This window comes from Podarcis raffonei, chromosome 4 (assembly GCF_027172205.1).
Source record: "Podarcis raffonei isolate rPodRaf1 chromosome 4, rPodRaf1.pri, whole genome shotgun sequence".
NCBI lineage: Eukaryota > Metazoa > Chordata > Lepidosauria > Squamata > Lacertidae > Podarcis > Podarcis raffonei.
The window spans coordinates 69,619,870-69,741,765 of NC_070605.1; the positions used below are offsets into that span (position 1 = coordinate 69,619,870).

The 121,896-nt window shown below is 42.3% G+C and overlaps 1 protein-coding gene and 2 long non-coding RNA genes across 5 annotated transcripts; 2 read left to right on the plus strand and 1 right to left on the minus strand.

The window, feature by feature from the left end:
- Positions 1-2,881: 2,881 nt before the first annotated feature.
- Positions 2,882-119,875, minus strand: SHROOM2 (shroom family member 2). The gene is given in 13 exon segments (XM_053387255.1): positions 2,882-5,701; positions 6,648-6,920; positions 8,900-9,077; positions 12,028-12,579; positions 13,990-14,751; positions 15,984-16,061; positions 30,547-30,647; positions 32,943-35,601; positions 37,434-37,565; positions 39,404-39,478; positions 39,480-39,506; positions 62,783-62,934; positions 118,483-119,875. Coding segments are annotated over 13 exon segments (5,490 nt in total). The 5' UTR covers positions 118,717-119,875; the 3' UTR covers positions 2,882-5,434.
- LOC128413226 (uncharacterized) lies at positions 47,238-64,681 on the plus strand. Of its 3 annotated transcripts, none has more exons than XR_008330283.1 (4): positions 47,238-47,331; positions 53,509-53,555; positions 61,504-61,625; positions 64,601-64,681. It is a non-coding gene; the product is annotated as an uncharacterized LOC128413226 (long non-coding RNA). The 3 variants fall into 3 exon arrangements; XR_008330284.1 differs by lacking the exon at positions 47,238-47,331 and adding an exon at positions 49,195-49,305; XR_008330282.1 differs by lacking the exons at positions 47,238-47,331; positions 61,504-61,625; positions 64,601-64,681 and adding exons at positions 49,195-49,305; positions 59,166-59,274.
- Positions 76,140-85,432, plus strand: LOC128413225 (uncharacterized). Its single transcript, XR_008330281.1, has 2 exons — positions 76,140-76,363; positions 85,077-85,432. It is a non-coding gene; the product is annotated as an uncharacterized LOC128413225 (long non-coding RNA).
- Positions 119,876-121,896: the final 2,021 nt, after the last annotated feature.

A 121,896-nucleotide genomic window follows, 5' to 3' on the forward strand; every position in this document is an offset into this window, starting at 1 on the left:
ACGTTCTTCCTGAAGTCAGATTCAGAGCAGTTCCAATAGTAAAAATGGTTGTGTGTGTATCTCAGTACAGATTTATTTTCCGGTCCTGAACGCATTTCATAAAGGATCTCAATCTACAAGAGAGGCTAATGGCGTTAGGCCCTGAACAGTAAGAATTTCCTTGGCAAAATTATGGAAGAGTCCTTACAAACCTATCATTATTCTTCCCCATCACATCTTGTTTGGACATTATAGCAAGGGGGAAGATCTTAGCTCTTTTCCTTTGCACTGAAATTTGTGCCATGGGACCGCATCACTCACACCAATACAGGCAGCACAATTTTCAGAACCAAGGTGTCCATGATTTAAAATCGCTTTTCTAAGACAATTAAGTCAAAATATTTGTGTTGCTTTATTTCCGTTCATTTCTGTGTTGATGCCAGGAAAGAAGGCGAGGGAAAGGAGGAGGCCACATGATATGCCATGGCTCACCCCGACGGCCCAATACCCACCTTTTGCACATATCCTAGAAGTCAGCAATGGACTGGGATCGGAGGCAAACAAACTGACGCTTTCTCCAGACATGAATGCTGTTCCTGTTCAGTAGAATACAGATATGGGAATAGCAGTTCATCCCATCTTAAGGTTGGGTAGTCCTTCCCTTGAAAACTCAACTTGGCAGTCAGTTTTGGATCTGTCCTCAAGTCTGGATGCCCAGGTGACAGCCATAGCCAGGAATGTTTCTGCATGGTTTAGGCTACACTCATTCCTGGGAAATGCAGATCTGGTTGTGATGACACACATTCATTCATTCTCTTACTTACTTACTTTTATTACTGTTAATTTTCTATACTGCTATACTGCCCTCCATCCAAGGATCACAGGGCGGTTTACAATACAGTGGTACCTTGGGTTAAGAACTTAATTCATTCTGGAGGTCTGTTCTTAACCTGAAACTGTTCTTAACCTGAAGCACCACTTTGGCTAATGGGGCCTCCCGCCGCCGCCGGTGCACGATTTCTGTTCTCATCCTGAAGCAAAGTTGTTAACCCGAGGTACTATTTCTGGGTTAGTGGAGTCTGTAACCTGAGGGGTATGTAACCTGAAGCGTATGTAAGGTACCACTGTATAGAAACGCATAACAATTAAACAAAACAGTAACCCCACCAAGTTAAAAAGGCTATAGACTGTTTAGCCAAATTTCACGATGTTCCACCTTGCGCCACTTTCAGTTTGTTGTAATAATGTTAGCATTTGTAAACTGATGTCTTAATTTACTTTATTTTACCTTATTTGTCGGGATCTGTGGTTTCGCTCTTTAAGTGCTTTAAATAAAAGTATTCTTTTTAAAAAGGCACACATCTGTTGCCCGAGAGTTGTGGTTTTCATTTTTCGCAATCTTGCTTTTCTGGCACCCCTCTCTCCTCAAAATAAATGCCCATATGGTGTCCCCCCTTTTTTTTGCCTCTTGGAAGAATTTTTTTCCAGGACTTCTATTATGTCTGCATCTACACGTGTGCAGCCATATGCACTAAATTCACTTTCATTCCATCTTCCAGAACTACTGTCTAGCTAAAGCCAAAGGCTGTGCAGGGAGGGATAGCGAACTGATAGCCCTTCAGATGTCATCAGACTCCAAACCCCATCAACCCCAGCCAGCATGGCCCATAGTCAGGGATGATGGGAATTGCAGTCTAACAACAGTTTAATCTGGACTACAGCAGAGTTACTATGCATTTCCTTTGCTGAAACCACTTTAGTGGCTCCTAGTTCTTTTCTGGGCACTGTTCAAAGCGCTGCTTATGATGTTTAAAGCCCTGAAAAGCTTGGGACTGACTTAACTGAAGGACTGCCATGTTCATTATGAACCAGTTAGCTAGTGGAATCAATGGAGGTTTTCGCATGTATCATCAGACATCAGGCTCCTCCACCGAGTGGCACAGCAATAAAACTGCTAGCAAATTTGCAAAGCTAAACAGGGTCTGGTACAGTTTCAAATTGGATGGCGGGCATGTTGAGATTCCTGCATGGAATCCCTTCCAATTCTACAATTCTATGATTCTAATGGATCTTGATTTTAAAGCATTTCTATCCCATCCTTCTCCAAAAGGATGGTCCACTATGCTCTGTCCCTCCAGCCACAGGGTTAACTCTCCTTTTGAAGCTAAAAACAAAACAAAACTGCAGGCTGTTTTAATCTTTCATCTGGTCGATCCTTCTGACATTGTCAGTACCGAAGCTACTCCATATGGAATTTTAAAATCTCTTATTTTTGTTCTTCTGCCACTTGACTGTGAATTCTCAGCCGTTTTCTCATAATGCTGCTGATAGTAATGTCTTTATTGCTTTAATATGGTTCTTAAGATTTATTTTTTTTATGGAACGGTAGATGATTTTTTAAAACATCAATCACTCTTAATCCTATACATGTTTACTCAGAAGTTAGTCTCAATGAGTCCAGTTGAGCATTGGATTGCAGTCTAAATTAAATTAATCAGTCAGCTGTTACTCAGTGGGACCAATATTTATCCCATTTAGCTAACTAAATACGTAATTTCATTTATCTACAGGCATTGTCCTATATTTGACTCTTTCTCCCTCTAGTGTCTATTCTGTAGAATAACACAAAATATGGGAAATCTCACGTTATTCCACAATTGGGGGGCGGGGGAGATCCTTAACACAACTTGGCTTTATATCCCCCCATCCTTTCTTTTTTGGAAGCTGAATTTGGTAAGGATTCTAAACTTAAATGGATCTGAACTGGGAAAAGGTCATGATAATCAACTCAGACACCATCACCAAAACGGTATGGACATTCCTCTATGAAAAGAAGGTTATGTATATTTGAACCTTATGTAGGTAACATATTAAAATTAATAAATTACTCGTTACACTGAAACACAATATTCAGTTTATTTCCCTCGGTCAAGCATGATATTATACTCAAGCAGCAAGAAAGAAATCTCTATATGCTTTTTACTCAGGGTTGAAAACTTAAAGGGGGACACAGGAGAAATCGGAAAGACTTTATTTCCTCCCACAATACAAAAAAGCTCTAAAAACTGCAGTGACCCATAAGATGGAAAAAGGAATCCTTCACTTATGGGTGCCAGAGGCAAGACATTAGCACCAGGTTTTTTCTCTCTCTCTTACAAAGCAACAAAAATGCTATTTATAGAAATATATACAGCAGTAGGGAGAATCTCACTCCTGGTCCCTTCCGGAGAGCCTGCCAGCAACAATAAAGAACAAAGGAAGAAGCAAGGGGAGTGATTAAATATCACATTATGAAAAGGATAATATATAATGATACATCAATTTCCATATTGCTAACTTCATAAGAATTATATGATTTAACTCAAAGTACTGTGCACACACATACTGAAATTATATTTGAAGTTCACATACACAATCAGAATCACAGTCTCTTTTTTTAAAAAAAGAGTGACATGTAAAAGCTCACAGCTGACTGAAGTACAAATAATCATTTATCTTAGCTTGGCTTTATTTATGGATCAGGTAAAAGATTCCAAGACAAAATGGATCTGTTTCTCTAATATTGGTTGGATGTAGCAGCATCTGATGATGTTGGTAACTCGTCAGATGTCTTCTAAACGGAATAGACAAACCTGGGACCCATTAGTACAGCAGAGGGTTAAAGGAATGACCCCGGTGCAGGCCAGTGGCCTATGGTGTGTGAAATAGCACTGATAACTCAGGGGAAAGCCCCCTTCTAGGATTTGTTTTTGAAATACTTGATTACATAGAAGTGATTATGCCAAGACCCTGTATAGTCAACCATTGCTTATATTTATGACTGCATTTTACCTGAATGTTGAGAACCATAGAAGGGAAATATTTTGCCTACACTTAAATCAAGCGGCAAGTGTCAAGAGAATTCTTTTTTCGTAATGTTTAAATTAGTTCCCCTTGTCAGGGAGGGCACTACAGCCAAGGGAGTTGAAGATTTAAGTGCTGAGTAAATCATTTTCTCAGTATAAGTTAAAAACAGCCTATAAACAAGTATGATTTCCCTTTATCCGTCAGATATGTACATTAATACGAGGGAACACTTACTGTGCAGATTAGTACATCAGCATTTGTTATCCCACCGTTCTTGTTATGTAAAGGACAGTTTAGTGGGACTTTTTATAGATAAGATGTTTTTCCTTTGATGGCAGTGTTAATGCATCACTCCTTGTGGAAATGGAAGTCCCATAATGGCAGGGATATTTGTTAATATGAAAATGGGAACACACTCACGTAATAACAGTGAACGTTTCCAATGTACTTCAGTAAAATGGATATCATGCTTCTTGTTGAGGCATGAAAAAGCTGGACAAACAGCAGTCCTAGGCACGAAGGACATGATAAAATTAAAAAACACACAGTTAGCTTTGTGCAAATGAAAGATATACAGAATGATCTTCTAATTTGTAGTTTGATTCACTGAATCCCTGGCAAATGGCACCAAACATAATGTAGCAGAAGTTCTGCCTTTTATTTACAGACCTGTGCATATTATAGTCAGACCCTTAGTTACACTTCATTCATATAAGAAAGCTGAGCTGAATGAAATTATTGCCTTTGTGCTGTGGAGAAGATGATAATTAATGAATTGAACAAGACTGGCTAAAATTCTCCAACTTTATCTTCAAATGGAAAATAATAATAATGGCAAGTTCCACCCCGCCAAGACATTAAAAACCATGTACAGTCACACAGTTTCCTGGTGTGTTTGAAAGTAGCTTATTATAGGTTGTTCCAAGGTCTACTCATCCAAACAGTATCAACATAATTTTTTTGGAAAGGCAGAGCTTATGCAACACTTCTTCAAAACAGCACCTGCCGGTGGAATCTTGAGAGTATTTACTCAGAAGTAAGTCCCACTTTGCTCAATGGGGCCTACTCCCAGGTAAGTGTGCATAGGATTGCAGATCAAATGTGCAAACGTCACTATATCTCACCAACCTGAATACAACACTTAGACAGGTAACATGTTTAAATCTGTTCTGTCTGTTTGATATGGCTGTATCCTGCTCCCTCCCAAAAAAGTCTCCTAAAATCCTCATTGTTAAGTTTTTGAGGGATCCACAGCAACCTATATGAATCTGAAAAGAAACCACACACATTTTTTTCTTCGTTAAAAAAGAAAGAAAGAACTGCACTCATGCACAACTGCAGCAGATTCCTGAATATACCGAATCTGAAGCACAGAATCTAATGTCCGGAGAGGTTCCTAAGGCTGTGTGATAAAGGAAAGCCAGAGAGGCTTTGAAATGTTTCTAGAAATGCAAATAACCCCACACAGAAACAATTCCCCTCCCCCTGAATATTATTGCTATTATGACTTATGGTTGTTGTTTCTTTTGAGCAGCTCCTCCTAGTGAACGGAGGAGTTCTATACTTCTAAACCCATGTTGTTTCGATTTCCATGGTCCTTGGGTGAATGTCATTTGGGCCTGTCAGGTTGAAGGCTATCAGTCAGACACTTCAGCTGCTCCTCCCCAAGTTTGATTTTGTCCTCCAGCTCTCGCTGTTCGATTATGAGGGCTGACTTCATTTTGACAAAATGCTCATAATCGGCAAGGCTCTCGTCGCTCAGGTAGTTGGCCAAAATGTCAAAGACAATGCGTTCCCTTCGGTCCAGGTTCTCCTTCAGTTCCTTTGCATCTTCATGCTGCTGTGTGAGCAGCTTCTTCTTCTCCACCAGGATCCGCTTGAGGGGGAGAGAGCAAAACCATTCCAGGTCATTTCAGGTGTAATTGGGCAGGTAAGTCAGCCTGATCTCACTGCTACATGGTTGTAATAAAATCTGCTAAGAAACCTACTCACTGAGAGCGTACAGAGAGAGCATAGTGCAGATATGAAATGTGCACGATTACAAAGATGGCATCAACAGGACTTGAAAAACCCCTTAAAAACAAAACACCACCACCCTCCTTACTCCTAAGCTTAGAGAAACACCCAGTTCTTAATTCTCTCTTTTGCACACGTTTACTTGTGCAAAATCATGAGGCTTTCAGGGGGAAAAAACAGAGGAAGAGGTTATTAAGTACTGATGGGTTTATAAACGTCAGTTAAATAAACTGTAATCAATTTGAGCCCCTTATATTGGGGAAAGAAAAACTGCGGAGGCCAGCAATAGGACAGTAATATAGGCTGTGGTTGTGGAACAGAGAAGGGCTGAAAGGTGATGCTCACAGGATCACAAGAGAGATCAAAGAAAGGCAAGGCAGAATGGAACAAGTTTTAGGAGCTATATAGAAACACAGGCTTTTAGTTTTCAGTTTTAGTTCCTTGAGTCACATGGTGAACATTTTAATTTCCTTGCTATAAAGGAAGAATGCTAGTAAAATCTAAGTGCATCTCATAGGCAAATTGCAGAGCGCCTTCTAGAACATCATATTCACCTAGACATTTTGAAACTTGGAATGATTCTTCTATGTCTCAGCTTGTCTCAAAATCTTGGAATCGCTACCCCTCTGCCACATGTGTCTTTTTTGTGGTCTTTGGCTAGCTTTTTTGCTTTGGATATCCTTGTTGGGGCTTTTTTGGTTTTATTTTTTTTAAACTTAAGGTCAGCTATTGTCACTGAAGAAATCTACTTGCCATCAAGAGAGCAACATTAGACAGGAGCTCTTTTTAAAAAAAACAAGACTTACCCGCTCTTCAGGAGAGGCATTTTCATCCAAGTTGTTTAGTGCATTTTCTACTCGGGCCAGACGGCCAGAGAGTGACAGCAGGAGGTTGACCACTTTATCCAGGTCCCCAATAAACATCCGGAACTTGTCAAACTCATTGGATTTGCAGACCTCTTTGACAATGGCCTCCACTTCATCTCCAAGCATATTGTTGGCCTGAATGTCTTCCAGGAGCGTCTCACGAGCTTCGCGCAACACTTGCAGCTTTCGACTTATGCTATCTATAAGTTCTTGCTAAGGAAAACAAAACAAAAAAAAGGGTGGGGGGGAGAGTAAGCTCAATTTATTTGATATAACAGATGCAATTGCAACTGAACTTTCCCAGCCCCATTTCACTCTGAAATACTCTTAAGACAGCGTCTGTACCATATTTTTAGAGCAGTATCAAAACAATTTGAACAGCCATGGCTTTCCAAAGAATCTTGGGAACTGTAGTTCATTAAGGGAACTGAGAGTTCTTTGGAAACCCGTTTCCCTCACAGCACTACAATTCCCAGAGTGCTTTAATAACCAATCCCTCTCCCAGGGAACTCTTGCGGTGTGCTCTTGCGATGTCTCCTACATGCTTCCTTTTGAGGGTATTTGCAAAAGTGAAGAGTCAGGTGTAGCAAGTCCAATACCTCCGGTTCCTACTTGTAAGAAAGTTGTTTAGATTCTACATCCAAGGCATCACAAGCATATTTCAGCTATTCTTGCGTAAGTTGCATTGTTGGTTAGTAAAAAAAGCAATTGTCTTCTTTGTCAAGACACAAGACCACACCAACCAGTTCCCTTGGTTTCACTGCCAACTTCACATTTTTGACATGATATAATCTTCAGACTGACTTCAGACATACCTACCATCACCTGGAGCTGGGAGTTGTTTTCCCATGAGGCAATCCCATGCAGATGGGAGCTGCATCTGGCTGGCTCAAAAGATGGAGGGAGAGATGCAGATCCCACCCAGCAGGGCTTGCTTCATGGAAAATGCCACCCCCCATCCCTGGGCCCGGCTGCAGATACATCTGAAGGACTTCTCTGGTCACTTCACCTATGTTAAGAAAAAAATGCTGCATATGTAGGTGCGTCGAGGCACATTCCCAGGTTCCTCATTATTGGAGGGGAGAAGGTGCATTAAGAACCCAAACTGGAGGAGAGCTGTGTTTCTGGTTGCCAAAGCTTGAATGAACAACCTTTGCACTTGGCCTGAAGGAACACCCATTTAAGCACAGAATACATATCTCATTGCCTAGGATAAGCAATAATGTAAACAGCAGTTGAGCCAGGGCCTCAGAAGGGCCTTAGTGTTTTGCCAGAGGAAAGGCCCAGCCAATTATGAGGCAAGTCTCCCTTTTTATGAGCCCCAGAATAAAGGAGCTGAGAGACTTTAGGGCTGTGTTCTCTCAGACCTGGCTTGGTTCAGGGAAACCCATAAATCTATATTCAATCAAGATTTTGAAATCTAACCAGAACTGGTTTATTATGAAATGGCAGTGTTGTGTGTTTGTGTGTGTAGGTGTCAAGATACCTAAATCAGATAAATAGATTGTTATCTCCAGATATGAACTTGTACTGTATGGACCATGTTTCTGCTGCGCGGTGTTGCTGCATGTCTTGGCCACCATGTTGCGTTGTGAAGTTGGCTTGTCCAATACAAAAGCCAGCTGCTGTTCAGTCAATTGCTCCTCCTGACATATGAGTAAAGTGAGGCAAGGACTCCTAACATTACCAACCCCCTTCTGCATTTAGGAAGGGGAACACAGCTCAGCGCAGAGCTACATTCCTTACATCCAGGAGGTCCCAGACTCAGCTCCTGGTGTCTCCAGTTTAAAATGTCATAAGGAGTGTGAGCGAAGCAACCTCTGCACCCAGCTCCAAGAACCTGCCATTCTGAGTGGACAGAGATGCACTATATAGAATAATAGACTGACTGGACATAAATAAGGTAGCTTCCTGTGCTCCTACATGGCATATCTGTTTAACTGAAACCTTACTTCTCTGCCCACTCTCCAGCTGGTTGTCCTATAGCTTTCATTCCCTCTGAGAGAAACCTTCACCATCCATCTTTTGTGAGTTGCGATGACAGCTTGCCAGCTCCTGTGCTGTCACACAGCTTCTGGCCTGGCCACATTTGCTTTTGGCTGGGCTGGCTGCAGTGGAGATCTACTAGACAGCTCTAGCAGCATGGATTTCAACAGCATGGGTTGGTTTTTAAAAAAGAAATGCAATCTTACCTTCTTTTCAGATAAATCATGGTCTAGCTCATCCTCAGAATCCTCACTTTGCTGCTGCTGCTGTTGCTGCTGCATGTCCTTCATTTTGTTCAGCAGTTCTGCCTTGGGTGCAGATGTGCTGTAGTAAGTGGAATTGGTTGTCAAGGGGATAGCTGAAGGCAGGGGCTGCTCCTCTTTCCTAAGCGAAGGTGAAAAAAAGAGCAACACCCAGTTTTAATTCGCTTCCTGACATTCTGCACATTGAAAGGAGGACAGTAATCATTTTGAAACGCTGTTTGCAGCAAGTAAATTGTAGGGCTTCGAGAAAGGCTCTTTCACCCTGGGGCTATTGCAGGGGCTAATGTCTCGCATGAAATAACCATATCATTCTGGCACTCTCAGACCCTAGCTAAAGAGACGGGCAATTAAAAGAAACTGCCAAAATCATTGCCTGAAAATGCTGATTTCCATTTTGCCCCTTAATTGATGCTCCCTTGTCAGTGTTTAGATTTCCACACTGTATCCTTGATTATATGGCCAGTGGCAGGAAGGTAATGTTTAAACCTCTTTGGGGCTCTCATTAGCCCTGACTATATAATCCCATAAGCATAACTTTTAGTGAAAAACACAGCTGCTCTTGTTTCATTATCCACAATTCTAATGCTTAAATTGCAAGCCTTAAAGGGGTCCTGCTACTGAACACAACCTTTTGGAAAAGCTATTTCATTGCCATTTTGAAAATAAGATAGGGAAGGCACTATGAGCAGGTTCACGCAAAATGCTAAGCTAATGCAAACCTCAGCAAGGTGATGTGAATGCGCAGGCTCTGTGCTCCTCCCTAGTTCTTTTTGCAAGATTTGGCTTAGGGTGTTGTCTGAACAAGGACTCCAAGATAAGCACTCTCTTCACTCAACACTAGCTGTAGCCAAGAACAAACCTTGGAAAACAGAATGTGCTAGCTATTACCCGACAGTAAAGCTAAATTGCAATTGGCTAATTTGCAGCCGGATCCTATGCATGTTTAGTTCAAGGTAAGTCCCACTGAATCCACTTGGCTTTACTCCCAAATAAACATGCATACACAGGGTTTTGTCAAATAAGATTTATAGAATTTGAAAACTGGTTGCTGCCTATTTGATCAAGGTGGTTTACATCCCTTCCCCCAAAGGTAAACTTTTAGAATGGGACTAGGCAGCCTACCAAGAGTCACACCAGTCTGAGGAAAGACTTGAGAAAACTCAACAGGAACTTCTGCCATAGATAAGACACACTGTTGTCTGGCTTCACCCCCTTGGATGAGCTGGACCCAAATAGGCAACACCATAAGAGGAACAATCAGGTGGGCAGGAAGGAGATAAAGACTCTATCTCATTTGGCTAGAAGCAGCAAGAATTTAACCAGTACTTGCTTGGATATCAGGGACGCGGGTGGCGCTGTGGGTAAAACCTCAGTGCCTAGGACTTGCCGATCGTATGGTCGGCGGTTCGAATCCCTGTGGCGGGGTGAGCTCCCGTCTTTCGGCCCCAGCTCCTGCCCACCTAGCAGTTCGAAAGCACCCCTAAGTGCAAGTAGATAAATAGGTAGCACTTTATAGCGGGAAGGTAAACGGCGTTTCCGTGTGCTGCGCTGGTGCTGGCTCGCCAGAGCAGCTTCGTCACGCTGGCCACGTGACCCGGAAGCGTCTCCGGACAGCGCTGCCCCCCGGCCTCTTAAGTGAGATGGGCGCACAACCCTAGAGTCGGACATGACTGGCCCGTACGGGCAGGGGTACCTTTACCTTTACCTGCTTGGATATCAAATTTGAGATTTACTTTCCCTAGTGAACGCATACTGGGGTTTAAATACTGTGGGGCATTGTTTAAGGAGAAAATGTTTGGGGAAAGACTGTGACGGTTTGGTTTTCCATGCCCTATTCATTTTTAGAAGGGTGCTTGCAATTTCAAGTATGAGTGTCTTCTATGTCCTCAAAATTTCAAGGTCAATCTGATGGTATTTCTAGAACTAAAATACTGCTGAGCATTTGTTTGGGCACCAAGAATGCCCAACAACAATACTGACAATAAATTTATCTGTATATCAATCCATCTATGTGTGTGTAGCTTTCCTCACAAGCTTTGTACTGTAAAGCAGGGTATAAGTTTAGTTGACAGGCAGGTGGTGGATTAAGGCTGCATCTGTACTATACTTTTAAAGCAGTACAATATTCTACCCCTTAAAAAGTCATAGCTTCCCCCAGTGAATCCTGGGCACCACAGTTTGCTAAGGGTGCTAAGAGCTGTTAGGTGTTAGGAGACCCCTAGTCCCTATGCAGAGTGATTTAACTGTCAATCCCTTTTTCCAGGAAACTGGAAAAAGCACACGCTGGGAGACCCATTTTTTCTTGATTTTCCCTACTGGGTCTTGGTAGATCTAAATTGAGACCCACTCTGGGCCTTATCAGGTCCACAGCCTGGAGATTCCCACCCCTCTTTTAAACTGTGGAATCTACTGACAGAAAGAGGATATATTAAAATGTCATTAATGACCAAGCAAATTAATAAACTTCCACTGCTACATAAAATGTCAAGTAACAGTGTTGTCTCTGTGTAGAATGTAGCTGTCAACAGCAAATAGCATATAACAGCATGTTTGCAAGTTATGGCCAGGCTGCTACTGGGCTATGTCCAAGTTGCTGGCGCTAATCTAAAGGCTCCTATACAGCCCAGGCTACTTTTTTACACCAACTTATATACCCACTCACTGCAGTCTATGTGAGAGCTTCTCCTCTACAACTTCCAAAGACATCAGAAGCCCACTTCACAGTAACACAGAGCAGGGCTTTTAGTGTGACTGCCCCTGTTCTTTGGACCAACATTCCTGTCAAATTATGGCAGGCCACCACAATCTGCGTTTTCCAGAAACAACCCAAGAACTGCAAACAACCGATGAAGGTTGCAGAAATTCATGCCCTGTTTGTGAGCTTACTGGAGACATTTTGCTGCTTCAAAAAAGTGTATTGGACTATACGAACCCACAAGGACACATCTTGATTTGCATTTATATTATAAAAGTCCCTCTTTCTAAACAGAAAATAAGCTGATCAAATGCACACATTGGGCAAAGGAATGGAGAAAGGATAAAAGGCTTAAGGTTAATATATTTCTACTCACTTGTCCTCTGCAGTTTTTGGTGAAGGGTTTTTTAGAAGAAGCTTTCTGCGTTGCTGGGCTTCTTCCAAGAGATGTTCATCTTTCGGAAATATTCCCACCATCAGGTCCATTGTAGTTTTTATTTTCGCATTTGGGTCCAGAATATCTGCTAGTGACTTATCCTTGCCCACAATCTCTCTGGCCAGCTCTTCCGACTTCCAGTCTTCCATGGTCTTTTCTTTGGCCCTCATATAGCTGACTGCATGGGCAGAAGTATCACTGTCCTTTGTGTTGTTCCCAGGCGCTTCGGCAGGTTGCAAACTAGGGAGAAGGCTTTTGTTCTCAGGCTCTGGCTCCACCCCCTGCCTCGTGTAAGCACAGAAACGAGAGTAGGACTGTTCAGAAGTGCTGAGTGTTTTAATCTGGTCCTTCTCCAAGCCGCTTGGCAAAGCAGGAAGTTCAATGGTGCTCACAAGGTTCTGCCTACTTTCCTTCTCTGCATGGCTCTCAGAATGTACAATCTTTATGGGAACCATCTTCACAGTTGTGTTGTTATCCATCACTCTTTCGATTCTTGAGAAAAGAGAAGAACGTTAACGGCTCAAAATGGCCCATCACATTTAATTTGTGCAAGATATTTAGGGAACTATATAGGTTCCCTAAGGAGCAAACAACACATCAAAGTTTTGCCTTTCCTTTCCTTTCAATTGGTTAGGCAGCAGGAAGCAGAGAGTAGGCATAAATGAACACTTCTCTAGATGGAGGGATGCAGAAAGTGGAATACCCCAAGGATCAATAATGGGACCTGTGCTTTTCAAACAATCCCACATAACTTGGATGTTTGCCCCATTAACATTAAAATAAGTGAGCACAAGATTGCCAACTTTTCATTTGTTTGTAAGCATTCAATGCTTTGGGTATTTTAAGCCAGGTATGCCAGTGCAGATGATGACACAGCTGATAGACCACAGCAGCCAGTCATAAATGGATTTGCGGTTTGCAAGCAGCATTACAACAGATATGATCTATTCTGATATATGCAGCATGTTGCTACATTGATGCAGATCACTTATTGGGCCATATTGTCAGTGCATATCTTGAAGATCAGAAATCTTGCCCAACGCTGGCACAGCACGGTCATGTCCTTGAGATATATGTGATCTATGAGGCACTTCTATTAATATAAGGTCACTATCTTTGCATGCAAATACTGTAAATATAGCAAGGAATTAAACACAGTATGATAAATTTACTTCTGTGCATTTATCAGTTTTGAATATTTAACCTAAACAAGAGTAAAGTTATGTGCTTGCCAGCATATTTTGCATTGAATGTTTGACAAATTAAATTGAATGTCTGACATTTGGTGACAGCCAACATTCACATTTGATGTTGACAATCCCAGACAAGTTTTGTGAATGTCTGAAAACTCAAGAGACACTGAGATTTACTCAGTATGCATAGCTAAGAATAGAAAAGGATTGGACTGATAGCTCCATTTGAAAGATAAAATAAATAAGTTGCACGGTGTTTATTTGCAGATGATTTATGGGCGGCAGTACCCATGAATGAAGAGCCAAGTGAATGTGAAATACAGTTGTACCTTGGAAGTCACACGGAATCGTTCGACTTCCATAATGTTCGGAAACCAAAGCACGGCTTCCGATTGGCTGCAATAAGCTCCTGCAGCCAATTGGGAGCTGCGGAAGCCCCTTCGGACATTCGGGTTCCAAAGAATGTTTGCAAACCGAAACAATCACTTCGGGGGTTGTTCAGATCCAAGGTACGACTCTACAACATTCATTCATACAAAATTCCATAGGAGGAAATCAGTAGAGAAAAAAGTGGTCACAACCCTGTTAGCATAAATTCACTGCTGCAGCTGAGCAGGCTACAGGGAACAATAATTAATTAAGGGCAATATATAATTTCAATGTAAATCTTAAGACAAGATGGTTAACAATTCATGTAAAACTGCCTTACCTTGTGGGATTCTCATCCTGAACAGCCACAGGAGGCTTATCCGTCAACTTCTGTGGAGCAAATTGTGGAGAAGGGGACCTTGAAGTCTCCATTCCAGGTTTCAAATGGTAGCGATAAGTTGCAGACGGACCAGGTTCAGGTTTGAGGCGTGCTTTTTCTTCTAAGTGCTGGCAAACATTCTCGACGGGCGCCAACTGGCGAGGCTCTGGCAGCTCAGTGCTTTTCAATTTTTCAAAAACCTTTACAGGAGTCTGAGAAGGAGACACGTTAACCTCAACCGCACTGGCAGCAATGGCAGAATGGGAATGAGCTGGCTTGCTGGGTGCTGTCAGTGAAGACTCTGAGGAAGCAGCAAGTGACGCTGAAGAATTGTCTTGTCGCCTGTATTTATTCTCTCGTTTTGAAGGGGAAGGCCTCTGGGGCACAGGCCCATGTTTCTTACTCAGCAGCGCTGGATCTTCCTGCAGGCTTCCCTCTCCTCTGACTTCTGGTGGGCAGAAGCGGTCCCCGTTGGATATTTGCAGCTCAGAAATAGCAAGAGGCAGCGCACTGTAATCTTTGTTTTTCTCCCTCACATTTTCCTGTGAGTATCTGTAATCACTGGGCAGTGTCCCAGATCTACCTCGGCTCCCCTGAGACGCAAGTGTAGCCTGTACTGCATGTGAGGGCCTAGCAGACACTTTCCGTTTGTTTCCTAAGCTGTAATCCTGCTGAGCGGCAGGCTCTTCGGGACGGAATTCTGAGTACCCTGTGTCAGCTGGTCTAGAAAAACAAAGGGGAGAATCACAGTTGTTTAGCCATTCCCTGAGCATCACTACAAGTGTATCACGTACCCTTAAAGGCCAAAGATGATGATATACAGTGGTACCTCAATTTTCAAGCATCTCAGAAGCCAAACGTTTCAGTTTTCATACGCCGAAAACCCAGAAGTAAATGCTTCGAACTTCAGAGGTGGCTTCCTGTTGGAGTTTTCTGTACGTTTTGAGGCTGCATATTGAGTTTTCGGTTTTCGAACATTTTAGAAGTCAAGCGGTCTTCCAGAGCAGATTATGTTTGAAAACCAAGGTACCACTGTACTTTCTTCAATTACTTATAAACAACACCATGCTACTTATACAAAAGCTGCAAGAAAATATATGGTATTTCTAATAAAATCAAAGCACAGTGTCAGGGCACATTCAAGTTATGTTGTGCCATGCAAAGTGAGTTAACCCGGGGAGGTATACAACGAAGAAATACAGAATTTTCCCCTCTTTTGCTTGTGGAGGTGGTTGCGTGTATAGAATTATGAACAAACTGCCTGGTTCTCACTGATTAATGGGCTCAGTATCCAATTATATAATGATATTTCAAACAAATATTGCCATCTTCCCCCTTCCTTTTTTTTTCTAGAAAAAAATTTGGACAGCTAGGTTATACTACACTTTGAGATGGTGCCGAAAGGGTTGGATAAAGCAGAGAAAATGTAAGTATTGTGCAGAAGGAGGTAACAAGATATGGCAGCATTTGGGAAAGAAGACCAATTGACCTCAACTGAATGTTACTGTGGTTAAAGAGAGTCATTTGGGATGAAGCAGGTATACTCTGGTTCACTGAAATGGGCTCAGGGATGAACAACGGGGAGGGAGCTTTGTCTGAAGGAACAGCCCAAATGGAGGGGACTATTGAGGGCAAGCAGGGGCAAGAAAGAGACAGAAAAGGGGGCAGTTGACAAGGAGACAGTGCCCAGTATAGGGGATGGAGAACTGGATGGAGGACTTGAGAAGGAAGGATTGGGCTCAGTTGGAGGAGGAGATAGCAGAGTTGGAAGATTTGGAGGGGAATGTTTAGGTGGGGGATCAGTGGGAACAGGAGGTGCACCAAGGCCAAAGACAGCCAGGTCTGAGCATGTCTTAAAGGACTGAATTGGCCCTTTAAAAATGCACAGTATATGGTCAAATAGTGGTGTTTTTTTCTTCTTCAAGAATTAAAGCATTAAAAGCAAGCGGATGTACCTCTGAGAACCAGCAAGAAGGCAGGTTTGCTCTCTGATTAGAGAAGGCTGGAGAGATACTGTGAGAGTAGAAAAGAAGCTGAAACAGAAAAGCAGGAGTCTTTAGGAATTCTGCTTCTTATTTACAGAGCAAGTGCAATGGTCTACACAGTTTCACTTAATGAACTAAACACATATGTTGAAATTCTATGACTGTGGATCCTGAAGGAAATCTTATAGAAAGCCATGATTTTACTTAAATCTGCCATCATTAATTAAAGCTAAATTATACAGGTCTATATTTATTGAATTAATGTCAGAACAACTCTTGCTGTACTGGAAAGAATACTGGTTCATGGCACCCAGAAATAAGCGAACTAACTATAAACCATTACTACATATTAGTTAAAATATATGTTCAAGGATGCTGCTCATATTACAATTTCCAAATACCTTAGCATCTGAAAAATGCCTTCTCACAAAAGCAAACTCCAGATGCTACTCTGGGTGACAATTTAAAATGTTTTTAATGCAGATAAGGCACATTAAAACATTGAAGTTACTTTTGGGATTATTCCAGCGTCATTTATGTGGGTTGCCTGAATATCCTGTAGCATGCTGTTAGCAATCACTCTGAAAATTAAAGAGAAATGCCAATTGCGGTGGCAACTAATATAAATGCATTAAAAAGATTTAGATTGATATGTGGATGATAGGAATATCAAGGGCTAGAGGGTGTGATATATCCTTAGCATGTCTGCTATTAACATCAAATTGCTTAAGGCAGGCTTAGGTATTGTGTTTAGCGCTGAATTTTCTGAATTACCTGTCTGGCTATTTTAGGTAAACAGTGCATCAACCAAGGTAAAACAGTGATCTAATTCATCACTCCTTACCTCCCTCAAAGAGTTTGCTATGCTTTTCTGGGAATGAGGCCAACATTAGAATCTATTTGAAACTAATATATATGTGAGATTGACAGATTTTATACCTTTATGTATTATTATATATATTATAATCCTTATATATTCATTAGCTGCAGGATAGGGATGGGGAACCTCCTGATGTTATTGGACTTTAACCCTCATCATCTCTGCCATGCTTGCTGGGTTTTACAATATCTGGAAGGCAACAGATTTCCCACCACTGACTGCATGTCTAAATCATTTTTTACATTTTATTTATATAGTTGGGTCAAAGGGATCTTAGTATGCTGCTTCAGCTTCCAAATGTTACATTATTTTACCCATCTTTCTGCTAAAGTGCACCTACCATAAGGTTACCATACATCCCCGTTTCCCGGTGAGAGTCTCCGGATTTACAAATCAGTGCCCTGACAAAATCCATTGAAGTTGAAAAGTGTCCCCAGATTCATGGGAAAAAAATCTGGTAACCTTAACCTTCCATACATACTATCGTCCTCTTCATCCCAACTTTTGCCACATACCTCAAAAATATACATTCTAAGTAATTATTATAATGAAAGTTTGGTTACATTAGCATTTTGGGGGTTGTTATGGTTAGCACTGTTAAGACACCGACCGGGTAAAGGAGTCATTCTTCATTGTGGTCAACAGTTGAGGATGCCGGCTTCCATTCTAAAGCACCCTTACATAAATGGCTTTTACAGAATCCAGCTTTCCAGATGCATCTGAACACCAGCTGAGGTGCCAGAAGCCACCCTGCTCTGGAAAGTGAATTAGAGGAAGGAGAGGCAGGTGGGTCTCCAGCGGGAAGGGTGTTCCATGTGAAACTTCTATTCTAGTTATGGAAGCAAACTTAACATAATTTGAAGAATTAAATATGGATGCTAAGGATCCTTGGTTGATGGAAGCCAATGGTCTGTCTGCCCATTAACTTCTGTTTTTGAACAGAAGAATTTCACTCAAATGTAGGTTTATTTCATCTATAAGCCACCCCAAAGCATACTGAAGAAGAATCAGACGGACATTAAGTAATTGGTGAAAGTTATTATATGCTAGAAAATGGCCACTACGATGACACAAGGTGGGGTGTGTGTGTGTGTTGCAAGGGCTTGTCTGCTGCAAATACCCCAGGGGGTAGGCTGCAGTGTGCCTGTGTTCTCTGCACAGAGATATACATTGGGATTCCCTGTAGGATTCCTTGTCAGCCTGGCACTGCTTTTGTCATGGTGACATTAATATATTAAATCAAGTGGTAGGAAATATACAAAGGGAGCTAGCAAATGGAAGTAACCTGTGCTGTACTCCTATTGAAATGGCTTATAGAAAACTTTTTTTAAAAAAAGGCATTAGTATACATTCATTTTGTTATTATATTGTTTGAGATGCACCAAGGCAGACATATTCTCATACTTTTTTAATTGCACGTTTGAATGCGTGTTCATGCAAGGAAGATGAAAACAAGAAACTGGAGAGGTATTTCAACATGGAAAAGAAAGACACTCTGCATCTCAGCATGCAAATTTGAGAAGGGCCTGTAAGAAAGCCAAAACCGACAATATGTACGACTGACATGGCATGCTTGAACAAGAGTTTCAGTCTCCGATACAACTTCTTTAAGGATCCTTTTGGCTTCTAGCACAGTTGCAGAAGTAGCAAAATGAATACAACAACGTTGTCATTCGGATGACCTTACGAGATTTTCTGCTTGGCACCAACAGAATACTGTTCAGAGCACCAAGTAATTTCTTCAGAAGTGGCTGACCATTAGGGCTATAAGGAAAATCTAACCAAATTCAACACAAAGGGGTTTACACATCCAGGGTGGTGGTTTCTCATGCAACACATGCCAAGCATATTACCCCTGAAGAGACTGGATCTTACTGTTCAGAAAGGAGAAAAGAAAGAAAGCTTCAAGCAGCAGAAGAACCCAGAGGCAAAACCTGCAAAGTGTGACAGCAGAGTTAAGTATCAAGAAGTCCATACTGGGGTGGAGGGACCTACTATTACAATGTCCATGACTTTGCAGAACAAACACACGCAAGAAACGTAATTCAGAATGCTTCGTGTATCGAGGTCACATCTGAACAAAGGGAACAATTCCCACTGAAGAATTCCCCTTCTATAAAAGATAACTTTATAGCCCATCAGCCCTATCTCCCTATTCCCCAACAGAACCCCCCCCCAATTAGGGCTGAAAACTCAACTTCTCCTAACCCAGGCTTCTGTCACCTCCACAGTCATGCGTACACAGAGGAATCACTTACTTCTGGAATTCTTCCGCTGGCTCTTTGGCCTAATAGGATCACAGAATTGTAGAGTTGGAGGGACCCTGAGGTTCACCTAGTCTAACACCCAGCAATGCAGGAATCTTTTGCCCAACATGGGGCTCAAACCCACAAACCGGAGGTTAAGAGTCTCCTGCTTGACTGCCTGAGCTTTCAGGTGGCCGGTGTTAATATTAAAATTCAAACCCACAGGCAATATTTCAGAGGCAATATTTTGAAAGCAGTGTTTATATCGAGGGGTGTAAAGCAAAGCTGCACATCTCGCCTCCCACACCACCACCACCACCACCAACATCATCTAGTGCTGCTTTGTGAAGTGGCTCTTATTTCATTATCCCAAGAAGGTATACACAGATTACTTCCCAGTTCTGAATCTAACTGCAAGTAGGCACAAATGGGCCCAGGATGGCAATTTAAGTACAGTGGAACCTCGGGTTGTGAATGTGATCCGTCTGGAGGCACGTTCGAAACCCGCAGCACTGTGTCTGCGCACGCGCAGGTCGTGATTTAACACTTCTATGCATGCGCAAGTGCCGAAACCCAGAAGTAACCCGTTCCGGTACTTCTGGGTTTGGTGCAGTGCGCAACCCGAAAACGCGTAACCTGAACCGTCTGTAACCCAAGGTACCACTGTACTAATGGCTTCATTTTTGTATAAGCATTCTACGGCATACTCATTTGTGTGTATGCGTGTGTATAGATATAGATATAGATATAGATATAGATATAGATATAGATATAGATAGATAGTTAAATATTTTCTTTGATTACAAAAGTACATGCATTGTCTCTTTTTTCAGGTCACAGAATCATTTCTACTGATCAGTTACATTCAATGTGAGATGTTAATGTTGTATACAGTATAAGGTTGGGGGAGAAGAGAAGTGGGGAGAAGGGGTAGTAAATCTTACATTATTTTACTTAATGTATGTGGGGAGGTTGTGTCTGTGTCACTTGGGTAGGTTGTCTTTCTATTCATTTATTATTTTCCCTTGGTAGTGAGTGAGGTGGGTGGGGGCAGGGCATGGTTGGTTGTCTTTAGTTGACTGCAGTAAGATTTGTTTGGGTGTATGAGGGGACAACGACTGTTAGGTCAAGTCAGCCATACTGATTCGTATGCTGTTGGTAGGTTTTTGTTGTTGTCTTGTTGGGCTGTGTATGTAATAAAGCATTATTGAAAGTGTTTGTGTTTAACTTGCATTTGGATAGCCTCCTTCCCCCCTCCCCTCTAGTTACACTGTAATGGCTATTGACTAAAAGCAATAAAAATCTGATTGACTTAACTATGGGCCATTATTTGTGGCGCTGTAAAAAAATACTTCAGAGATACTCTTAAGGATTCCTCCCAAAGCTGTATAATAACGTTCCATGCAGTAACAGTCAGGCTCTGTAGGGATACATCTAAATTGTGCATTGTTCTTCCTCCTAATCCCTGTTCTGCTGAAAACCTCTTAATGCTCACCCAGTTTGACATGAGCACAGACTGAAAGCACATGATGTAACCATACTGAAGCTAAGCAATTCTGTGTCTACCCAGTACCTTAATGGGAAGGCATCTGAAACCCTATGCACACCACTTTTTAGTTTTATAGTGTGTGTGTGGGGGGGAACACATATATCCGAATGCTGTTGTTTATTTGGCTGTATGGGCTACACATAGTTAGAAATCATAAAGGTGTGTAACTATGTAGCCGATACAGCCAAATAAACAACAGCATTCAGGAACACAGATATAAATATATATCCTTAATAGTCTAAGATACTAAACAGAAATCCCATTTGATTGCAAAACATGTAATAACTCCCAGCTCAGTTTGTAAACTCCATTGAAGGGCATTGTGTTCAGGTTAAATACATGCATGCATATATTGAGGTATGTGCAAGCCTGCTCTTAGGAAAATTAAGCTGCAATCCTTTGCATGATTAACTGGGAATATGTCCCCAAGAACTTATATAATAAGAGTGACTCACTACCAGTGAGTGTGTAGACATTGTTGAGCTAGACGGACCAATGGTCAGACTCAGCATGCAGCAGCTTCCTCTGTTCCTATAAGGAGAGACTTGCAGGATCAGATCTGGCCCAGCATCCTGTTATCACAGTGGCCTATGAGAAGCTCTCTGAAGCCACCAAAGCGGAGGACAGACATTACATCAAGAGAGGACTCCAAAAGTACATTGCTCAGCCACTCTGCATCCCAGCTTCACAAATGAGCTGGCAGAGCTGCCATGCCAGTGAAATGAATGTGTCTGTTTTGTCTCTCCCTTGCCGTTCCAGTTTTGGCTGTCGTCCCCACTTCCTCCTTGTGCTGGGGAAAGTTAGCAAACTACTGTGTGTGCCTCAGTGCACGTGACAGGATGCTTTCCATCTCAAGCACTGGGAAGTGGGGGAGAGATGGAGCCACAGCAAGGAAGCAATGGAGCAAGCCTGGACCAATTTTTGCTGTTATGGTTACCCTGTCACCTCAGTTGTGATGCTGCGAAGGACCCACTGAGTTTGCCGCGCTTGGTTTGCACCTGGCTTCCCCCCCCTCCCCAATGCTCAACATTGAAAATCAGGATGAGTAATAAAGGTGGCTTTCAAAGTAATGATAATAATAAATTCCCACTGCTTAACCCAAAAGTGGTTATAACCCAAGGCAATAATGGGGAACCTATGCCTCACCCCACCCCCTGATATTGCTGACTCCAACTCCCACCATCCCTGATCACTGGGCCATGCTGGCTGGGGCTGATGTGAGTTGATGTCCAGGAATATGGGGCAACAAGTTCCCCAACCAATCCTGGCCCTCTTTGAAACAGCTAGCAGAGTAGACAGCTCTGATAATGCAATGGTTGGATCCAGTTTTTTTTTTTTTTTAAAAGCTTTGCATTTCTTATCCCATTGGAAGATCATTTATTTATGTCTCCTTATGACCTCAGAACACTGCCCTGGGAAAACTAATGGGAAGTATGGTTAAAGTGGACAACCAGATGGCTGTGGGAAGCAGGAGCTGAGCGCAACCACACTCTGCCCACCTGCAATTCCCACTAACTGGTATTCAGAGGCATACCGTCTCAGACCGTGGAGGTGGAATATAGGGGGGGGGGGAATGTGTGTAATGGAGTATCCCAGAAAAAGATATGACTGGCTAAAACCCTGAAGTGGAGGACTCCACACCACAACATCTGTTGCAGGTTCCACTTGTACATAATGAATGTACATATATGCCATACTGTTCAAAGCATAGGGAGCCTGAACAAACTGAACTGGAGTAAGATAAAGTGTTCCATTTCCCCCCCAAAACAAGTAAAGGGAAGAGCTATGTTACAGGTCTGTACCTGGCCCAGGGAAACAATATTTAGGTACTGGTGCACAGACGTACACACAAACACACACATTGCAATAAGCTCCCTAATTAATTACACATTGCACAGCCATCTCCTCTTGCAATTTTGAGTCCTAATAAGTTCACCAGCATGGACGTGCCAGGGCTTTTCATCTCACCTAACAAAACATCTCTGATCCTTGAAAAACCAGGGAGAAGTTTTGGCTACAACATCAGGGCACAGGGTTCTTTTTAGCCCCAGGCTATACCACACCCACACAGTATAAATATACTGTGGTGGAAAAAGAATGCTTGTAACAAGCTAGAACAAAGCCTATCCTTATGAACTTGGTTAATGCTTACCTATAATCATAAGCAAGTTGTCATCATTCCCTCTTTCCCCCATTTAAGTCTTTGCACAAATGTAGCCAAAATGGCACCACCCGTGCTCAAGAGGGATGTATCGGCAGGCTCGGGGTAACCTGGAGGTTTGTGAGAAGATGGGCTTTTCTCAAGGGTTTCTTTGTACTAACAGCCAATGAAGACTGTGCATCCTTAAGGGCCATTGGAATGCTGATTCCTGGGAGGGAGAATTGAAAACTGGGTGGGAGGCAGAAAGAAATGGCTTGGTTTGGAGAAGGGCATGGCTGACTGACAAACACTGAACAGGAACAGTCTCTGCTGCAGTATTTGTTATGGGTCTGACTTGTGTAGCATTATAATCTACAAAGCAGGTTATGATCAGATGTGTGCTGAAGGCAGCGCAAATCAAACATGGGCCTGTTATAAATCTATAACAGTCTGAAACAGATAATGATACATATGCAACAAAAAGGCAGAGAAATGCATTTTACATTTAAATGACTATTTTAGATCCATTAATTTACTCTGAGTGAAATTTACTTGAATGCCACCCAAAGTTGTCACCAGCGAGTTTCAGAAATTTCAATGGGTCTGCTCTGCTTTCAATGAGATAAATGCAGCTGAACGCCACTCTTCGTTATTACCATTTGAGCAGTAATGTAAAACACAAAAATCCAAGGTGAACAAACTATATATAATAACACTATATTTTCCAGCCTATGTGTTGACAAAAGCTGATGGTTATAATGCCAATGGCTGCATTTGAAATATTTATTATGAACAATAAATACAGCATTATTATTTACTGTTTGATCACCTTGACTTTTGTGTTTTGCCGTGTGGTTTACAGAGATATTGTCTCTTTATTTTGGTTTGTTATTTGAGCAGGCAAGCCTTACAAAATGGCACATTTACTTCTGCAGGGGTAAAAGAGTCTCCCTCCCCTTTCCTAGGCTAGGAACAGCGCCCAGAAGTGCATTGCAGCGGGCTGAACCCTATGGATCCCTTCCAACTCTACAATTCTATGATCTAAGTTGTGTGTTGCAAACAATGCATATCTATATAACCAATTCTATATCTCTCTCTGTGTGTACAACTAAATATAAAGAAGGATCTGCTCACAGAACAAGCAAATTAAAAGTACTGGAACACGTGAAGACATATCCAAGGACTTCCTGAGAGATATAAGGGGGGTGGGAGAGAGAGGAAAAATGCAAGTGCAAACATATTACAGAGATTACACGCTATAAGCCCTGTAAAATATATTCGGATATTTTAAAATATATTTCCATGGCCCTGAAAAAGGCCTATTGGATGCAGTATGACTATAAGTCTAAGATGCATATATAATTTAGGTCATGAGAAATAGTATAACTGCTACCTAATATTTACACTATAAATGACACTCAAATTCAATCTCATTCAGATTTGAACAAGTCACTTATTTGAGAGCAAGGCTCCGACTCCCACCAGCTTAGCTAGCAGGGCCAGTAGGTAGAGCAGATGGGAACTAGAGGTTAACAGCATCTGGAGGGTCATCCAGCTTCCCCATTCCTGATTTAAAGATTGTACTTGCCGTACTGCATCATAAGCTGGTAAAATGGTATGGGGGAAAATTGAAATTTCTCGGCTTCTTCAGCTGCTCATGTTCCAATGTGACATATACCACCATCTACCGGCGATACCCTTCTACATTCTATTTAGGGCAAATAGGCCAGTTGCTATGCAAAATAATAAATGGGCTGAAACCTCTTATTTTAAATGGCAAAGTTCAAAACCAGTATTCAAAAACATTGCCCTCTCCCAGGACACTGTGAAAGTAGCCTTAGAGTGTCCATCCTGGAGCGAAGGAACTTCAAAGTGAGAAGGCAACATGAAACTACCGAATTACAATACATCAAAAGGGTCAATGCTATGCTACGGCTTGTGGGCTGATTTTTTTTTAAAATCATATTATGCGTGTTACTTGGCTTACCAATGCCAGGATACCTGTGTTATCAACAACTATTTTGCAGACCTACCACTCTTGAATTCCTAATTATTCATTTTCCTCTGACCTCACTGTTCATAACCGCATATATACCTGTAACAGGATAGCACTTCATATATCTAAGGAAGTAGAAAGCCGTCCATGAAAGCTTATGTTGTAATAAATGTGTTTATCTTTAAGGTGAAACAAGACTCTTTGTTCTTTCTGCGGCAGCAAACCAACACAGCTACCCTTCTGGAAATGGTTTCCAAAAGGATTTTATTTCAGCGAACTAAGCCACGACGATACATTGCCAGGCTCTTGCAGCAGATTCTAAACCAGCTGCAAAAAGGCAACCCACTTAAAAGGAGTCAAATCACATTCTATAAATGGCAATCACTATTGGAACAAAAGAAAAGAATACTTCGCATTGCTGCAAAAGGGTTGATACAAAAATCATTTGCATTCCTTGCACTTAGTCCTTAAAAAAAGATTGTTTTGTGTGTGCGTGCGAGGTAGAGATTAACCCCCTCTTTTGAAGTCTCAAAGCAAGGCATACTGGTATTAAACGTTAAAAAAATACCAACACTACACCAACAGCTAAACACTAGTAAATAAGACAGTATAAGAGAAAAAATAAAATTACGTGTTTTACTAATAGCTGATTCTGCACAGGGCTAAAGAACAGGAAGCAAAAATAAATCCATCCAGTTCTCCCCCACCCCCCTGACCTATTTTCATCAGTTAACAAAGCAGGCACACCTTTCAATATCAGTTTTTCATTCCAACTAGGGTTTTGGTTTTTTTGTTTTTACTCACCAATTGCTTTCAGAAACCCCAGCCAATGCTTCCGTATACTAAGCCTCATCTTTCCAGATGCTTCAGCAAAAATAAATAGCAATCTCCATCTGAACCTGCACCACGCAGTGACAATTCTGCTCAAAAAGCTGTAAGTATGGAGATCTCACATCACGCAGCAGCAGCAGCAGCAGCAGCAGCAGCAGCAGCAGCAGCAAGACAGGCTTAAAGCCACATAAATGAGGGATGGACAGGCTACGGAGGCTCACACCAGAAAACAAACGTTTTTTGAAAAGCGCTGCCTTCTAATTCCAGACTGCATTATGCTAACTGTGAAAACAAAAGCAGCCACAAACTGCACACACAGCCCAATGCCTCTTGCTGCAGTGAAAGAGTTCCTCTGTCACAGTGTTCCTTTAAATAATGATAATAATAATAACCGGGAACTAGAAGATACATTAAAAACAAAAGTACTATATCAGGGCAGTGCCTCACCCACTGTAATCTTTTATAGTACTTTCTGCAGGCAGGGATGGGCAAACACATCTTGCACGTAAAGGCAAGGGCTGCAATCCTGCCTACGATTATATGGAGAGAAGTTCCATTGATTTTAGTGGGATTTACCCACACATAACTCTGTGGTCAGGATTGCATTCTAGAAGAACAAAAGGAATACTGAGTGCTGCAGCGACAGCAACAAAAATAAGCTTTGAACTTACTAATTAAGAGTCAATGCAGTACTTTATAGACCTATGTGCTACCGGAGAACTAAGATTTGTTAACTTACCAGAATCTATAAACATTTTGCTGCTACTCAGATGAATTCAGGAAGGCTGCATCCTTGCAAATGCATCCCAGCGAGGAACAGTGAATGGAATCTGCCCCAGCCTCTGTTTCACTCGCTGACATACAGATGGTTTTCAAAGCCATGCCTCACAACAGCTGGCTTGTTTTTGCCTTCTCATGTGACTGACAAGTTCATACAAGCACTGTCAACTTTAACCTCAGTGACAGAAGGCTCAGCTTGTTTTATACGTTACATCACCAGAAATTATTGACCTTCGGCAGAAAAGGTTGTAGACTTCAAAGCTTTGTGTTCTTTTTTAACCCCTCAAAAAAGAATTTTGCAAATGCACTGTTGTGAGTTTTGTTGTTTTTATTATTATTAAGCATTCTAGTGTCATAAACAATAGGCGTGGAACCTGCAGAAAACATATTCTTGTGCTTGCTTAATTATTGCCTAATTGTGACAGGTACAAGGAAGGTATCTTTTATAATTGCCTTCAAAATCTCACACACTGCCCTGCAAATTACACCTTCACACTTTTTGGATTTGGTAAAAAAACAACAACAGTGGAAGCTATCTTGCACACAGACACAACCAGTTTGACCAAAGATGAGAGAGGCACACAAAAAATTGAACATGTGTAATGCCAGAAACAATGGCTTCACATCTCAGGGTGAGGGGGATATCTGTGCACAATCTTAGTAAAGTGCCCCTGCTGTCAAAATTTAAGACCTTCAGTAGGTTTACAGGAACTAAAGGGTTTGCTCATATTTGTGGCACAAAATAAACATTCTGTGTATCTTTAAAAACAAAGCAAAAAAGATGGTTTGCAATAACCTTTGAGGCTACAAACCATTCTTAGCCATTCACCAGAAAGAAAGGGATATGCAAGCAGTTCAGTGCCACCAGATATATGTCTGATGAAAGCATGGTGTGTGAACAGGGTCAGAAACGATGCACAAGATTGTTCCTTGTAAGAAGAGCCCTGGTGGATCACACCAAAGGCCTGTGCGGTCCAGCATGCTCTTTCCTACAGTAGCCAACCAGTTGCCAATGGGATGCTGAGCAGAGAACATGAGGGCAACAAACACTCTCCTCTGGAAAGCATCCTAACGTGGTCTAGGAAGTCACTTCATTGAAGCCTGGGTTTCTAGGTTGCAACCTTAGTCACAAATTGTATGTACATACACCACACAATGTAATTTTATGTTTTATGAAAGAAAATTATTTACTTATATGTTTACTTAGAAAGCATTCTGGCAAATCTGCCTAACCAGCATTCTTAAGTCATGAGGATAGTCAGAAATGGTAAAAGTAAAAAAGCAGGTTAAGAAGTGGCCACCTTGTGTGCCCTTCATTTTCTATTGCACAGCTTGATAAATTTCTTCTATTCACACATTGCGTAAGATAAGTTACCCTGCATTATTTACTTGGCAACATGAAAAATGGGGGTGGGTGGGAGAAGATATTATTATTATTATTATTATTTAAATTAAGGACTGAAATATTGCATCTCTCAGTTTGGCAGTGCAATTTTGAAGTTTAAGAATACAGACTTGCAAACAACTTTTAATCCATATAAGATAAATGAAATCTTATTATTAATGAAGTTGCAGTAAGTTTTATTTTTATTTAACTTAAAAACTTGTAAATAAAGCAGATCATAGTTCTTGCTCTTGCAAACTGGGTCATATGACCTTGGCCACAGGCATGACCACAACTCAGTTCACCTCTGCTACTTTGTATGGAGAGGGTTATGATAGCATAAACCAATAACATGTTACAAATGTACACCCTTTTAGTGACTTCTTTGACTAGCCTGAGCCCAACTGATAATCTTTCTCTCCAAGAACTTCGCCAATACATATATGCACAAACTTGCCACCTCGCTGCTGCAACCTGCCTGTGGCGGCATGGCAGGGCTGCACAACAAACTAGATTTTTTTTCCTCAGAAGCCAGAGAGATTTCCATGCTTTGCATTAATCACAGTGTAAATATAACAAAACAAATAACACCGCTGGTTCCAGGACTCTTATGTCATATAAATTAACGATTTGTAGCTTACTGATAAAAAGGTAAATGTAAACATAAAATGTCCATGTTCTCTCGAAGTCTGTTAATATTTCATAGACTGAGAGCTTTTGGTTTCCCATGCACACTTCCAGATTACAATGGATAAGTTCCAATCTAGCATGTCAATACCACTTTTCTACAGATGAATGAAAAATGTCCTTCAAACGTGGGCCAAATACAGAAAAAATTAGCTTTGTTTCTTTTTTTAAAAATGTACATGTTAAAGTGGCTTCAGTATGTGTAGAAATTTCATTATATTAAAGTAGGTAGACTTCAGTCTTGTATATTTAAGCCCCACTTCTAAAAAAATACTGTGAACAAACTACATATTTTTTCAATTAGGTGGTCACTAAACAGTAACATGCCAAATGGTGAAAGAAAGCTTGATTTTAGAAGATTTGGTGTCTCTCTTTTAGGCTCACTGAAATGGGTGTGGAAGCAGTAAAAGCAGTCCTACACTAAACAACTAAGAACACCAATGTCCCATATGTATTTTATCAATGGCTATTACTATTAAATTTATTACCCATCCTTCAGCAGCAGCAGCAGCAGCAGCCGGGATGGGTTATAACAATTTAAAGTTCAGAATTTAAAACAGTACTGTACAGCCAAAGGAACGGGTTTATTAAAAAATAAAACTTATAATAAAGTACTGCATCAGAATGTTAAACGTGCAACCCATTTCAGGATTTTAAAAATATGCTTTCAGTGCACATGTATGCATATATAAAAGGTCCCTGAAAAAGACCTTGACTTCCATTATATCCCATGTTTTTTTGTGTCTGGTCACAGTTGCCTCAGTTTGCTGCTGTTTCTTTCATGCAGCGGATACAACTAGGTCAAACAGACCCTAAGCTAGGGATGGGTGAGTACGTCCATTTTGGTTTCTTTCAGTTTTTCATTCTTCCAGTATATCCAAGTATGCAGCCATGCTCTGAGGCACACTTCCAATACCAAATCTGCCTATGCTTCCTATTTTGCTCCAACATGCTGTGGTGGCCATAATGCCATAGTGAAGAGCAGCAAAACACTTTTGTGCACTTATGTGTGCTAAAAATGACAAAAATGGGGCCACTTTCCAAGGGCTGTGACAACAGTTCTCAAACTCGTCTCCCTGGAATAACCTACTTTTAGTCTTCTCAGATAGCAACAATTAGCTGAAATGCACACACACACACAAATCTCCAAGCCTACTAAGCAATTTCTGTCCTGTCCATCAACAGGACATAGTCAAAGCTCCTTGTATGCGAAGGGATCAAGTGACACAAGGCTGCCCATGCCAATGTTTTAAGCCAAAATGAATAACCTGACCCAGTAAAGAAAACAAAAACAATCAGGCACCTCCTCTTATGAATGAACTATCCATTGTTCCATTCTTAAAAGCACTTTCGCTGAAAGCACTTAATGCATTCCCCAGAAATACAATTCAGTGCCAAACCTACATTGGCTACAAAGTACATTCTATAGGTTTCTCTCTCTCCCCCAAGGCATGGTCTGGAGGCACGAGGCTATCACCTTGCTGAATCTAAGTAGGTCTGAGTCTGGGTCAATGCCTGGAAACCTCCTGAGGACCACCAACATACTACCAAGGATTCCATAATGGAAAAAGGTGCGATATAAACAGACAAAACATGTGATAAAAGAGTTAACACTCCCCCAGGAATAGTATGTGAGAGGCTCAAAGGCACCTACAAGCAATCCTAACCACGTCTATCCAGAAATTAGTCCTGTTGAATTCAATAGGATTTATTGCCAGGTAAATGGGATTAGGAATGTAGCCTGAAGTCTTATGTGGATGTAAACAGCTCTAACATGCAGATATGCAAGAAATATCTGAGAATTACCTCTGTAGTATTACTATACTCTTAACAGAAGTTGCATATTTAATAGTGATTTTCTTTATCCTTGAGAAATAAAGGCATATCACATAGATGAAGAATATTAAAAGCAAAAACAAAAAGACTATTAAAAGCAAGTTCTTTTAATAGTTTCAACTCCTGCTGGATAAAATTAAGCTAATCATATTCTGCAGTATATGCCAATAAGCCCTGCACACAGAAACACATAAAACTGCTTACCTTAAATCGCAGCTCCTTTCACCAGATCTTGCTGGAGAGCAAGTAAGATGTTCGTCTTCCCTTTTATTTTCTGCATGTCTCCTTGCTTCAGCTGATGCTTCCTGAAAAAAGGTTTCATAACATAGTAAAGCACCAAATCATCAAGTTTCAGTCTGCAGAAAAATATATTATTACACACCCCTTCATTTGTGGGTTTGTTTAGAGTCCATAATGTATCCACTCTTATGCTGATTTGGCTTAAAGCACAATAGTATATTCCATGCAACCTCTCAGTTGGCTTTACAATCCTTGTACTCAAGTTACTAATTCATCTGACTGCTCTAGAAAGGAACAACTTTTTTTCACTTTGGCAAAAACTTGCTACTTGCAAGCATTTTAGGACTCTCAAGAACTGTGCGCGTGCACAAATGGGTGTGTTTTGGCACATGCACACAGGAAAGAGGGTATATATATATATATATATATATATATATATATATATATATATATGAATGACATCTCTTTTAAAAGTAGTTAAGACATGGAGCTTTTAGAACTTAATTATCTTAAAAATGCTAAATAATCAAACTTGCAAAAGATGGGTGTACAAGACACCTTGTACAAGAAAGCTATTGCCAGCTACACGTATCTGTGTGCTTACAGCTTCCACACAGAACATACCAAATGTCTACTGTCCGCAGCTACATCCTATGCTACAACTACATCTGCTCCAAGACAGATCCATAATAAAAAATGACACCACCACCTGTCACCTAGTTCCCAGCTAAACACATTCCCATTATCCTCATTGATGAGCTACAGTCCATTCCAGATACTTCCCTCTCAAAGGCCTGGAATGGTATGTCCTTGTCCACAGACAGCATTCTCAGCCAATCTAAACCAGCTACTAATCAGCAACAGCAGACCATATATGAACACCCACAAACAAGGAGTAGACCCTCAAACCAACCCAGATATCAAGCTGTCTCTATATCTGGAAAATTCTCTGTTAAACTGATGAGCAGGTCTGAGGAGCCAAACAGGAAACAACTTTATTAAAGGACTATGTACAACAGGCTTTCTGTCCTTTAGCTACTTTCTCACTTTGCTTCTAGCCCTGCTTCCTGTTTGGGCCTAACCAACTAAAGTAGACGTGGGAGGTGCTCTTAAAGGAACACTCCCTTACAATATCCATCCTGGCAACACTATTGCTGGTCCTAAAAATATCAGCTATGCAACATCAGCTGCTTGTTCACCTGTCTGTGTTCTAGGGTTGCATATACTGTCATCTGCCACCAAAGGAACATAAAAGCTGGTACATAGTTAGACCACTGGCCCATACAGCCCAGTATTGCTGACGCTGCCTTGCTTGTTCAGAATCTGCTGTTTAATAATTTAATTGTGCAACCCCATTTTTTTGTATTACTGGAGGAGAAAAAGTTCTCACATTATGCATAATCTTATATACCTCTGGCATTACTCCCAAATCAGTCATAGTTTTCCTGGACTAAAAAGTCACAAACTCTTTAGCTTTTCCTTGCAGGAAAGGTGCACTGACTCCTTGATTGTTACGGTTGCCCTTATCTGCAGCTTTTCCAGTTCTGCAATACCCTTTCTAAGACAGAATACACCATATTCCAAAAATGGCCATGCATAGATTCTCATCAACTCGTCATGATAATGGACCTAAATTGTCTCTACTATGGAATTTTCACTGCTACTGCAATTGTTTTCATTAAGTTACACACTATTAACAGTTAAATTAGGCCTGCCAGTTCATTGTCTGTGAAGTAAGGTCATGTCTGTTCCAATTTGCCTAAGACTACATACTTAACATTGAGCTTCATGTGCCATTTTGTTGCCCAAAAGCAAAGCTTAGAGAAATTCTTTTGGGCCTATTTAATTTGCCTGGCACTTTACCGTCCTGAATAATTTGGAGTCATCCTGGCTACCGCAATGCTCACCCTTGACTCCAGATCATTTATTAATGAATTAAATAGTACCAGTCAAAATACAGGTCCTTGAAGGATCCTGCTGCTCACTTTCCCCTATCTGAAGTACTGTCCATTTAGCCCTACCCTTTGGTTCCTGTTCTGTGACCAGTTATAGACTAGCAAGATGATCTGTCCTCTTATTCCAAGACTGATATTAATCAGAAACCTTTGGTGAGGAATTCTGTGAAAAAGTAGATAACGCCTATCAATACAATTCCTGTTTGGCTGGTAAGCCAAGCTGATACTTGTAGACCCTTCGGTATGTTTGTAAGCGTACAGCAGGCTGTAAAATTAAATGAAAACGAAAAGCAATCATGAATCTCCTAGATTACTGTCAGTTGGTCCTGTTAATCTCTTGGTCTTAAAACATTTTGTTCTCTCCAAGGCAAAACATTTAAGGATAGGAGTAAAAGTGCCCTTTACCTGTTTGTAGAAATCTGCGGAAGGGGATGACCTGGACCGTTCATGTGTATATGGAGATTTCTCAAGCTGCTCATGGCCAGCATCAAGGATGTTGTCAGCTGAATGGTATCTTCCAGAGTTCCGAGTTTCTATAGGTTTCCTCTGCTCCTTCCATGATGCCTGGTATTCTGCGAAAGTTTCCAACCTAGGAGATTGTCCAGATTTTGCTTTGCGGCCACTGTAATGGACACTTTCTTTGGGTCTACTGCATGCACCAACCAAATTCTCAACTCCAAAAGAAGCTGACCTCATCCTCCTTTCATACCATGACCCTTCAATCTCACTTTCGTAAGAATTGGTATGAGGATCATTAGGAGTCTGTACTTCTGGCCGACCATAAGGTGCATGTCTTTGTGAAGATTTTTGGTAGGCAGGCTTGCTCGTTTCTTCAAAGAACTTCCACCTATCTGCAAAAGAACCCAAAGCTTCCTCAGAAGTAGTTGGACGACGGCGTGGCCGGTAGTCATCATCTGACACCCCCACTTCATTTATCTTCTCGGGCTCAGAATAAGATTTCAATTTTTGTTCCGTTGTGAACCTCTTCCTAGCTCCAATGCGAGAAACGTGGTGAATGTTACTACCAGGTGAAGTCTGTTTAGAAGACTGCCTAGCCCCAAGAAAGCCTGCCTCGTCTTCAGAGACAAGAGCCAGTGGAGAAGAGTTATAATTATTTGTCTTCCGGTCTGGAAGATAATCTGCAGAACTGGGCTCCAGGTCCCTTCGCTGGAAAGAGGTGGCCTTCAAGACCCTGGCCTGGGCCTCTTTCAGATTGTCCTTGTATACATTAGTAAAAGAACTTTCTGATGAGGAGTTTATCTTTTCTGCTGAATCGGGTTTCCAGTTCTCAGCATACTCTTCGGTCTCACTTGACCCCGCTAAAACAGCTGTGCTTTTGCTTTTCTGTAACTTTGCTCTTTTCATCTGGATCTCGTTTCTCAGTGTGGTAGCAAAACGATCACTCCTTCGTGTGTTTTTGCCCAGGTTAGCATCAAATGCAGGCTGCTTAGTAATCTCCGCTTCGGCGGCAGGATCAGCCTGGCTTTTCCCTTCCTGAGCTAAAGAGTGCAACATTGGGGTCTTCTGAGGAGAAATTTTGTAGCTCTCTTCTTGACTCCACTTGAAATCTTTTGTGGGAGCTTTACTGGTGGACACTAAGGCACATTCCCGCCCATATTCCCGCTCACAGTAACTATCATGGTTCTCCTCAAAGTTCTTGGCTTGCACTGGCTTTTCAGTGAAACTTACCTTTCTAGAGTCTTCCATTACAATTGTTCTAACATCCTCTCCTTTATTAACTATGTAATGGCTGCTCTTTTCACATACATCTAGAGAAGGCTCAACAGGCTGCTGAGGTAGACAGTATTTGGGACTTTGGATCATTGTAGTCATAGCAGGACTCTCCTGTGGTCCAGAGGAAGCGTGGTTCCCTATGCCAGTATTCCGACATTCATCTTTGAGTAGTGGTCTCGAGTTTCCCTGAACAGGCTGTTTCACTGTCACACAGTAATAGCGGCTTAGCCCTGTGTTGTCCATTTTCTCCTCAGCACTCACGTCAGAAGAAGTGGCAGCAGAAGCAGTACTATCAAGTATCCTGGCGTGGTTTGGATGACAGCTACGTTTGTCAGTGGGCCTTTCTTGAATGCCAGCATAAGTGGAGAGGTGCCGCTGCTCTTTAGGTGACGCAGAGACTTTTGCGTTGCGAAAGAAAGTGCTTTCATCACTGTACTGGCGCTGGTGATGGTGGCCATAAGTGGACTGTGCAAATCGAACGTCCGTGCTGGACAGAGATGATTGCAGCCTGCTGAAATTTCCTATGATGTTGTTGTTGACCCTGTCCCCGGCAGAAGACAAACCACAATCCAGACTGAGATCGGATCTGTAGACTGGTTTGGTGCTCTGCCTACCTTCGGAGGCCCTGTCGACAGCTCTGGCATCTCTCTTCTGTTGCTCTACAGTTTCGGCACTCCAATCACTCTTGGCTTGCAGCCTGTGCTGGACGTCAAAGTGCTGGGTGCTCTGAATACCCTCTGAATAAGAAGCAGCATGGGCTCTCTCATGACTTTTGGTGGCAGCAAAGCTATCACTACGAAGAGGTGGTGGTGGTGGTGGAGGGGAGGGCGACTTTTTCTTCTCTGGGACATACCACACAGGCCCAAAATTTGATCTTCCGGACCCAGAATACTTTGAATCAGAATGATCTTCCAGCCGGGGGCTCCTGTTGTTTTCATACTGTGGCGCTTGAGGTGCAAAGTAGGTAGTTTTCTCATCTAATCCTCCATTATCACTTAGATATGAGGCAGCCTTGCTATTTCCTGATTTTGAGGTTTCCCAGTGACCCACCTTGTACCCGGCATTCTCAACTGAGGCAGCATCTGCACTGGTCAATGTATGGTCAGGTGTGCTGGAGCTAGTAGAGAAAGAGCCGTAGGCAGAATCCCTTTTGCTGGGATTCCCCAAGTGGTCAATACTACTGTTGGACTTCGCAGAAGACATCTGTCCATATTGATACACCTGGGGTGTGTGATCCCAGCTGTCCATGCTTCCAGCAGAACTGAACTGGTCTGAGGTGCGATGGAGATTTGACTGGTCCCATGAGCTTGACAGATCATGGGAAGAGGAGCTGCAGCAAAATATGAAAAGGGCTTTCGTCAATATAGCACCAACAAAACCCATACTCTCTGCTGGTAGAAACAGCCATACTAGATAATATTACAAAAATGCAAACATTATAAAATCAAAATGCAAATATTATAAAATCAAAGTACACTGTTTCTGTGCTTTACATATGCTGCTGCCCTTTCCCCCACCCCTATTTTTAATAATACATCTGCTGTTAAATATGTATTCTGCCTTATAGCTGTATATGAGACAAGCAGAAAATAAGTTATTAGACTCTTGTTTTTCACAAGGATTGAATTGTGGAATGTATTCCATCGTGAGTATTTTGACACTGCTGCTTATTATGTATTGCTTATGTGCTTGTTGTATAGAATCACAGAATGTAAGAGTTGGGAAATATTATGTTATGTGTTTGCATTTTGGTGTTTTTGCCACTGAGCTGTAAACTGTCCTGTGACCTTTTGATGAAGGGGCGTGTGTGTGTGTGTGTGTATACTTTATATATACTAGTATAATCTGCATAGCGTATGAGTCCAACAGAATGCCCGGTGGAGTCTCCATTGCCCCAGGCCCTAACAGGGAACCCTTGGCATGGGCTTAGTGATCTCTCCGCATTTATCTCCCTACTCCCAGGTTGTCCCTAAGGAAAGTCAAAACAAGTAGAAGTTCCCATGCAGCCAGGACCCATCTGTGAATATAAAATCCATGACAAGTTTTCATTCTACTTTGTAATACGTGTCAATGAGAGCATTTGAAGAGTATGTAACAAAAGCATTTTTAAAAATAAAATAAAATCTGTGATTAGGCACAGAGGAAACTGTTTCTGAAGCCATCCAGCATACTGGACAACAAGATCTATAGAACCATAGGGGCGGGTTAAGTGTTCAAAACAACTAAGCAGCTTTATTTTGAAAGTTTGAATTTGTATTATGAACACAAGCAGTAAATGGTAGCAAATGTCTAAAGGCCACTTAATGCTCTTCTTTTTAAAAGTAAACCTAGCATGAAACATTTAAGATTACATTACTTAGTACTCCAATAAAACCGAATCAAGTTCCACTTTAGGGCCATGAATGGCAAGTATACTTTTCCCAGTTTTGTTTTTTGTTTTTTTGGTAAATTAAAAGTCTGCATATTCTGAGACATGTTTTACATGCCACCAAAACAAAGAAGCAAATGGAATGCAAGGTCTGTGGCTAAAGGAACGCTTTGTGAGAGCTTGTAACCAGATCATGGTATACCTGGATTACAGAGAGACATTTTACCACCTGAACTAAGATGTAATATTTTTTTTTATCCCCAAAATAGTTCTCATACAACTCATTACTGAGAAACATTCAGCGACTGAACAGGCGACGATGTGCCCTACCCAATTCTTATTAATTGTTACATAGCAAGCAGAGATGTAATTAGAGAACGCACTTGCATGACAATTCTTTAGGCATACACAGAGTGTGTTTTCCTCTTAAATACTTGCTTTGGAATAGGAGATTTGGTTTCTTACTCCTTCCATTGCGTTTTAGTACTTTTAAGGGGCTTTTACACACCTGAAAACTGACGCACCGAGAGAAAAGAAAAGAAAACCTGCCGGCAGAACCTGTAGTTCACTCTATTTACTTAGCTGCATAATGGAAAATACCCTGCAGACTAAGGGCCATCAGACCCTTGTTATATCTAAGTTCCCTCATTACACAACTCCCTTCGTGCACAAAGACAAACTTAAAATAAAACCGTGCGGTTGCTGGCCATTTTAAGATAAGGAACAAACCGAGGCAAGCAATTATTTTCTTACCGTTGGAGCTGGATGCATGTTAATTTTAAACAGGAACTCACCTTGCATGATACCGAGAGTGCCAGGAAGCACAGGGATTGGTTGAGGAGAGTCGTGACGTGGCTGTCTCAGGGTGACTCTCCGTGAATTTGGTCGCATGCCAGGAGTGGGGCCTGCAGGCTAGATCATTCTTTCTGAAACGAGAAAGGAAAAACATAGGCATTTACTGCATATATTTTTTAAGCAATCAACCTCAGACCTAATTAACAAACACAGTAAGTAGGCTCAGGTTACAGAGCAGTGTCTGCTGCTCTAGGAAATCACCTTTGAAAAGAATCCAGGTGCTTTTTTTTTTTAAGCACTTGAAATACAGACAGTGAGTCAAAGCCTGGAATGTTTCACCTCTGCGAGGCAGATAAAAGCACTTACTGATTATCTGTGAAATCCCTTATAATATAGACGCATACCGTCTATAACAATTAAGTCTTGTATAATTGCATGGAAGTACAGAAATGAGGAATTTTGTGTTTGAGCAACTCTCATTTTTGAAACCAGAGTAGGTGTGGTTCAGTGACAATGGCCAGGAACTCTGATCCAGATTCAAATACCTGTTCATTAAGAGAGAAAACGTAATGTAAAAAACCAACAACAGAGGGTGCTCCTCACATTTCTCAGTAGTGCTGCCCAGTTTTGCCAATCAACTGGCACAAAAGCTTCCTGGGATATCAAGCGTTGGTTTGAGAAGCGAGCCTTAGGCCTCCCTGTCAACCTTGCCATTCCCTATTGCTATCTTCTCATCCAGTAAATGGAGAAAGTTATCAAACTGTCCTGCACCTGCCTGCTTGAAACAGCACAGCATCCAATTCAGGGGTCAGCATCACTGACAAGCACCTTAGGAGGTCGATACACCAGCAGGGGCCTGAAGCAACCATCCCACCTTGCTCCTGCTTACTGCTGTTGCCTGCTTACTACACCCCTTTTCAAGCATGCAAAAAGTGACAATAGTTTAGAGAAGGAGCCCCGTCCTCTCCTTGTGAGCCGAAGTAGAGAGTGGGCTCACAGGGAGAAGCCAAGCAAACGGCTAGTGGTGACAGTGGCAGGGAGTTCTTCAATGGCATCTTGCCCAATGGCCTCCTAAAAACCTGGGAGCCAACAGTGTTCCACCAGTTTTAGGCACTTGGTTGCAAAGCTTTGTTGGGCATGTAGAAGGAGGAGAGGCAGGGAGGGAGGTTCAAGACCAGCTACCTGCTCTGGTCACTTGACAGTTCTGTTGTGAAATCTGTCACAAAGGACCACGGGGCCTGTTTTCACATGGTGGTTGTATCTCAACCCATGTCCATAAAGAAGCCAGCATCAGAATCCAATATGCAGAAGCAATAGTTGTCCATTTTAGCTAAATGGCTTGAAGGCTAATTGCTTCAGGGTTTCACACAGCTTGGCATGTGTGGGAACCAACACTGTAGCAGTTGCATGAGGTTGAATAGCCTGTGTGGACATGCTATTCTGTAAGAGCAATGCCATTTCTAAAAAAACCACACATGTCTAAGTCCTTCATAAATCCAACCTCCCACACAATGCTGCCAACTTAATGCTATCATGGAGTTCTGCACATGCAAATCTAATCCCACAAATTCAATGATAATTGTTGCGGCTGTCTCCACAGTTAGCTGATGAATCATGCAATTGTCTAGTTTAAAAACAGTAGCCTCACAGTGGAATCCCATGCATGTCTATTTAGAAGCCCCTTTGAAATTCAATGGAACTTACTTTCTGATAAGTGATAATTGGTAGGATGGCAGTTTAACCACAAACTGTTTATTTGTTTGTTGTTTGCTTGATATATATGCATGGAACCAGAATGGTTTGTACATAATGTGAATGAAACATGAGACTACAAAATGACTACATGGCCAGATGCTTATCATGGAGAAATGGAAGTGGGAATGGAGGATTTCAGAATGGATTACTGAGAAGGGTTTTTCTATTAGGAGAAGGGATAGGGAATGCTGTCTTTGTGAAACCAACACCATACCTCATGGAGCTTCTCAAGATCTTCGTAAGATAGCTCCTGGCCACATGAACATCACTTTCAGACGGCATTTTCTGTTACAATATCCACCACCAAATTCATCTTCCTGAGCCGTCAGGGAAGCAGAGGAGGAACACAGTAGACCAGAAATTCTCAGACTTTTCCATAGTGAGTCTCACCCCACATTAGAAAGAAAAGAAAAAAGCAAGCTGACTGACAGTCCATGCTCTCATTCCGTGATTGTGAGCAAGGAAAGACAAAGAACATGGTCATGCCAGTCTGCAGAGGAACACCAGAGTAGCATAAAGCCCACTAGAAAGAGAAATCTGCCTAAACCCATTTGAAAACCATGGGGATAGAAACAAAGCAAAATAGAGAAGAGAGATTTGGGGTTTTGCTTCTTTCTGTGGATGAATTTTGGATTTTTTTAAATAACAAAAAAACCCACACTGCATGTTTCTGAAATACTATGTGAATGCTTTCAGTTTTGTTAGTACACTGCTATAGGCTGCTATATAGGAGAGGATTGGTTTACATTATTGTATCATGCCAACATGCTAGTTACTGAGAAGAGCCGAATTGCAGCGCTGTTGCTTTTTAAATTGAAAAGACCCCTTCAATCATTGATTCCTCCTTGCATTTTAGACCACTATAAATAGGCTATCCAACACAGAAATTAATCCCAAATCCCTTGGTGCAAACAGAAAGAAGTCTGAAAAGAGAAAGAGCAAGATATTAACAAAAATTATACTGCTAGAGTGAAATACTTTGCAGGCGACTAGAGTGGTTAGTATTTCCTACAATTCTGCTGTATTAACTGTAAGTGACAGAATGAGAGCACCTAAACCCAGAAAGAAACTCTGTTACTAACAGCAATAGTAATAACAGCCTTCCTTCGTGTTCCTAACCCTAAACAGATATGATACACCTATGAAGTTGTCCGAAAGAAGGAAAACTAAAGTTAAGATTTGAGGGGACAAGACAATGAAAGAAAATATTTCGGCGTATTTTTTACACTGAGGAGATCACGCTTCATAGCAAGTCTTCAAATTTTTACTGCATGAGGTTATCTTTATTAACACTTTCAGTGAAATCTATTTCTCCCCCCACCCTACCCCACCCCAGTATTATAAGAGCTGAAACATAGCGGAGTTCTCTGACACAGAAAGCTAGAAGCCCAGTTCCTGACTACACTTAAAGAGAGTGCCTTCACTATGGCATCTACACATGCATTTGTATAGTTATAAGCATTATTTGCATAATGTCCCGAAGTGTATTATGCACATAAACGGAGTGAAACAAAATAAACAGGAATTAGATACAGGTATTATATATTCTTGTCTCCTCAACAAACACACAGACACACACATACACAATCCCACCAACCCACCAGCAATACTTGCAAATTTAATGACATACTACTACCAAAATAGAACTGGACAACAAATGTAACCATTTGCTTTGCGGGATGACTTTCGAACCCACCCACTGGCCTCCTAAAACATGTTTCAGTTTTGAAAAATAAACAATAAACAGTCTTGAAAAATAAACAGTAAATAAAATAGACAAGATCACAAAGAGAATTTATGAAGGTATGTCTTAAAACATAAGTTGGTGAGGGTCAGCATTACACACACACACACACACACACACACATGTTGGTGAGGGTCAGCATTATATATATATATACAGGGTGAGTCCATTAAAAGAGGCCCCGTGGATACAGACTACACATGTTCCACGGGGCCTCTTTTAAAAGACTCACCCTGTATATGTATCTACCTGGATATTTTACATGGCAGGTGGTACACACACACAATGGAATATCTCTATCTATCTATCATCTGTCTATCTATCTATCTATCTATCATCTATAATCTATCTATCACTATATACTTATGTGACGATGTCATTCTACAGATATTTTGTTTTTGAGAAAGTGGCCAATGTTTTGAAGAGTAAGTTTATGCTCCTTTCCCCTGAAATACATAGCTGTATGCTTGTATGTTATGTTTGTGCTCATATAGTATTGGATGATACTGACCTAAGTCATATTCAAAGTATTACTTAAATCTATTTATTTCATTGGGTTTACTCTGGTATGAATTAGTTGGACATCACCCACTATATATCTGTGTATGTTTGTACTGTATTCAAAAGGTGGTGGTTGCTTTGTTTTTTTAAGCTCACACTTTGCAATGAGACCCAGCTAAAATCTAAAATATGTGCCACTGCTTTCAATGGGACTTAGAGTTGTGACTAAGCCTGGCATATGACAGCTGCCACTTAACATTTTTGCTAGGATATTTACCAATTCCAAGAGATTTGGTAACATTGCTGCTCAGATTTATTTTCATCTCACACAGCAGTTTCGTGCTGTGACACAAACTCGATATGAACTTACTGATGGGATGATAAATTTAGAAAAGAAAATACATGCTGACAAGGAACGAGAATTTTCAACTCATCGTTCTTTTATTCAAGAAAAGCATTCCCACCCTCTTTTTATAAGATGACAGCAATTGCTTGCTGTTCACATTTAGAGCAAAATTCCTCCCTCTACTGGCCACCTCCTCTGCAAAATCAGTACCACTTTGAAAAGAAAGAAATGCCAGCTAGAAAATGAGGAGACAAGAATAAATCAGTCTCTAAGTCTTTCTAGACTGAAATGTCTCTCTGCTGATCTAACTCCTCACTGATTCAGACAGAATTACATTATGATGCTACTCTTCCTGTATAGTAATTCCACGCTGACAAAATCTGTTGTTTTTTATCTTCAAGCTACTACCCTGCATGCTCCTCACAATAACTGTCCCAAGTTTGGATGCATCACCATCAAGCATATACAGTGGTACCTCGGGTTACATACGCTTCAGGTTACAGACTCCGCTAACCCAGAAATAGTGCTTCAGGTTAAGAACTTTGCTTCAGGGTGAGAACAGAAATTGTGCTCCAGTGGTGCTGCAGCAGCAGGAGGCCCCATTAGCTAAAGTGGTGCTTCAGGTTAAGAACAGTTTCAGGTTAAGTATGGCCCTCCGGAACGAATTAAGTACTTAACCCGAGGTACCACTGTACCAACAAAAGTATTATTCTATGGTGCGTCTTAGGACCTTACCTGCTGCCAAGAAAACATGCAATTGAGGATTCAAAATAATCAACTGAAAATGCAGTGGTATTGCAGCCACATATAACGCATGAATGAAATGTGTTATCAAATGATTCCAGTTTTACGCAGCACAGGTCTGCATTTTTTCGACTTCTGAAGTCTCAGGTAAAAAGTGGAACAATTTCCCACGGGATAAGATTCTTGGGATTCTTGATCTGGGAATTTTCCCAATCACCAACACTTATGCAATTTTATCAAGTTATTGTAACACAGTCTAGGCTGGTAAGAGATGACATTCATCATTATTATCCCTTCAAGAAACACTTCATGTTGCCTGTTCCTTTTAGCTGGTATACAGTGAAGAACTATTTGCTTCATCACACAACAACACCGCTGTACTTTCCTTAACTGTTCCAGGTACTTCATGAGCATTCTCTCCATAATCCTTTGAACAAAATCCCACGGAAAAAAGTCAGTACCACTGCTGCCTGATTATAGATGGTAAGGCCCGTTTTGGGAAATGGCAGCTTGCCCAAAGTCACCCAGGAAACTGCTGAGATGAACCATGCTTGAGACGTCTGCCTCAAAGTTCTTGCTCTTAACCACCAAACAAATTCTGAAAGGAAATTCCTTTCTGATTCAGCTATATCTACTCTCCTCAATCAATAAGACTTCGGCCACCAATTTAATTACTCCAAATTAGCTGCTCCTTTTAATGCAACCACACACTGTTAGATCAATTATATTTTCACCATGGGAGTCAAGTTCTCTGCTAATTTGAAAACAAATATGAACTCCATGTACCTCCAGTCAAATTGAGGTCCTTAATTGATATCTAGTCCTGGAGACTTAGGATATGTGTACTCTAACCAATATATTTGCTCCCCATCATCCCCTTCTCCAGTGCTAGAAAAAATACCATGTCACATGAACTTATGGTGGCAAAAGTACTGGGAGAATTAACTGTGGAACAGCATCACAGATGCTTCTTTCCATCTCTGCTTAATTGAGTGCAAGGGCAAAACACAGCCAAGCGGCTATTGGTCTCTTAAATGTGTGTGCATTTTAGCAGCAACGGACCTGTAGCCTTACTGCTACAGATGACAATAAAACACCTTGACAGATGGGCAGCCTACTGATGCCTCATGTTTGTCTTATTATGATACAAAAAGGAGATTCATAGCTGTGTTTACGGGATCAAGTTTACCCTTCTACCGAGAGCCCCCAAGAAAGATGTAATGTTTCATTGCTCTTACAGCAAGGTTTATCTTCCTCTGATTTAAGCCAAACACTTTGTTAGTTTAATTATTTGAATGTGTTTCTTGAATTCTGTTTCTTGAAGATTTGCTTGGAAGATGAAGCTATAAATTATACTTTTCACTAAACTTCAGCTTCTACCTAAAAAGGGAAGCTGAAGCAACATGACTGGGTTACTACTCTGAGGAAACTGGTTGTCCTCCTCTCTGAGGAGGCTTGTATCTCTTTAAGGATAGAATCATTTTTTCTATGTAACCCCCACCCCCTTTGAAGCTAAACAGGACTAGCTAATGTGGTGCCCTCCAGGTGTTGATGGATCACAATTTCCATCATTCCTCATGATTGGCCGGATAGGCTGGGGCTCATGGGAGTTATAGTCCATCAAGATCTGGAGGGCACTGCATTGGCAGCACTTGCACAGAACTATAGCATGGAGCTATAGCATCTCCCTATAATAATTCATTTAGTAAGTCACGTGGTTAAATAAAAAGGGTGCACTATCAACATAAAACCATATGGTGAACACCACACACCTGAACTGAACACCTGAACAAAGTAGCAGACTAGGACCTGGGAGACCAGTTTTCTCGTACCTTCTAGACCATGAAGCTCACTGGGTGACCCTGGGCCAGTCACAGTCTCTCAGTCTCACCTACCTCACAGGGTTGTTGTGAGGATAAAATGGAGGGAACTATATACAGTGGTACCTCGGGTTAAGTACTTAATTTGTTCCGGAGGTCTGTTCTTAACCTGAAACTGTTCTTCACCTGAAACACCACTTTAGCTAATGGGGCCTCCCGCTGCTGCCACGCCGCCAGAGCACAATTTCTATTCTCATCCTGAAGCAAAGTTCTTAACTTGAAGCACTATTTCTGGGTTAGCGGAGTCTGTAACCTGAAGTGTATGTAACCTAAAGCGTATGTAACCTGAGGTACCACTGTACACCACCTGGAGCTCCTTGGAGGAAAGGTGGGATATAAATGCAATAATCATCATCATTATTATTATTATTTAAAAATGCACGTGGAATTGTATCAAATGTTAATAACATTTGCACATAAGACCCATACTGTGCAGAAGCTACATGCTGATGCAGGCAGTCCCCATCAGTCTTAGAAACTCATTATATATATCATGGGTAGGCAAACTAAGGCCCGGGGGCCAGATCCGGCCCAATCGCCTTCTAAATCCGACCCGTGGACAGTCCAGGAATCAGCGTGTTTTTACACGAGTAGAATGTGTCCTTTTATTTAAAATGTATCTCTGGGTTGTTTGTGGGGCCTGCCTGGTGTTTTTACATGAGTAGAATGTGTGCTTTTGTTTAAAATGCATCTCTGGGTTATTTGTGGGGCATAGGAATTCATTCATATATTTTTTTTCAAAATATAATCCGGCCCTCACAAGGTCTGACAGACAATAGACCCTGCTGAAAAAGTTTGCTGACCCCTGATATATATGCTAGGCATCAAATGGTTCCTTAAACAAGGGTTTGCCGTTCCACACCAACGTTTTAAAGCAGTTTCCCTCTGTTTTAGGTATGCACATTTAAAAGGAAAACTGTTTAAAGAACAAATCTTTAATTCCTGCTTTAAATCACTGGCAGTATAGCAATTAGCAACAGCCTCCTGCCAGTTCCCCAGCTTATTGTTTTGCTTTAATCCCCTGAGTCTCTGTGGATGAGTCTCAGAACAGCAATGACTGGTTCACCATAAAAACAGCCTCTTTCCCCGAGTGATCTTGTACCAAGATAGCAGGGAGACTGACCTGCTTAAGGGACATTGGTATTCTGATTTCATAACGTAATCATTGTTCTATTTTATACAGGAAGCACCTGAAACATTACAACTAGCACGCTGGGTTAAGAGAATAGCAGGGAACCTAGAAAACTAACCACGGGGAGTTTCTTCTGAACTCAATAGGCTTCAAACAAGTCAAACACACTCATTCCCCTTGCTACAAAGAGTTGCATCAGCTCATTTGTCAGGAAGATAAAAATCATTTTTTCAAGCGGGAAGAAAAAACACACCAATGAATTGTTTGCTATAACAAAAACAAAAACAAACCTCCTTCTAGAGTGATTTTATATCAAGAGATAAGACTGGTGTTTACTCCCCTTAACCTGGAATCTAGTATCAATCCAGACATTTCCATTAAACAAATACCAAAAAAATGAAGAGATAGATAAAAAATAAAAATATTTATTCTCTTTTTGAGCATCTAAATATACAACAACAACAACAACAACAACAAAACAACAAACAACCCACCTGCGTGGCTAATAATTTACAACAGTTCCATGGAAAGTATTTATACTTACTTCCTTAACTCTCAGTCTTCCCATGTGACTGTATCACAAGCATAGGTACATACCCTCTATCAGAACCTGAGACAGCCCATCTAAGATTTCCTAGATAAAAATATATGCCATGTTATAAAGTACTTTCCTCAGTGCATTTTCAAATATTGAATCCTTTGACTAAAGATTTACTCAGAGCTCCCATGAACATCTGTGCTAATCGGGCGTTGCTGACTTTCGGACTACCTTGTCAATGGAACAGTCCAAAAGACTTAACTCTGGAGGGGGGGAGAGGTGTTTATAGATCTGATGCTCGATTATGCAAAAATACACTCAGAAATAAGAAGGGCTAAAAAAAATAAATTATTTTTTTTACAAACTTACATCTTCAACAATAAAGGTTACCGGAATACAAAATTCTCATTTTGCATGTCAGCAGAAAGAGGCTGACCTGTTATTTAAGAGAACCAAATCCCCAGAGGCTTCTAAACTGAGCCTGTCCCCTTCTTGCTTAATCTGTGTGCCGCCTGCAATTGAGCTTAGCGGATATAATTAGAATCACAAAGAAGCCTTATTACAGTATTAAAATAAGGGGCAGCAATGATTCTGATTAGTCATGCACACAATTCTGCTGAGCAATCCCTGGCTACTAGATTCAGGCCTGGGAAAACCGGGTTTTCCCGTAAAACCATTCTTCATCACAAAAGCTGGGAACGGATACCTGTGAAGCATCAGGCTCAACTGAGCACATGTGTTCTGAAAAACCAGAGAAACTAATATTAGAAATACTACATACATTTTTCCTGCCTCGTTCCTTTACTCTGGGACCACTGACCTAGACAAAATAATTTACAATGCCAGATGGGAAATCTGGATTCCTTGGACTGATTGTTCAGCAACAGCTGCTAGCTTAGTTGTTTGGTTCATAATTGCAACGTGACATCTCTGGGTGATCACAAACAATTCTGATGTGCTCTAGAAGGCCCGTTAAAGGTTAGACAGCTAAAAAAACAAAACCCAAGCCTCTTTGTTCGCAGACTCTTATACCCTTTTGCACGTGAATGTATATTTCTTCCTCTACTAGGCCTACCAGCAGAATCTTACATTCATTTTTATAGAGCATACTCCTTTAACAGGGACTGTGCTAACTCGGTTCAGTGCCTACACTTGGCTAAACTGGGATGGTAACAATGGACTGAGTCAAGAGTTAGATTGACTCCAGTCCTTGGGGAGGGAGAATCATGTCCTATGTGGAAAACTCATCAAATGGAGGTAAGGTTTCTAAGCCATTTGCCCTATCTTATGCAGAAGTGGGATTTCCCTGTTTGCATGGAGATGGGTTGTGTACATAGTTCAAAAGAAATACTTTTTCAGTAGTCTTTGGATCAAGCCCCTTTTTGCCTTGACCCATTGTTCAGCCCAGATACTGAAGTCCAGCTCTGAGGGCTGGTTCTCTCTCTGCGAGAAGTGAAGTTACAGGGAACCAGGCAGAGGGCTTTCTCGGCAGTGGCGCCCTCCCTGTGCAATTCCCTCCCATCAGAAGTCAAGAAGATAAAGAACTACAGTGGTACCTCAGGTTACATATGGTTCAGTTTACATACGCTTCAGGTTACAGACTCCGCTAACCCAGAAATAGTGCTTCAGGTTAAGAACTTTGCTTCAAGATGAGAACAGAAATCGTGCTCCAGCGGTGTGCCGGCAGCAGGAGGCCCCATTAGCTAAAGTGGTGCTTCAGGTTATGAATGGACCTCCGGAACGAATTAAGTACTTAACCCGAGGTATGATTGTACACAACTTTTAAAAGAAATCTGAAGGTGGCCCTGTATCAGAAAATTTTTTTATGTTTGATCCTTTATAATGTTTTCATATGTGTTGGAAGCTGCCCAGAGTGGTTGGGGCGACCGCGCCAGATGGGCGGAGTATAAATAATAAAATTATAATTATTTGTACAAATGAGCAGTTCTGCTGAGAACTCTGGGCCTGTATGTAATTTGTATGGATAATATGCAAGGAGCACAGGAATTAGCTCCCATCTACTGATGCACATGGGGAGAATTACCCCCTCTCCACTTACTATTCACAGTTAGTTTATGTATTGTTCCTGATACATTACTTAGGAGCTATATAGGCACAGCAACAACAGAACTGAATAAATGTCTGGATCACCGTTAAGCCAACCATCGTCCTTAGTTTTTTCCCCCTCTCCCTCTCCCTCTCTCTCTTTTTTTAAGGCCGCCATGAAACCCCATACAGCTTTTAGGCCACAGTGAATACACGGTTGAACCCGATTTTATTTCTTTTATCTAGTACAGCATGCAATTTATTTGTCAGCTGTACTTAAAATCAGTTGAGTCAGGGAACACAATTTCCACTAGAGGGCATGTGAAGCGAAGGGCTGAGTTTTCTGAGGTAGGGTTTTGCAAGACTTCAGAAAATAACATATGTAATAAATTGAAAAGCATTTTAAGAAGTGACGTTAAGAAGGCTTTTTACTTTAAGTCTGGAACACATCATTTGGCCATTTTAAAGTGAGGTACACCAAGCAGGGAGGAACAATTTTAACCCTGAACTATAAAACATGGGAAAATGTGAAAGAAAGACATGTGCAGACAACCAAACTCTCTAGATTTTTGGCACACTATTTAAAAAAACAAACAAACAAATCAAGACAAATATGAATCTTAAAAATGTGAAAACATTAGTCTCAAAATAGGAGTATAATATTCTCGTTCCCTTCCAATCACAAAATTTCCTCACTATAAATTATGAGCAAGGGGAGCGGGGGGGGGGGGGGAGTCCAGATCTTTATTACTACATATTTTATCTATTTCAGCTCTTGGCACACCTTCTTTGAAACACTTTACACAAGTAGTGCCACTGACTTCCAGGAAAAACCTCCTTTACAAGAACTGGCTGAAATTCTCCACATACTTCACCAGCACAAAGTCCCAGGATTGGAAAATCCATTGTTTCTACTTAACTCCCCCCCCCCCCCTTCAGTTCAACAGCCTTCCAAACCACCTGTTTTGTTTGTGACTGTTGGCTTTGAATGCCTTACAAAAACAAAAGCAACCCTCTACCAAATTCCTTTAAAAAAAAAAGTTTTTAAGCCAGGGGACATAGGGGTTGTCTCTCAAGGCCTCCCATGCCTCATCACCTCAGTACTGTACTGTCTTGAGTTTAATTCAGATCACCTCACGTGATCCCCAAGCAGAGGTTTAGGCCACATGAATGTGAGAGATAAAGGTAAAGGACCCCTGGACGGTTAAATCCAGTCAAAGGTGACTATGGGGTTCGGCCCTCATCTTGCTTTCAGGCCGAGGGAGCCGGCGTTTGTCCACAGACAGCTTTCTGGGTAATATGGCCAGCATAACTAAGTTGCTTCTGGTGCAACTGGACACCGTGGCGGAAGCCAGAGCGCACGGAAACACCATTTACCTTCCTGCCACAGTCGTACCTATTTATCTACTTGCACTGGTGTGCTTTCGAACTGCTAGGTTGGCAGAAGCTGGGACAGAGTAACGGGAGCTCACCCTGTTGCAGGGATTCAAACCGCCAATCTTCCGATCGGCGAGGGTAAGAGGCTCAGTGGTTTAGACCACGGCGCCACCCGCTCCCCATATGTGAGGGTTAGAGTTATGTGACAGTTGTACACTGATAGCCGCCTTGATATCTTACCAAATGAAGGAATGTTGAATGATGCTGGATTGAAATTAAGTGGTTTTTAGCTGTAATGGTATAAAGGAATATGAAAAAATGGTTTTTTATAAGTAAAAATTTAAGGTTATAATAACCTAAGATGTTGGATAGAAAATAAGGTGTTTTTATAAGCTGTAATGCTTTGAGATAAGGATTTGCTGAACAAATAATTTGAATTGGACTACAAGAAGGGGAGGTATGAGGAGGTCAGAGAAATATGTCATTGAAAATTAAGTATTGTGTAACATTTTTGGGTGGCATGCATATTTGTGGTATGACAAGGTTAAAGCACACAAAAGTTTCAAAAACCATATTGTCAGAAAAGCATTATTAAATGTCTGGATCAGATATAAAGACTTGCTGGAAAATAAAACTCCAAGGTGGCTATCGCCAATGGAAGCAAAGGCTGTTAAAAAGTCTAACATGGAGTCAAAGTGGCCAAGATATTGGGAAATTCTGGAAAAGGAAGGGGACAAACTGAGATTGCAGAGTTTTGAGAAATTAAAAGGGAAGGTGAGAGATTGGTTGCACTATCATCAAATAAATGAAGTGTTTAAAATGGACAGTAAAATTGGCTTCCAGGTGGAAAAATCAAAACTGGAGACAGAATTGTTAGAACCCAGTACCAAGAATTTGTCAAAAATGTATAATCTGCTGCTGAAATGGAATACACAAGATGAAACAGTTAAATCAGCTATGATTAAATGGGCTCAGGACATTGGTCATAATATTTTGTTTGCTGATTGGGAAAAGTTGTGGACCACCGGGATGAAATTTACGGCATGTAATGCCTTAAGAGAAAATATTATGAAAATGATATATAGGTGGTACATAACCCCAGTCAAGCTTGCAAAGATTTACCATTTGCCTGACAATAAATGTTGGAAATGTAAAGAAAAGGAAGGTACACTTTTTCACCTTTGGTGGACGTGCCCGAAGATTAAGGCATTCTGGGAAATGATCTATAATGAACTTAAAAAGGTATTTAAATATACTTTCCCCAAGAAACCAGAGGCCTTTCTCTTGGGTATTGTCGGCCAGGGGGTGTTAAAGACAGACATAACTTTCTTTATGTATGCTACAACAGCAGCTAGAATACTCATTGCGAAGTACTGGAAGACGCAAGACTTACCCACACTGGAAGAATGGCAGATGAAGATGATAGACTACATGGGCTTGGCAGAAATGACGAGCAGAATCCGAAACCAGGGAAGAGAAGCAGCGCAAGAAGATTGGAAAAAGTTCAAGGACTATTTAAAGAAATATTACAAAATTAATGAAAGTTAGAATGATGTTGGATTGGAAAGTAAATGGTTACTATTAGTAATGGTTAAGACAAGGAGAATAAGGAAGATTAGTTTGAATTTTAACTAAAACAAGGGAAGATTTGCTGAGTAATTGATAAGAACTTGGAATACAGAAAAGGGAGGCATGAGGAAGTCGGGGAAGAAAGGTATAAGAAATTAAGATATGAAATGGTACATGTTTTTTGTTTTGACTGTGTTTTTTGTTTGTTTATGTATTTGTTATATGTTTGTGTTGTTATAAAAATCTGTAATAAAAAATTATTATTAAAAAAAAAAAGAAAATTAAGTATTGTGAACTATATGTGTTTTTAAATATTTTTGGTTTGTTTTTTGTTTGTATAAAAATTGAAAATTTTAATAAATATCTTTAAAAAAAAAAGATATCTTACCAAATGGTCAATATTTACTCACTGCACAGGAACAGAAAGGGAGGGGGGAAATGGAAACCCATACAGTTTTATGGAAATATGCTTAGAAGTTATGTCACTCATCACTGCTACTTGGGCATCCCTTCTCGAAGAAAGGGAATCTTCTCAGTGGCAAACCTGTGAATATTACAGTTGTACCTCAGGTTACATACGCTTCAGGTTACATACGCTTCAGGTTACAGACTCCGCTAACCCAGAAATAGTGCTTCAGGTTAAGAACTTTGCTTCAGGATGAGAACAGAAATCGTGCCCTGGTGGCGTGGGGGCAGCAGGAGGCCCCATTAGCTAAAGTGGTGCTTCAGGTTAAGAACAGTTTCAGGTTAAGAACGGACCTCCGGAACGAATTAAGTACTTAACCCGAGGTACCACTGTGATTTTCCTCCTGACAAAGGAAAGTTATACATGGTTCTCTGCTCCACTCCAGTTTTACCCTCCTCATAACCTGTGTGATAGGTTAGACTAAGGTCCCAAATCCACTAGTGAACTTCATGCCTAAGCGGGATTTTGACCTTGATGCGAGTCTAGACACTGCAACACACTGGCTGTCACCAAATCCTATAACCATGTCACCAACAACCTGCAATCAACAGAAAACAGCAGAGAGCACTTTCAATTTCTAGGCAGGAACTTTCACCAAAATATCAGGCCCACTGTCTCCCCATCCCTTTCCTTAAAGACCTCTATAAACGCGGTGAGCTTGACTTGTATGTTGGTATCATATGAGCTGAATATACTCGAGATGTCTTGACAATGATCCTCCGAAGTGTACCATTCCTAAAGAAAATAACCAATGAATAATTATATAAATTACACACTGCGTTCTATTTGAATATTGTGTGTAGGAGGAAGAAAATACAACAACCATGTCCTTTCTTATAGCTCCTGGAATCCTGTGTCACCCTGACCGAGTTATGACTTGCTCCTTACACAAGAAGGAATGGGCTGCCAGAGAAGATTTATTATTTATCTGTATTTGTAGGTTGCCTATCAGGGTTTCCCCTCCCATGAGGCACCATCTCCCATAACAAAGAGGCTGCAGAGCATCAACCCTGGCCAGTTCAGCTACATTCTTCTGACTTAGCATATATCTGGTACTTCTGCACACCCTGAAAACCTGTATAAAATAAAAACAATCATGGAAAGGCTGGAATTAGTATGATCTCACATTTGCTAACCTTGACCTTCCCTCTAACTTCCTCTTGAGAAACATGACTAAGCCACAGTTAATATAAGGGTAATCAAAGAAATGTGCTTTCCACTATGATGCACTTCCTAGTTATAATAAAATGAGCAGCTCAAATTGGGCTTTCAATTTGTGTGTACGTGTTTGCCAAGAGAAAGTATCACCACTTCTTACCGCTATTTCTTGCACCGTAAAAATAGTATAGGTGAAATAAGCATACCGGTGTAAAATGAGAACTTTTCTCTCAAGGCAAATAGCAGTTGCAGGGGCTTTAATACGGGCTGCATAATATGGTTAAAGTTTTAAAACCCCTCTGTCCTCGTGCCTTGGTCCTCATCCACATTGGGGGACCCATGCCCACTTCCTTTTTAAAAGCTGTTCAGTGTAGTGTATGGTGTCTTGCATAGTTTGACATGCGATAATTGTATCATTTAAGGTTGTAAGCCTTCTGCATGTGTCGGTTTCACCGCATCTTCACCCCCTATCATGAACACTTAGAAGCAAACTTTCACAATAAAATTTAAACAAGTTGCTTACCAGACAATGAAATTAGTAATAGTTTTACTTATGGTTGTGAAGCTTGTAGTGAAGCTGGTGCTATTTTTAACAAACATAACTCCATACCCTCCAACATTTCTCCAATGAAAATAGGGACATCCTAAGGCAAAGTGGGGCATTCCAGGATGAAATCAGAAACCGGGACATCTTCAAATCTGAGGCTGTCACTGGAAAGTAGGGACACTTGGAGGGTCTGTAAATGATCATTTCTATCTTTTGAACTGGCAAAACCTTTTTTGCTAACATTAGCAAAATTTTGCTTTTTACTTTCCAGGTTAATGAAGATAAAAATGTATCAGCAGTCTTGTTTTTATTTTGACAGTAAGTATTTCTATATAAGTATCAATCCCTGAAATAGCCACAATGTGGTACCAAAATAGTTATTTGTAAATGTATATCACTGAACAGCGGCAAGTGCAAGTATGAGGGCTTTACAAGAGAGTTGAATCTGGTGGATTTATGTAACATAAAAGAACTGATATGCATTTGTATGCAATACAAAATAGTGTGACCTACAGAAACAATAGCTCAGAGCTGCAATAACTCTGAAGGCCATTCATGTAATTTAACCAGCGCTGAATGAGGATCCCCTACACCCAAACATACGCATCAAATTAGCCACTTGGTTGATTAATGCAGCTTACCCAGACGATGCTGGCTTATCTTTGATCTTCTTTTACTACTACAACAAGCACAAAACATAGAGTACACACTCTGAAAGACTCCAAAATAAAAGACAAGGCTTCCATGCTTTTTAGATTAACAGTATTTCCTACAATTTTATCAAGACATCAAATTAACATGCATGGTTCCAGCGAACATAAAAGCAGAAATCAATACTGTTGTCTCCATGTATTATTCAAATACACAGATGGGCTCAACCAATAAATGAAGCACTGGCCTCCACTGTTTACACTATTTGGTTTTTTTCAAATGCACTACCATTCCATTAGCATCCAAATGAAAAACAGAAAGGAAGTTCAGCACCACATGACACTTTCATTTAAAACACGTAGGCACGTAGAATCATGGAATCATATTTAACTCAAAGTCAGCATGTCTCCCCAAAGTGCCTGAATGAAAACACATCAATAGGCTTTAAAGAACACAACATCTGGGAATTGCAGCCTGCAAACAGGAGACCTTGTGTTCTAGACATCAGATATCCCACTCTGTTAATGTCTGTGTGCACGTATTTCAATGGCTTGTGACATTAGAGATTCAGAACAAATATTAAGCAGTTCATACACAACAAAGCACCACAATAGTTATCAGCAATATGGTGGAACACAGGAAAACATTTCCTATAATGTTGCTACCCAACAAAAGTGAAATCATCAATGCAACTAATTACCACAAATTGCCATGCAATCATTAGCATCAACTCCTGTAACAGATAAACCCGTTTAACTCAACATGTTAAACCAGATTATGGCTTAATTTGTTTGTTTGTTTGTTTAATTAATTTGTATATCGTCCTCCATCTGAAGATCACAGGGCAGTTTACAACATAAAATATATATATAATGAAAGTGCAAAATACATAAAAAAGCAGAAACAAAAGCAAACAAACCAATAACCCGCCTCTCCCCACATTTTAAAGGCCATAGAATGTTAATCAGCCAAACAACTGGTTGAAGAGAAACATTTTCGCCTGGTGTCCACAGCTGGGCAGCAGTTTCATTAGTACCAACCGAAATGTCACAAAAATAGTGGCAACCTTCCTTTGTTTAACATCTTTCCTGATAAAGAGTTTTGAAGAATTCAAAAGCTTGCCAATATCTTGTGAGATTCCGCTTGGTCCTAATAAAGGCAATCCTCAGCTGTGGAATCTGGCATTATTAAAATTTGTTATGCAGGCGGAAACCTTACATTGCAATCCCCTACATGCTGCCTGAAAGATATGCCCCACTGAATTCAATGGGGCTTACAAATTAAGTGAGGATAGGGTTGAAACTTTGAAGTTTCTTTTTATTTTTTCTCCCATCTTTCCATTTGTGATGCTTTATTTTTTAAAAAAAAAATCCTGGTCAATTTATTCTGTTGGATAAAAAGCATACTAACTCCTAAATCATACTAACTAAGTATGATTTAATGTGTGCTGGGTTTTTTAAAATTTACCTCCAATGGTTCTAAGTCTAACCAAAGTATACCTGGCAAAAATCGTGCCAGCAGATGGCACTCTAGATAGCTGGTTTTGCTTCCCTTTCTACCTCAAGCACTTGTAATAGCAAAATAAGAGTCCTGCTAGATCAGGCCAAAGGTCCAACTAGCATCTCATTCTCACACTGGCCAACCTTTGGGGAGTCCCTAAGCAGGACTATGGTTGCAATAGCACTCTCCCCACCTGTAGCATAGCTGTCAAGTGTCCCTTATTTGAAGGGACAGTCCCTTATTCCAGCACCATGTCCCGCTGCTGTCCCTTATTGATGGATGTCCCTAAAATATGGTCCCTTAAATTTCAAAGGAAGCAGCTCCTCTCCCTCCCTCCCTGCCGGCCAGGGAGGAGGGAGGCTCCAACTGTGTTGCTTGGCTGTGCTGCTCACCCTCTAAGAATGACTGGGGGGTGGAGCTTGCATGCCTTGTGCTGATCAAATCAGCTGCGTTCCCTGGGGACTCGCCTTTGCTCAGCACTTCCCAGCGGAGAGGTGAAGGTGGTTTTCCTTGAGGCTTCGTTAGGCTGCTGGCTGGGCTTTCTGCCTTTGGCTCAGAGGGGCTCAGAAGTTGAACATACCTGTGCTGAGTGCTCGGATCAGAATCGGCCGTCATCGACGGCCCACTCACCCTTGCCGGCGAAAAGGTCTGTCTGGAGCAGGGGCACATGGTGGGGGGAAAGGAAAGGAGATCTCGTGGAGGGGAGGCTGTGTGTGTGTGGCTAGTTAATGCAAGCTGAGGGGGTTTTTGAATGCTGGACGCCATTTTATTACACGTGCTGCTGCAAACTTTGCAGTGCAAAGCCAGGCCGGGGAGCCATCTTAAGTTGAGGCTGCATAGGCCTTGTGGTGCATGTGATTCAGATTCTGTTCAGTTGAACCTCTGGTTACAAAGTTGGTTGGACAGTGTTCTCGAACCTACCAGCATGAGTTTGACCAGACTGCAGGAGGACAGGAAGACTGGAGTGCCTAGAACAGGTGAGGCTGCTGGTCCCTTATTTTGGCTGCTGGTCCCTTATTTTCAAATCTGTAAGTTGACAGCTATGACCTGTAATCCTCAGCATACTTGGGTGATTTGGCCTTATACTGGGTGTTCACAAAGCCAGAACCAGCAGCATTAAGGGGGGAAAGTGGCCCAAATATTTAAGGAATGTGTTGCACCCTTCAGACTTATTTGGCCTGTACTGCCATTTGAATATCTTTCTACCCCTCAATTCAGAATGGGATTCAGGCCTGCCTTTGAACATTTCTGATATCCTAACCATGGTTAAGGGAACTGAGAGCATGTCACATAACCGTGGATTTCCATAGTTTGCTTTAACCATGGTGCAGTGCGACATTTCTGCTGGAACAAACCATGGTTGATGGCAAGGAGATGACCACACATCTAGGATTGGAAGTGAGTGCATGATCTACAACTGCAGATCTGTCAGATGCCATCATGACCAAATAACTGAATTGCCACAGGTGGCATGCACAACACCAAATTCATGCTTTAATGGGTCAAAACAGCTAAATATATGGTAGTACAATTCTTTGGTTTTTTTAAAAAAGTATGTAGGGTTTTAGGCTTTGATGGCAAGCTTTCTTTGGTTAAAGAAAGAACAGGAGTAGTTCCTCCCTCCTAAAAAGTTTCCTGCTAAATAGCACTATCACAACAGGGCCATCTACTTATTTCTCCATATGCCTTTGCCCATTATAGAAGGAAGCACATCCATTCTAGAAATAAAATCAACACAGGAGAGTTCTAGCGTCTCCCCAAATAACCTTTGCTGAGCTTGATTCAAAGGAAAGTGACGAAAATATTATTTGACGATCAGTGCAGAAGCAAGATGCTTATCCCTGAAGAAAATACTGAACAGGAAGGAAATACTGAACAGGGTTTGCTGAAACAGTGCCTTACAGACAACACTCATTTATTTATTTTTTTAACAACCTATGGTGCAATCCCTTCCCCACCTTCCAAATGTAGGTAAGAGAGTGTATGAGTCAGTGACCCAGTGACAGAGACAGGGAAAACCGGAAATTAAGGCACCGGGAACTTTAGTCTAGCTTTGCCCACAAGTATTTTTTCATAAGGGGAAGAATTGAAAAATGCAGTTCCTCAAGTGCTTTTTCTGTTTGGGTGTTATTTTTTTAACCTGATTCTTAATTGTCTACATATTTGTCTTGTTCACATGTCACAGTAAACCACAGTCTGAAATGTCTTATCATGAAGAAGGAGCATGTCAGTTTGTTAGAGTAACAAACCACGAATGCTGGTTCCAGGGCTTCTTCCTTTCCAGCTTAGGAAAGGATGGAGTGGGGCAGGCATGATTTGAGCAACATGCAATAGCACACAGCTTGTACGGCATAGGTTTGTTTCAGACTATGGCTTATGAAGTGTGAACTAAGCTACTGACAGAAAGAGAAGAAAAGAACAGGGAGAAGGGAGGAGAGATGGGCATAGGGAAAATATGATGAACAAAACTTCAGCTGCTTCAGCTCTTGCAAGTCGCTAAACACACATGTAACTCCTTACAAACTGAATTCTAGCTCCTTTTCCAGAAGGTTCGAGTTAATTTCTCCAGTTACTCCAAGTTGTGGATGACAGTTAACTAAATGTGTTGCAAAGCAGTAGAAAGCATCCAGCTGTGGCTTGACACCCAGAGACATGGTCAAAGAACAGCCAACTACTAGGAAAAGGCTAGCATTCCATCACAAGTTAATGGGGCAGACCATTTTCAGTGAGATACAGCTGGACAGAGATAGAACACTGTGACCTTATGATATAAATTATTATATACTGCATGTGACTAGCATTTGTTGTTTCAGCAACAAACTGAGCAGAGAAAAGTACATTTAGGCTGCAAAGATTTTAGACCAAGGAGTATGGGAACTTATCACTTCACTGTGCCTAAACATCCCTTGTAATGTACAGCACTAAGAATGTGTTCGCACATGGCTGTCCATGATAGCAGCAGCAAGTGATTATGTGTTTGGCGAAGCAACTATCATGGTTCATATGTACTGAAGAAGAGACTGCAGGATCAGGCCAATCAGTTGCCTGTGGGAAACACACAAGCAGGACCTGAGCACAGGAGTATTCTACATTATTATACTGGCAGTTTTATTTTAAACCCCTTTTCTAATATTCCCCACATGGATTTTGACATCTTCACGGCCACAGTAATGGAGAATAGGGCTAGAATATTTTGCCAGCGAGAAGCATTAACCCAGTGCCCAGAAGCAGATTTATGTAGAATATCCAAACATGACTAACTTTCCTAAGTTATGAACGTCTGCATATCTAAAGGAGAGTAATGTCTGGAAACCTAAAGGGAAGCTACCTTAAAGCTGATAGTTCGCTAAGCAATGAGTTATGTTGTGGAATGTCTGAAAATTTAAAGGGCTCCAAATAAACAGATCATGAAGATTGCTCCATTGCTTAGAACATAGATTGTGTATTAAATGTTCTTTCCTCCCTGCCCAAAGTAGAAGCCAATGTAAGATCAAGTAGATATGAATTATAATATATTCCAGATGGGGTTTTGATATAATTTATTGGTTCCTGGGCTATATAACTTTTGGTAGAACTCCCTGAAACTATTCACATTATCTGGGTTATAGTGCCATCTGCTTTCTTTATTTTGTGCGCCAATCCACACCAAAACTATTTTTAAAGAATTATTAACGACTTGTAATATTTTCTCCCAGAGCAAACATGAGAAATAAGCAGGTTGTTGTCTCTAGGAATCTCAGTGATCTCTTTCATTTCTGCCATTATTTTTTGTTACAGATGGTGACTGAGGATAAATGAGCATAGTACATCAATTAAGCATTACTGATATGCATCCAGAACAATATCCATCTTAACATTAAGCTAGTCAAACTGGATAGCTAAGCAGCATAAAAGTAGTCAGTTCTGTGATGTAAAGGTTCCTGGTTTGCACCTCCGTGTTGTGCAATTTTCTGAAGTGAGAAAATTAAAGATGCTTGAAAACTAAAGTTCTGTTATGAAGATGTGAGTCTTTTCAAGATGCTCAGGGGGAGATTCGTCTAAATACAGTGGAACCTTGGTACTCGAACATTTTGGCTCCCGAACACCGAAAACTTGGAAGTGTTCTGGTTTTCAAACGTTTTTCAGAACCTGAACGTCCGATGTGGTTGTTGGCTGTTGTTTCCAGGGCGCCTGCGCCTATCGGAAGCTGTGCCTTGGTCTTTGAACATTTCAGAAGTCGAACAGACTTCTAGAACGGATTACATTTTACGTCCAAGAACCAAGGTACCACTGTAGTTGATATATTCTCTAACGGGGCCAAATGCCAACACATATCAGGTAATACAAAAATAACGATATTGGACATATATCTTATACATATCAAAAGCTTGTAAGACCCTTTTGCCTGGATCACATGTAACACTAAACCGAGGTTTGGTAGTACGTAGATGAGCTTCTATGAACCCAGATGAAGTAAACCACAGTTAGCTAAAACAAGCCAATTTCATAGCCCATGGTTTGAAGTTGGCTTCTTCAGCATCATTGTTTGTATTCAATCATGATCTTAACACTAAGATTATTTGAAAGCAAAATTAAACTTGGCAGAAGTCTTGGAGAAGGAAAGGGATGTGAACAAGACCAATGCTTTGCATCAGTTTGTGGATGCTCATCCATATAATGCTAAATTATATTTTAGAGCATAGGTGGGCAACTTCATGAGGATTCTCCATTTCCCCACCCCACCAGAGTTCTTCCCCTTCATTTCTTCCTTATTCTTCATGGTTTAAAGGTGTTTTCTCCCACTTTCTATTTCACTTCTAACTTTCCCCCCCCTTGTTTTGATGCTTGGTGAAAAGAAGTTATTTCCCCAACTTCCTGAGAACAAATGGGCAGGCTTCTGCCATATGTGTGTGTGTCTGTAGCACAGTTATGTCAGAAATGAATGACTTTCAATCACATTACAAATCAGAAAAAGGTTGTTCATCCCTGGTTTAGTGTTAAGTGAAAATGCAGCCACTGTATTGTTTATACTGTACAATTGTTGGCAATAAATAGTTATCATCAGGTTATAGTATCAGGGAGCAGGGTAGATAAAAACCAATGATTAAAAGAAATATCATTTTTTTAAAAAAATTAAACTTGAATTTTAAAATAAAATGCTTTTGGAGGAAAAATCTTTCTAAAGATAGTTTTCTATTTAGGTTACATTATAGTCCAAAGGCTATTTATCAGGAAATAAGGATTTGTTTTAAGTTTTTCATGCATGCTAAAACTCAGTCTAAGTTGTTGGTTGTTGTTTTTTTAAAAAAGTTTAACCACATCAGTTAACAAACATGGATACATATGCTATAATGTTATTGCTTTAGTTAAACAGTTTAAAATTTTATTAAGGAAATGATTATTTTTCTCCTACCAATAAAGTACGTACAGCAGAAAAGTTGTCCAAATATAAACAGCTAACTTACTAAACCTCACAATAATTTCACAATTATCTCTCTATGTATTTCTAATACTATAACCAAATCAGTAATTTTTGATATAACTGTAAAAGCTACTCTGAAAATTTATTATTCCAAAAATGAAACGTTCATCTGGTTGTAAATATTAAGATTATACCAGCAAGAATGAGTCCTTCTGTAAAAAAATGATTTAAATCAAGTCTTACTGACTAGTGATTTAAATCGTGATGTAAATCAATTTGATTTAAATCAAATCCACCCTGTCAGAGACCTTTCCCAACTTCTCTTATCCAACAATGTTTTGCAAAAACAAAACACACACACACACACACACACACAAAAACAGTTGTTGCATGATGATTACAGTTCTCTGAAAAAAATGCATATACAGTGGTACCTTGGAAGTCAAATGGAATCCGTTCCGGAAGTCCGTTCGACTTCCAAACCATTCAGAAACCAAGGCTTCTGCAGTCAAGCGGAAGCTGCGTCGGACGTTCGGGTTCCAAAGAACGTTCGCAAACCGGAACACTCACTTCTGGGTTTTTGGTGTTCGGGAGCCAAAACGTTTGACTCGCAAGGCGTTCGGGATCCAAGGTACAACTGTATCGTATTTTCATTGAGATCCGGCACCAGTAGTGGAGAGCACCTTGCAGTTATTCAATAGCCTCTTAATTTAGCCCCACAGATTGTATCTTAAGCAGAGGCAGCTTACACAGCGTGCTCAAGATATTGTTGAATTCTATCAGCCCCAGTCAGCATGGGCAACAGTGAACAAAGTGTGAAGCCACATGGGACAAAGGTAAGGATCGACTGACGGTTTAAGAGCAGGCACATGGTGAAATAGGACCTAATACAGAACGTGAGCCAGAGGCTGTAAGGTTGAGGTCTGTTGCTGTGATGGGCTCTGTAGACTCCATAGCCTTCTTTAGTAATTGGCAAGTGTTTTTTCTATGCTACTCAGAATCTCTTCATGTGACTATGTGAGCCTGTGGGAACACTGAGAATAAGCTAGCCTTCGCTGATTGCTTGCCATGTCACCCTACAACAAGGCAGTTCTGAGAAGTCTGAAAAGGATTTGTGCAGCTTGGTTACTTGTATATCACTTCTTTTAAACCAGAGGATGTTTACAGAGGTATGCCCAAAGCCTATGAATTGTGAGTGCCTCCAAGGGGGTACCTCAACATGAGCTGAGGTGACTTAAAATATGCACAAGGCAGCATTTTACTTCATAGATTACTTGGGCTAAGAAGTGCTAACAGAAACCTGAAAAACATTCCGTTTCTCCAGACCATCGGTCCTAGTTAAAACTGAATGGGAATTAACCATTCAACAACAAACAATAATATACCATGTGAAGTTATTTTTGGGGGAAAACCAAACCCAATTACTGTATTTTTCGTCCCATAGGACGCTCCGTCCCATAGGACGCACCTAATTTTTTGGGGGGGAAATAAAGGAAAAAAATTTTCCCTTTATTTCCCCCCCAAAACCAGGTCGGGGAACAGCGGGATGGCGGTGCTGCGCCTCCCCGCTGTCCCCCGAGCTTGTGGGGCTGTCCGATGTCTGCCCGGCGCACGGGGCGCTCTGCTTCAGGGCATCCTGCGCGCCGGGCAGCAGGCTGCTATCCGCAGCGTGGGGAGCCCCGCAGGAACTCCCGCGGGCTCCCCAGGCTTGCTGATAGCTTCCTGAAGCCTGGAGAGCGAGAGGGGTCGGTGCGCACCGACCCCTCTCGCTCTCCAAGCTTCAGCGAAAGCCTGTATTCGCCCCATAGGATGCACACAGATTTCCCCTTCATTTTTGGAGGGGAAGAAGTGCGTCCTATAGGGCGAAAAATACGGTAACTCAGATGAGATTCTGAAAAGTGAAAAGGAGAGACTTGTGTCTAGTTCTCAGTCAGCAAGTTGACGATATCAAAAACAAACTTTAGTCTCTGTCATGGTGAATCACAAACCTTACCTTTTCACTACGAGCTTTAGCGACTTGTGCGAACCTTTCACCAGGCAGATGGCTTCTTGCCTGAACCCAGAGAGGTCCACGTCATTGATGCTGACAATTTCATCCCCAGCCAGCAGCTTGTCGGCAGCTGCAGCTTTGCTGCCTTCTTCAATCTGAAAAATAAAAATAAGTTTGAAGTTAAAAGAGAGAAGCTGCTTACTCTAAAATTGTTTATATTTCACCTCTCTACCCCATAGGGACTGATAACAGGGCTAACAGCGTCACAAACCAAGAAATTAAAAACAGAATGAAACAGTAAAACTTGTATATAAAAGCCAAGGAAGTGACAAGGGGCAGCCAAAGCATTGAACAAAACAACAAATTCAATTTGACCCCAAAGCAGCAACTTTTTAAAATGCTGCCTAACTTCTAACAGTGAGGAAATCAAACAAGTCTCCTTTGGAAGGAACTTGCAGTTCAAGTGCCACCACTGTGAAGACCCTGTTCTCATGTAGGCACTGCTTCTTGGACAGCAATAAGGCAGACTCTTATGGGAGAAAGGGAGTCCTCAAGGTAACTTGTTTACAAACCTTTCAGGTTTTAAAGGCCAAAGGAGAACTTGGAATTCAGTCCCCTTGGAACTAATGAAATTTGTGCCAAACTGCTAAACTGAAATTTTCTGTTCTATATTACTTCTTTATAAAGAATTCCTTAAGTACAAGGGTGTGACCAGGTATACTATGCAAATAATGAAAAACACATCTGAAAAATACTGGAGGAAATGGGAACTGCAAACATCCTCCAGAGGTGGAAAGAAAAAAAAGGAGAAGTTTCATATTGTTTTGTCCTTCCAAAGTCTTAAAGAGGATTTAGAAGCTCGGAATTCAACCCACAAACATAACACACACAAAATAACACACAGTTGTTCGCCTCAACCCATGGCAAAGCGCAAATGCAGCTGGAAGGGCAAAACAATTACCAGCAGAGACAGGCTTTCTCTATGTCAAGAATCAAACTGCCCAGTCTTTAAGACAAGAGTTTCTCTAACAAGAATCAGGCCTGCAAGGAATCTTCATTGTTTCCCCAGGAGAGGCTATTTGTTTTGTTTTTTTCTTTAAGGTTGGCAGCACACTGATTGCAGAGGGTTCAGTTACCCCCCTCCAAGCATTTTTCTTTCAGCAGGGGGTGGGGACACAACACATTCCACATATCACATACCCTACAGGCATCTGCTCAAGTACAAAGCACAACACAAGGGTACAAATAAGCATTCCCTGGGCTCAAAAGCATTTCCCCCCTCTGCTACTAAATAAAGAGAAGTGGGGCAACAATTATTTTTTAAGGGCTAAAATGCATTTTAAATAAAAAAAAGTCTGATGGCTTTTAAAGAAATGTTGATTTTAAAAGATTTACAAAAGATTAGGCTGGATGTTGGAAAGTCCAAATGAAAGCATACTTTGTGGGAAGAAATGCAGTCTCCTTGAATTAACAATGAAATCATTTAAGTTATCAAATCTCTGAGGAAATCTTCATTGCAAGGAAAGAATGCAATGGACATATTCACCCATTACCTACTATTTCTTGCCCTGTTTTAACTCATTACATTTTTCTATTGCTTCTGATTATTTTCTACTCCAGGCATGAATATAATTTGCCATATCAGATTACTGTTTATAATGTACACTTTGCCCAAAAGGAAAGAGAAGCTTTCTCTGTTGCCAAACACCTTCATGAAAACTATTGCACAACTGCTGGGGGGGGAGCTTTAAAGGAAAATATAAATGTCTCAGGAAAGGGAAAATATTTTTCTATTTCTTCATATTTACCAAATAGACACAGAGAGAACACGTGATGGCAAAGAGGGAAAACAGGAAAGAAAGAACCGGAACCCATTTTGATTTACAACAGAATGTGGAGTTTCAGCAGGTTTGCTTGAAAACGTGAAGCATTAGTGTCAGACAAAAGCCTATCATACAGAAATCGTTTCCTGCTCCTTTGATTTAGCTGTATATTCAGAATTTTCACCTCCCTCACACAATTGTTTTGACTTGTGTAGAGTTGGAAGGGGCCATGGGGGTCATTTAGTCAAACCCCCTGCAATGCAGGAATATTTCACTCGAACCCATGACCTTCACATCAAGAGTTTCATGCTCTAGTAACTGAGCTTGCCTAGCTAATGTTTAAACCATTCTGTATTTAAATAAAAAACAAAAAAATCATCCTGTCCATAAGAGAAAGGTTAAGAAATGTGGGTTTTTCCTCTGCCAAAAAATGTCAACATATTTCCTGTAGTCTTCTACAAGCTAAGCATATGTAATGCCTTCTGTATATCTCCATAGGATTGCTGCCCAAAGCCTTCCCAACAACATCCTGTGTTGAATTATCATGTCCCAAACTGAACTGTTCAGGAAGGATGTTGGAGGGAGAAAGCAGTCAACACACATAGCTATCAATGTCCTTTTTTTGGCTTCAAATTCCACATATATGTCTACCCCTACTTAAGAAGAAAATCCATACAAGAGTAAGCCTTTAAAGTAAAATTTAATCAGCACCTTTCTATAATGCTACAGCCCCCCCTACAAGTATTTGTTCTGAAAGAAACTGCATTAGAACTAAATATTAACTTTTAATAGGTTGTCCTCAGTGCTTAGTTGAAAGTACAACAGGGTTAAATTTCAAGATCAGCAGTGCCAATATGCAGACTGATTATGCTTTCTCAGTACTTCTGGGTGGACCACACACAGAGCAGCCAAACAAAATGGAAGTTCATATATTATTGTTTCTTCCCAGCAGATTCTCTTGTTTGATAAAAGACAAAGAAAGTTGCTCTTAGGTGTGGAAGGGCCCAGGGTTACATGCCTGCTCAGTCACGGATTTACTGAGACGCATTAGGACAAGCGGAATACATCTCTTTGAAAAATATGAACAGTGACCATCTGTTAAGGAGGATAAATTAATGCCAGCTTAATGGTACAAAATGGTCTACAGGGCAACCTCATGACAACTTCTATCGTGTCTTCCAACTCACACTCTTTATCTTGCTCTATGCGACACTACATACAGCCTCCAACTACCTAGTTTAAAAAAAAAGACGTATTTTGAAAGCCTTTGGTTTAAATAAGGGCTCAATTGCTAAAACAATTTAGTTATTCATTAAAAACAAATGATAATGTACCCGGAAGGTGTATTTAATGAAATAAGGTCAGTTAAATATAAACAGTTGTGTGATGTATATTGCTGATTCCTCTCCGCTTTTTGGGGGGTGGGTGGGGGGGTGCGAAGCAGTGTCAAGGAGGGAAAAAAAAGCTCCCCATAAAAGGGAGAACAGTTTTAATCCAGAAGTGGTAATGCAGGGCATTCCAAGAATAGTTACAAACCTTATTTTCCAGGGTTGATAACACACATGGGGTTGGGGGGGGCAAGGACGATAGCTGCAGATTTAAATAGATGAAGGTTGATAGAGATGCTTCAGTCTCAAAAAAGGGAGAGAGAGGGCCATTAGCTTATCAGCTTCCATTGGTTCAGCTGAAGTGCCCACATTCCTCCACAGACACCTGTATAAACAAGCAAGAGGCTGAGTGCGGAAGCACAGCATCGCATGCTATCTGGTTTCACATGGAATGATGACTTTGTATCAGGTTCTTGTCCTTGGAGATTTTGCCTTTTTTTTTTGTTTCTTCTTAATAATCTCCCAACACAGGAAAAAATAGTTTCAGTTATCAGCCGTTCTTTGTTATCAGCCATGACCTCATGAAAAAAATAAAATGAAAAAATCTCCCACCAGCCAAAAATAGATTGGGGACATCTGGCATGAACTTTTGTTTTTCATGTTAAAAAAAGAAAGAAAGGTTGTTAGAATCTGGGATTGTGTGCTTAGGTGTTGCCTGCATGGATGGCTTACTTCCCTTTAATGCATGTTTAACTTACATTTAATGCACTTCTTAAACCAAATGGCACAATGTGGAATTAGGGCAGCCTTGTCATTTTGAAACCTTGCTTGTATTGAAGAGGATTTACATATTACTGGTCAATTCAGAAAACAATTAAATACAGGAAATGAATTAATCTCCCACCCTTCATCCCAAGGCAGCCCAGGGTTCCATCATGATGGCTGCTCTTCTCATGATGATGGTACCACTAGCATGAATCCTATTTTTTATTTTTCCACAATGTTGGCTTACCTGTCTGCCTATGAATTTAGCTTTTCTGTTAAGAGAAAACTATTTTTATTCAGACATAACTAGTATGTCTCCTTGTCCCCTACTCTTAAAATTCCATTGAGATCCCTATCTCCTTTTTCCAAAGAACTCCAAGGCATATCCTGTGCAAAGTTTGGCTCCCCGCCCCCCTTTGAGCAACAAGCTGACATGCCACACAAATAACATTCACTCTATTTACACACAGCATGCAAATAAGACAAAGAGATCTGGGTCTTGATGGCCAGTTGGAAGAACAACATCTCGAGCACAAGGTCAACGAAGGAATTTAGTATTTCAATTCTCTTATTAACTACTCATATTCCAGGAATCACACCTGAATATGTGAGGATCACATATGGTTCTGGAGCTACATCTCAGATATGGCAGAGATTTCTGTGTGTGTGTGTTTGTGTGCGCACGTTTCCTAATTTTTTCTGTTTTACACATATCACTGTATAATTCAACAATTCCTCAGAGTTTCTAATTATTCCATTACAAAACAACCTTGAGAACAGAGCTCTTTTTTAAAAAAGAAAATGGAACACTACAGTCAGGCATGGCTGAGTCTGTTTACTGCCTGAGCCAAGATGGGAAGGTACAAATCCACGCTGCCCCCTTCCCCCAGAAGCAGCGTTTGAAATTCACCAGGTGCTAGGTGCATTTTGCACCTGGCTATCAGCCACTTGCAACCAAGTGAAGATGCCCAGGCGCTGGGATGGCGCCTGGTGTCCCCACCATCTGGAGGTGGCATGCCTTGGGATCCTTGGATCTTGATTGTTTTCACACACTAGCAACACATCCTGTAGAATTCCATTATATTTTATCTACACAATCACAATTAATTTCAGGAATCAAAAAGTTGTATTGAAATATATGGTTTTTGAGTGGTCTGGCACAAAAATGGCAACTAAGCATTCCGTTTTGGCAACTATAACCCTGGTTTAAGGAGCCATTTGGCACCTAGCTTATTGATCTGAGTTTCTAACACTGCCCAGAAGCCTCACTTAACCAGGAATTGCACAGCAGTGGCTTCTTCCTGCAAAATCTTGCTAGAAGAAGCCACTGCCATGGTGCAACCTTGGTAGTGGCATGAGTGCCTGCCCCTGCAGGATTCCACCACCTGAGGCCCTGACTACAGCATTCCTGGGCATGTGGTTTTGCACCTGAATCTTGCCATCCTTTCTATTACAACTTACTAGATACTAACACAGTTTATGATTTTGATAAAAACTGACTTCCCTGGTTAAAACCAAAACCAAGAGAATTTCAGAATCTATCATCAAAACATTTGAGAGAATACGTATCAAACTTTGTGGTTGTAAGGCAAGCAAAAGTAGCAAGAAAAGTTATGAAGAGGCTTCAGTTCTGAAATGTAACTTCCAAATTTCCATGATGTACTTATACTGATCAAAAATAATATTAACCATTGCTATTTCTTGGAATGCTCTAATATCGAGGGTATAATCCTTTTCATTTGTTAGTTAGTTAATTTCATGAATTATGCTTCATATCTGAATCTGGCTACTGCAGCCCCAGGTTGGAAAACAAGCTGAATACACATGAAGTTACTTTAAAAGCTGCATTTCCACATCTGGAGTATTACCCTTTGCGACCTTTACTGTAAGAGATTTTCTGAACACAGCTTACGGCTTGATTGAACCCTCTTTAGAAGTCACCCCTTTTGAAAAGTCATGCCTGCCTCTTGCGAATCCGAACCGTCTCATTTTTCTGACACTCCCATGTTATAAGAATGCTCATGAACCGCCCTTCCAACAAACATTAAAATATTTGTTTAAATATCAAGTTTGCCACCCAGGTTGAGAAAATCCGTACCTTCTGAAAACCATTTATAAAGCTCATATTTAATTTAGTTCCCATCTCTTTCTCACAGCCTCTAATCTGGAAGAGAGTGGGGCAAAAATGGTTTATTATTGTGGTTAACATCTGTGGTGTGTTCAAGCATGATTTTATCCACAGCGTTTCACCCACAGAGATTTGTGTTCCTTCCGATCTACTTCGGGGAAACCATTTCCTTTACAGTAAACGATAAATATTCGTTTACTGTACCAGTGATTTTGAAAAATGTATTGCAAATAGGTGAAAGGGTTTTGGTTTGCTTAGCTTAGCTGTATTTCTATGGTCACTTGAAGAAAAAGCAAAAAAGGAAGAGAACAATATGGTAAAGGAAGGGTTGCCAGTCTTCTACATAAGAAGTTACAGGGTCCTCCGATCTCAGTGACTGACCTTCTTCGCCAACAAAGGTGGATTATGTACCATAAAACAAAACCAATGTCCAAGCTGTATTGTTTATTGCACTGCAACTCTCGGCATCTACACTGGAAGGATGTAAAGGTTCTGCTTCATTTGGTTTTCATTTATTGTACGTAATACTATTATTACATTTTTATCCCTCCCTTTCCTTTAAGGACATCAATAAAGCACAAAGGGCACTCCACACACTTTAAACCTCCCATCAATCCTGTAAGGTAAATTACATAGAGTGATTGACTGGCTCTTGGTAACCCATTGAGGCCGTCTCCCCATTCTATAGGTTCAGAAAGGACTGCTGCAGTGCCACAAACAACAACAACAACGAATCACAACAGGCTCATACTTAATGCAGCTAGATAAAGGGATTAGAGAAACAAAAGGAGGAACTGTATACAGTGGACGCTTGGGTTGCGAACGTGATCTGTGCAGGAGGCACGTTCGCAACCTGCAGCGCCATGTCTGCGCACGCGCGGGTTGCAATTCGGCGCTTCTGCGCAAAGCGCAATTTAGTGCTTCTGCGCATCTGCCGAAACCTGGAAGTAACCCGTTCCGGTACTTCCGGGTTTTGGCAGGTCCATAACCCGAAAAAACGCAACCTGAAGCGTCTGTAACCCGAGGTATGACTGTATTTGACTGTATAGAAATGAAGGATTTATAGAAATATTTTCTGTTGTGTAACTTCAACACCAAACATGTTGCAGCAACCTCCCAATTAACTGAAGCACTGCAGCATACATCACTGGACTTCATCAAATGCGCAATACTTCTCGGCACGAACTTAATCCCAATTGGTACTGGCCATGCCACTTTTTATTATGCATTACAGGTTCTTTTAAGTGTCCTGAATGCTTGTGCAACCACATTTCCACACAGAAACCACAACAGCAATAGCAGTAAGTGTTAATGTCTGGGGAAGGTATCACATTTCTACAAGGTACACCATATTTATACAATTATAAAATTGCCCTTCATCAACATAGATCCCAGGGGAGTTTACAAACATTAAATAAACTAGCAACAAAAGACAGCTAAAATTATAAACACAAACCAATCAACGTATCTAAAACCCCTCACAAACTGTAGAGCAATAATGTAGCAGCCATTCTTAAAAGCCCCCAAACCATGGGTCATGGGTAGGCAAACTAAGGCCCAGGGGCCAGATCCGGCCCAATTGCCTTCTAAATCCGGCCCGCGGATGGTCCGGGAATCAGCGTGTTTTTACATGAGTAGAATTTGTCCTTTTATTTTCAATGCATCTCTGGGGTCTGCCTAGTGTTTTTACATGAGTAGAATGTGTTCTTTTATTTAAAATCCATCTCTGAGTTATTTGTGGGGCATCAGAATTTGTTCCTTATTATTTTTTCAAAATACAGTCCGGCCCACCACAAGGTCTGAGGGACAGTGGACCGACCCCCTGCTGAAAACGTCTGCTGACCCCTGCCATGGACAATCAGATAAAATTCTGTTAAAGGTCTGGAGAAACAGTTGTGTCTTAACCTGGCATCAGAAGTCCAAGTCTGTTGTGGCCAGCCACACCTCATGGGGAGCAAATTCTATTATATAGTGGGGGGAAACTACAAAGAAAGGCTATCCTGTGTCACCGCACAGCAAGCGATCCCCACTGTCAGTATAATGAAAAGGGCCTTCCTTCCATTCCAATCTCAAGGCCTGGGTTGGCTGATATGGGGAGAGGAGCTTCATTATATACTTGGTCTTAAGCCCATATTTCTTTCTTTATTATTATTGATTTCATAAAATCTGTGCACCTCTTGATTGTAAAAAAAAAACCCTCAAAGCGGTTTATAAAATATGTCAATGCTAATTAACACCTTATATTGGACCAAGTAACACATAGGCAACCTGTCATGTGGAAGACATGACTCCATACATATGTTGCTATCAGCATTCTAGCAGCTGCCTTATGTGCTACCTAAAGTTTCTGGACCATCTTCAAGGTTGGCCCCATAAAGAACACATTACACTAATCCAGGTGTGAAGTTTGCTAGAGCATGTAGCACGATGGCAAGGCTATCTCAGTACAGGAACGGCTGTTGCTCTCAATCAGCTACAGCCTGGAAACAGGAACCCCTTGCAACTGACACCACCAAGGGCTCAAGTGACAATGCCAGATCCAGGAGTACTCCCCTCCCCCAGGCTACAAACCTGGTCTTTCAAGGGGTGAGTGACTGTGTCTCTGTCTAGCCGTGATTCAGCATCATTTTACTAGCCCTCATCTGACCCCATTACCACCTCCAGGCTCAGGAACAATCACAGTTTCATCTAGTTCAGATGGCATAGATCAGTGATGGCCAAACTTGGCCCTCCGGCTGTTTTGGGACTACAATTCCCATCATCTCTAGCTAACAGGACCAGTGGTGAGGGATGGTGGGAATTGTAGTCCCAAAACAGCTGGAGGGCAATGTTTGGCCATCACTGGTATAGATGAATGCAATCCCCATGATGGTGGACAAAACCTCAAATCCTGATGACTGCTCACAACAGCTTCATATAGATGCTAAACAACATAGCGGACAGAATAAAATCTATATGAATCCACAGCACAACTCTTATGGGACCAGGGAGGAGTCCCCCAATGCTGTTGTCTAATAACAGCCCTACAGGTTTGACTGAAAACACCACATCATGGTGCCTACAACTCTCTACCTGCTCCAGGAGGTTACCATGGCTGATGGCACCAAAGCCTCTGAATGGATCAACAGGGTCATCACATGCTTCGTATTCCTCTCTCAAGATAGCTCACTAACCAGAGCTCTCTCAGTACTAAAACAGAATCAAAAGCCAGACTGAAATGGGTCCAAATAATATTTTGTGAGTACTCAGAAAATGTGATTTCCTCACAATTAAAGCACCATCTTGAGGGAAGATGTGACGAATGAAAAAAATGAAGAGTTAGTAAACGTAAAAGATGTTGCTACCAAAAATCCTTGATTCACTTTCTTCAAAGTAAGTTCTATTGAAATTAGTGTGGTTTAACTGGGGGGCGGGAATGAAAAGAGTAGGGATAACAAATACCCCAGTTTGGATGGTGACCGCCAAAGAATCAATGAACCAAACACTTCTGATTTACCACGGATGAGTGAATTTGGCAACGACTCGCTCAAGGACCATTGACATTTCATGTTGGTCATGAAATTTTTGAGACTAAAACTCTGGAGGCTTGCTCTGTGTGGTATAGGAAGTACTGAAACATTCAAAGAGAATAAAAGAAGGAAGCGGGAATATAAGAAAGAAAGAAAGAAAGAAAGAAAGAAAGAAAGAAAGAGGCAAGCAGGCAAAAATCTGGAAGCACTCACTTATTCTTTGAAGCCGGACCTAAGTAGATCTGAAGAAAAGAGATGGAAGATTGCCACATAAGCATGGTCAAGGGTCACTTAAGTTTAGGAAGCATGGAGCAAAAGCATTGCAAAAGTTTACGTTTTCTTCCTTCTGGGCTGAAGCCAGCAGGAGTGTTTTGGACAGGTGTGACAAGGTGCAGGTGAGGCAGCAAATGTTCAGAGCCAATGACAGATCATGTGGGGTGCATTCAAGACTGGGCTAGACTCACTGAAAGCAGGAAAATTAGTTTCTTCCAGCATTTGTTAAATTCTGAAGGTGGAGGTGTGTGTGTGTGTGTGTGTGTGTGTGTGTGTGAAGTCTGGCCCATATGGTCTGTGCTAATTTCTGCAGGGATAGGAGGCCTTCTGCAACCCTTGCATGTGGTGTGATGGTGGAGGGTCCTCCTGGGCTGCAGGTAGTCCTGGCAAGGATTTAAAAAGTCTTCAGATGAGGGCAGAGTTATCTCCTTACAAGAAGGGGATGGGGGCCTTGGGCTCCTACATGAAAATCTTCAGTGGGGCAGTCATTTTTCTATCTGCCTTAGATGGGGATTCAGGAACGCCACCTTCTTCACCCTAGGAGTCTTCAGAACTTTCCATCGAAGGGTGAGAGGGATTGTAGTCCCGGGCCATGACATATGGAACCACTACTGACAAACAACAAGCTATTCATGTATTTACTTGGAGCCTTTATAGGATGAGTTTTCTCAAATGATTTCATAGCAGTTTACAAAAATTCAAGTAAAAAAAAAGAAGACAAAGAATGGTGGCCTCTTGCATTGCAGTGAATAGGAGATGGCAGTGGATCGGTATTTTGTACATTACGCAAGGAAGTATATCATTTCACTTGAAAGGATTAGGGAGGTGCTAATATTTTGCAATGATTCCCCGACCAGTTTTTAATGGGATTTAAACACTATTATCTTATTAGACACTGTTTGGAAGAGCTATACTCCTACTTCCTACTTTATCCCCCCTGCCTCATCAAGCCATCACAAATAGTGCATACTGCTGCATCTACAACACTTGGAAAGTATAATTGCCATGAAATCACTATCTTTTTTCACATCTGATAGAGGCAACTGCAGGGATCTTTTTTTATTTTTGCTACTTTGTTATGAGCTGCCTTCTTCAGATGAAAACAGGCAATTTTTAAAAGAAATAAATGCAGCAGTAGATAAAATTGGGGGGGGGGGAGATGGTCTTCAAGAATAATCTTCTTTTATTTTTATTTTACATAATCTGCTTAATATCACTTGGAGCAACCCGCCCGTAAGATTTGTTACAGGAACACCTTTAACAAAGAGTGAACAGTGTGAATAATTCAAGGCAAGGTTTTTAAGGTAGATAAAACCTGTTGCCTCTGTAATCTAGGCTTATCCAGGAAGACAGAACGCTTTCACTACATTATCAAGCTATGATCAAATATTAATCCTGCGGTTCTGTATTCCCACACTATGAGTAACGAGAAATAAAATTAAAGTTAAATAATTAATTGGGTTCTGAGAGACCAAAGTGTCAAACCATAAGAGAAGGCTGCCTGTTGCATCTTTGCATGAATCGAGAACGCAACCACCCCGTGCTACCGGGAGAGGGGGCAGACTCAAAACAGAGAAAAGCAGAAATAAATAAATAAGAATAAAAATAAGAAATTATTATTTATACCCCACCCATCTGGCTGGGTTTCCCCACTCTGGGCGGCTTCCAACAAAATATTTAAAACACAATAAAACATCAAACATTAATAACTTCCCTAAACAGGGCTGCCTTCAGATGTCTTCTAAAAGTCAGATAGTTGTTTATTTCATTAACATCTGATGGGAGGGTCTTCCACAGGGTGGGCGCCACTACCGATAAGGGTAAGGGCTTTTTCGGAGAGGAAAGGTGGTTTTTACTTTTTCACATTCTAAAATAAAAGGTTAAGTGTAAGAATGGCATGTGCTTCAGGGATCAAACGTTAGGGAAATAATGCTTTTTTAATTAGCGGCAGAGTACGAATTGGTACCGGAGGCTATATGAAACTACACAGACCTCATAGGCATCAAGATTTCAGGACTATGCAATGCTTAGTCATTTATTCCTGAAGTTCAGATATGAAAGAAGAAATATATGATGGCTAACCATCTTTTTTTTTAAGCTAGTCACTACGTTTTAGAAAGATAACCTGCAACTGACTCTGTGAAAACAATTACAGTAACTTTTCATATAAAGGAACGTGGAAAGCATGCTTGATCAAATATTTACCCCCTGAATTGAATGAAATGCTGAATTGAAAACTTTATATTAGTAAGTTTGCTTCTGAATTTTTCACGTGTTATAAGACTTCAGACTTTGGATTCAAAAAGGTGCCTGGCCTTTTGTCAGAAAAAGGAAAACCTTTGGATTCTACCCATGGTGGTAATTTTTGACAACTGAGGAAAATTTTGTTCAGCTGATCATTTTTAAAAAGTGCTGGAATTAAATGGTGCGTTTGTGTATGTGAATCTACTCCCCCCCCCCACAAAACCCCACCTCAGTAGCGTCCCATTCATATTTTTTTAATGAGAAGCTAGAGCCACAAACCAAAATTTCTCTGCCCAGTTCCACACTGCCTGCAGAGGCCCCAGGTCAAGCAACAATCCTTAACTGATGGGGGAAGTCACAATTCCTCACATCTTAAGAGCTGTAGCTCTCTGCTTCTGTTCCAGTCCGGAAGTGAACAGTGACAGCCCTTTGCACTACATGGTGTTTCACAGTACTTGGGGCTTGCTGGAGCTTGTCTGGCAGACAGAAGCAGCTGTTTGCAATTCACGCCCTAAGTTATAATATGTTGTTCGTAGTATGAAAACATTCTAGAGACTCTACCATGCCTCCTGACACTGACTTTTAGACATTTCAGATTATTATAATTTATGAATAACTTTTTACATTCATCTCAAAAATTACACACATGCCATAAAAGCAGCTAAAAACAAGTTTTAAAGCAGTATGAAAAGCCAGAGATAGGTATAGTTCAGTTGGCTAGACTTTAACCCAGGGGTCAGCTACCTTTTTCAGCTGTGGGCCGGTCCACCATCCCTCAGACCATGTGGTAGGCCGGACTATATTTTGAATTTTTTTAAAAAATGAACAAATTCCAATGCCACACAAATAACCCAGAGATGCATTTTAAATAAAAGCACACATTCTACTTATGTAAAAACATGCTGTCCGCGGGCCGGATTTAGAAGGCAATTGGGCCGCATCCGGCCCCCAGGCCTTAGGTTGCCTGCCCTTGCTTTATCCATTAGAGCATGGTGTTGGTAACGCCAAGGTTGCAGGTTCGATCCCTGCAAGGGACAGCAGCACATTCCTGCATTGCAGGGGGTTGGAAAAGATGATCCTCAGGGTCACTTCCAACTCTTGTTTGTTTGTTTCTAAAGGGAGAAACCATTTCATCATTACTCATTTGTTGTATGTATGTACATACAACCACAAGCTAACAGTGGCTGCCCAACACTTGACCTCTACCCAAACAAAAAGTTTGCAGAAGTATAGTTGCTACAGCAATGCAGTAGAACGAACTGAACACTCTTAGAATTTACACATATGAACTGATATTGGCCAACTGAACATATACAGTGCTGCTGCTGTTTTATTTCAAGAACAGGCAACCATTCTCTTAAGTTTGTTTCTTGGCAATGCAGAGGACTGCTTTGGAAAGGGTGATCAGGAGTTCTTCGTGCACAGCCCTTCTGATATCATGCAAAGCATGAACTAAAGGTATAATTAATTATTTGCAGGAGGAAAGGATGCTGAATAGCCACGGGGGAAGAAAGGTACCTTTAAATATAAACATGGTGGTAAACAAAAGTTCAGATTTAAAAACTTGTCTGGGGGAACAGGCATTAGAGAGCAATTTTTTTGCAAATTTCTCAGAAACATATGACCCAGACATTCAGTTGCAAAGCTTCTTTCTATTGCGGAGTTATTAATTGGTAACATGAATCCTCTATAGTGGTGTAGTGTTACACTGAAGCCCTTTATTCTACTCCATCCAGAAACAGGACACTTTCTTTTTCTTCTTCAGGACAATTAACTAGATTAGAAACTAATGGATGAAGCTCCTCAATTATATACAAGGTTAAGAGCACATTAATTTGGTTTCCTTGCGAATTTATAAGGCACTGGGTAATCTAACCAACCCAAGGCATCTTCACTTGGAAGAACAGAAGACAACCACTCCACCATGTTTTCTGAAAAAACTAACATTTCATCTGCACGTCCAGTTAAAATATGCACACAGACTTTCAGTATGACACAATCCCGTTTCCTAAAAAGAATGTGCTAGTATATTTCAAATACGGATGGGGGCCCTTGGCTCTCCAGTTCTGGCTCTGCAACATATTTGATTGACAAAGTAACTGTTGGGGTCAATGACGTCCAGGGGTCCGGCACACTTCTCTTGCGCAGCTCTGGTCTTCCCCCCTGGGACCTTTGACTCAGCAGAGCGTAAAACACAGCGGAAGCAGAAGCAGAAACGTTCTTCGTGTGAAGGCAATAACTCAGGCTGAAACGCAGCAGTCTCCTTATCTTAAAGTCTTTATTCCTTAGCAAAACACAACATCTATAAATCTCCTGGCGACAGAGCGGACATGTCGCTTGCTCTCTCAACGGAGCTAACACGCACACTGAAAGAACACAGTAAACCACTCCCTTCAGTGTTCTAAGCCCGCCCTCAGAATGTGAGGCGTCATCACTCAGAACTCTTAACCCTGTAAGTTCTGAGCCTCTCCTAACACCCCCTCTCGAATCACGTTCTGAGAGGACTTCTGAGTGTTCAACACCTTCCCCATTGCCTTCCGCCCCTTCCTGGCATCGTTGTTAGGCACCTGTTGAACCTCACAAACCTCAGGTTCGCACTGTGCGAAACCAACCCACGCATTTGTGACTTGAAACCTCTCAGGTGGAATTCCCTTTGTAGCCCGCGATGACCGCCTGGGCACAAACTGGGGTGCTCCTCTTGACCCACTGGGGCCAGTGTGTGCGTCTTCCTCATCAGAAGACTCCCCCTCTGACTTGACACGTCTGTGAGCTTTCTCCATTATGCGCACAGGAGATGAGGGCTCACTCTTGGACACTCCCTTAACAACCTGTGGAGACGCCCTACTCTGTTCAGGGACCTGGTCTCCACCAGCAGGTTCAGGCTCTGGCTCTCCTTCCTCCTCAGAGTCAGACAGACAATCTGAGTGAACGTCAGAGCGCGCTTTGCGCCTTGCCCAACCATCCTGCTCAAAGAACTCAGCCTGTTTACTGACCAGAAGCTTGGTCTGATCACCTTCTGGGTATGCGAATCTCCACCCTTTTGTCGCAGGCTCATATCCACAGAAGATCATTTCCTGGTACCTTGGACCACCCTCCTGCTGCAGAAACTTTGGTACAGGCACCATGGCTCTGCTACCAAAAGTGCGAAAGAAATGCACAAGCGGCTTCTGCTGATGAAGCAGGAAATACGGGGTGTCACCTACCACTGCATTGTAGCACCTGTTCATCGTGAAATTGGCCGTTTTTACTGCCTCCCCCCAGAAACTTTGAGGCAAACCAGAGTCATCCAGTAGAATCTCGGATGCTCGAACCAGAGCTTTACTCCTAAGCTCTGCCACGCTACTCTCCTGAGGAGAAGTCACCTTGTGACGTATCCCCCTCTGGCGAAAAAAACCCTTTAGAGCAGACCCAGTGACCTCTGAACCTCGGTCAAACTGGAAACCTTGCACCTTGGTGGAGAACCTTAGTTCTACCTCTGCAACCCAATCTTTGATAAGTTGAGTTGCCTCCTCCTTTGTTTTCAGCGTGAACGCCCATGCGTTCTGCGTATAATCATCTGTCAGCACCATCAGCCACTTGGCCTTGCCCAGACTTGGCTGTGGCATATCAGAAAGGTCTGCATGCACAAGCTCAAAAGGCTTTGTGGTTACCCTCTCCACTCTGGGATAACTGCATCCCTTGCTCTTGGCTTTTCTACAAGCCCTGCAATTTAGGGTTGCACCACATTCTCTTACCTTGCACCCTTTGGTGCATTCTGATAACATCTGCAAGTCTTCACAAGACCCATGTGCAATCCTCTTGTGCCACACGCATGCACATGAAACATGAGTGTTCCCCACTCCCTTTTCCTCCAGTGGAGTTTCCAGAACAAAGAGGTTGTTCTGATTTTTCTCAACACGTACCAGTTGCTTCCCCCCTCTGGAAATTGTACAGACATTGTTTTCAAAACTCACTGAATATCCCTCCTGTAAAAGGCACGGTACAGATAGCAGGCAATGTTTTATCTCAGGGAGAACATAAACCTTCAATTCAGCCTGTAAAAAAGAGACAAACATGTTAGAAACATGGGTTATACGTCCCTGTGAACCTGTAGCAAATTTAACTGTTTTCTCAGTTGAAACAGCCTTGCAGTTCCACATTTGTCCATCAGGTGGCGCTGTTACCAAATGGGCATTCGCAGCCGAGTCAACAACCCAACGTAGGACTCTCCCCCCTCCGGAGTTGTCCTTCTTTGTTGCCTTAGCAACTGACTTCCTGCTGCCCCCGACCTTGGGGCGTTCGCTGCAGGTGTTCTCCAAAACAGCCATCGAAGCAGTCAGCTGATAAGCCTTCCCACGCCTGCTCCCTCTGTTGCCATGGAAACCCGGCTGGTTCCCATGGGAAGCGACCTTGGAAACATCCTGCCCTGGCTCCCTTGCTCTCTGTGGGCAGTTGCGACGCAGGTGTTCAGCCGAGGCACAAACAAAACATCGCCTAGTGGAAAACTTTGCAAACTTGCCTTTGGTCTTCTCTGCCCCCCCAACCTTTCCAGCAGCACTCCTGTTCGAGGCTTCTCTGCTGTTGGGAAAATGGCTTTTGGCTTCTGCTGTGGTGTCTCTGCAAACCCCCTCCAGCTCCTGCCAAACAGCCTGGGCACTCTCAAGACCCTTGGAATGGCCTGCAACCCCATTCTCTGGTGCAAAGCTCTTCTCTTCTCTCAGCTGTTCTCCAGCACGCAGCTCACGTGTAGGGGCATTCTGGCAGCCCTCCAACACAGTCCCAGCCCCCTCTGGGCCTTCTGGGCGTCCCTCAGCCCCTCCTGGGCCTCCAGCCCCCTCTGGGCTTCTTGCTTCCTCAGAGCAATTCTCAGCCCCCTCTGGCCTGGCTCCCACTGTCTTCTTCAGTGCCTGCCTTCTCCTGGCCCAGGGCTTGCTCCCGTCCACCTTATCAAAAGGAATTGACGACTTCTGGCTGTCTGCCATCTCTCCCCCGGGGCCCGGCTTACTTACGAGTACCTCCCGGTCCGGCAGATCTCAGCTCCTCCTAGCGAACTCCTGGCTGGCACCAGCTACTCCTTAGCTGGCCTTTGGTGGCTGCTCCTCAGCCGATTCTGCCTGCAGTTTCACTTCCCAGCGTCTCATCAGCTGGCCTTTGGCTGCTGGCCTCTCACACGCACGAACGTTGCTTATCTTTATTGCTGACCTCCATAACCTGTTGGGGTCAATGACGTCCAGGGGTCCGGCACACTTCTCTTGCGCAGCTCTGGTCTTCCCCCCTGGGACCTTTGACTCAGCAGAGCGTAAAACACAGCGGAAGCAGAAGCAGAAACGTTCTTCGTGTGAAGGCAATAACTCAGGCTGAAACGCAGCAGTCTCCTTATCTTAAAGTCTTTATTCCTTAGCAAAACACAACATCTATAAATCTCCTGGCGACAGAGCGGACATGTCGCTTGCTCTCTCAACGGAGCTAACACGCACACTGAAAGAACACAGTAAACCACTCCCTTCAGTGTTCTAAGCCCGCCCTCAGAATGTGAGGCGTCATCACTCAGAACTCTTAACCCTGTAAGTTCTGAGCCTCTCCTAACAGTAACTTTTCATACCTGACACTATATTATATTCAGAAAGTTGATGAGGATGAACACTGGTCTTCAACACATGTGTGGACATGCACTACTGAACAGTGGCCTAATTCAAAGTGTGCCACAGCAGCAGTACTACCACTATAGGTAGAAAAAGAAAATGAAATGAGGCCAGAAGTGCATGTTTGGGTTTAAGGTAGGGCCTAGGTCTGGAAAGGTTCAAAATTACTGGCACTGACTATGCATTTAACATTCCGTAGATGGGACTCCCCAAGTGTACCTCTTAAACACTTGTTACTGACACCAGAAAAAGCTGCCTTTTGTAATGGGAGTATTTTTATTTTATTTGTTTGCTTATTAAATTTGTATACTGTACCGCCCTATATTGGTAGATCTCAGGGCGGTTCACAACATAAAATCATAATAGGAAAAAGCACAGAATACATAATAAAAACAAAAGCCAATACAATCCAATAATCCCCACTTCCACAACACATTTTTAAAGGGCATTGGCTGTCAATCAGCCAAAGGCCTGGTTGAAGAGGAGTGGTATTGCCTGGTCCCCAAAGGTGTATAATAAAGGCGCCAGCAGAACTTCCTTAGGGAGGGCATTCCACACGCAGGAGCCACTGCAGAAAAGGCCTATTCTTGTCCTGCCACCTTCTGGACCTTTCATCCACAATTTGATATACAGATTTATTAAATATGCATGTTTAGAGCAAGCCACAGTTCCATGAACAATGGGAAACTGTGGCTGGTTCAAAAGCAAAATAGGAAGCTTTTGGTGTGCTCTTCTCATTCATAAAGAAGAGATGGGTTAGGGGGAACATACAAACCCAAGGGCCTGCATAGGCTTATAAAGGTAAAGGGACCCCTGACCATTAGGTCCAGTTGTGGCCGACTCTGGGGTTGCGGTGCTCATCTCACTTTATTGGCCGAGGGAGCCAGCATGACTAAGCCGCTTCTGGCGAACCAGAGCAGCGCACGGAAACACCGTTTACCTTCCCGCTGGAGAAGTACCTATTTATTTACTTGCACTTTGAGGTGCTTTCGAACTGCTAGGTTGGCAGGAGCAGGGACCGAGCAACAGGAGCTCACCCTGTCGTGGGGATTCGAACCGCTGACCTTCTGATCGGCAAGTCCTAGGCTCTGTGGTTTAACCTACAGCGCCATCTGCATAGGCCTATACAGTACCTTTAATAGCAAACCATGGTTTGCGAATTTGTTTAAACTGGATGTTCGTATGTTAAAGACCAGCCTTATGTTTCCATAAGCCTTGTGTTATGAAGGCTGTTTTCCCCACAGCATCCACTGGCACAGAGCTCTGCACATATTCCGGGATCTTTTTTCTAGCTATATGGCAGATGAAGCATTGCATTTAGAAGGATTTTTTTCTCAGCAAATGCAGTACAACTTGCAATGCTCATAGGAAAAGCCCTAGCAGCCAACACATAAACAATTTACGTGCTTTACAAATACGAACCTTGTCTGTTTGGTGATACTTTAGAACATTATTCCTGTAGTAGTCTAAACATGGAGGGAAATATGCATCGCATTAATCTAAAGAAGTGCTTGGAGCAGGAAAATATTATTACTCAGATTTCTACAAAAGAAAGGGACTAACAAGCTGACACAAAAGTGCTACAGTGGAGGATTTTATCCTAAAGGCTAATGTAATGCAAATATTTGGTTTGGCACAGACCACTTTAAAAAACACAGTGTTAAATGCACTAACAGTGCAGTCTTATGTGGACTACTCAGAAGTAAGCCCCATTTGCTTCAATGGGGTTTACCACCAGGAATAAATATATAAATACACACACTCTCTATATATGCCTAAAGCAGTCATTCTTCTGCATTGGCTTGAAAACAAGCAATTTTCTCAAAAAGTAAAAACAAGAGTAGATTTTTTTCATTAAGAACAGCTGAATGTTAATTACACTTAAGGCATCTCCTTATAAAAACAACTTGTCAGAATCTAGGAGCGGCCACATTAAACTAGCTCACTCGACAGAAATGACCTTTCACATAGAACAACAGCTCAATTGAAGGTGGCCGAGTAAAGTCTGGACTAGCAAGACAGAGGAGTACAACTGGGAAAGTCCCTAACAATCATTATTACATTGGTGGGATCTCAAACTGTGATGCGGACTGTCAGTCCCATGAAGTTTTCTTGTTACGTTTAACAATGCTGGCTAACAAATGGATGAACTCAAGTTTGCAAAAGTTGGCCTGGTGCACACGACACGGTAAACCAAACTATGGCTTACCGTGGCCACATAAACATGCAGGGTTCTGGACAGGATTTTGTGGTTCTTTTTGTCCTAGCTCCACACTGGGCTAAACCTTAGTGTGTTATTCAAAGCAGGACTCAAGGCTTGTTTTGGGCTACAGCTTGTGGTTAGTGAGGACTAAGCTTGACCTTGAGTCCTGAGTTTGGGTTACATGTTAAGCCAAACCCTGACTTAGCTCACCAGAGAGGACCAAAGTGGTTGCAAGCGCTTCTCTGTGAGCCCACAACATTTGCATGGTCCTGGTAAGCCATTGTTCGGCTTACTGTGTTGTGCAAACCAGGCCAAGGCACCATACACAATGCACTTCAGTGCTTTCTAAAAGTCTTCTAACCAAAAGATGCAAAGAAAATGTAGCATGGCATCCAACTAAGTCACTGGCTCAGAATGACTAAAGAATATGACTCTGCATTTCTATCATGCCTTAAAAAGAAGATAAAGACATATCCTCCACACATTATTTTAAACCCACCATTCCTCTAAGGCGGAGCTTTCCAAACTTTTCATGTTGGTAACACACTTTTTAGACATGCATCATTTCGCAACAAAGCAATTCAGTTTTACAGTGATACCTCGGGTTAAGTACTTAATTCGTTCCGAAGATCCGTTCTTAACCTGAAACTGCTCTTAACCTGAAGCACCACTTTAGCTAATGGGGCCTCCTGCCGCCGCCGCGCCGCAGTATCACGATTTCTGTTCTTATCCTGAAGCAAAGTTCTTAACCTGAAGTACTATTTCTGGGTTAGCGGAGTCTGTAACCTGAAGCGTATGTAACCTGAAGTGTATGTAACCTGAGGTACCAGCAAACTGGAGGTTACACCAATACCTTTCCAGCTCTGGGAGGAGCGTGGGGAGAGTTCACGCGACACACCTACACATTGCAGCCAATACAATAACGTGTTGTGACACACAGTTTGGAAAGCTCTGCTCTAAGGAGCTAACAGAGATTTTTAGCTTCACAACAATCCTGTAAGCAAGGTTACAGGCATCTAAACACAGAGGGTTCCTGCCTGATGCTATTAGGCAAGGCCTTTCAAAGCATAGACGCTGCCACACTTAAAAGAGCAACTTCTCACAGAGGCACATGAAAGGTGCATTATTAAAACTCGTCTAAAAATGAACCTACCATGATAAACATGCAGAATGCAAGAAGCAGCCTGGATGAAATCTGCTTGAACTGTCATGAGTCTTGCCTCCCACAGTCTTCAGTGCCAAACACAAACCAGGGAGACTATTTAAAGAAAACAACAAAACCTACTATTTTCAAGCTATGCTTTAAACACACACACAGGTCACAAAATGGGAGTATTTTACAGATCTCTGAAAAATACATAAGCATTTACAGGTGTTTATAGTTACAAAATAAGCTAGGTTGTGGAGAAATGGGGACTGTTTTTTATTTCCTTGACTGGCTGTGCCGTAATTTATTTAGGAGTTCACCTTAAACTCAAGGTTATTGTGTATTACTGGCCCCAAGCAGAGTTATTTGAACACATGCCAACCCTGAGCAATAAGTTACTGGATTTCATGCTCCATGAGGGGTATTTTAAACATAATTCATGGCCTTCGTTTCAGATCAAAAGCACCAAAGGAGTGCAGAGAATTAGATTACAGATATTACAGACTGACTAAAGGAGTTAGGGAAGGCAAAGTCACAGTCACCTACCTTCAGAATACATTCCTCCATGTGTATATGTGTGTACGCACACAAACACAAAGCAGTAAAGTTAAACTTTGCATTTTAACAATATTGCCTCAGTTATAAAAGTTCGCAATTAACTCCAGCAGTCTCGTGTCCCTCGTCTGTCTTAATTTAAGATGGGATGTTGTTTTCTGCTGTTGCCCGTTTTGTATTACAAAAAAAAAAAAAAGAATGCCACAGAGCTGGAAAATGCTCAGGAAAGTGCAATCAAAAGGATGAGGGTGCAATTCCTCTATGAGGGAAGGCTTGCTTTTTAGCTTACCCAAAAATGGCAAGACGGGACAGGACAAAGGTTTCTACAAGGTGTGGGCAGCGTTTCTCCTCTCATAACTGGAGAACCCACGATCATCCAATGATGCTTAATTGTATGAGATGCAAGACAGACAAAAGGAAGCACATGCTTCAACTATGGAACTCACTGCAACAAGAGGTGGCGACAATACCAACCCAGAGAGCTTTAAAAGGAAATCAGACAAATTCACAAATGATATGCTACTAACAAGCATGCCCCTAAATACTAGTCACTGGGAAACAACAGTGGGCAAGGGCTATTGTCTTCACATTTGTGTACTTGCCATGTGATTGATACAGGGTGCTGAATTAGATATCCCTTTACTAGGACTCTTCTTTACTCAGAGTAGATACTAAATAAGCTCCTTCTCTCTCTCTCTTAGAATTATGCTTCTTCCCACTCAAAACCATGCAGTACCCAAAGTACTGCATGAAACAGGAATGTATTTGCTGAAACATCAATATCCATTTTAAAAGGCGCAACCAACTTCCTCTGGTTCTTTTCCTTTTTTCTCAAGCCAGCTGCATCTGTACCTTAGGGATGTCCTTCCCACTTAGAAAAACATGCAGCGTTGCCAATATTCTCAGATTTCTCTCCTGGACAGAACATTTATCAGAAACGCATGTCTGAGCCAATGTTCAAGCTAAATTCTAAGTAGTAAATTTATTTGCTCAGCACCATTGTTCATTTCAAGGAATCAGCCACTTATGTGAATAAATTAGCAAAGTGAGCCTCTTATCCTAACTTTGAAAGCAGTTCTGTGAGAACCAAGAGTGTATCATCCCTCACAACTATCCAAATAAATACAGTGGACGCTTGGGTTGCGAACGTGATCCGTGTGGGATGCATGTTTGCAACCCACAGTGTTTGCAACCTGCAGCAGCGCATCTGCACATGCGCAGGTTGCGATTTGGCGCTTCTGCACACGCGCAAAGCGTGATTTAGCGTTTCTGCGGATGCGCGACTGCCGAAACTCGGAAGTAACCCGTTCCAGTACTTCTGGGTTTTGGCAGGTACGTAACCCGAAAAAACGCAACCTGAAGCAGCTGTAACCCGAGGTATGACTGTAATAGCACTAGAATTCAGTGAATACCTCCTATCCCAGGACCAACTGCAAATAAAGTACTGCAAATAAAGAATAATATGTAACTATGCCTTTGTAAGCAAAGCATGTGTGTGACAGAGCCAGTGTGGTGTAGTGGTTAAGAGCGGTAGTCTCCTAATCTGGGTAACCGGGTTCGCGTCTCCGCTCCTCCACATGCAGCTGCTGGGTGACCTTGGGCCAGTCACACTTCTTTGAAGTCTCTCAGCCCCACTCACCTCACAGAGTGTTTGTTGTGGGGGAGGAAGGGAAAGGAGAATGTTAGCCGCTTTGAGACTCCTTAAAGGGAGTGAAAGGCGGGATATCAAATCCAAACTCTTCTTCTTCTTCTTCTTCTTTTCAGCTCTAAAGGGGGGCGGAATGGGGCAAGGCAGAACAGACAAGAATGGACTTCCATGCATCCTGCTAACGTGCACAGTGGCCAGAAATGGAACCTCAGCATAGGTGGGAATTCTCCCATAAGCCAATAAGGCCTATTAGCATTTTTAGTAACTTCTGAAGTATAGCAGCAGGTAGTAGTGAAATCTCAATCACAACAAGGCAAACATCTGCTTGGCCTAGGAATCTTTTCTTCCTATGTACATAAAAATGTAAGTCCATCATCACACAACCCCCATTGAAGGATCTGTAGTGCTGCAATACCATTGAGCAAAAGGGCATTTATGATTTTTGAAATGATTTCCCATGAAATCCCTCTTTTGAGTCCTGTGTCTCATACTCCTGAGACACTAGTGATTCTTAAGTAGTAAATTATAAGTTAGTGGGTCCTGCAGATAAATATTCAAGTTGCTGGTGGTTTATGCATTAGGTGTGCATGAGGTAGGAAGGCAAATTATTGCTCGATGTGCAACCAATGTTCATATTCCTCCTGGCCATGAGCTTCTCCCAAATGAGAATGCCCATCCTTTTATATTTAAGGGATAGCTATATTTAAACCAGAATTTTATGCAAAACAGAAGGTAATGTGTTAAGTTTTACTGATATCCATCTGTGCATACTTTCTGAAGTAGACTTAGTGGCACCAAAAGCCTGGCTAGAAGATCACAGGAAACGTAGTATGACCTATACATTTATTTATTTCTAGAAGTATTTATTTACTTACTATCCTAAGGACCTCTTCTCACATTATATTAGTAGTACTAAGAAAGCTGAAACAGGTCTAATTTGTTCTCATGCCTTAGTACAACTAACAAAACACAAAGCTGTCCCTTCCCAATTACATCATCTAGCTGGACAGAAGGAATTCTTCCTACCGCAATATTGGTTGGCTGAACACAGTGTAAAAGTGTGAATGCAACAAACAGGCGTTTTACAAGTGCACCTATATGATACACATGTTTTTGGAGAGTTGGAATTGGCCACTCTTCAATGCACACTTGGTGACAAAGCTGAATCTCCTGAATGTGTGAAAGAGAAGCAGGGTAGAATTACTTGATTTGTTGAGCAAATAGCATGAGGCCCTTATCAGTTCACACAGCTTCTTGTTGGCCCACAAGCAAACGGACAGTAACAATATCAAAGTGTTAAATTAAACTAACATTTATTTATTTTTTCAAAATATACCAACACAAGCATTGCATAAACACTGTAACTTTTATAGCTAGAGACAGGAGGAAAGGTAATGTCGCAAAATCCCATAACGTTCTGGTAAGTAGGTTTTATATGAATATGTAAAAGGTAAAGGGACCCCTGACCATTAGGTCCAGTCGTGGCCGACTCTGGCGTTGCGACGCTCATCTCGCTTTATTGGTCGAGGGAGCCGGCGTACAGCTTCCGGGTCATGTGGCCAGCATGACTAAGCCGCTTCTGGCGAAACCAGAGCAGCGCACAGAAACACCGTTTACCTTCCCGGTGGAGCGGTACCTATTTATCTACTTGCACTTTGACGTGCTTTCGAACTGCTAGGTTGGCAGGAGCAGGGACTGAGCAACGGGAGCTCACCCCGCCGCGGGGATTCGAACTGCCGACCTTCTGATCGGCAAGTCCTAGGCTCTGTGGTTTAACCCACAGCACCACTCGTGTCCCTCATATGAATATGTGGTGCTACCTTAATTCAGTCAGTGCAGACACACACTGCCTCAATGCATCCAGCTCTGATTTGCAGCAGAGAGAGGTTCCAAGGCCTGCTTTAACTGGACATATTGATGATTGTGCTTAGGAAATGCTCTGTTACTGCTGAGATATTCTTCCATGTATTGCAGCCAGGTGGATCCTGTTACCAGGTAGGAAAGTGGAAGGGTATAACATGTCTCATAAAATAAATCTTTAATGTCTCTCTGGCAAGATGCATGTCACTGCACACAAGAATCTCCACAAATTTACCTGCTGGTTTGAGGGGCAGGATTTTAAAATAGAGTAAATTTAAGCCTCCTCACTAGCGCCACATTTTTAAAGTTTGAGAAACATTCTTGTTACAAAGATACACAAGTCATCCTGAACATAAATCCCCCCAGGATAGCTGGAGATAATTGTCCAATACAACAAAAAAGCATTCCTTGTCATTCCTTCAGATAAACTAAATAAGCTTGACTTGAACATTTCTTTCCACAAGATGCTTGTTAGGTAACTACTTCTTGAATTAATAGGTCACATAAAGATTGAGGAAGCCAATAATGGAAGTCTACTTTTTGAAAAAACAATGTAACTTCAAGCTAGAGTACTAAAACAAACAGAAACAACAACAACAGCTATGTACATTTTAATTAAACAAAGCCATATGGCAGAGGATGCTTGCCCGATAGACTGAATTGTGTCACAAGATGTTCTGTTTCAAGATCATGCAACAATTCCTGGCACTGTTGCTTATAAAAACCCCAGAATTATACCCCTTTTCCCACCACCAAGACACTAAAAAAGTAAAAGGAAACACATTCCTGAGCCCCCACGATAAAAATGGCTCAGCGTGTGGAATGCAAGGCGAACATTCCTGTATGAACTCAAAGGTCTGATTTAACTTTGGAGCAGTAGCCATAGCTTCAGGGAAGGGGGGAAATGGAGACCTTGAATGTTGGTCTTTGCCTCCAAATCCCTTGCTCCCAACACCACCACATTGTCTATCATTGTCTTTTGTAGAAGGGGAAATAGCAGCTTCCTTAAGGCAGGGCACAAAGACAGAATTCATCCCGCATTGTGGGAGAAGAAACCAAATGCTGAAAATATACCTTCTTTGAGGAGAGTCCATTTTACTGACTTTCTTTTTTTACTCTGGAATGAGAAAGACCAAATCTCTCTAAACAAACAAGAGTAATTTATTTACAGTTTGTTAAATTATCTCAGTATCATTGCCAGGAGTGGCTTCCGTCCAGCTTTTAAAAGCCTAAACCATGTGATTTTCTAAAGAACAGAGGTTCTATGGTTTAGAAAACAAATCCCAATGGACAGTTGGCTGGTTTGGAGAAACGCAAAGGGCTCTGTGTTACGAGAGACCATATTTGCAGACAAGGCTGTTCCGTCTCCATGCTTTCCACACCTATGTGAGAAAGGTGAAAGCTTGAAACATGACATTTAAAAAAATGAAATTTAGGCTTAGAAACCATGTGGTTTCTGCTTATATGTTACATTTTTGCCACACATAGACTCTGTGCAAGTGTGATCTCCATGATCGACTTCTGTCGCTCACTGCTCAAGTTTGTCCAAACGGGTCGAGTAAAGAGAAAAAGGCTTGAAAACAAAAACAAAATATTTGCTTCTTGCAACAGCATATTCCCAAAAAGGTGAACAGAACACTGTCCATTTAAAAGCCTATGTGATTAAGTGCTACTTCTCTCTCTCTCTTACACGCCCCCCAGAACAGTTAAATCAACTACCTATTTTGTCTGTCAAAGATAAACATGTATAAGAAATTAATTCTGGGAAGAACCGCCCCCCCCAATTAATTTGCAAATTAAATAAACCAGAAAAAGAAAGCTTTAAAGTGAATTGATCTATTTATGAGAAGTTTCCAGCCACATTGGTCTGTAGGATAATTTTTAAAAATCAACACATTGATGGGACACAATATCTTTATTAGGACAAATCATGAAGCTACAAAGCAGCCAGCAGCCTTTGTAGGATCTTTTTCAGGCTGGTTCATATTAAAGAAAAATAGTGAAGAGGGCTGGCGTAGGCCACAGCAGAAAATTTCAGAATTAACAATGGAAACTCATGAGACGGTTTGCATGGCATGGGGTTGTGGTATATGTGTGGGAGGAAGAAGTGTTACAAGCTTCTCCTGAGTCACCTTTCCACCCCCACCCTCAAAAACACTTGAGCTCTGGGGGTGAGAGTTAGGAAAATTGAAGCCAACAAGATCAATCTACAACCTGCAACAAGATTGTGTCACACTAAAATACAGGCAGAACTGTCAGCAGGACTCCAAAGTGTGAAAACATGGAACTATACTCAGTACTCTGAATACAGCATGACATCAAATCCATTGTTCAACATGGTTGAGCATGGGCCAAAGTGTTCCATGGCTTGGTGGAGCTATAGCCATTTGAGAAATAATGCAGCAGCAGCCCATCTATCATGCAACTCAGTACAGGGAGCAACATTTATCTACCAACCAGATCTACTGAGTTTCTAAAACACGTAACTCACATATCAAAGGCACAATCATCTGGGGAGTCATCGTCTGGGCAGTAAGAATATGTTTTGGCTTTAGATACTGTCTTATTTTCTCTGTTCAAGCCGAGAACATTTCTCCCCATTACATTCTGAACTGTCTAGCATTAAGCCCAGTGCTTTCAATTATATCGTGTTAGTTGCCAGCTTCTGTGCTTCCATGCAAACTCTAGAACAAACCTCCCCACCACACCAAAAAAAAGCTCTCAACCGTAAGAACAAACGACGATCATAACTGAGTTTTTAATGTTTTACAAGATACGATTCTAAACTTTATTTAGGTTCTCATTTTGCGCTGTATGAGTGTAAGATTTGCATGGGGACTGGGCATCTTTCGTAACCATCATTTGGTGCATGTGTGTGTGTGTGTGTGTGGATTCCTGTGCCTAACAGTGGATTCCTGTGCCTAAAAAAACAGAGTTCATTTTCTGTAAGGTGTACGTGTGTGTGTATGCACACATGTACATTTAACAACCTCAGCAACATTACCCCGGTTACCTTAAGCTCCATTAATCTTAATGCAGTCCTGCAAAACAAAACAGTTTCCTTTAACAACCGGATTCTTGACCTTCTGCTACTCTGGTGCATGAATGGGGGTCGTGGTGGAAAGGATACTGTCCAATCCCAACCGAGAGCTGCAGTATTAAAAACAGCACACGTGCCACAGAATAGCCAGGAGAAAAGACAAACTCTTCCCCTGTAACACCACCATGGCAACAGGGCCCGTTTGCATTCCTCTTCCGTGCTCTCAGAGCATTAGTAATTCAAATTCACAGAAAATGTTCTTTTTATAGTATCTGTCTATTATGGAGGTGATCAGGAATATATATATATGCACATCATTTCCAGTACAGGTCAGTCTTCAAAGCCAACCCCAAATATCTAAAAAATGCAAACAGATTTTAGAAGGTGAAGGTGGAAAAGGCAGTTTGTGACAATTATTTTTTTCCTCTCTGTGAAAAACCATCCTGGAGCCTCAGAACTTGGCTTCTTACTAAATTCTTCCCTCACATATATTGAGTAGTTAGTTCTACTGGATAATCAATGAAGAACCGACATGCATTATTGCTATGGATGCTAATTTAAAACTTTTCCCTTTTCCATATTTATTAGAAGCACAACTGCAGTTCAAAATATATCAGAACATTATTTTTTAAAAACTTGTTACAGTGATTCCCAAACTTTTTGCCCACTTGACCATTGCTTGGTTATCTTGGTGTACTACTTCACAATTTTTTCACCTGCCTGTTTTAGCAACTAAAACCATAGAACCATAGTGTTGGCAGGTACCCTAAGGGGTCATCTAGTCCAACCCCCTGAAATGCAGGAATCTTTTGCCAAACATGGGGTTTTTAAACAACAACTCAGAGATTAAGAGTCTCATGCTTTACTGACTGAGCTATACCTGCTAAGCTACATGCACTTCTAGACGCTGTACAATTCTCAACTGAATCTTTTATTGCTTCTTGTATTTCCTTTGTACTGTATTTTTATTATGCTACAATTTGGCTTCCACAGAATTCTAACTGTAATACAATAAAATACAGTATCTAAGAGAGGGGTGGGAAAGAAGCATTAAAAACGCAATCAAAAACAAATAGGAATATTTAATGCAATGGGTGAGCAGTTTCCCATCTTCAACGACGATTCCACAGACCACATGAATGAAGATTATATGGGCCACTGGTGGACTTCATGGGTCATAGTTTGGGAACCCACAGCCTAGGATATAATCACCAAAAAATAAATAAAAATGAAGCTATCCTCTGTTACTGAGGTGCTTCCAGACTAGAGTTTTTAGCACTGCACACTCATTGTTCTCCCACAACGTAACTTTCTCTACTGCAGCAGGAACACCCCCAAAATTTTCTCTCATGTAACTTTTCCACATTGTTAACAGCTAGTGTGGAAGTACTCTGGCTGGTCGCTCACTGTCTGCCATCTCCACTAATAAAGATTTATGCAATGCTTAATTCTATTACTGCAAGCTGTCCAAAGTGTGGGGCAGGGTGGGAAGGGTGTGGAGGAGCTAAAATTACCTTTTTAATAATGCATTATTTAATTTGTGGCTTTAATATGGTTCCAAATAATTCAAGACAGGTACATCAAATAATACATTGCTATACTTAATACAGTCTAGAATAATGATTGTTTACCTCACAAATGTTGTCGTGCAGGTCCACTGTAATGCTTGTGGTTAAAAATTTTTTAAACTCCTTTGTGGGTTGTTGTGATGAGTTTGCAAACAGATCTCTTGTGGAACAGCAGGGATTCCTGTGTAAAGGAGCCCTTATTCCAATAGTCACTTTTCTTGTTCAGGTTAAGGTAAATCTCCTTAAAGTAATTTAGCTTACTGCAATCTCATTTGCCCTGTTAAATGAACATAAGCATATGCTGGAGACACGGCTTCTTTTGTGTAGTTTACACTTATTTCACTGCAAGAGTTTTTTTAGTAAGTTCAATGCAAAAACTCAGTTTCCCCCATTAACAATCACTTGAAGCTCTACTTAAAGATGTGCTTACATTAAGCTCTGCTTAAAATGAGCTGGTTCCAGAGTCATGTTCAGAGGCATACTGCTCAAGATGGAGGAAAAGGACAGAGGGACTATCTTCATCCGCCCCCTCACTCCACACACTTCCTGAAAAATTACCGGTACCCCATCAATTGTTTTTCGAAGCCACCACATATGACAGCAGGATGGTTTTTCCTGTGTTGGTGAGCTATATCCAACAATTATGCCTAAATTATAGGGACATGGTTGGCGCTGTGGTCTAAATCACTGAGCCTAGGGCTTGCCGATTGTAAGGTTGGCGGTTCAAATCCCCGCAACGGGGTGAGCTCCTGTTGCTCGGTCCCAGCTCCTGCCAACCTAGCAGTTCGAAAGCACGTCAAAGTGCAAGTAGATAAATAGGTACCACTCCGGCGGGAGGGTAAACAGCATTTCCGTGCACTGCTCTGGTTTCGCCAGAAGCAGCTTAGTCATGCTGGCCACATGACCTGAAAGCTGTCTGCGGACAAACGCCAGCTCCCTCAGCCAGTAAAGCGAGATGAGAGCGCAACCCCAAAGTCGCCCGCGACTGGACCTAATGGTCAGGGGTACATTTACCTTTACCTTTATGCCTAAATTATATTGTCTATAGCTGTATCTCCTACATAATTTTATATAATTTAAGTAGCGGCAATAAATCTGGATACTGAATTATATTCAACTATTCTGCTGAGGAAAGGACCTGGTGTTATCCTACAAAGCAAGAGATGTGCATAATCATTCATCCTTATTTATTTGGTAAAGTTTATATCTCACTCCATCGTAGCAAAAATATATATGCAGATATGTAGATACACAAATCATATACATATACACATGTATGTCTAATCTCCAGAAAACAATATTCAAGCTGTTTTCTCTAATGAGAATGTGGCTACATTCTGGTATCGTCTTTTCCAGTCCTCCAAATCATATTTTGTTTGGAACCAGCCATGCACACCCATGCTCCCCTTGTATGCTCAGCTTACCAGAAGATTTCCGGGTTTGTTATACTCTTACATATGACATCTTCCATGCTATCCAACTCTCCCAAGTTTACCATTTTTCCCAGTCGGACCTCGAAATGCTTTTACCACGTCTTTACACCTCTACCAGGTGTCAAACAAGTAATAATAATAATAATAATAATAATTTATTATTTATACCCCGCCCATCTGGCTGGGCCTCCCCAGCCACTCTGGGCGGCTTCCATAAAAACCAAAAATACAGTAAAATATCACACGTTAAAAACTTCCCTGAACAGGGCTGCCTTAAGATGTCTTCTGAATGTCAGGTAGTTGTTTATCTCTTTGACATCTGCTGGAAGGGCATTCCACAGGGCGGGCGCCACTACCGAGAAGGCCCTCTGCCTGGTTCCCTGTAGCTTTGCTTCTCGCAATGAGGGAACCGCCAGAAGGCCCTCGGCGCTAGACCTCAGTGTCCGGGCAGAATGATGGGGGTGGAGACGCTCCTTCAGGTATACTGGACCGAGGCCGTTTAGGGCTTTAAAGGTCAGCACCAACACTTTGAATTGTGCTCGGAAACGTACTGGGAGCCAATGTAGGTCTTTCAAGACCGGTGTTATATGGTCTCGGCGGCCGCCCCCAGTCACCAGTCTAGCTGCCGCATTCTGGATTAGTTGTAGTTTCCGGGTCACCTTCAAAGGTAGCCCCACGTAGAGCGCATTGCAGTAATCCAAGCGGGAGATAACCAGAGCATGCACCACTCTGGCGAGACAGTCCGCAGGCAGATAGGGTCTCAGCCTACGTACCAGATGGAGCTGGTAAACAGCTGCCCTGGACACAGATTTGACCTGTGCCTCCATGGACAGCTGTGAGTCCAAAATGACTCCCAGGCTGCGCACCTGGTCCTTCAGGGGCACAGTTACCCCATTCAGGACCAGGGAATCCTCCACACCTGCCCGCCTCCTGTCCCCCAAAAACAGTACTTCTGTCTTGTCAGGATTCAACCTCAATCTGTTAGCCGCCATCCATCCTCCAACCGCCTCCAGACACTCACACAGGACCTTCACCGCCCTCACTGGTTCTGATTTAAAAGAGAGGTAGAGCTGGGTATCATCCGCATACTGATGAACACCCAGCCCAAACCTCCTGATGATCTCTCCCAGCGGCTGCATGTAAATGTTGAAAAGCATGGGGGAGAGGACAGAACCCTGAGGCACCCCACAAGTGAGAGCCCAGGGGTCTGAACACTCATCCCCCACCACCACTTTCTGAACACGGCCCAGGAGGAAGGAGCGGAACCACTGTATGACAGTGCCCCCAGCTCCCAGCCCCTCAAGACGGTCCAGAAGGATGTTATGGTCGATGGTATCAAACGCCGCTGAGAGATCCAGCAGAACTAGGAAACAGCTCTCACCTTTGTCTCTAGCCCGCCGGAGATCATCAACCAGTGCGACCAAGGCAGTTTCAGTCCCATGATGAGGCCTGAATCCCGACTGGAAGGGATCCAAATGGTCCGCTTCTTCCAGGCGTGCCTGGAGTTGTTCGGCAACCGCTCGCTCAATCACCTTGCCCAAGAATGGAAGATTTGAGACTGGGCGATAGTTGGCCATCGTGGCCGCATCTAAAGATGGTTTTTTAAGAAGCGGTTTAATAACCGCCTCTTTCAGCGGATCTGGGAAGGCTCCCTCACGGAGGGAAGCATTCACCACCCCACGAAGCCCATCGCCCAGTCCTTCCCGGCTAGCTTTTATAAGCCAGGATGGGCAAGGATCCAGGAGACAGGTGGTTGGTCTCACTCGTCCAAGCAGCCTGTCCACATCCTCGGAGGTAACAGATTGGAATTGATCCCACTCAACTTGACTAGACAGAACTCTAGCACTCTCCCGCCCCGGCCCTGCTCCCACGGTGGAGTCTACTTCTTCCCGAATCTGAGCGATTTTATCTGCAAAAAACTTTGCAAAATCATTGCAGGAGAACATGTGGCCCATACTGGGCCCCGATGTTGCAGGTGGTTCCGCTAAATTGTGAACCACCTGAAAAAGTCTCCTGCTGCTATTTTCTGCAGATGCAATAGAGGCGGTGAAGAAATTCTTCTTCGCCGTCGCTATCGCCACTTGGTAGGCTCGACGTTGAGCTCTAACCTGTGTCCGGTCAGATTCGGAATGAGTTATCCGCCACCGGCGCTCTAGCCGTCTCAACGATTGTTTCATTGCCCTCAGATCCGTGGAAAACCACGGGGCTGTCCGGGCTCCATGCAATCGGAGAGGGCGCTTCGGAGCCAAACAGTCAATAGCCCTGGTTAACTCCGCATTCCAGCGGGCCACCAGGGAATCAGCTGAAAGGCCATCAACATGGGATAAAGCATCCCCTACCACTCTCTGGAAACCATTTGGATCCATTAAGTGGTGGGGGCGGACCATCCGAATTGGTCCCACCTCCCTGCAGAGGGGATGGGTCGCAGAGAAGTCCAGTTGCACCAGGAAGTGATCTGACCATGGCACTTCTTTCGTTTCGCTTTTACTTAGTGTCAGATCACCAACATCCATAGAGGTAAACACCAGGTCCAAGGCATGTCCGCGGCTATGGGTTGGGCCAGACTTATTCAGGGACAGCCCCATGGAGGCCATGCTTTCCACGAAGTCCCGAGCGGCCCCTTGTAAGGTCGTGTCGGCATGGATGTTAAAATCCCCTAGGACGACCAAGCTAGGTGTCTCCAGGAGAACATCCGCCACGACCTGAAGCAGCTCGGGCAGGGAATCCTTGGTGCAGCGGGGAGGTCGGTACACCAAAAGGAATCCTGTACTGCCCCTATTGCCCAACTTCCAGAACATGCACTCGGAAAACTGGGTCTTCCCAATAGGACGCCTGGTGCAAACTAATGACTTCCTAAAAATCACTGCAACCCCCCCTCCCCGCCCACATGACCTGGGTTGCTGTGCGTAAGAGAAACCTGGTGGACAAGCAGCGGCAAGGACAGGCCCATCTGCTTCATCCAACCAAGTCTCTGTTACACATGCCAGGTCAAGTCCTCCATCCATGATCAAGTCATGGATGGCAGTGGTCTTATGAATCATTGACCTGGCATTGCACAGCAGCACCTTCAGGTCATGTGGGTATCCCTTGCTGATTCTAGTATCCATCCGGTCAGGACCAGACCCGGAGGCAGGAATAGTCCTCAGACAACGACTAAACCTGCCCCCTCTGTAATGACGTGGTCTAGTCTTAGCGTAACTCCTCCTCCTACCCGTGATCACTGAGATCGGTTGCCCCAGTGCATCCCCCCCTGTGGAACATGCCCCAGCCATTTTGTGGGCTGGGGCCCACTCCCCGGCAGCCCTGACCCCTCCCCCTAAGAACAAAATAACACCTTAAACAAACAAACAAACAAAAAACCAATAAAACAATACAAACAAAAAAATTAATAATGTAAAAATTACAAAAACATCAAAATAAATAAAAAATAATAATTCCCCAAGCCCAACCAAACATCCATCCCACCCCCACCCCCCACATACAAAAAATCCAAAAGAAAAATTTTAAAAACATTTTAAAAACACTCTGTGCCCCCCGGCAGTAACAACTGTCCTCGTGAGGCCTGTCAGGCCCTGCCCTGGGCCAGGTGGTAAGTGGCAGGAAGGAGCAGGGCCCTCAGGCACTCACACAGGGGAGTCCTCCTGGGCAGCAGGCAGCAAGCACCACGCAGTCCTTATGAGGCCCCAGGCCCCGCCCCAGGCCAGATGGTAAGTGGCAAGAGCAGGGCCCTCAGGCACTCACACAGGGGAGTCCTCCTGGGCAGCGGCAGCAAGCAGCACGCAGTCCTTATGAGGCTTCAGGTCCCGCCCCAGGCCAGATGGTAAGTGGCAGGAAGGAGCAGGACCCTCAGGCACTCACTCAGGGGAGTCTTCCTGGGCAGCAGGCAGCAAGCACCACGCAGTCCTTATGAGGCCCCAGGCCCCGCCCCAGGCCAGATGGTAAGTGGCAGGGAGGAGCAGGGCCCTCAGGCACTCACACAGGGGAGTCCTCCTGGGCAGCAGGCAGCAAGCACCACGCAGTCCTTATGAGGCCCCAGGCCCCGCCCCAGGCCAGATGGTAAGTGGCAAGAGCAGGGCCCTCAGGCACTCACACAGGGGAGTCCTCCTGGGCAGCAGGCAGCAAGCAGCACGCAGTCCTTATGAGGCTTCAGGCCCCGCCCCAGGCCAGATGGTAAGTGGCAAGAGCAGGGCCCTCAGGCACTCACACAGGGGAGTCCTCCTGGGCAGCAGGCAGCAAGCACCACGCAGTCCTTATGAGGCTTCAGGCCCTGCCCCAGGCCAGATGGTAAGTGGCAAGAGCAGGGCCCTCAGGCACTCACACAGGGGAGTCCTCCTGGGCTGTGATGCCAAGGAAGAAATCATTACAATTACAAAAATTACAAAAAATTACAAAAAATATTTTATTAGTCAAATACATTAATGGACACATGTATTTAATGTTGGGTTGTTTTGTGTTCCCTTTCCCAACCTTTAATCTACTGGTGATTAATGCCTATATGCAACCCTTGCATTGTATTAACCAATCAGCAACAAGCACATATGTGGCAATGCTGTAATATTCAATAAAAGGGACTCCCCGAGACATGCTCGGGAGATGCCTCCCATATGACACTCGTCATTCGTCTGTCGTTTATTTCAACCCAACACTTTAACTATTCTTAACATTAATGAACTTCTAAATTTGATGCAAGCAAGCCCCTGGTGCACAGAGAAAGTGGTACTCTTCCACATTATCCACAACATAATGGAAGAAATCTACTGTGTGTTTTGTTGCAACTTTTTAAGATGTTGACATCATCTCATATATTTACAATAAACAGTCCAAGGAAAATTCCTACTGCTTAGCTACAGCGATATGTAAACTGCTTTGCAGTGAAAATAAAACACACAACGAAAGAAAACTTCTCAAGGGTCAATGAAAGCCATTTAGCAATAAAATCTATGGAAAAACCACCAGCATGGTGTGTTAACTGCTGTTAGATAGTGGGGAGGGAATTCCACAACTTAGGAGATGCCACATATAACAGCTTCTTCCTGGCAAAATGAAGGTGTGGGGCTCACATGGCAGAACAATCAGCATGAAAAAGCATCTTTACACATAAAAATCTAGCATGTTGGCGGAAAGGCTAAGCCAGTTTTCTAAATGCATAGGGTTTTGTTTTGTTTTAGTAAGGAGAACTATTCAGTTATGTAATTTGCCCGACCTTGAGTTTGTAGTGATACAGCCCAGGATCAGCTTTACCACCTCATCTGTAAGAACAAGATGTAAGCTGTAAATTATGGTACTTACGCATTTAGTGGATGATCTAAGACATTCCTACCAAACTTAATGTCATTTGGGTTATGAATGGCACAGAGAGTTTATATATATCTGTTCAGTGTGTACAATTCTGTTCTACTTATCTATTCTGCTCATAGCTGTCAACTTACAGATTTGAAAATAAGGGATCAGCAGCCAAAATAAGGGATTTTTCCGACCAAAGGTATGTTCAACTTCTGAGCCCCTCCGAGCCAAAGGCAGAAAGCCCAGCCAGCAGCCAAACAAAGCCTCAAGGAAAACCACCGTCACCTCTCCGCTGGGAAGCGCTGAGCGAAGGCGAGTCCCCAGGCAACGCAGCCAATTTGATCAGCACAAGGCATGCAAGCTCCACCCCCCAGTCGTTCTTAGACTTCTTATTGGGTGAGCAACGCAGCCAAGCAACACAGTTGGAGCTTCCCTGTCCCCTGGCCGGCAGGGAGGGAGGGAGGGAGAGGAGATGCTTCCTTTGAAACCCGGGAAATTTAAGAGACACCATCAATAAGGGCCAGCAGCGGGACATGGCGCTGGGATAAGGGACTGTCCCGCCAAATAAGGGATGCTTGACAGCTATGATTCTGCTCTTAATTTTTTGTGTACTGGTATACTTCTTCCTCATCATGGCTTTTACTTCATAATAAAAAGTTGAGGAAATACGTAATCTTGGAAGGCAAAGAAAATCCATTTTCATTTTTTGCTACCTTGTTTAGGTGCTTCATGTCATCTGAGGAAGGACTCTAGACTGAGGTTAAACCTTTCAGCTTATCTACCTGGCACACCCAAAATTATTTTAAGGTCTACATTAACTTACAGATAATACTTCCATCTCCCCCTTCAGAGGAAGAAGTTTCCATTTTAAGACTTTTTATCAGTTTCAAAGGGCAGTGTACGCAATAAAGAAACCACACAGACTTTCATGTTTGTCCGAAGATCTCAAAGGAGATATAGCTGCAGAAAACTCAACTGTGCAAATAAATACTCGAGACATTTGGGATTCTCAGATTTAAAAAGAAGTTTTTAAAATGCAGGTAAGTGGTTCAGTTTATGAAGGGTTCTAGGCTCAAGTCTTCTCTGAGTTCTAAAAAGATAGGACAACAACCTTTTAGAAAAATAACATTTTTTTAAAAAACCTCCCAAAATGTAAAATGAATTCTTCAGAATTTAAAAACAGATGTATGACGTTAGATGTTTCATAAAGCAAAGAGAGTGTGAAACAATTCCAATAAGCCATTTTATACTTAAACAAGAACAAAAGATAACTGTTTCATATACCATTATAGAACATATTGTGTAATTTCCATGTATAACATCCAGCACAGGTGTATTTCATTGCTATCTGAGTAGCTCTGTTTTACACACACGTGCAATGATATTATGTGAAGGTCTGGATTTCTGCCTCATTTGAACTATCCCCAAGTAACCAGAAGTGGACCACATCTCTTCTAGCCGGAAATTTTATCTTGGCATATTTTGCTTACCATGATGGTTTTCGGCTATTTTCTTTTCTTCTTCTTCTTTTTAATGCCTTACATGGCTAAAAGTGTCAGACTTCCTTCTTCTGCAGCTGGATTATTTATTATTATTGCTGCTGTTAAGAGACTCACTTTGGCTTTTCTATTCATTACTAATAGCCTCCACTTGAAGTTATCAATGCCCCAAGTTTGTTTCAGAAGCAATGTAAGACCTTTTTGTTCCAACCACCATTCTGCGTGAAAGAGTTTTAACTTGCTGGGTTTTTTACAAATATAGGCAGATATTCATAAGAACAGAAAGAACCAGATTTAGTAATGGCTAGCATGAAGGGAATGGAATGTTTAGAACTTTTTTCTTTCTTTGATTAGCTCGTTCGCTACTATATCTTCTCTTTTGAAATCTTCCTTGACTTCAAAAGCAGTTTGCTGAAAAGAACTGGAGACCAGGAAAAAACAAAATCTGAAAGACCTCGGGGTTCACAGAACTATTTACTTGGTTCTTTAGATTAATAAGTTTACCTTGGATAGGATCCAGACTGGCCTGCCCCTTTTAAGCAATTTTCGTGTTTGTTAAAAAACAAGAAACCCAAACTTGATAGTATAGTTAATGTTTTGGGAACTCTATTGCCTTCAGCATTATGTACTGAAGCCAACTGTTTTGACTTTGGATCATGAAGAGACAAGGGCCATAAATGGCAGGTTTGAGTGGCCACCACAAGCTTTGCCATGTATCTAGTTATATAGAGAGAGGCAGTGTGGTGTAATGGTTAGAGTAGGACTTGGGAACCCAGGCTTCAAATGCCCATTCAGCCAGGAAGCTCATTTGCTGACCTTGGGCAGCACTGTCTCTTCAAAGGGTTGTTTTGAGGACAAAATGACGAGAGGAGAACCACGTACTTCAAATTGTGATCCTTAGAGGAACGGCAGGATATAAATATAATAATTGGTAAAGCGTGTTCTCCTTCATGGAGAGCACGTGTTGGGGTGGGGGCCGCCAGGACACTCCAAAGTTGTGGGGCGGGCTAATTGATTGTTGGCCACTGATGCGATTGGGCTTCCCTTGTTGTTGGGAAGAAGTTAATGTTGCCATTTGTTGATTGACAGCCAGAAATGCTAAAACTCCTTGCACGAGGCTAGGGCTTCCTCTTTTCGCCCGTGCATCAGATTGCCAGTCCGCCCCCCTCCCTAGAATGAGCGTTGTTCGCTTTGACCTTGCTATGCCTGTCATGGGGTCATCTGCTCTTGGGGCAGGGGCCCGGTTGGAATTTTGTCCATCTGGCTGATTGGCTGGGGCCATTTGGTTTTTGCCTACTGCGTAGCAAATCGTCACAACTTGTAAGGTTGCGGTTAGGCATTGGTTTATGGTTTGGTTGGTTGAGGGGCATGGATTGGCTGTGCCTGCCCCTCTAATGCTGCTGCTGCAAGGGATTCCGTTAAAGGAATCGGGGGCTAACTATTGCTTGTTCACCCTGTCAAGGGGGCTCGGGCCACTGCAAGAGCTCCTGGCTGCATTTGGGGAGGGCTGAGGGCAGGTTCTCTGCTCCATCGCTACCCCCAAGTGTATTCCCCTTTTCTGATTTTTGCATCGTGCGGAATGTCAGTCTGTCCCCCATGGTGGGGGCAGATAGTCGCAACCAATGCATAAGCAACCACTCACATGTTTGTATTTTAATAAAGTTGTGGCCAAAATTATGCCAAAAACCTTAAACAAAAAAATTGGTGTGATGTGTGAGTTATTGGGGTGGCCCTGGGGACCTCGACACGCAAGTTGTGGCAGGGATGGAAATAGTACACTTTGTCACTGGAACTGTACTGGTGCAAAATATTGAGATCTTACATTTATAAATGAACTTCTGAGTTGGATATTTTTAATGTGTTCCCTGCCCCTGCCACCAGTTTTAACATATCTCTGTGGGTCTGTTTTTGTTTGGTTCTCTGGTTGTTTAGTTAAGCGAAGTAAAGCAACTAACACATTTACTTTCATAAAAATACAGCAAAGGCAGGGATTTTAAAAGTACGAAACTAAAAATATCTACTTTGGATTACGCCACACTGAGTTCAGTGTGTAAGAGTGAAGCCTAAGACAGAGGAAAGAATCTTCCAAGTTTCAGATGTTTGCAACATTTCTGTCTGAAGGTTAATGCATGACATCACGCTGGTATTTCATGGTAAGAGCCTCTCCTTTTACCTTAAAAATAAATAATAGTTGCCACCTTATCAAGATTACTGAGCATGTGTAATAGTACCTAATGCCTGTGGGAAGAGGTTTTAATTGCTCAATAACACGGTGGGAAACTAACTTACAATACAGTGCACAGACACAGCAGAATACAACTACAACTGCCATTTGTGAGAACCAGGCCTATGTGGAACTAACCTGTAAAATCCACTATGAGAGACTACCTTTCGTCTCTTAATAGATACAGTTGTAATTGTGGACTGTGATTGAGATATAGGGTGTCAAAGATTCCACATAAGCTCCCAAGGCTGTAACAAAATGTATCCTTTCTGAGAAGCACCTTCCAGGCCCCCCTCTCTGTCCCAGATAAAAAGTAAGAACCTCCCAACTTTGTAGAACAAGCACCAAACAGAAAAAAGCATGTCTGCTGTGAGTGGAGGACACTGTATGAGAACATGTGCATTTGCTTTGGTCCATCTAGTTCTGCCAACACAGATTGGCAGGTCGAGATATCAGGGTTTGAACCTGGGACCTTTTGCATGCTACTAATCTGAATTTCTCAGTCAACCTATCATATAGGTCTATCTGCCAACAAGCCCATACACAGAACTACAAGATAGTCACAGATTTTTCCTTGACAAGCTCTGCCAGAGTTTTATTTTTATAGATGATCCTTTTAATTACTCAGCATGTTTGAGGAACTGAAGCACACACACCTATTTGCACCCCACCCAAAGTGCAGATTAAGCAACACAGGAAATAAAGTTTCGGGTTTTGATGTGACAGGAGTGTTCGCTAATTATATCCACTCCTTTTAGCTATTTATAAATCGCGTCTTTCCATAATTTATCGGAAGACACCAACCCAGCATTTTGTTTGGAATTTTGGAGCAAAGGCTGTCTGGTTTTGGAGAGGTGGAACAGCACATTTATTCACACATGCTTAGAATGCAGACCATAGTCACAGATCTAACAGGAAAGAGCACTATTCTGCTTGGGCTTGCTTCGTTCTCAGCAAATTGGTACCTGTGCTTTCATCGGTTGCCTCAAAAGTATGTCAAGTTCTTCAAAACTGAGCAGAAAGCATCATGTAATTTATTATCCTTAAGAATAAATGAGATCATCCTTCCTTCTTCCAGGTGTAGCTTTCTCTTACAACTGCATGGTACAGATCAGTTCATGTCCTAAATATTTGTTACTACTGCAGGCTTTTCCCAGAGAAGATTCCCGTATCATGCTAATCTGTGAAAGGGCTTGGAGGTACAGTTTTAGGAAAGTTTTTTACATTTAGCTGGAAGTTGATATCTGCAAGCAGGGTATTCATGTGTCACGCATTACAGAAAACAGTCCTCTGTTTGAAGAACCATGATTCTGGCCCAAGTCCAGTTTAAAGAAAAAGAGGAGACAGCAGGGGCCTTAAAGATGTCCAACTGACAGCACCTGGACAGCGGACTACATAGGCAAACAGGTTTTGTCTATTATGGCAGGATTTTTTCTTGCATTTTTAATTAAATTATAGTCATGGTTTCTAAATTTGCATCCATATCTATGAATTATAGCACATTTGAACTTTATACAAATCATCTCCCTCTTTTGTGGAGATGCTATTCGTCTTTTCTAAGAGGGCATTTTCCAAACTGGTGCCCCAACTGTGGAGAACCTTCCTCCCTGTTGAGGTCGACCTGAGGGCGACCTTAGCTTAATACTGGTGTCAAGATAAGAACTGACTATATTCTGAAGCATTTGTGATTTGTCTGTGACAGGAAGGGAATCAGTTGCCCTATGCTTTAAGAATGCTTTATTTATTGTTTCATCTACTTGAAATAAATGAAATGATTTTAAATGTATTCTTGGACACTACCCTGAGATAAATTTGATATAGCGTAGTATTTTTACTGCCATGATTTTCCAGGGTTCTAAGCCGAAAATGTCACGTGTGGATTTTATGTCTCATAAAATGTTAAACAGGATGGACAAATTATCATAAAGCAGACAAGATAGGGCACACAAAAGCACTTGTTGGTTTAAAATATTATAACAATAAGAGTGTCCTCTGAATCTGGAAGAATCTACAATTATTATTATTTACTACTTTACATGTTGACTAATAACACATGGCCTAAAGGCCATTTATAACCCAGAATAGGGGGGGGGGGAAAGAGAAATAAATACAATTAAATAAAACCACCATAGACTAAAAACTACCATACTTAAATGTGAAACAATTTTAGAAACCTCCCATCACCACCACAAACGTTAATTAAAATATCTTAATAGTGATTATACTAACAAAGCCATCAAACTGTGGAAGATATAATCGCAATGAAGCCATAGCTTATGTAACACATGTAACGGGGGCGGGCAAGAGAAACAGAAAATAAAAACGAGCAGTGATATCTGAATAAACCATTTAATTGCTTTAATTTCCCATTCAGATAATATTTTCCTCAACATATTATTTAAGTCTTACAACACAACCACCACATCACAGACTGGAGAAAGATTTAAGGATCAGGCTCAGATCAGGATCAGATATGAGTCATGATTCATGTTCTCTAAAAATGACTTCATGTAATGAGAGTAGATATCCTAGTTGGCGGAGCATGTTCAACCTGTTCTTGAAAGTCTCCAGAGAAGAAAATTTAAGAGCCTCTCAGGCAACTTTCTCCACTACTAACCCCTAGGCCACTTTGTCTTAAAGGGCTGGCACAGAAAACAACGCAGGAGCTGGCCTTGGGAATGCACACTAGGGATGCGCACTGATCACAAGACTTGGTTCAGACCCCAGTTTGGTGCTTTGGAAAACAGTCCTCCTTCATTTGGCCCTGGATCCAAGTCTGCTTTGGAATAAGCAAGGCCTTGTTTTCCAACACCACACTTCACAAGTGGGAAATCAAAATATGGCGATAGATGATTGATAGATAGATAGATAGATAGATAGATAGAAAGAAAGAAGTTAATGGAATTTGAAGCCATAGCAAGCCCTTTATAGTGGATAACTCTAATTATTTTTTCAAAGCTAACAAATATATATAAGTATGTGTATGTGATCGTGTCTGTGTATATATGTATGCGTGCATGTGTGTGTGTGTATATACATACACGTGTGTGTGTGTGCATGTGTGTAATGTGTCTGTATAATTAGCAGAAGCAAATGAAATTTGCCAACATGGTAGGCTTCTGAGGGGATGAATTTCTTAAGACAGCTGAACTCCAGTATCTCCTGATATGCCCTGCCCAATTTACAAATACCCGCCCTGCTTCGCAAGGGTCTGTGTTAAAACACTTGCTTCCTATTTACCTACTGAACTTATCTACCTGGTTCTAAACCTCTTGGTTTGCCTCTCAGATTTTCTCTTTCTTCGCTCAGAAATGAATTATTGATCCAGGAATAGACCCAATCTTGCTGATATTTATTTTGCCTCATCCACACAATTATGGGGCTGACAAACCTCTAGATACTGTGTTTAGCATTTGAACTCTACTGGGGAAATTACCCAACAGTGGTCTTTTATCATCCTAATCTAAATTAAGGACAATGATCTTGAAAGCAGTATAACTTATTCATTGGAGAATAAGGACGAATGTCATAACCGTCCATTTTCTCACACAATAGCAATGCGTATTTCACATTTAGATTAATTTCTAAACATAGACACATATTAATGCAATACATCAACACTTTTCAGGGGCTCATAATTCAGTTAAGAGTTCTGAACCAAGCTTGTAACTCCTAAAAAAGAAATTATATTTGTCCAGCATTACTTGCTCCTGAGAAACACATGCTCGGTCATAGTAATCGTAGCATCCTTTTCTTAGTGCTTACAGACCAACTGTTTAATTATCTGTTCTGGGACCTTTTTCCTGATATTACTGTCAAGCTCACAGGTCATTACTTACCTGGGTATTTTTCCCCCTTTTTTGAAGATGAGGACAACATTTGCCTACCTCCAGTCTGCAGGGACCTTACCTGTTCTCCAAGAATTCTCAAAAGATTACAGAGGCTCTGAGATTACATCTGCAAGCTCCTTTAGTACCCTTGGGTGAGCTCACCAGGCTCTGGAGATTTGAATTCATTTAAAGTAGCTAGGTACAGTGGTACCTCAGGTTAAGAACTTAATTTGTTCTGGAGGTCTGTTCTTAACCTGAAACTGTTCTTAACCTGAAGCACCACTTTAGCTAATGGGGTCTCTTGCTGCCACTGCTGCAAGATTTCTGTTCTCATCCTGAAGCAAAGTTCTTAACCCGAGGTACTATTTCTGGGTTAGCGGAGTCTGTAACCTGAAGCGTATGTAACCTGAAGTGTATGTAACCCGAGGTACCACTGTATTATAATTCCTATTGAGAACAGCCTGTGTATGAATAGCATTGGATCATAACCCATTTCCATGCATGAAAGTGCTTCAAGCGCTGTATTATTAATATTTTAAAATTGTAAGCCAGACCAAGTAACCTTTTATGTGCATCTGCTGGGGTGAAGGAAGACAATAATAACTGGAGGTTATATATCAAGAGGTAGTACTTTTTGAGAGTGACAAATATTTTTCAACCCCACCCCAAAACAACAGAACGTCTCTTTAGTAATGTCCGGACATTACACACACAACAATTAGGAAATTATATGTCAGCCAGGACACACTCATACAGTACACTAAGGAGGAAGAAACCTTTACCTTGGAAGTAAGGTTCATGATGTTGGCAAATGCTATGCCGCCCTTATAATTTGGGAGGAAGTACAGGATAGAAATTTGATACAATAAACACCAGCAAATTCTAACAAGATTTATTCCCTAGCCACCATCAGACTATTAGCACAATACAAAGAACTACAGAGTGTAGCCTTAAACTTTTCCTGCCTGTTATATTTGCATTTTCATCAGCCTACTGTTACAAGACACCAGCTGTGTACTTCAGTGCAGGTAGGGCTTCCAGGTTGTAACCTGGACAATACTCACATACCTTAAATTATTATGCAAAAGGAGAAAGGGCAAAAAAATATTACACACCCACACCCACGGACCATATCAACTTTTGTGCAACAAGCTCACTGCAGATAAAAACAGATCAAAGCCGTTATGCAAATAAGAAACAAATGTATACTGTACTAACTACTGGAAAAGCTTTTGCTTTGTGCTGGAAGAGACACATTTCTGTTTCTATTTTTGAGACTTTAAAGCAATAGAAACATTGGGTTCTAGCACAAAGCTGAATATTCAAGTGTCTTTGCTTAGCAGAGAGGTTCCACCTAGAAGACTCGAAGCATGCACAGAGCATTGTTTGCATTAACTGCTTTTACTTGAAATGTGCTGACCCCACAGCTGAGCTCCATGTAGCCCCTAACCTCATTTTACACAGCCCCATGGAACTCTTGAAACTGCCTCATTCTTCCATCCCATCAGAGTTTCTTCCCTCCTTACTTCCTCCTCTTTGCATGAACAATTGGAAGGGGTAGTATTTAATGTAATAAAATTGATTTTAAAAAAACCCCACCACCTTTTCCCTGGCTTTATGGCTTTAAGGAAGTAACCGTGGTGAAAACTGAAGGGTAGTTTTAATTCCAGATTAGCTAAACCAAGACACTTTTGTCTCTGGTCCTGCCAAGCACTTAGCAGAAAACTATGGCAGAAAAAAGGTTGCTTACGCCTGGCTTACACACAGACACAACACATTAGTATTCATGGAAGGCGATCCCCAGGGAGATAACATCACACACTTCTGCACCTGAGTTTCCATTAACAGTACAGTAATGAATAATCCCTACAACAGCGGGAAAAGCTGTTTATTTATCCAATGTCCTGCAGCCTATGCTCAGTGTTGCTTCCTTCATGCTAATCATACACAAGCCCGATTTTGTTTTTGTTTTTTTTTACACTAAACTTCTACCTCTCACAACTGTCCGTTTGAAAGAAAAGTGATGTTACATTAGGGAAACATTCCCAATACGAGTCTGAAACGTCTAACTCATGGTTTATATTTATAATTTATAATGGGCTATAAGGGCCAAATTTTCCACCCAGCAATTTTCTTGGTGGCAATGCCCATAAATATCGAGTCCTTATGCAGCAAACTATCTATTCTCCCCATTAGAATACTAAATTTGAAAAAGTATGGCATACAGTCACTGCCAGCAGTGACTTAGCCCTTTGCGCCAAGCAGAGCATGTTTCTTAGCCCTAAACTTTGAATCAATGATGCAGAGTGTGGTAAGAGTTGCAGCTGGTCTCTTCAGAGACCCCTGAAGGACATCATACATCCCCAAAGTTCAAGATTTACAGCAGTGGTCCAGCCCTGTGTTTCGAGAGCCAGTGTGGTGTAGTGGTTAAGAGCAGTGGACTCGTAATCTAGTGAACCGGGTTCGCGTCTCTGCTCCTCCACATGCAGCTGCTGGGTGACCTTGGGCTAGTCACACTTCTCTGAAGTCTCTCAGCCTCACTCACCTCACAGAGTGTTTGTTGTGGGGGAGGAAGGGAAAGGAGAATGTTAGCCGCTTTGAGACTCCTTAAAGGGAGCGAAAGGCGGGATATCAAATCCAAACTCTTCTTCTTCCCAAACTTGGGTCTCCAGCTGTTTTTGGACTACAACTCCCATCATCCCTAGCTAGCAAGATCTGTGGTAAGGGATGGTAGGAATTGTAGTCCAAAAACAGGTGAAGACCCTGGGAAACACTGGGCTAGCCCACTATATCCCAAAGGTTTGTTACAGGTAGGTAGCCATGTTGGTCTGCTGTAGTCAAAAATAATTTTTATTTTATTTTGTTCCAAAGGTTTGTGACAGACCATTGTACAGTGGTACCTCAGGTTAAGTACTTAATTCGTTCCGGAGGTCCGTTCTTAACCTGAAACTGTTCTTAACTTGAAGCACCACTTTAGCTAATGGGGCCTCCTGCTGCCGCCATGCCACCGGAGCACGAATTCTGTTCTCATCCTGAAGCAAAGTTCTTAACCTGAAGCACTATTTCTGGATTAGCGGAGTCTGTAACCTGAAGCGTATGTAACCTGAGGTACCACTGTACATGTTATTAAGGAACCCAGGAACAGTGCCTGCCCTGCATCAACTACCACCAGATTTGGGTCTGTTGAGAGCAATGTCAAAAATCGTGACCTATGAGCAGATTTAGAAAATACCCAGTTGCCTAAGTGTCCAAGTTTTTAGAAACCCAACACCAGTGCCTAGGAATATCAAAATATATCACTGTTTTAGATTGTGCCAGGATGACAAAAGCATTACATCTTTCATTGCAACAACAAGTACATTGTGGCATCTACATATGCACTGATTCAACAAGGAATCCCCTAATTGAATAAGCAAACTCACTTTCTGCAATGAAATTAAGTTTCACTTAGAAGTTCCCCACCCAAGTATTTGCCAGACTCACTCGACATGACTCATCTGCAATTTACTGCTGCAGGCAGTTTCACAATGGGGTTCTGCGGAAGAGAACCTGCACAGGAATACATCAGAATGCTCCAAATATGTACCATGAATGTCTTGCATTACGTTATCAGGATGCTTATCTTGATCAAGTTAATCTTACCTGCAATTTCAACATGTTTACATGTAGTTAGCTAGTCAGCTGACCTGAACTCCACTCAGGAGCTACTGAGTGAGTGAATTATTGCAATTTGGTTTGCTGTCATTTTTAGTGAAAAACTGGAATGGGTCTTTTCTGGAAAAGTTAAAGCAAGAACTCAAATAACAGGGTGTTTTTCACCCTCCTTTTTCTTTAATTGATCACTCATTAATATATCAGCATTTGAACTTCACCACTGAACAGCTTCTGCTAATTAAATATTGACCTTCTGTAAACCATCAGAAAAGTGTAAGAGTTATAACATATTGCTAAAGAACATGAACATTCAGGTGCAATACAATCTCAGTCAGGTTTCTTTTTTAATCTCAGGCATAGATTAAAACTGCCAGAGTAGAGAAGATTAGTTTGCCTTCGGGAAAGAGATTTTTGGAATACTGTGGATAAGCACCCTTTACACCTAGAAGTGAAAAAAGAACAAAAGGTAACACTATTTCGTTTCAATGCTCTGATCTGCAAGAACCAATCAGACCTCAGAAAGGACAAAAGTCAACTCCTTCCACAATTCAAAGGGACATTTTTTGAGCATTAGTCAGCAATTCTGACTAAATGGGTGTGGGGCACTTCAAAGACCGGCTACGTAAAAATGTCTGCTTAACAGCTGATGCCATCCTTGCTGCTTCCTTGCCAAGGTCTTAGGTGGCTACTCCTGTCCTGTGACAAATGTCAGAGCTGGCTCATGCTCAGAGGAGCAATCTTGCCACCATCATGGCTTTGGCTGGAATGGAGATGAGCAAATGCAGACAGAATGAGATCGCTGCCAGGAACTGTTGGCTGCCAACGGTATCATACACCTGAAGAACCAGCAACAGGCTATCTGTGCCACTTTCATGTACTAGCCAAGTGAAGAGTTGCTTGAACAAAGAGTCTTCCAAGAGATAACTTTGAGTGCGTGTAACAAAACCAGTTCTAGCGCCATCATTTTCTGCAAACACCCAGTATATATGTATTTTTATCAAGCAAATCCATACTGCTGCGAACAACCCAAAATCTTTTAAACTTTATATATGCTACTTACTAGATGCATGAAATCTAATATACAGGGCCCTGAAGGAAAGGAGAAAGAAACAAGAAAACAATGTAAGGTAGCAATAGTTCCGTTGAGATCTGGCAATGTAAGAATTGCCCAGCCGGATGAGACTTAAGGTCTATCGAGTCCAGCATCCTGTTTCTCACAGCGGCAAACTAGGTCCTTCTAAGAAGCCAACAAGCAAGGGCACAAAGCCAACTGTGTTGGTTGTCTGCAACTGGTACTGAGCCCAATCCTAGAGGTAACATATAGTTATTAAGGCTAGTAGCCACTGATAGACTTATCCTCCATGAATTTCACCAGTCTCCTTTTAAGCCATCTTTAGATGTCAAAGCCTCAAACTACACACCTGCATTTGTTTTTTTGTAAATTACAGCTGTGCTGAGCCTGGATTCTGATCAAAGTCTTATTACACAGGGAGGAAAGGTTTATCCCTTCCTTCTTCAGCTGCTAGCCCCCCTCCCCCATATCATCGCCACTTGGCTATGAGGCTTAGTTTTGCTTTGTTTTTTAAGTGCCATACTCACTGAAGTCACAAGAGCTGGCACAGTTCACACAAAGACTTGTTGCCGGGGCATCTTTGAACAAATGTTTAGACTCATCTGCTGCCCGTTTAGGAAAAAACACATGGAAAATTAAGTTTGTATATGAGTGAGAATTCTATGTTTTTAAGAAGCTTGCCCTTGTAGTACTCATAAATTCTGAGCACTGTGTTTGCAGAATGAAAGGGGGAAAAGTTCACTGACCAAGTAAAATATAACACATAAGCATGCTTCAGCATTCAAAGAACTTAAATGGCTTGCTTCTGTTTCCTGAGTCAGGCTTTTTTGGCGGAATGACAAAGCTAAATTATTACCTTAACTAGGAGCTGTCAACCAGCGGGTACTGGGCTGGCTCTAGCCCCCTGGAGAGCACAAACAAGCATACTACTTGCCAACCAAGAAGTGAGAGGAAAAGTGGTGGTGGTGGTGTGGGGAGAAAGAAAAAGCACCCTTTCCTCTCGGTTATTCTTTCACCTTCCCTTTCATTCCCAGCAAGGCACTGAGGAGAAGGGCAAAGAGAATCACAGACAAATGTGAGGACAGGTGCAAAGTAAGTGGTATAGAAATTGTTATAAATAAATAAGGACGGAAGGGACGGACTTACAGGCTTTGGGACTATGAATGATTTTTTTGAAAGGCAGTACAGTATAATGCAGGGACGCGGGTGGTGCTGTGGGTTAAACCACAGAGCCTAGGACTTGCCGATCAGAAGGTTGACAGTTCGAAGCCCCGCGACGGGGTGAACTCCCATTGCTCAGTCCCTGCTCCTGCCAACCTAGCAGTTCGAAAGCACGTCAAAGTGCAAGTAGATAAATAGGTACTGCTCCGGTGGGAAGGTAAACAGTGTTTCCGTGCGCTGCTCTGGTTTCACCAGAAGCGGCTTAGTCATGCTGGCCACATGACCCGGAAGCTGTACGCCGGCTTCCTCGGCCAATAAAGCAAGATGAGCGCCGCAACCCCAGAGTCGGCCATGACTGGACCTAATGGTCAGGGGTCCCTTTACCTTACAGTATAATGCAGTTGCAAAATCAGGAATTGAACTACGTAATACTTTTGCTTTATACTAGGGATGGAGAACCTGTGACTCTCCAGATAATGCTGGATGGACTCCAATGCTCATCAGCCCTAGCCAATATGGTCAACAGTCAGGGATGATGGGAGCTGTAGTCCAACAACACCTAGATGGTCCCAGGTTCCCCACCCCTGCTTTATAGCCACTGAAACTGGATAGCTCTGTCGATGTAGAGCATGGGACTCTTAATATCATGGGTCGTGAGTTATAGCCCCACACTGGACAAAAAGATTCCTGCATTGCAGGTGGTTAGACTAAAAGACCCTTGTGGTCCCTTCCAACCCTACAATTCTATGATTCTAATACAACAGCCCTTTTTAACTCAAGTTTCCCATCTTAGACCTTACAATATCATTAGTGAGTTTACTCCTTTAAAAAAAAAAAGGTATGCGGTACACTTGACAATCACATTCTACAATGCAGTCATGATAGTAGTATGTACAATATCTGAGAAGAAAATATTATCATCCTCAATAACAAAATATAGCATACTGAGTACTGTGAAAATGTGCTATGCCAGGGCCAGAAGTACAAACTCAAGTGATGTGCTGATTGCATACAGGAAATACTTAACAGGTGCACATCTTTTGCCCTTGAAAACAGGGTATTTGAAAAGATCCTCGATGTCTACATAAACATCAGAAATGAACCAGCCAAGTCACTCAGTTATGGGCTGTGCTACCCTATTATTATCTGGTTTAACAATGTGAATTTGGCTTGACCTTCCAAGAAACACTATAACATTTTATACACCCAGCATTTCAGTACCCAAACACATGGTTTTATTCCATCTTATATTTAAAATAGCTATAGATGGGCTTGTCGAATGTTTTTAGCATTTCAAACTTCTCGTAGATTGTTTACATCTTGTCCTTTGCTATCTTTCCATGCACTAAATAAAAGTTCATAAAAAGTGTGTGGTGTAATTAAGTACAGAAGGCAAACAAACCTTACGCCTCTCTCCACCTTATCACCACTCCCTCTCATAGCAAACCTGCCTGTCAGTTTGGAAGCAAAATGGGGCCACCAAAAATTGGACAACATTTCTATACTCTCAGGGAACACACAATGTACATAAATTTGTATGTGAATGTGTTTAAGTCCCTCAAAATGGTCTGGCAAGTACCCGTTAGCTTTTTGATGTATGGAAGACTGGGGTGTCAGCCAAGAGAAAAAGAAACGGGGGAATCTGCCAGGTCTAGCAGGCATCTTACAGTAAATACCTGGAGTGGAGGGGTAGAATCAGGATTGTGGCATCCATGCTGTAAGCTCAAAGCCCTCCTTTCCCTGCACTATACAACAGGTTACATGCTTTATCAGTATTTCAAACCAGTTCATCCCTGTCTACCGTATTTTTCGCCCTATAGGACGCACTTTTCCCCCTCAAAAAATGAAGGGGAAACTGGGTGCGTCCTATGGGGTGAATGCAGGCTTTCGCTGAAGCTTGGAGAGCGAGAGGGGCCTGCTTCCCAGAGCAGCCTGCTTCCCGGAGCGTCGGGCGCCCTGAAAGCAGAGCGCCCGGCGCTTCGGGAACACATCCGCAGCCTAAGCAGCCCTGCAGGAGGTCCCGCAGGGATGTCTAGGCTGCGGATAGCAGCCTGCTTCCCGGAGTGTCAGGCGCCCTGAAAGCAGAGCGCCCGGCGCTTCGGGAACACACCCGCAGTGTGGGCAGCCCTGCGGGAGGTCCCGCAGGGATGTCTAGGCTGCGGATAGCAGCCTGCTTCCCGGAGCGTCGGGCGCCATGAAAGCAGAGCGCCCAGCGCTTCGGGAACACATCCGCAGCCTAGGCAGCCCTGCGGGAGGTCCCGCAGGGCTGTCTAGGCTGCGGATAGCAGCCTGCCGCCTGGCGGGCGGGGTGCCCTGAAGCAGAGCGCCTCTCACGCCGGGCATACTTCCGCAGTGTGGGGAGCCCTGCAGGAGTTCCCCACAGGGCTCCCCACGCTGCAGATAGCAGCCTGCCGCCCGGCGGGCGGGGCGCCCTGAAGCAGAGCGCCTCTCACGCCGGGCATACTTCCGCAGTGTGGGGAGCCCTGCAGGAGTTCCCCACAGGGCTCCCCACGCTGCGGATAGCAGCCTGCCGCCCGGCGGGCGGGGCGCCCTGAAGCAGAGCGCCTCTCGCGCCGGGCCTACTTCCGCAGCGTGGGGAGCCGTGCAGGAGTTCCCCACAGGGCTCTCCACGCTGCGGATAGCAGCCTGCCGCCCGGTGGGCGGGCGGGGCGCCCTGAAGCAGGGCGTCCCTCGCGCCGGGCAGACATCACTCAGCCCCACAAGCTCGGGGGACAGCAGGGAGGCGCAGCGCCGCCATCCCGCTGTTCCTCGACCTGGTTCGGTTTCCCAGACCTGCTTTTGGGGGGGAAATAAAGGGGAAAAAAATTCCCTTTATTTCCCCCCCAAAAAACTATGTGCGTCCTATGGGACGGAGCATCCTATGGGACGAAAAATATGGTACTTTGAGCATTAGATCCCGATGGTCCAAGAAATTATTGTGCAAGTGAATCTTTGAAAAACCACTACTGCTGCAGGTGAGGGGTAATTTTGCTGAGGTAGTTGCATGGACTTTAAAAAAAGATAAAGAGCTGCCTTCAAACACACAGCATTACATATGCTGACCACGCTAAGCCCATACTTAGGATAGAAAAATTGGGAATTGAGTGTGTGCAAAATCCTCAATGAGGCTTACTCACAAGTAACTGGGTGCAGAATTTCAGCCTAGATTACACTTTGATTCAACTGAACAGTTTGGCATGATTAAGTCTCCATTCAAAACAACAGGAAGTGCAGGTAACTTAGTTGGCTCCAATTCTATAGTCTTAGGAGAACAAGCAATGTTCTCCTGGGCCCCACAGGCATTTAATAAAATCTGAGCATCTCTAACCATACAATAGTAAGATTCTCAGTACATACATGAACAACAACAGATACTCAACACTATTTTAATTTCTTGATTAAACCACAAGTTTCAACTATTACTTCATCATCAATATAAATAACAATGACAAAAATCACTCATCTCTTAAAAAGTCCTTTCAGTGCATCTGTTAATTATATTCCATGCCTCAAGTCTCTGCTTTCTTCCTTGCCTAAAACTTAACAATATGTCAACTTCAAACTTTTCAATAAACTCTAAAACCCTTGGCTATTTTTAATCCCCTAAAGCATTTAATTACTTCTATCCAATACAGACATATTGTTGTACATAGTATGAATAACACATGGATTTGGGTTCCCCTGTCTGCTTGTATACGTTTAATACAATCTAGGGCTCCCTAGAACATTTTTGAGTGTTGAAGGCAGGAAGCAGTGTTTTTCTCAGCTGGCCTCACAGTGATCAGGACACAAAGTGAACAAAAGGCAGCCATTTCCCAAATGCTAAGTGACTGTCTATGTCTGCTTGGTAAACCAATCCTGCCAAGCGATGAGAATAATTTTTATCACATTTCCACACCTAATCAAGATTCTGGAAAAGCAAGGTGTGGTGCAAATGTTCTCAACACTTTGCAGGATATTAAATGCACACTTTGGTAATTCCTTGTATTGTCTGTATTCAGCCACCTATAATCAGATTATCAGACACTGACATAGGTAGGTAAATGATGAGAGCCACACGAATTTTATGGGACAGTGGCCATGGAGATTAGATTGCGTCACAAGACACAAACCTGTACTGCTTCAGAGAAGGCTCACATAACTGAAAGTTTCTTCATACATCACCACTAACATCTCTGAGCTGGACATGGATGCCAGGAAGAAGAGATTTAGCCAGGGGGACCTGGCGTGCTAGCTTTCTACGTCCGAGGAATTGTTTTTGTATGAACTAGACCCCAGCTTCCACCAGTGAAAGAATAAAACATTATCTAGCAGCAAGCAGCTCCCCTTGGTTCTCAAGGTCTTAAGAAATATGATGGACAGCCAATTGTTGTTTGTTAAATGGTAAGAAATTACACTGATGCAGAAACAAAACTAATTCTGTACAGAGCAGAACAGGGGGTTGAGTTTGGATAAAAGTTTGGCAAACAACTGAAAACAATGAGCATTTGTAGAACACATGTTTTAACACTGAGTGGCAATACTGAAAGACACATGCCCTTCTGGAAGGCCTAGGGGAGAGAAAAAATAAAGTGAAATAATCTGCCTAAGAAAGTCTGATGTTTGCTTTTCAGCTGCGCAGGTAACATGCAAGCGGGTCTGTCCTGTTATCACATATGGCCTTGTGAATGGCTTTTGGGAAATGGAGGAGGATTTTTCTGACCAAACACAGCTAAATAATCTAATCCAGTATTCAGTTGCAACAATGACATAAGCAAGAAAGAGCTTCAAAAAAAGCTTTGATAGCTCTCCCTCCACCTCTAGGCCATTAGGGAATAAGCCACAACAACTGGAAAGTTAAGAAATTATTTTGACCTGTGCAGTTTAGAGCAATTCAATCTGTAGTTAAATGTTGTTCATTCAGCACAGGAGAAATGACAGTGAAGAGACATGCAGTTCTAAGAGGAGAAAAAGGAGGAAACTGTACCACTTCTATGAGGAACAACTCGCCATTCTTAATTGAGCAGTATTGTGTGACCATTCAGGAAATTAAAATAGGCAAATAAGATCACTTACTGTCCTTGAATCATCTTTTTGTACTCATAACAAGAAGTGTACTTTTCTCCAGTTAGTGCAATGGCTGAGTAAGTATACTATGAATTCTGATTTGGTGATTGTGTGATGACACATTAATTAACCTGGAATACTATTCTGGATTAAAAGGGGGGTTGGGTTGTATGTGAACTCTACAGTGCAAGCCTATATGCAAACTTACTCACAGATAAGCCCCACTGTGTTGAATAGGGTTTACTCTCAGGAAAGTGTTCCTAGGATTGCTGCCTGAAGCTTCCATCCATAATGGAATTTACTATTAAATCAATGGGACTACCAGTGAGTATGCTAAACTGAAAATGTGACCAAAAACAAACGGTAAAACTACATTATGGCAATTACAGCCAAGAGAACAAAGCCAACCGGGCATTTTCAAGCATATTTGAAAGCAACCCTCAATGAGTGGCGGCTGGAATCCGCACTCCAGTGTCACTAAGACCAAAGTAAAGAAGAATTCAGCCGCTGCCAACAACATCGCAAGAGTCCCCTGTTGAGGTGAATCGAAGCGACCACTTAGTAAAAAGTGCTTCCAGAAATGAAAAAAAGGAAAAAACACCATTTGTATGTGCAAGCAAACTGCTCGGCCAGGGAGCAGAAAACTCTGGAAATCGGTAGGATTACAAGAGTCAACCGGCCACATCCTGACATAAACAAAAGAGGCTGGGAATCCCCTCACCCACCCCGCCACACTGTGGCACCCTTTGGATCACCTACGCGGAGAAATACGCGCGCGTGTAACCTTACCTTGGTGATGATGAGAGGCTCTCCATGTTCTCTTCCTCCTTTCAACGTGAATCCCCAGGGAGCCCCGCCGCTCAGTTGCACTTCCACCAGCTTGTACGCGTCGCCTCCCCTCTGCTCCCCTATCAGCAGCAGAGGCTGGTGAGGGTGCCCTTGGGTGTCCAAAAACGCGGGGTTCAGCCTCGGATCTTTCTCCGGGAACCTCTCCTGGCCGCCTCGGAACTCCACGTTCTCCATGGTCGCCCGAAACTGCCCCCCAGCTCCTTCCTCCTAGCTGGATCCAGCGTGCCGCTGACCTAGGAACCACATACCTAACAACAGTTTCCAGCCCGCTCCCATATGGTGAGGGGAGGGAGTTGCAAAACCCCCTCGCGCAGCCTTGGCTCCTCCTCCGCTTCCCTCCGGATCCCGTTGGGTCGAAGAGGAGCCCGGGCAAAGGGGAGGCGGGGAAAGCGCGCAGGGAAACGGCGAGGCTGCAAACAGGCTTGCTCAACTCAGCCGGGTGCAGCTGGGCAGAGCCAAGCCGGGAGGGAGGAGGCGGCTCACGCTTGTGGGGTGTGTTGTAAAATATTCCAGCCCAAATCGGAGTCGCTGCGGCGGCTTGTGGCCAAAGGATTTCTCTTTCCCTCTCTTTAAAAACCAGGAGATAAGTTAAGAAAGTCTCCCAGAACTAGCGCAACTTTCGCCCGAGGGTTTTCTTTAGGAAATCGGTGGGTGGGAAGGTCGAAAAGGGTCTGGGTTGGAACATGCTGGTGGGGAAGTGGGCATGAATCTCCAAACAAAGCGGCGGGTGGAGAGAGAGTTTTCCCTGTTATGTATTGAAGAGAAATCTGTGTCGACTGCTATGTCCACCCACAATTTAATATTCCCCCTTCCCCTATCAGCGAAATAGGAGGGCTGCAATGCAATGCTAAGCTCCAACATACAGAGGAAGAATGCACGCAACGATTTAAAAAGAGAAAAGGGGGGAAAGGATCACTGCGATTTCACGTGGGGAATAAGTCGCAGCCGTGTTAAAAAGGCAGCGGGAAACCACGCCTCCTGGATTCAATGGGGTTCCGGCCCCGAGGAAGAGACCTGCTGCTTTCGGCATTGCTAAAAGCAATTGCCTCTCTGCCCTTCGAGGAGCCAAAGGAGAAAGGCCCCCTCCCAATAAAAAAACACACCCGGCGGCAGCCGCTCCTATCACCTATTTCCGCTTCCTCCTTTTAAAATAAATAAATAATAATAATAAACCTTTATTTTGCAATGGCTTCTTGTCGAAGCGCAGCCCCAGTGCTCGCCGTTTAGGCGCAGCGAAGAAGCCCTTTGTGTGGGTGGGGCGAGGGGGGGTGGGAGGCCGAGGCCTTGCGGGGGCTGCAGCTGCTGCGGGGATGGCGTCGTCCCCGTCCCAGGGAAGCCCCCTCGAAAGGTTTCGGCGCTCCTCGCGGGGGGCCAGGCTGGAGGGGTCGGGCGGCGGCGGCACAAAGACGAGCCGGGGAGAGGCGGCGCTTGAGCCGGCCTCCCCTCGAGCAACCTGCGGAGCGGCAGCCCAAGCTTCTCCTCGGGCAGCAGCAGGTTTATCCTCCAGGACCCTCTAGTGGCGGCTGGCGAGAGGAGCGGCTGAGGGAGCCAGGCGGCTTCCCGCGCGCTGCCGCTGCGCCTAACCAGCAGAAGGCCAGGCTTGCACGTCACCTGCACGCCTTTCTTCCTTCACCTTTCCCACACGCACCTGATAGATAGAACTTCTTGCACTTGCTCTAGAGAACAGGGAAGATCGCCACATGTAGTATTAACGGACGGTGCTATTGTTCCTAGAAAAACAGGTGCCAGGACACCCTCCTCGTTCTTAGAATGGATATGACGCCCACCTGAGAGGTGCCGGAACTGAGCTCCTGTAAATTCCCCTAGGGAAAAAGCCCTGATTCTAATAAAGGTATTGCCCAACTTTATAAACATGTGTCTGAACCATGCCTTCAGTCATTTGTTTAGCATATAGCTTTTCTCACAAATGATGCATTTATAACGCATTCAGTACAGTGGTACCTCGGGTTATGTACTTAATTCGTTCCGGAGGTCCGTTCTTAACCTGAAACTGTTCTTAACCTGAAGCACCACTTTAGCTAATGGGGCCTCCTGCTGCTGCCGTGCCGCCGGAGCATGATTTCTGTTCTCATCCTGAAGCAAAGTTCTTAACCTGAAGCACTATTTCTGGGTTAGCGGAGTCTGTAACCTGAAGTGTATGTAACCTGAAGCGTATGTAACCCGAGGTACCACTGTATTGGAAAATGTTTCTCATACGTCATCTAAATAATCTGTATACCATCCCTGTAAAGGCAGTGCAAGCTGACTGGAGGAAGTCTGCAGAGCTTACCTCCTGCTAAGTTCATGGCAGAAGAAACAAATTTTAGCTGGGGATTTCCTAGTACATAGTTGGCAGTCTTCAGCCACTACACCACACCTAGTGTCTAGCGAATACACTGACGCCCGTTTGTAAGCTCAAAATAAATCAGACTAACAATGTACTGCTGTGCATATTTACATAGGACGTTAAATATGGCTTCCTTCTGTTATATGATTGCAAAGTCTACATTTGTTTTTTTTTTTTTATAAATTTTTTTATTGCTTTTTTCCAGAATCTAAATCCATCATCAATAACACAACAAAAGCGGTTTTACAGAAAGAAAAAGAAATTAAACAAGAAAAAATTCATTTTTCGAAGTCTTTTTTTTTTTTTTTCATCATCCACTGGACTTCCCCATCTCCTCCATCCCTGCATTCTTTATAATAAATATAAACAGCAAATTAATACCTTGTTTCCTGTGTTTTTGTATTTTCATCTAATTATTCACTCTGAAATTAAAACTTTTCTCAATCATTAACTTTGTTTCTATCAACTCCGAATTTCAATACTGAAGCATATTTACCTCAAACCTTAGCAAATTTTTAACATTCATATATCTTATAATGTTTTTGTAAATAGTCCTTAAATTTTTTCCAATCCTCTTCCGCAGCCTCTTCTCCCAGGTCTCGGATTCTGCCAGTCATTTCGGCTAGTTGCATATAGTCCATCAGTTGTGTGTGCCATTCTTCCAGTGTGGGTAGCTCCTGTGCCTTCCAGTATTTAGCTATGAGAATTCTTGCTGCAGTCGTTGCATATAGAAAGAAGGTTCTGTCTTTCTTAGGTATCCTCTGGCCCACAATGCCCAAGAGGAAGGCCTCTGGTTTCTTCTGAAAGGTATACTTAAATACCTTTTTCAACTCGTTATAAATCATTTCCCAGAAGGCCTTCACCCTCGGGCATGTCCACCAGAGGTGGTAAAAAGTTCCTTCAGCCTCCTTACATTTCCAACATTTATTATCAGACAAATGGTATATCTTTGCAAGTTTGACTGGGGTCATGTACCACCTGTACATCATTTTCATAATATTTTCCTT